The sequence below is a fragment of the Melospiza georgiana genome, chromosome 3, assembly GCF_028018845.1.
Source record: "Melospiza georgiana isolate bMelGeo1 chromosome 3, bMelGeo1.pri, whole genome shotgun sequence".
Taxonomy (NCBI): domain Eukaryota; kingdom Metazoa; phylum Chordata; class Aves; order Passeriformes; family Passerellidae; genus Melospiza; species Melospiza georgiana.
This window is the reverse complement of record NC_080432.1, coordinates 54,922,556-55,065,246: the sequence shown is the minus strand read 5'-3', so window position 1 is coordinate 55,065,246 and position 142,691 is coordinate 54,922,556. Positions and strand designations below refer to the sequence as shown.

The 142,691-nt window shown below is 42.7% G+C and overlaps 4 protein-coding genes across 5 annotated transcripts; 2 read left to right on the top strand and 2 right to left on the bottom strand.

The window, feature by feature from the left end:
* Window positions 1-24,482: 24,482 nt before the first annotated feature.
* COG2 (component of oligomeric golgi complex 2) lies at window positions 24,483-51,807 on the top strand. The gene is made up of 18 exons (XM_058021061.1): window positions 24,483-24,574; window positions 25,109-25,270; window positions 26,000-26,065; window positions 27,004-27,084; window positions 27,686-27,789; window positions 28,976-29,084; window positions 30,804-30,983; window positions 31,979-32,103; window positions 33,378-33,504; window positions 37,229-37,368; window positions 40,436-40,497; window positions 41,732-41,883; window positions 43,541-43,741; window positions 44,530-44,602; window positions 45,737-45,879; window positions 46,386-46,525; window positions 49,608-49,788; window positions 51,373-51,807. Exons 1-18 carry the CDS (start codon window positions 24,506-24,508, stop codon window positions 51,472-51,474), a joined length of 2,217 nt encoding a protein of 738 aa, XP_057877044.1. The 5' UTR covers window positions 24,483-24,505; the 3' UTR covers window positions 51,475-51,807.
* A 4,303-nt stretch (window positions 51,808-56,110) lies between these two features.
* On the bottom strand, window positions 56,111-67,756 carry AGT (angiotensinogen). 2 transcript variants are annotated; one of them, XM_058020819.1, is made up of 5 exons: window positions 67,691-67,756; window positions 61,338-62,151; window positions 58,801-59,065; window positions 58,216-58,360; window positions 56,111-57,764 (listed from the first exon to the last, which is right to left on the bottom strand). In XM_058020819.1, the coding sequence occupies exons 2-5, from the start codon at window positions 62,122-62,124 to the stop codon at window positions 57,573-57,575; spliced, it is 1,389 nt and encodes a 462-aa protein (XP_057876802.1). In that variant the 5' UTR covers window positions 62,125-62,151; window positions 67,691-67,756; the 3' UTR covers window positions 56,111-57,572. The 2 variants fall into 2 exon arrangements, with proteins under 2 accessions (XP_057876802.1, XP_057876803.1); XM_058020820.1 differs by having other exon boundaries at window positions 61,338-62,148; window positions 67,691-67,747.
* A 10,798-nt stretch (window positions 67,757-78,554) lies between these two features.
* On the top strand, window positions 78,555-102,069 carry CAPN9 (calpain 9). Its single transcript, XM_058020329.1, has 20 exons — window positions 78,555-78,767; window positions 83,574-83,643; window positions 84,060-84,178; window positions 84,762-84,895; window positions 85,248-85,416; window positions 85,919-86,002; window positions 86,243-86,328; window positions 88,075-88,152; window positions 90,512-90,672; window positions 91,474-91,631; window positions 92,262-92,470; window positions 93,123-93,159; window positions 94,260-94,340; window positions 94,840-94,897; window positions 95,468-95,532; window positions 97,866-97,934; window positions 99,318-99,396; window positions 100,036-100,152; window positions 101,197-101,255; window positions 102,043-102,069. Exons 1-20 carry the CDS (start codon window positions 78,555-78,557, stop codon window positions 102,067-102,069), a joined length of 2,073 nt encoding a protein of 690 aa, XP_057876312.1.
* A 16,959-nt stretch (window positions 102,070-119,028) lies between these two features.
* Window positions 119,029-140,272, bottom strand: C3H1orf198 (chromosome 3 C1orf198 homolog). The gene is made up of 4 exons (XM_058021525.1): window positions 139,865-140,272; window positions 132,659-132,709; window positions 123,388-123,939; window positions 119,029-121,478 (listed from the first exon to the last, which is right to left on the bottom strand). Exons 1-4 carry the CDS (start codon window positions 140,210-140,212, stop codon window positions 121,422-121,424), a joined length of 1,008 nt encoding a protein of 335 aa, XP_057877508.1. The 5' UTR covers window positions 140,213-140,272; the 3' UTR covers window positions 119,029-121,421.
* Window positions 140,273-142,691: the final 2,419 nt, after the last annotated feature.

Here is a 142,691-nt window from a genome sequence, read left to right as displayed (position 1 = left end):
GACCCTTACAAAGATGGATTAGGCATGCAGCACATACAAAAAACCAAGACTGGGAAATGAAGAAGCAACTCCTAATATTTTTCAAAACAAATTTTCAACCTCTCTCTCAAAATGATGAAATTTATAAATCTGCTGGATCAGAGGTAAGCAGTGGCATAAAGACAAAACAGAGTAGGCTGAGTGAAAGATCTCACCAGGCAAAATAGTGTGTCTTCAGTCATTAGTGCAAGCCCATTGGAAATGAGTTTGCTGGTAGACTGTGAATGATGTTTTCCCTCCTATCCAGTCAGTCTTTGGCTTCTCTGATCCCGTCAGTCTTTCGCACCTTTCATCACTAACAGACTGAAGCAAAACCAGTTCAATGATCTGTCTCCTCAAAACTTATTGTGGGACAAAACCAAGTACTATTCCTCCTCTGAATTAATTGCCACCCAAAGAAGAGCAGTTTCTAATATGAAATTCTGGGACAAAATACCATCAATACACAGTCTCAGGCTGGGTCATGAGAACTGGTCCAGGCATGGAACAGCCACCCAAAGGAAATTCTGTGTTCTGCTATTTGAATGACTGCTTGTAAATAGAGGTTCATAATGTACTCAGATAGGCCATGAGATGCTAATAAGTCTTAAGGAGCACAGCCCTAATCTGGATTTAAAATGACAACCAAATAGGAATGAGACATACAGCATGTCCCTCAAGTAATCTGATTCTTTTTCTGTGACATGATTCTAATATAATTCTTCACATTCACATTGCGTGGCTTAATCTGAATTAGCTTTCTGAGCAAGACCTGATATGGGCTGATCATTTAGCCTCTCCAGCTGATTTTCTCTCAGACAGATCTTATTTTATGTTTCCTTAATACTTCTGCAGCTGTTTTGCCGTGACCTTCAGCAGTCTGTCTCCCTCCAGCTGACCCAGATGCTTTGCTTCTGCAATCTGAATCCCCAGTTTTCAGAGGCTGCTGCTGCTGCTGCACTGCTCCTTTTTGTGTTTTCAGTGAGCTCTCACAGAAAGCTCTTAGCCAAATATAGTTGTCATGGCATGGAAGAGAAGTCATTCTTGCATTTAAAATCTGCTAATGACATAGGGGAAAGAAGATATGAACACATGGTCACTTTTCACAAAGAAGGGAAATTGCCACTAAGAATCCCAAAGATAATGTGCTCAGACTTGGGAAGCAGTTACAGGCAAGGAAGCTGCATGTGTAGGTGAAAAACCTTTTCTGATGATTAAAAATGGTTTAGTGAAATCAGTTCTAAAGCTGACTGCAAAAAGTGTCTGAGGGATTTCACAATGCTGAATAGCTGTGATATAAAATAGCAGGTGAAACTTAAGGTTAAGACCATTGTATCACATACAGGAAAAACACTTCTATGTATACATAAAAGTGAATGAGCTCTAATTTAGCTACTGACATTGGGGAAAAAAAATAACAGGAATCACAAATAGAAACCATCATTAATTGGATTAGTACAGTATGCCCACGCTTTTTCTGAGAATATTTTTTTTTCCATAAAAGATGTGGACAAAGGAAAGTCGGTTCAAAGCTATGGAAATGGCTCAGAACATTTTAACTTGGAAAAGAGATGACTGAGGGAAAATATGATCAACATTTATGAAATTATAATGGCTTAGAAAAGAACAACAGATCTTCATTGCTTCTTGTAATGAAAGAATAAAGGTGCACAAAACCAAAATAGCCAGTAGCAAGCATAAATAATAAAAATGTAAGTGCTTTTTTTGCACAGCAGGTAATGAAACCATGTAACTCTTTGTGCAGGAGGTGTTAGGGAGACAAAAGGAAGAGTGGGTTAAAAAAGCTCTGCTAGATATATTCATTAGTGTGGAAGTTGGCCATGGGATGTTTAATATAAGCTCAGTTAAATCTTGGAGGTAAAAAAACCTCCCAGTCCAAAAATCTGCCGCTCTTCATGCTGATGCATCAATAAACAGAATAAAGATTGTTTCATATTTACCATTTTCTCAATTTCTTCTTCTAAGTAGCCACTATTGGCCAGTATCAGAGACATGATGTCGAGTTAGAGCTGTCTTTATTCTGACCCAGTACAAGCACCCTCCAGTAATTAAAGTAAAAAGGTTATACAGAAACTGTTGATCAAAAGCATCTTTATGCTGAGAATGGAGACAAGTAAACACAATCTCCAGCTCAGGTACTTTCAGTATGCAATTAAAGCAGCCTCCAAAGAGACAATGATATTTTTAAGTGCAGAAATTGCATGTCTAGTGCAGAACCATCCGGTCCAAAAAATAAATCCAGGCAAGAAGGAATCTTGTTTAGACCTTCTGTTACCCAGAAATTTGGATGTGGAGTTAACATAAACATCTCTGTGAGCCATCCTGCTCGGGGCAATTTTGTGAACCAGCTTCTATGGTCAAATACTCTGCAGCATGAGGGAGGAGCTGCTGATGATTTCAAATGAGCTATAAATAAACTGAAGGACATTAAATAAACAAGTCACATAGAATCATAGAGCAGTTTGGGTTGGAAGGGACCTTTAAAGGTCATGCAGTCCAACCCCCCTGCAATGAGCAGGGACATCAACTACATCTGGTTGGTCAGAGCCACATACAATCTGACCTTGAATGCTTCCAGATATGGGGCATGTCTGGGGAATCTGTGTGTGTTTTACTGCATTATAAAAAGTTTTCCTTATATCTAATTTAAATTGACCCTCTTTAAGTTTAAAACTCTTGCTGCTTGGTTTATCACAAGAGACCCTGCTGAAAAGTCCCTCCCCAGCGTTCTCGCAGGACATCTTTAGGGACTGTCAGGCTGCTGTGTGGTATCCCAGAGCATTCTCTTCTCCAGGCTTAACAACTCCAGCTGTCTCAGCCCTTCTCCATAGCAGAGATGCTCCAGCCCTAGGACTGTTTTTGTTGCTCTCTTCTGGCACCTGCTCCAGCCGGCCCAGGTCCCTGCTGCGCTGAGGATCCCAGACCTGGATGCAGCCCTTGGGTGAGTTCCCATAAGAGCAGAGCAGAGGGGCAGAATCCCCTCCCTGGCCCTGCTGCCCACACTGCTTTGGAGGCAGCCCAGGGTACATCTGGCTTTTCTGGGCTACAGACACACATTGCTGGGCCATGTGCAGCCTCTCGTCCACCAGCACCCCCAATAAGGATGGATGTGATTGAGATGGGCGATTCTGGGGAACAATAACAGATTCTTGTGGAAGAAAAACAGAGCACTCACAATGATGATTCTGCTAACAGGCCAGGCTTTGTATCAGGTGTAGAAAGCAGATGGCAGCAGAAGGAAATCTGAGCTACATGTAGTAGTTGCCACAGGCATGCTCTGAATGCAATGAGCCAAAACTGCCATAAGAGACAAAAGCTGTTTATATAACTCCATGGAGAAGAAAAAGGAAGCAAAAGATGATCCGAACAGGATGCTGCATTTCAGGACATAAGGTGGGAAGTGTTAGTCACAGCATTAGGCATGCATGTCTTTAATCCAGCAAGAGGAACTGTCTGTGTACAGGCATTGGCTTTCATTTCTAAAATTGTCTGGTACACTGTGTTTTGAAAGGGTGCCGTGAAAGTTCATGAAATGAGACTTTGAATGGTGGGGTATGTCATGTCAGATGGAAATGTTCATCTTTCTCTTTGCTACTGAATCACAATGAACAACATCTCTCTGAAGTTCTGCAGTCTGGAAATTTCATCAACTACCCTCTTATGAAACAAAATCCAGCTCAATTCTGTTCACCCAAAGTGGTAGGAAGCCATAACTTTTTCTGATACTAATGCTACCAGAAGCTTGGAAATTGATGAGGTTTGCAAGTGCTTAATAATAATAATAATAATAATAATAATAAATTTTTAAAATCTGACAAAATGTAAGATCATGTGACAAGTAAATTCAGGCAATTCAAAGTAACAGATTCATGGTTTTAAGACATCTGTTTCAAATATTTTATTTCCCAAAGTTTAGTAGCACATCAAGATTTGAAGGCAAGAGCTGCAAAAATTGTTCAAAATCTGGCAACTCTTATCAATCTTCTTGCTAACAAAATTTCAGCTTGGGGTGTATTTACAGACCAGCATTTTGAATCCAGCTGCAATCCAGCTGATTTTTCAGCTTTGTTTAGTTGATTTGGTAGAACTGCCAATGGTATGTATACAAGCACTGACTGCTGAAAGTTATATTAAAAATGTGACTTTAACCAGGATATCAGAACTCAAGAAGAAAATGTTTTCTACCTCATACAAGGACAAATCTGATGTCTTTTGACTTCCAATAGTTGCAGAAGGATACCCTGAGAATGCAAAAAGAAAGAGAGAAAAGCTCAGCACCTCTTCAGCTTCAGAAGTCATGCTTTGAAAAAGTATGGCTTCAGTGAGTTTGTTTACGTCATGAGTGTTTTCCTCCATTGTTAATAAAACTAAGATGTGTCTCTTGCAAAGGCACTGTGCCCTTTATCCACTTATATAATTCATTGTGCTAGTTTTGACTGCAGTAGAGTTAATTTTCTTCCCAGCAGCTAGTACAGAGCTGTGTTTGGATTTGTGCAGAGCACAGGACTGATAACACAGAGATGTTTTTGTTATTGCTGAGTAGGGCTTACAGAGCCAAGGCCTTTTCTGCTTTTTATATTGCCTTGCTGTCAAGGTGGCTGGGAGTGCAAGAGAGGTTGAGAGGAGTCACAGCCAGGACAGGTGACCCCAGCTGACCCAAGGGAAATTCCAGATCATATGGCATCATGCTCAGTGTATAAAGTGGGGGAAGAATGAGAAGGGGGATCCAGGAGATGGCTGAACACCTGCCTGCCCATGGGAAGCAGTGCATTAATTCCTTGCATTTGCATCCATGGCTTTTGCTTTTCCTATTACACTGTCTTCATCCCAACTCCTGAGTTGTTTTGCTTTTACCCTTCCTGTTCTGTCCCCAGTTCTACTGGTGGGGAAGGGGGTGAGTGAGTGAGTGAGTGAGTGAGTGAGTGAGTGAGTGAGTGAGTGAGTGAGTGAGTGAGTGACTGACTGACTGACTGACTGACTGACTGAGGCTTGGTGGCTGGCTGGAGTTAAACCATGACACCCATAAACACTTCAGAGAAGAGAGGATCAGTCCCTAAAACTGTTGTGGCTTTTCTCTGGGCTGTGTGCCTCAGACTGGTCCATTGGTGCTTTCTGTTCACTGGAAATGAGGTCTGAGTCAATCATAAATTGCAGACCTGGAGCTACCCAGCCAAAGTAGGTCACTGATCACAGACCCCAGGGAAACTTTTTGTTATTTGCTTTCTGTAGAGGGAGCTGGAGCTAAGGGATGTGGGCAGCATTTACAGAAGCAGGAATCATCCATCCCTCACAGCAAACCAAGAGTGGACATGACTGAACTGATGGACGAGAATGAGCCTCAAACACACATTGGACTAAGGCTGAGGAAAGAAATGGAGAGGCACAGGGTAGAGGGACAGCTCTTAAACAACTCATCTTTCTGTAAAAGGGATCTGAGCCATTTACAGGTGGATTCATGAGGCACTTCTGGAGTACTGCTCTCAAAGCACAAAGGAACAGTCCCCTTGTGAAGTTAACATGCAAAGCTGTCTGCCTCCTCACCAAAAGATCTGCCACTGCATTTGTAGCTCACAACACTGACTACAGCTGCCTCTGCAAGGATCAAAATACATAGAAAAGTTTATTCTCTCATCTTCATCACCAGCAAAGCCAGTCACCTTTGTTGTCCTCAGTTTCAGAAAAATAGATCTGATGTACTGCACTGCCTTGCAAAACTGAGAAGTTGTCACATCCCATCACAGAAACAGTGGGTTCTTAAAATGGATAGGTCACTGAATAAGACTGAGGTTTCCAAGGACAGAGAACTGCTATATAGGTTAAAGAAGCAGGCAGGTTTTTTTATTTGCTTATGTCAATAGCAAAATATATAATAATCCATTAAAAAGGCTTTTCTGGATGGTCCTGGTTTATAGGATGCCATTCTGGAATTTACTGTTCCAGATGGTGAACATCAGAGAAAGCTTCCCTGTGGTTTCTTTTCTGTTATTGAGTATTTGACTGGCTTAAAAAAAAAAAAAAAAAAAAAAAAAAAAAGAAAAGAAAAAGAAAGAAAGAAATCTATTTGTGGCAGTCACCCAGCAATGCATGTTTCATCCTAAACAGCTAAAGAGTTATATAATTACAGTCAACAGAAAGCAGTCTTATCTGGGAAGTGTCAGGCAGACTTACAGGCAGTGATAGGAACTCAGTCCCTGCCACAATATGCTTTTTCATGTTTTTTCTCCTTTTCATTGCTTTTTCTGTATATCTTTGTGCCCTGATTTTACATGGTTTGGATTAGTTCATTATTAGTATTCTGTAAAATCAGTATAGCCTCTGAACTAAAAGTATAGATTAAAAGAAGAAAGAAAGGGTTTGCCAACAAAATATTAATGTCTTGACAAGACAGCTAAGTCTGGCATATGAAGGCAGCTTTCTTTGGCTATCCAAAATAATTTCTACAGTAATTGGCTTCTTTCTCACAGTTTTGAAGGTTGTATCCCCAGTACAGTGCTATACAACTGATGATTTATGCTTCTCATAAAAGAGAGGTAACTACAGGAAAAATAATGCCTAAGCCACACTGGGGGGAAAAATGGCTAAAACATAGCTGCCAGAACTTTCTTAGGCCACTTCATTAAAAATAAAGAGGTGAGTATACTGTAAGAAATCCTTCAAATCAATAAAGCCTAGGCCTCTCACAAACTGCAAAGTCATTGCAATAGGCAAGGCATAGAGAAGATATTTCCCTAGGTGAGTGTAAAATAACTTATACAATGCAATCTTTAGTGATTGTGGAGGAGGCGTTTTTAGCAGCTACATTGTCCTAAAGGGACATTCCAGCTCTGGATTTTGGCATGCTACCCTTTGGATTTGTGCCCCTGTGTGTATGTTGACTTGTAAGGTTATGCCCTCTGCCTTTGAGAAGAGTGGGAAATTGTAACAACAAGAAGGAATTGTAACAACTCTGGTCTGTCTTCAGCTCTTTTTCCAGGTGGCTTTGTGAGGGACTACTTGACTGGACAGTGCAGAGCATGGCTGGTGGAAGTGCCTGTGCAAGTGAGCTTGGGCCAGGCAGCTGCTGGTGTCATCTGAACCTCTGCACGCCTCCACTGCTGAGTCCTGGGTATGGAGCAGCTGTTCAAGGCAGAAACATGCAGAAGTGATGCACTTATCCACCTCCCACACTGTGAGAGGAGCCTTGCAGGTTCTAGGAAACAGAGGAACTATAAGGTAAACAACCTTTCCCTCTCTGTGAAACAGAATGAAGTTTCTATTCTGGTTGTCAAAAGACTTACAGCTAATGCAGAGAATCTATGTCATAGGTAAGAAGACACAGTTTTTCCATCAGTAACACAGTTTATAACATGAAAGAGAGCAAAAAATAAAAGAAAAAGTACTGGGTAGTGCTTTCTTGTAGTAACAAAATTATTCTAAGACAATATAAGTTGGAGGTGTAAGAAAATGTTATCTTAGCAATGAATGGATGAATAATCCCCACAGCTGATCTTTCAAAAACTCCCTATCCAGTTATTTTACATAGGTCTTTATAAGGACACAGAAACCTGTTCTGGGTGAGGTACTGATCCCAGGGTAGTATGACAGCTTGCAACAGCCACAGGACCAAAGCTACCACCAAAACACCAGGGCAGCCACACTTCCCTTGTCTGTGATACTCTTCTGGGGTCAGCTTATGGGCCCTGCCTTCCTGAACATCTGTCTGCATCTGTGCCTTGCTGTGCTGCTCGGAGCTGCTAGTCACTAAACCATGGTTTAAGGAGAAGGGAGAATGAAAGACCATGGCATTTATCATCCAGAGATGAGCAGTGCTCTACATGGAACTGCTTCATATTGGGAATCAATTAAAAGTTTGTGGTTTTGAGGGGAGTGGTGAAAGAAGAGATTGAGAAAGTGGAGAACAAGCCAATCAACCTTTCACATTCCCTCAGATCCGGTGGGATGTCCAATCCATCTCCTTGTGACTTGTGTTGACACCTCAGTGGTATCTCCCAATGCCCTGGTGTTGGCAGACTTCTTCAGAGTGGCTTGGGTGGCTTCCTCCTAGCTTGTTGACTGGCTCCTACACTGTGCTCTCTGCAGCTTAATCACATGCTGTCAGACTCTAATGGGGATGCTAATGGACTAATTATCGTCTATTGGTAGCTGATCTTCCTGGGAATGCAAGTGGAGCTGCTCTTCACATATGTCACTAGAACAGTCTCTGCTCCCAAGCTAATCAGAGATTTTCACCTGTTGTTTTTTTCTTTTTGGCAAAAACAAAGCTGGGAAGAGACACACTACACAGTCCTCCTCACATCACAGATCCCAATAATGTGTATCCATCAGTGGGACAGGCAGTTGTGGGGAAGAGAAACAGAGGATCAGCCACTTGAGTACAGCCATGCACATTCCATAAATCATCCTAAGAAGTTGAGCTTGATCCCTCTGGGAACAAGCTTTAGAGGAATTCCTCTTGCCTATTGGCCACAGCAAGAATAATGAACTAAAAGCCTCATACATTAGATACAACAGAAAAATCAATTGAATGTAAAAGGACTCTTTAAAAAATTGATTCTGGGTTGTAGGTTTTAGGCAAGATGCAGCTTGTCCAAAAAAGCAAAAATTGAAATGGATATTATCTTCAAGGGAATACTGGTACTGCTGTAATAAGACATGTTTACTAGACAGTCTGGATGTTAAAATTAAAAGAGCTTTGGCTAATTCAGAAATTAGGAAACAAGTACAAGGCCTACAAATGAACTGTATCTCTGCAAAGATAAAAATCAGCATATGGGACAGAGCTGCCAAATTCCAGTGTGTGATCTGTGCTGTGGAATAAGACACCAGATATGCCAGCCACCAGTTCCTGATATGCTATTTCTATCTACAGCAGAAATTGAGAGATTTCCCTTGGTTTAAATGGATCTTAAATCTGTCACAGAATCCATTGGGATATCCAGGATATTCTCCTAGGAACGTTAAAATGAATAACTGGAATGGAAGGGTGGGGAGAACATGAAGAAAAAGCTGTTGGAAAACACGAGAAAGGGAAGGCAGGAAGAGACCATTACTGCATTTCACAATATGCATGTAGGCAAGAGATAGACCACACAAAAATAAGTGAATAAAGGCTACACAAGGAAATAAGAGAACATTTCTATTCTCCTCTCTCTCTGCTTTCTGAGAATATCAACGGGACAAGGCATTAATCTTATTAAAAATTCTGGTTGTACAATGGACACATGTTGTATGTATGCCCCCACTTGAGGGAACAGTCAAAGAACGACTGTGTGGGCTTTGCATGGTTTGAAGAACTGTTGGTTTGATAAGAAACATTGGTGGTGCCCAGCCAGCTATGTGATTGCTTTCAGGTCAGGGAAGACAGAAAAAAAAGTGATGAGTTTTGGTGTAGTTGCCATTTTTTTTGAGTGTTATGCACTTCTGCATAACAGCCCTGGATAGGACTGAAATTTGTTAAAAATGTGCTCCTGTCTCCTATGTTGCAGTGTCCTATCAATCTTCATGGCAGTCTGGATTTCTGTCAGAGGTTTGCCATATGACTTTGAGAAAAGGACAGTCCCAAAAAAAGGATTTTTAAAGGAGATTTTACATAAACTTCAGGAACTGTTACTTTAAAATCATCTCTAGTTATCTGCAAAGAAAGGGTATGAATAAAATGAAAATAGTAAATAATATTTTAAACAGTAGATTTTAATATTACTAAATAAAATTCTATTTTTTCCATGTGATTGGATTTTTTACTGATTTCCTTTTTTACTGAAGTAAGACAGGCAGGTAGGGAATTGGTAAAACTGCATGATACTAGAGATCAGTTTTTTGGTCTATCATTTGCTTCATGCACAGCCATACACAAACTACATTACAATTTCTGTGCTTTGGTTTCCCTATGAGGTAAGTAACAGGTATTTCTATTAATATCATAGTGATTTCTTTAGAGGAGTGAGATGAGACTTAAATAACACTAAGAATTTTAAGATCCACTGAGAGTAAATGCTAAAAAAATTTCAAGTGTTGTTGTTACAGTAAATGGGTTTCCAGAGAAGACAACCAACAAGCTGAGAGAAAAGAGTAAATTATAAGCCTCTTGAATGAATGGCCTGACTTCTCTAGATACAATTCATCCAAATAAATTGGGAGTATTTATTGGCTTTCTCTTGTGTTAGGATCACATCTCATCCTTGCCGCTGCACGTCATACCCAGATTCCATGAACTGCATGGACAAAAGGGTGAGGGGAGAGGGGGAACTGTGCTGTCTCATCCCATGTCACACAAGCCAAGCACGTGCCAGCCGAGCTATCTGAGAAGCTGATGTCCTTTCATCTGCAATGGGAAATCTGTGTTTCCTCTCTGCATTGAAGCTGTGGGGCGAAATAACTGGGGCAAAGTTCCAAAGGGCAGGATTGTGCAGCTTTTATTGCCTTGTTGCATAACACATTATGTGAGCATCTGAAACGCCGAGTTAAGACTTATCTTGAATTTAATGATGCTATTGCCCCGTTCCATAGCAAACTGCAGGAATCACTAATTACATCTCTTAGAGGCCAAGCTATTCAGCTTACATCAAAAGAGAGACTGGAAAAAATAATTACTGTTAACAAGTGAACTGAAACTATTATGCAAACTTCCCCAGTGAGCAAAAGCTGCAAGCCATAATCTGAATGAGGTGGAGGATAATAAACGGCAAATGCTGCTAGAGCATTTGTGCCCTATTTAAAAACAACAACAAAACGAACCAAACAAAAAATCTGAGAGGTCAGTGCAAGAAATGGAAGTAGATATTTTTGTCCTAGGGTCACGAAGATAAATTGGGATGCTGATGAGACACTGCCCTCTGCAAAGCCTCTGAGTTGAAGGAACAAATTATATTATTGCCATCATCCAAGCTGGTTGCAGACCAGTTCAAAGTCTGCTTTCCCTTTTCCATGCTATCTGCTTCCAGCTGGCCCTGTCAGCTCAGATGTTTTGAAAAAAATTCTCCTCCTTCTCTGGTGAGGAGTGAATGCCTACTGTAAAGACTGGCCTGAAATAAAACTGGGCCATCTGCCAAACTTGGATTCAGAACTCTAAGTTGTCCTAAAATAAACACATTTACCTTTACCCACGTGGTGAGAGTCCATCCCATGACTGTTTTCATCCTTTTTGCCTCTCCCATGTTCTCTTTACTCACCTCCAGTGTTGCACTCCACATTGTACCTGCTTCCCAAGCCTCACCAGGACCTTTACAGGGCAGTGCTGATCCGAACATGGGCTCAGTGTTTGCATGGGGCACTGCAGAAGAGATCTGGGAGCTGCAAACCCACCACGTCCCACAAGAACACATCTGTTGCTCCAGCATCACTACTAATTGTGCTACAGTGCCCATCAAGCTGTTCTTCCTTCCAAGGGAAAGGGATCTTCAATTATCTTCAGTTAAATTCTCCAAGCTGTGGCTGCTGCAGAGGGCTGGCTTGATAGAATGAAGGGTCTGGCATGTGGCAGGGTCCTTATAAGCACAAGGCTGAGATAGTCACTGGATCTGGCTAAGGCTGGGTCTAACTGTAAGCCCCAGACTTGCTCTTTTGTTTCCTTAATGAAGTTATTGCAATCAATTTTTTGGCATAAGAAGAGATTTTTTTGACATCTCAGGTTGCTAACTTGCTTTGAGGCATCTGAGTCCCTTTGAGTATTATCTAGGGCAAGATTTCAGTAGAGTATCTTTCAGGGATTTAATAAATATTCTTATTGTTTTAGACACCATCAAAGACAGAATGTGGGGCTAGCTGCTGTCAATCAGACTTCCTGTAGCAACTGCTATCATCTGAGAAAAAAAAACCAAAACCTGAATTAGAAACATTTTTAATTTAAAGAGGGGACTAGAGAAAACATTTTAGGACATGGAGGTTGCAGGATGTGAGAGAGCTGGAACAGCAAAGCAGAACTGAAATTTCACCTGTCATACTTTATGAGACAATGGGAGAAAATAGCAATGAGTTTTATTTGCAGCAAGGTGACCCAAGGTGCTTTCACGGCTGAACTCACAACTTGCACAAAATAGTCATGATTTAGGGTCTGTGAGTCAAAAATAAATTTAAACCCTGTATTTTTTAAACTGCCCGCAGCACTTGTTCCTTTCTTCTGTATTCTCCTGTCCTTGCTGAGTGTGCCACTTAGAGCCTGTGATCTGCAGCACTTTAGAGAAGAGAGGCAGGTATGATGATAGCTTTAGTCTATTTATATCTACTCAAAAGGTACTTTTACCTTGAAAATTCTCCCAGGCTCTTTTCTCTCTTTATCAAACAATGTCGTTGCTGTGGATGACAACATACCCAGCTGGGAATCACTCACTACAGCTATGTGAAATGCAGCTTATGAGACTTCAGGAGTGCACAAAACCAGTCAGGCAATGGAGGTGATCTAAGGTACCTGGTCAAGCGGAATCAAGCTGTGAACAGTGAGGGAAATTGTCATCACAGAGCATCAGATGACTCAGTGCTGCCAAAAATTTTGAAGGCAACAATTTAGAGGTGAGCTTCAGAAAGGCTTAAAATATTACAGCATCATTGTTTTCCTCATGAGTTTCTCCCATAGTTGAAGCAGGAGCTATTCCTTCCCCTGAGTTCAATCCTCCTTCTTTGGCATTTCCAGATGTACCGTAACTCTTCCAGGTTCATCTTCTGTGATTCCATTAGCTCAAATTCTTCACACAGCACTCTCGGGCACCTTAGCAGCATCTGTATATGGGATTATTTAGTAAGATCAGACCACTTTGGCTCCTTCATTATTTTTCTACCTCTGTTTTTTGCTCTCCTTTCCTGAGATACAAGTATTCTAAAATGCAAAGTAACACTCAATATGTTATGGGGCTTTCCTCAATGCCACAACTTTTTAAAGACAGCAACCCAGAGAACACTCTCAAAACCACCTGTCAGCTAAGCTCTGGGTTGCACCCTGCATCAGGGAGGTGTGCAACTCTGATCTCAATCTGAGAAGTTCTAATTTCTCTAACTGTCAATCGAATATATATATGCCTCATCCCCTGTACATGACCCCAAGGATTCATCCAAGTACTGAAAAACAGTTGTTGTTCACTCTGCCACTTGGCTATGATGAAGAGAAATGAAAGAGAAACTCAAGGAAACAAGTGCTGCATTGTGAGATTTTAATGAAAATTGCCAGCAAGCAGCAGGTGTGGGAGCACTGAGAGCAGCTGATATAAATGCCTCCCTCACACTGGCAGCTCCCCCACAGTGGGGTAACTGGCTCTGTCAGTTTAGAGCAAGGCCACAGGTAATGTTGTGGGCATGCCAGAACCCTGCCCTCCTTCCTGACATTTAGTGTGGGTCTGGGGAGTCCCCACAGAAAGCTCCATATATCCAGTGCTCCTCATGCAAGATGTGCAGAATAGGACCACATGTATTTTCTCAGAAAGCTGACAATGCCAGTAACCTTGATCAGTAAGGGAGGACTAGTAGTTCCTCATAGCAAAAGATATTTAGCACTCCTGTTTCTAATCAATCTCCATTGCACATCTTTTCCATATCTCACAGGAACTGTATTCTCAAAGACATTGGAAAAGATGAAAACACAGTTCTTGCGTTTGAAGAACTGGGTCAGGCTGGGCATTGCCTTTCTGGCACAAAGATTTATTTTTTTGTATAACAAATGGTGGCCACTTCATCAAGACAAATCTTTTAAATCTGTATAAAGAAATCATATCTTGCCTTTAGTCTTCCCCATGACAAATGTAAGCTTATTGGAGCGATTTGTGTTCTTTATTGCACAGCAATTATCCTGCTGTGAAGGGATGGACTTAATGACCAATCAGGTAATTTCTATTGCTAATTTCTTTGCTTATATCTCGGGAGGGTGCATGCTAAAAATTCTTTTTAATAAAAAGAACTTTCTTAACCCAGTGCATATAATTACACCACTGGAAAAACACAGATACGTCCTACTTTTTAATAAATGACTCATGATTGTGCCTGCCTTGCTTTTCAGATGCTAAATGTGGTCCATTTGTAGGGATCTGATTCATAAGAAGCCTCAAGTATGGATTTTAAATATGCAGTCCCTTAAAATGTTGTAAGTTATCTAAACCAAAAGCTCCATAAAACTATGATTGAAAATTTTCATCTGCAATTGTAATATCTTTCTATATTGCAGCTGAGGCCAGAGAAAAACTTTTTTTATCAAAGGCACTTGGCTGCACAAGTGTCCTGACAAGAGCCATTTGTTAAGAATAGATGGCAGAGGACAAGCAGAAAATGGTGGAATCAACAGAAAATATGAGCTCGTGTCCAATCATTTATTGCCTTGTGTAAATTATTTGGTAGCTCAAGTGAGAGTCTGACAAAACTAGCCTAAGGACAGAATGAAGATTGAAAATCATAGTCTTGTAGTTTGGGTATTTCCCCGCCGCCCCCATCTGTACAGCATTAGACAAAGGCAGCCCTACGTGTAGTACGTGTAGTTCAGGATACCATCTGTCTCAGGTATGGTCTCTTTCCACTCAAAATCTTTTCTTGGGTACAATGAAGGGATCTCTCACATTTGGGCAGCTGGCATTATTTCTCACTAGCTCCAACCAGCCTATTGTATGTCTGGAAATGGGGATATTTCCTCAAAGCATCAGTAGATTAGATGTGTAGTGCCTGGCCTGCAGGAGCAGCACATGGCCATGTGGACGGTGTAGCACGTGTGCTCATGACAGGTACCCTTCCCAGGAGGTTATCATCTGTACATGCTCAGGAGATGTATCATAGAGGAACTGAATATTCTATATGGCTTTTAGTACTTAGCTGAGTCTGAAAACTTTAGGAGCACCACCAGTGTTAATTTACCAAATCCAATACAGAGCCAGTAAAATTTTCTGAGAGTATTAAAAAAGGTTGGTTCCCTGTGACTAATCGTGCTGACACTCACCTACCTGTGCATTAACTGGAAACCATAGTATGACAAATATAAAAAAGGAATGACACAAACATTATTTCTATGAGTTCTTGAAACTGTCAAGATGTGCAAGTTTTTCCACAAATATTTGAATAAGGAGCAGAGAGAACTTTCCCCTGGTAATGAGTCAAACTTGAGTCCTTTAACTACAAGTGTATTTTGGTGATTTGAGGGCAAATATAACACTTCCTGATATAGCTGCATCAGAAGGATGCTTTAAATGACTTCTAAAATCCATGAATTTTTATCTTCTAAGAGTGTGTATGAATCTGTGATCTGCACAGCACTTGAATTAAGAGCTGCCTGAATCTGGTCAAGACACTGTGAACATTGCCAACAGAGAAAGTTCATCAGACAGGGTACAAAATAATGGAAAAACCCAGACCATTCTCTTTCAAAATCACCTTGTCATGGTGCAGGAGATCTTCTGTGGAGAGATGTCATGCCAAGTTAATGAGAAGCGTCTGCTCCGACACCTGCTGTCCTTAACAAGTTGACACACTCTAATCACGGAGCAGTCCTGGAGAGGAGCTGGGGAGGGCAACAGCACCCACGGGGCAGCCGAGTCAGCGAACAGGTTCTGCCAGGGGAAGTCAGGCACAGTGTCTCACTGGCCCTCTTCCTTGAGAGCTCTGCCAGCAGCAGACAGCTTTAAATCCACTCTCAACTGACACACCACCCTCCCCTGCTGATCCTATTTACTTCTTGGGCTGGCTCCCAGCACCTAGCAGTCATGAGAGATTGCCAGCACTTCATGATGCTGCTCCCACTCCCACAGGAGAAGCAGGAGCCAGAGGAAGATGGGGTGATGAGCCGATCTTGGCCCCTTTGGCATACAGCAATAAAACTGTGGGGTTGTCGGGGACAGGAAGGATCTTGCCAGGAGGGGAGTAAGAAAGATTTTTCATTTCTTTTTTCCACTTTGTTTCTGATCGCTTGCTCTGTTACAGGCTGAAGTGCCAGTGTGTACTTCAGCACAGAAAATGAGAGGCTGAGACAGAGCCTGATCTCACTCGTTGCTAAGAGAGTAACCTAATTTGCAGCAGATGGTGTTTATTGTTACTTCCCATCTGCATGAGGATTAAGAATTCTTCTCAGAAAAAAAATGATGCAGCCTGACAGCATCCTGGTAAGAACAGGCAAACTTAATTCCAATCAAATATGACTTTTATGAGCCTTTGGGTAAGCTTAACTGAAATAAAGTTTAGGATTATTATTTTTTGGTGGTTTTTTTTTTACTTTTTTTTTTTTTTAGTTGAGGATATTAATTTTTTAAATAATGTCATTTAAAGTTTCTAACTGTGCAGAGTAATTTTTAAAAATGTACATCAGGAATGTGCATCAAAAAATGTACAAGTAAAGAGTAAGCACATTGTCTCTAATCAAAACTAACTTAATGTCAGGGCTGAGATTTTAAGTTTCAGCTTCCCAAGGCCTTAAACCAGAATACAGCCCCACAAAGGAACTGAGAGCACATCTTGTAGTGTCTGTCCTTGCCTCTAGCAGTGATAAAAGAGAGCTATGGGTATGGTGTCTGTGAATGATCAGTCCCTTAAAAGCACAGATGTCTCTCTTATGTTCAGCACCCATTGACTGATTGTGCCTCATGGCGCAGCGCGTCCCTTTGTACACACTAAGGAACTAAACTTTTATTCAATTCATATAATCCATCTGAAGTCATAAGAGTTGTACCAAGGTGGTTAGTACACTGAGCCTCGTTAAAGTCTGTCTGAGTTTGTTTTGTAACACATACTGTAAAACTGTTACCTTGAATACACTGCCACTATCACTTCCACTTCTGCCTGGGCTTTAATAAGAACAAAAACATACACATGACTACAGCTTAGAAACCAGGATGAAACTTTAAAATGGAAATTATAATGAACAAACAAAAAAATAATAGTACTCAAAACAAGATAGCAAAAAACCACAAAGATTTAAATGACAATTTGGTCAAATATGTGTTTATTAATAAAAGCAGCTTGCCTTAACATGTGTGCCACTCCCCAGACCAGAATGGTTATCCTGTATTTATAGTATTGTTGCCTAAATCTATAGTAAAATCTCTCTGTATTCTTACTCATAGATTCATTTCTCGATTGGTATGCCCTCCTTTCCTTCCTGCATTTTATGCCCTTAGAAGAAAAAGCAGAGTCTGATTATTTTTCTGCAATCTCTAGAAACCAGGCATCCCCTGGCAGACGGCTGATGGTGCTTGAGAAGATCGGCAGGGTACGTCAGGAAATTCGTGGCATTCCAGTCAAAGGGAATGTGTCTGAGGCCAGTGGAGCTGACCAAACCTCTGCCTGGGCTGCAGCAGACAGCATCCCTTGCACAGTGGCTGCAAAGCTGATCTGTACTTTCACAGCAAGTCTGAAGCAGCTGGGGTATGTCTGGTATCTGGCATGTGCGCTGCATAAATAGAAATCGCTCTCTAGGATTTCTTGAAGAGGAGTCTAGAAGTCCTACACACATCTGCAACAGGTTTTGTAGGGGTTGCTAATTTAATGCAAAATTCATGACAGCATTAGGTCGTTTGGTATTCTTGAGATTTGCAGTGCAAAAGGCACAGCAGTGGTGGCACTTATGAGGATGTTGGCCAGAAGATGCTTTGCCATCCCAAAGCACATTTATTAAAATCCTCAGGTGTGTATTTTTCCTCTTAATTGGTTTATACAATAACGGCCTCTCTGAGCCTTTTTCATTATTTTTTCTGTTGTGGTGTTGCTAGGTGGGCTCCACATGTGTAAGTACAAGATTACATGCAATATCCATGATTTATGTACCACAACTCACACATACATTTTCCCATGCAGAGTTTCTCTTCCAACTTGGTTACCTCACACCTCTTAAATGAAATGTGCAAAAAACTTTGCTGGCTTTGTTTCTCAGAATCTTATAAGAGAGTAGCTTTTTGCCACCCTAAAAATCATCAAGTTTAACAAAACTTGACAAGCTCAACCAGATCTCTGCTTACTGCAGGCTAAGAAAATTTGCTCCCATTTCAGATGGAAATGTTTCTTCTCCAAATCTTGTGATCTTTAAATAATTTTTTACCCTTCAGAAAAAAGTGCACAGATTTCTATGTTTCTGTGAATCATTAGTGACATCCAGTGGCTAAAATGCTAAAAATTCATAATTCCTATTGTCAAGGGACACCTAAATTTCCATCTCTTTCTCTAAGAGCTACCTATTAAAAAAAAGAGAAAGGTGAAAAATTCTGTTCCCCAGCTCTTCCAAAACACATTGTGCATTTGATTAAATCTCACTGAACTTGCAACATCTGACTGCTATCTTTCCTTTGTGATAACTATAATAAACTATAGAGCTCCCCTAAGGAACCCTAGAGCTCCCTAAAGAAATCAAATGGCTGAAACCATACCACTTTCAATAAAAACACAGATACATATCACAATGCAAAACAAACAAACAAATGTGAAAATGCTGAGAAATATAAACCAAATACAGGTAAGGGGTTCACTAAGGGAGGGGTGTGTGTGACAGAATGAGAGATGCTGAAGAAACAATATGGAATGAAAGAAAAGGAACAGCAATCTGGACAGTCACAGCATTGCAGAACTACAGAACTAAAGAATGAGTTGGCTTGGAAAGGGCCTTTAAAGATCATCTAGTTCAACTTCCCTGCCATAGGCTGGGACATCTTTCACTAGAACATGTTGCTCAAAGCCCCATCCAGCCTGATCTTGAACACTTCCAGCGCTGGGGCATCCACAGCTTATTTGGACAACCTATTCCTGTACCTCACCACCCTCATTGTAAAAACTTTTCTTCCTTATATCCAATCTAAATCAGCCTTCTTTTAGTTTAAAGTCATTGCTCCATGTCCTGACACTACAGACCTTGGTAAAAAGTCTTTCTCTATCCTTCTTAAAAGCCCTCTTCTTCACACTGAAAATCCTGAATTCTTTCAGCCTTTCTTCAAAAGGGAGGTGTCCAAGGCCTATGATTATTTTCATGGTCCTGCTTGTGAATAATGTAACCTTGATCAAAAGTTTAACAGATATTTTTGGGCAAAGCGCTAACTAAAGGGGATCTGGCTATAAACCAAAGCAACGTTGTGCTGTTGTTTGAAAGCTCTGTCTTAAAAAGGTAGCCTTTTGTAATTTTTTGTAGTAAGCACATTATCAAAGTAATAAACAACTCTGCCATTTGTTTCCTCTCCTGATGGAAATAAATTGATAATCCCTGAATTGTGGTTAACAGTCTGCTGGATCAGGTATATGCAGTTATCTCTGCTCCAGTCTTGCTACTTCTGTAATGCCTGGGGTATCACTGAACTCCAATTAGCCAGCTAACTCAACAATGGAGAAGAAATTTTCAGGTTAACTCAAAATTATTAAGTTCCATTTTGAGAGCTTTCCTAGCTGTCATTGTGAGCATGTCAGGAGGAGCTGAAGGTGGAAAACCACAGCCTTTTTTTCTGCTGTGTGGGGCCCTGAGGCTGGATGTCTGAAGTTAAGCAGCTCCTTTACGCTATGCCTTGTCTGGGCATGGCAACTCAAGCATGAGAGAGCTGAAACCTCTCATGCCTCTAAGCTGGCATACTTTCATATTGCAGTTCTACATTTTACATACATTCACTACAGATCTTGTACTATGTGCCACAGAAGCATAGAACAGCCCAGTTGGGAAAAAACCTCCAGAGATTATCTGGTCCAAGCTTTCATTAGAAGGGGAGCTCAGGTGAAATTATACAGCACCCTGTCCAACTGCATCTTGAAACTCTCCTGTGATGCAGCCATGGGCACTTCTCCATGTCCCTGGGGAGGCTGCTCCAGTGAATAATTGTTTAAAAAATATTTTTTTTAATGTCAAGATTAATGTTCATATCGTACATATAAATTCATATTTCAATATATCCACATACCAATGTCATTACTGCAATGTTATAGTTGTCTTCCAAGACCCATCACTTGAGGAATTTCCAAACTTCTTTGGCTTGTTTATTTAGGACCAAGTATTTTTTAATCTACTGACATTAAGCATGACTAGATCCTCACCAGCTCAGTAGGCTTATTAACACCTCTGGAGTTGGGTTTCTGACAGTTAACCACAGAAATCAGCAGCATTCACTCACTGACTTCAGTGTTCAGGACTGGAGTCAGGTATATAAACTCTTCTACACTTTTTCATGTATTTAATTCAATTTCCAAAAGAAAACAAAATAAAGGCACTCAGTAAGATGGCAATATCTGGAAAATGTCCATTTCTCCCTTCTGAACTTCTATTTATTAACTGATGCTTTTTATCATCTAGTGAGAGCAGCTAACATATACTATTTCTTACACAGTTTTGCTGGAGGGCCAGAAGATACATTGATGGAGGTGTCATCTTAGGAAGGCAAAGTACTCAAAATAATACATTAATACTGGCACCTCAGTTTGCCTAATACGATCTAAATTTTTAAAGCTTCTCAGTACCTGGAGTGTTGTAGCACATATTAACTGTAGTATATCTGTCCCTACATGTTGCACACAGTCACACTTTTCCCATTTATCATAAATTGTAGGTGATGCCTTCAACTCTTTCAAATAATAAAAGCAATTTTCAAGAATGTGGTGGAAGGTAAAACTAACTGCTTTCCTTCCCAATTTACCTGATATCCACCAGTATTTCCACGATAGTGGATTGGTCACTGGCAGCCTTCAGTAAAATGATAATGCAATTATCCTAAATATAATTTGTTGTATCATTATTCCCCCCTTGAAATATTCTTTATTTGAGAATAAGAAAGGGTCCTGGAATCTTTAAAATTCAGTGCCCACACAACAGCTAAGAGTAGCTCTTCTACTCTCAGGCACCTACATTATCCTTATTCAGATAATAACAATAATAGCAGATAGACTTTCAGGTGCTCTCTCTTCATTCATCTAATGGGTCCATTAATGATATGCTATTCAAAGCTGAAGATCAAATGGTGATTTTAAGTTTTCAAGAAATTCTTAGGTGCCAAGTCTTTGTTGTTGAAAAAAAGTGTTTAAAACTGTGTTTTCTAAGCCAGGAGGTATTGGAATGGCAGTAACAAGAATCAGGAAAGGAAAGGGATGAAGGGGCTTGTAGTACAAATGGACTAAGTAAACAAAAGTAGTGGAAGTATAGGGAGCTTTGCAGGACTCTTTGAAATTGCTAGTTCCCTCATTGCTTTGCCTGTCTTTTCCATCTTGGAGAAACTTTGCTTTGTACACCACTGCCCCAGGTGAAAATGGCTGTACAGAGACACAGGGCATGTGGAAATAACCGACAACTCCTAATTCTGGTTTTAGCATTAACTTACTAAAGTGCCATATTGCAGTCTGTGCTGGTGAATTGTTAAGTTCCACAAACTTCATATTCGAATTTACAATTACATCAATAAATATGAAGAGTGTAAGAGCTCATCATTAAACAAATCCAAGTTAGAAGCATACTTTTTATTTCCTCAAAGCACTTTATAATTAGAGCTTTGTAAACAAAACCATAAATGGTGCCAGCAATTATTTTTAGAGCAAGATTTCTCATAGCTAGTACACTTAGAAGTAGGTGCAACTACTTGTTAAGAAGTTAACATTAAATGCTGGTTAAAATCTTAATTTCAGGCATCCAGCTCACTAAATTAAAATATGGCTAAGCAATAATGTGGCTTTGTTCCTGTACCAGAATGTAGACATTTCAATATCACAATGTAAGAAACCTGACATGCACAGTTGTAGCTATTGCAAAAAAGTGCCAGTGTAGATTTGTGAGGTGGGTGTATTGTTTTCTGCTCTCCATCTGACAACACATGACAGCTATAAATCATGCCTGCCACCCTCTGAGATCTCTGAGAGGGTTGGACACTCTGAAACATGTCAGTCTTGAAAAGCTTTCCAAAGGGACAAGGTGAAAGCAAGCGAGGCAAATGAGCACACAAGGAGCCAGCCAGCAGGCACACGTGTCCACCATGCTCACCACTGACCCACCCGGCCCTTCACACTCCCAGCAACTCAGGCACATCCTGAAAAACTCAGTGCCAGCCATGAATCACTGGCACGGATCTTTGCTGGGTACAGACCAGCCAGGCTCTGTGTAGTGCTGAAGAAGTTAGGACAGGAGATTTGTGTGGTATATAGAGGTCTGGGGGTTTCCAGCCCAGGGTACACCGAGCCCATGTTTTTCATGCCTGGGGAGTCTTCTCTGTCATTATCCACAGAGCAACTGGCAGAGAAACAGGATGCACCTTTACAACACTCTGGCAGAGCACTGGGATAGCTCCTCATTTGAGCTCACTGAGACAAAATTAAACCCATAAAATGCTCATGTGAGGAACGAGATCATTTGCTGTCTTCCATCCTGAGGCGCAAACAGAAATGTAAGTGACAGCAGGGAGGCTTTCTAGAGCTAAATTTGTCTTCACTAAGTCATCAGTGACCTTGAACAAAAGATTTTGAGGGAAACAAGAGCCTAAGAAGAGATTCTGCTGAAAAGGATGGGGGAAGTAAATTATGCTCTGACTCAGTTCCTGTTACTCAGGATCACATGGGCACAAACTACAATAAATTTAAACATGAGAAAAAGCTTATTTTGCTTTAAAGAATGCTCAGACCCTGGCATTTCTTGCCTATAGAGGCTGGGTATCCTCCACCCCTGGTAACACATAAAACCTGAGGAGATGTGGCTGTTGGCTACCAGATCTGACCCTGCTCACCTTCCATCCCCTGGAGCCCCTTTCCTCCTCTGCAGCCCTGTGTCTCCATGGCTTGTGCTGTGGGCCCTGATGGCTGGGCCCTGCATCTTGACATGACTGGGTCAGTTTGGTGTGCTCGGTGCCCATGGTGGGGCACACACCAGGCACCCACAGGAGCAGCACGGCTCAGCCACCCTGACATCTCAGGGCAGCAAGAACCATAGGTTTAGATTAGATATCAGGGAAAAAGTCTTTACTGTCAGGGCAGTGAAGAGCAGTGGAACAGATTGCCAAGACAAGCTGTGGATGTCCCAACCCTGGAAGTGTTCAAGGCCATCTTGGATGGGGCTCTGAGCAACCTGGTCAAGTAGAAGGTGTCCCTGCCCATGGCAGAAGTATTAAAGCTAGATGATCTTTAAGGTCCCTTCTGACCTAACCCATTCAATGACATTATTCTTCCTAACCCAAATAATTCAAGGACATTGCGATGCTGGAGCACATCCAGAGAAGGGCAGCAAGGCTTGTGAAGGGTCTAGAAACTTGTCTTATGAGGAATGGCTGAAGGAGCTGGGTTTGTTTAGTCTAGAGAAGAGGTAGCCCAGGGGATACCTCATTGCTTTCTGCCTGAAAGGAGATTGCAGTGAGGTGGGGACTGGTCTCTTCTCCTATGCCTGCACTGAAGGACATGGGAAAATGGCCTTAAGCTGAGACAGGAGAGATCCAGGTAGATATTGGAAAAAAAATGTACTGGTAGGGTGATAAGGTATTGGAATATGTTGCCCAGCAAAGTGGTGGAATCAAGAGGCATCTGGGTCTGGCTTGGGGTGACATGGTTTAGCAGTTTAGGGGTTACAGTGCTGCTGGATGATCTGGATGAGGGGATTGAGTTTACCCTTTGTAAATCCACAGGACACAAAGTTGGGTGCAAGTACTGAGCGCTGGGTCCTCTACTTTGGCCACAACAAGCCCATGCAGTGTTACAGGCTGGGGGAAAGGTGGATGGAAAGAGGCCCAGTGGAGGGAGACCTGTTGGTGCTGGTTGACAGCAGCAGAACATGAGCCCGTGTGTGCCCAGGTGGCCAAGAAGGCTGATGGCATCCTGGCCTCCATCACTAATAGCATGTTCAGCGGGACCAGGGCAGTGATTGCACCTCTGTACTTGGCCCTGGTGAGGCTGCACCTTGAGTTCAGTGACCAGTTCTGGGTTTCTCTGCCCAGGAAGGACATTGAGGTGCTGGAGTGTGTCCAGAGAAGGGTGATGGAGCTGGTGAAGGGTCTGGAGTGTAAGTCCTGTGAGTTGCAGCTGAGGGAGCTGGCAGTGTTCAGCCTGGAGAAAAGGAGTCTCGGAGGTTCCCCACTACTCCTCTCTGCGACTGCCTGAAAAGGAGCGCATTGCCAGGTGGGGATCAGCCTATTCTTCCAGGTAGCCAGGGACAGGATGCGAGGAAATGGCCTCAATCTGCGCCAGGGAAAGTTTAGATTGGACATTAGAAGAATTTTCTTCACAGGAAGGGTGCTTGGACATTGCATTGGGCTCCCTAGGGAAGTGTTGGAGTCGCTGTCTCAGGAGGTGTTTAAGAAAAGTCTGGACGTGGAACCCAATGCCATGACGTAATTGCCATGGTGGCATTCAGTGACAGCTCGGCCCGATGATCCCAGAGGCGCTCTCCAGCTATCCAGCCCCCTGGTTCCCGGCCGTTCCCGCCGAGCCGGGGCAGGCCGAGCCGGGGCAGGCCGAGCCGGGGCAGGCCGAGCCCGAGAGGCCGCGCCCCGCCCGCCCCGCCCGCAGCGCCGGCCGGAGCCCTCCAGGGGGCGCTGCGGCGGCGGCCGCGCTCGGCGGTGCCGCGCTGGCCGAGGGGCGGTGCGGGCGCTGCATGGAGGGCAGGATGAGCCTGCCGCGGGGCCCCGAGAACCTTTGCTTCGACAAGGACGAGTTCATGAAGGTGCGCGGGGATCGGGGCTCGTGGAGGGGCGAGGGGCCTCCTGGGGAAGGGGGTGGCGGGTTCCAGCGGGAGAGCGCGGCCCGGAGCCTTGGTGGGGATTTTACAGCTCCGCCAGGGCCCTTCCCGGGCCGGGCTGCGAGGTGCGCCGGGGGTGTCCCTGACCGGGGAGCCGGGATCCGGCCGTGTCCGGGTAGGGCCGGGCTCCGAGACTGACGGGAGTGAGAGGCCTCGCTGCTTGCAGAGAGTAGAGCAGTTCTCGGTACTGAATTTCCACTCTTGGCTGTTGTTTCGTGGTTTGGTTGTTTGGTTTTTTTTTTAAGTCTCCTGTATTTCGGGGAGCTCGTCATTGGCTATTCAGCCCCACGACACTCTGTGCTTTTCAGCCTAAAAACAGAGAGTTTAGCTAGTGCGTTAAGAAGCTTTTTTCCCCTAGGGCTTTAGTTTGGTCAACTCACAGGCATATGGAGTACTTTATTTTGGGTGTGTTCCCTGTGTGAACTGTTTACTTACATCCTTCTCTGTTTCCTGTTTCAGGCGGATTTTGATGTTGATCACTTTGTGTCAGACTGCAGGAAACGTGTGCAATTGGAAGAGCTCCGAGAGGATCTGGAGCTCTATTACAAACTCCTTAAAACTGCTATGGTAGAACTCATAAATAAGGACTATGCAGATTTTGTTAATCTCTCAACAAATCTCGTAAGTGTTACTGGTTGTACCTTGTAGTTCAGGCTTAGTGTGGTTCAGTGGGATTTTTATTTTTCATATGAAAAGTATATGGCTTTTATTTTGTCATTTTATGATTTAAGGCATCTTAAATTGATGTCTCTAAGACCTGCACTGAGACGCCATTCCTGTAGAGCTTACAGAATTGCTGTACAGAGTTGCTGTTGGCCTGTAGTAAGTGTTTTAGATGTATGCATTTTGTCTTTTAAAGCTGATTTGTTAGGGAGTTAAAACTCAGGGCAAACTTTGTTTCAAACTGTCAGCACTTTTAAAATTGAAGGAAATAAATTATTAAAATAGAATAGCAATGATAAAAGTAAGTCTGTTTTGAAGGATTCTTTTAGGAATCTTTAAACTTTTTGTATATCAGAGTAGCTTAAAAAATCCCCAACTTTATGTCTGAAAATTGTAATTGTTCCAATTATACAGATTCTCAGACTGAGACTTAACATACTTCTGAGAAGAAAAATTTCCATGGGAGGAAATTTTGTTTACCTTTTGGCTTTGTGTGAAAGCAGTTGTACATCTTCATGCTTGTATTTGAGATAACATATTTTTGCATTGAATTAAAACCTGGAAATTATAAAGGAAGTTATGTTTTCTCACTTCACTTTCAGTATCTGTAAAATGATAGGCTTTGTCAGTAATTCACATATGAACTTATCAAAAAAGTAATAAATGTGTTTGTGGTAATTTCTTTAGGTTGGCATGGACAAGGCTCTCAATCAGCTGTCAGTACCTTTGGGACAATTAAGGGAAGAAGTTATGGTATGTTCAAAACAGCCGTTGTCAACAGCTTGGTCAACTTCAGCTTGCTCTCCTGTGATGTACAGAATGTCTTCTATTCAAGTACAGAGTGTCTTCTATTCAAGTTAATATTTGTTCCAATAAGCTTTTCTTTGAAGACTGATGACTTAGATTGCTAGTAGGAGAAGCATGGTGTTTTCAGGCACTTGTATTGTAGTAAATTTAGGTTTCCTACAGTGCATTTCAAGCAAGAGATAAAGAGTTTCTAAAACTTGACAAGTGAATAGACTCTTGCAAGACAAGTCTATGGATATATCTTGAAGCTGTTTTAATATTTGAGTAACTTAAAGATGGTAGAAAATTCAGATGCAGCACAGTCCCTTTATGGACTTTCTTTCCTTAGTGTGTGGTTTAACCATAAAACATCACCCTTTTGAAGGTGGAGCTTATTCTGGCTCCTCCACAGTGACTTGGTATTTATAGGAAGGGCCAATTTTTGATCATCTTGGCAGCCAGTTCAAAGGGATGCTTGCTGCCTAAATGTGCCTCCAAAATATCACGCCCTTTGTGTCTAACAGAAAACAGGGTCAGCTATCATAGAGAAATCCTTATTGCATGAAAAATATTATTTAAAACTGATTTATAACTTCAGTTGCAAGACATAAAAACATAGTGGGTTGATTGCCTGTTGAGGCAAAGGTCATTTGTTCTCTCTAATGTAATAAAACAATGGTTATGGTGGAAATAATTACATTTGATTTGCAATGGCAATACCTAAGAAGCAGGTTCTACTTTCAGTTATTTAGTTGTATTTATGGCTTTTTCACTTGATATTGTGTAGCTTTTATTAGTCCCATGATCTTATTAATCTGTGTCTTAAGTTTAGATTTATTTTTTTTTAGGTTTTTTTGACCCTTAAATGGGAAGCAGGCTTTACATACTGACTTTTTCTCTCACAGAGTCTCAAGTCATGTGTCAGCGAAGGAATTCAAGCAGTAGACGACCGAATGACTAAACAAGAAGACATCAGAAGAAAAAAGGTACAGCAGATAGTACTATCTTCAGAAGATCATCCTTAGGATAACTTTGATCTTGCCATTAACCCAGAGAAAATGAAATTAGGAAAGTTCTATGCTGTCTAGATGCACACTGTGCAGGATTTTGTACTTGTAATATGTAGTGAAATTTTGGTTGACAAACTTCATATTTTACAGTGTCTAGTGGGTCATAAATCTTTGCTTTACTGTAGTTGCCCAAAACATATGTTTGGTTTAGTTGGATTTTTTTTTTTCTTTTGTAACAGTTGCTCCTGTTTCTAACTGCAGTAGCATATAAACTTACTTATTATGAATGGAATTGAAGTACAACTGTTTAATTTTTATGGGAAGGAGACACACAAAGCTTTGAAAAACATCAGGGATAGGAACAACTGTCCTACATCTGTGACAAACATTTATTTGTGGTGTTTTATGGACATATGTGAGCAATACTTCAACTGAGACATGACTCAAGTGTTAAGATAAAGGGAGAAAACTTTAACCAGAAAAAAACCAAAGAACTAAGAAACCATCTAAAATGTTTTCTTTAGGTGATGTCAGTTGGTATTGGGGTTGGACATGAAAAATCTTTCTTTAATTGCAGATGTGTGTCCTGAGACTTATTCATGTTATTCAGTCTGTGGAGAAAATTGAGAAGATTCTACATTCCCAAGGCACTAAAGAATTGTCCTCTTTAGAAGGAAACAGGTAAAAAAATTGTAATGTTCGGTTTTGTTTGTAGTTGATGGGGCTAACTTAATTTCATGGTGTTGTTGAAGGTGAATTTACAAGCAGTATGGTGTATCTTTAGAAATGTAACTCTGATGGACTAAATTATTGGAATTTTAGTATTTTCTTTGTTTTAGTCTTCTGCAAGCCAGTCATTCACAGAACGTGTAACTCAGACTCCAAACTTCCAAATTGCTCATGGTGCTTTCAGTAAGCAAGCTTTGTGAAGCTAGTGTGCAGTTATTTTATTTCACTTTATTTTATTAGAAGTCACTAATCCTCTCATGTCTGAAATACTCTCTATAGTTTATTCCAATGTCATTTGTAAGTGAAACAAAATAGTTTTTCTTGTTTTCCCTGCCTATGTGTGAAAGGACTGCTGCAAGAATAGCTAAATGCAGACAAGGCAAACCTAGTACAAGGAAGGTTTGTGACAAATTCCAGTCAAACCTCTTCCTCTGCCTTTGCTGAGGATTGCAGGATGTTGTTCAGCCAATTTTGGAACTGATGTACCAGTCATGCACTTGAAAGGCTTGACTGGGATGCAAGTACAATTTAAGCTGGAGGGAAGACACAGTGTGAGACTGTCTCTTCAGCTCAGTGTGCTGGATCACATGATTGATAGTGGGGGTAGGTGTCCCAGAAAGTAGGTTGATACCTAGAGGGACAAAAGCAGATGTTTTCAGTCAGGTGAGGCACTTTGCAGAATTAAGTTTGCAGTTAAGATCATTCTTGAACAACTGAAAATTCGGCTCATATTGGGATCGTGTGGGCTTGAGAAGGGCAGGACTGTTTCTCTAGAGATAACTATCATTAGTTTTACTATATGATAGAGTAAGAAAGAAACAAATCTGGATGGTGAAGGTCACCTGGTGCAGTTGCTGAGCTCTCTTAAGACTGACTTTTCGTGTGATAATAGAGCTTATGTTCCTCTCGGCTTCTGCTTCACCCACTTCATGTTAGAGCTGCAAAACAGCACTAATCATGTAGCATGCTCCAGATCATTATTGCTTGATTGCAATCATTATAGTAGTACCTATCAGAATTCAAAATACTGAAATTACAAAAAATTGAGGGTGAGCTCTGTCCATCTGATACAGATGAGAGGGAGTTGGTTTGAAAGGATCTAACTGTGTATTCTCATTTTGTATCTTCTCTCTTCTAGTCCACTTGTAACTGGACAAGTTTTAGAGAGAATTGCCACAGAATTTAATCAACTACAATTTCATGCAGTACAAAGCAAAGGAATGCCCCTTTTAGACAAAGTGAGACCAGTAAGTATTATATGACTCTTAACACTTGCACAGTCAAGCAAAACCAGTATAATTGGAAGACAAATGCCTGTTTCCACAGAGTTTTATTGAATTAATTCATGGAGAAAAATGGGTTTCATGAGGTCATTTTTATCAGTTGACTAGAACTATTTCTTTTTCCGAGGATTTATACCCTGTTTGCTTACTTCTTTAGAATTAATTACTGAGAGTAACAGTGGGAAATATGACAGATGTTTTTGTCAGCCTAATGTATCTTGCAGTTCGTCTGCTGACTGATACTGAGGCCTCGTTCTAGAGATTAATGTTTGCTTTGTTAGCTGCTGTGTACAGACCAGAACATAAATGGAATGTGCCTACATAGCAGCTGGCTTGAATATATTCAAGTTTGTCTTCTCATGAAATTATGCTAGCCATTACCAATCTCCCAGCATGCTCTTTTACCTGCTGTAAAAGACTAAGTGATGTTTTGGTGGGACTTTTTTCTTCTATTCATTCAGTGGGGAGAGGGAAAAAATGAAAACTTGTGCTAAAAGAAAGCTGTGAATGTAGAGATGGGGTAATGCTTTAAGCTGATTCTCATGAGGGTGTCATTCTTAATGGCTTTCAAGCTGTTGAGGTAGTTCAGAGTTCCAGTTTGTACCTCTGCCTGTTGGCAATGCAAACTTGTTTCAGCTCCAAATATCCATGGGATCATTTTGTTACATGGACAGTTTACAAGACTCCTCTGGCCACTGAGTTGGATATCTAACTTGGATACTAGCAGCAGTGAGCATGAGCAGCAGAGTAGTGTATGGGTTGGGAGAACATTTGTCACGTGGCTTCCTTAATGGTGTTTGTCAGGACTTGTGTCCTGTACCTGTTGTTGCTAAGGCTCATCAGAATGTAGCTTTCATGACTAGTCAGCAGTTGGGTTCCTGACTTTGCATGTTCAGTAAAAATTGTATGAATCATTTTAGGATGGATGGACACAATACAGCATGTAAAAAGAGAGAGAAGAAATTTTACTGGCTATATTCATAGTTCAACTCCGACTGCTTTAATGTGTGTTGCTGATCTTCCTTCAAATGCAGAGTTATAGGGCCAGGAGTATATCTGCAGGTAGTGTAGCAATGGACTCACTGCTACACTAGTCAGATCTAGTGGAAAAGATGTCATGGGAGATCAGGAAAAATGGTTTGCAAAAAGGAGAATACGTGTAGACTGAAGAAGCTGTTTGGCAGAAGCCAGAAGGAATCTAATTTCATTGGTGTTTGCTAGTGTCACTCAGTGTCATTGGTTTGTGGTAATTTGACAAGTAGTGCTGGGTAGACACTGTCTGTTTAGTCTCTGACAGTGAGGGATAAATGCTACAATTGTTATCCCTGGTCACTTACTGTAAATCTTTTGTTTATTGTCACATACTGGTTCAGTTGAACAAAGAGCAATCAGTAACTTATTTCCTCAGGATAAAGCAGACCTGATATAAATTACCATGGAACTTACAACACATAGAACATAGTAATTGCCTTTAACTTTATTATAATAAATCCTGTCTTATATAGCATCAGTAGCCAATTAAGTTTGTGTTAATGGTCATTGAACACTGTCAGTTATCAAATTTTTGTACTTTTCAAGTAAGGCTGGAAAGCTGAGTTAGGCACATCTGGATGAATTTACTTCAGCAATGATGACAGGCTTTGATTTTGGCTTTTTCTGACCGTATTTTCTTTGTCTTTGTAGCGAATTGCTGGAATAACAGCCATGTTGCAGCAGTCTCTGGAAGGGCTGCTCTTGGAAGGCCTTCAAACGTCAAATGTTGACATAATACGCCACTGTCTGCGCACTTACGCAACAATTGACAAAACACGAGATGCAGAGGCATTAGTTGGCCAAGTGCTTGTAAAACCTTATGTAGATGAGGTAAGATAACATTAAAAAAATTCCATTTGTTTTCCAAACATGCTTATTTTTCCTGTGAACCTCCAGCTTTTGTTAGCAGCTTCAAAATATCTTTGTGGAGAGAACAGGATAACTGAGCTGCAGCAAAATGTCAGTTTGGTTGTTGTTGCTATTTAAGAAGAAAAGGATGGAGGAATTCTCTTACTTGCCTGTCACCAATTTCAAGTTATATCCAGGGTGGATTCTTTTTCTTACCTCTATTTTTCTTCGGCTAAAGAATCAAAAAACCAAACCTCTCCCATTTAGGACAGGTTTCCATTGGGTGTCTGCTACGTGCTGTAACAGCTGCTACAGCATGGGACATGTCACTTTCCCCTCAGTTTTCTGAGGCTCTGTTCTTTCATCACTTCTGCACCATTCCACTTGTTTTTGTAGCAAGAGGCAAACGTGTTCAGACATTGGAAGAATACCAAGAAACAAGCTGTTGTTCTTTTCCTACTGTCTTCTCTTTATGGCAGAGATTATCCCTTTTCACTGAGTATGAGGCACTGTCCAGACAAGCTGATTTGCTAGCTGCTAGCAGTGTCACAGAAGATGCTTTGCTTTGGCTTGCCTGTATTTGGGATTGGACCAACCACAACATCTGGAAGGAGTTTTTACTTTATTCTGAGTTTGATTAGCTTTTATCAGTTCCCTCTTTAACTTGACAGACTGATTCAGGTGACAGTAATGTGGCAGTGGGTTGGCAGCCAGACATAGTGGCTCACATTTAAAAGAAAGGATCTCCTTCCCAGTTTTGGGCCAGTCTTGTCAGTTAAGAGTGCTGCTTTAAAGGAAGTAATAATTCAGGCTGGCAAGTTATACTTGGAAAATATAATGAAAAAAAAAAGTAATATAAGTAATACACTGACTATCCCGGTATTTGAGGTTATAGTGTTAAGAGTTTTGTGAGTCTTGCATTACAGCATATTTTATATTCACTTTTCTGGGCGTTTAACACTGAGCTGTTCTGGCAGGTGATGGTGGAGCAGTATGTGCAATCCCACCCTAATGGCCTCCAGGCTATGTACAATAGGCTGTTGGAGTTTGTTCCTCATCATTGCCGCCTCCTGCGGGAAGTAACAGGGGGAGCAATTTCCAGGTGAGTATCTTGGGCTTCTCAGCTGCACTGAAGTCACAACAAGTATCATATGCATTGAAATCCTTTGCATTATCAGCTTTCATGCACTAATGACTTATCTGGCCTTTCCTGAAAATTCGAGTCAAGTTTGATTTGTACCTCACACCTCTGTTACTCAAAACAAAACAGTGAGCAGACTTTCCTGGTGCTGCAGCCTAGACCTTCAGAGGAGGCAAAGACAATCCTGTATTGCAGTAGTAGAAGTGAGTTCTGTGCATAATACAATGTGTCAGATAACTTGGGTTTTGAACCCATTAAATATGATTGTACATTTCATCCAAGGAGAAGAGCATAATAAAGCTATTAAAATATAAGTTCAGAAGTTATTGAGCTACTGCACATCAGAAAAGTGGGAATGGTCCTCAGAGGTTTGACTGATTTGTTGCATATAGCAAAACTACAGGTTTAATTTATTTGTGCTTCCACTGTGTTCTCAAAAAGTGCTTAATTCCTTATGCAATTAAATTACCTGTTTTTCAAGCTTAAATAATTCAGGTCTACTAAATTGAATCCATTTATTCATCTCTTTTCAGGATGGTTAATATAGCAGACTGCTGTAATTAGCAGAACTATGGACATAGCCCCTAGGGACTGCAGGATTACTTTTCTAATTAGTCATCCATTGCTGAGCTTTTTATGGCTCCTAAGTTTTACTAACATTTTAATTCTTTCAATCCCTCAGCAAGTTTTAATCGTTCTTCTTAATAATGGAATGTTTCTACTTTGTAGTGTGGTGTACTAAATTGGAATAGAATGCTATTATCTCTTCTGCTCTCAATTTTTAAGTTTCCAAAATCAAGGTAACTTTTGATCTTTTGATCAAACACAATATGTATAAATATTGGAACAATTAGGAAGAAGTTCTCTTTTTCATTGCATTAGTCACATTATTCCTACTTGGTAGGTCTTGGAAGTTTGGAGCTATTAAAACTTGAACTATACCTAGGATTTCTCAGCTGAAATGTACTAATTTTCCAGTACACACTCGCAAAATATGTAGCTGATTATTTTTAAAACACTTTGAGAGTTACAAAAAAGCACCTTTGATTTGATAAGAGTGTGGAATCGGATTAGGAATCTTCAAAGGAAGAACAGTTTAGAGAATCACTATAAATATGTAAAAAAAATTCATTGCATTTTGTCTAGTGCAGTGCATCTATTTTTTAGTGATTCCTGCCTCCAAATAGAAGCTTAGTGGTAAAATATAACCATGGAATAACTGCAATTTTTTTCAGTGAAAAAGCAGATATTGTTCCTGGATATGATTTCTTGGTGAACTCAGTGTGGCCAGAAATAGTACGTGGTTTGGAAGAGAAATTACCATCACTTTTTAACCCTGGAAACCCAGATGTGTTTCATGAGGTAATTAATTTCCATTTTTTCCATTTCTAATTTCTGTGACAGACACAAGAATTGAAAGAGTCATGTTCTCTAGCTTCTCCCCCCCTGCTGCTTTTGTGTAAATTCATGTTGTTGCATGGCTTGGAAGAGGAGGTTATCTCAAACCACTTGGTTCAATTTTCATAGGAATTAATTCTCCCCTCAAGTTTGTTAGGAGAGCTCATACAGAAGTTATTGGATACCATTCAGCAGATGAAATTGTTTTTATTTTGGGAGTAGAATTGCAATGTTATTGAAGATGGGAGTGGATGACTCCAGTGTTCACTCAAGTCTAGAACTGCTGTATAGCAGGAGCTGGTAATTAATATTAATTAAATATCTGGGTTGCAACTTATTTTTTACTATGGGAAGATTAAAAAAATTCTTTGTTTTGCTTGCTTGTTTTAGCTTTTGCTCTCTTGCAGTACTGCATATTATGTTGTGATTATAAACACAAGTCAACTAAAACCTGAAAATATTTGGCAGCACCATCAGGTTTAGAAAACAGAGATAGTATTTCTCTGATATCACAAGCTTACATTAAATAATGAATTTAAAGTACTTGTCACTCTTGTATTTTCTTCATTGGTAGTGCTGCTCTGTCTCTAAAACATCATCTTTTACTAATGGTGAAATAGATTTCTTGGTCTAGTATGAAGATCTTCTCTGGCAGCGCTTTACTTGTGACTTGTGTGTTGCAAGTCGAAAATAGGAACTCTCTGCTTTTCCTCATGTCCTGCCTGCTTTGTGTTTAAACATGATTACTGAAAAAATTGGAGTTTTTCCCCCTGGCAGTTTGACTTGTGTTTAGTGTGAAACATTTTATTTTCAAGATAGAGATGGGAGGCAGTGGTAAATTGTCTGAAGGAAGGCACTGTTGGCATATCAGGACAGATGACTTGAGGAAATGCTGGCTTGCAAGTGGAGGTTGATAAGGCATGTGATTCTTCATGTCTTCCTGAAAAACTGCTTTTACTAAACACTTAAATATTTTTTCTTGGAGTTTAAGATCTCCTTTGTACAGATAGATTGAACAAGTGAAGGCAGATAGGCATGACTGAGAGTGTTTGCAGTGCTGTCTCTGAAGAAGAAGCAAATGACATGGATGTTGAAGAAAGCTGTGGTAGTGCCACGCAAGTGACACTGTAATGTGTTCCTCCTCCCACATGAGAATTCTTAGTTTACCATGAAGTTTTAGTCACTCTTCCAGCTTTCACCTTATGCCTACATACTGCAGATTGTGAGCCTTGTTGGGCCTTTGCTGTACTGTGCTCCATGATGTACAGGAGTGTATTGTGTCTTCAGAAAAGCTGGGTTTGCTTAAAAGGCCTGTCTTATGTTACACTGATACTGGCCAACAAAGGTGTTTGCTTTATTTATAAAACACCAAATAATCAAAAAAAACCCAGTAAAAACCCAGCATCCAACCATGACTTCCAGGTAAATCACATAGTAAGTCTAAAGTACTTTCCAGACTGCTTTTGACTACTTAAGGAACTCATAGTCATTAAAATCATTAAAATCATTACAATATTTTACTTGAAAATCAATACAAAGTTGAAATGCCAAGTGTAAAAATGCTATTACACCTATCTAAAGACTAATAGTTCTGAATTGAGAGGGAGGAAAAAGCCTTTAAAATTGTTTTGCTCTGATGATGAGCCAAGTAATGCTACACAAATTTTAGACAATAATCTTTTGTCTCCATTTTCTAGGTTGATAGAAATGCAGAACAAGTTTTTTTCTCCATGTGTATTTTCATATATACCTATAGGTTTAATGCTGTGTTTTCTGTTCAGGGGTTTTTAGGTGTAGAGGAGAGAGGGGGATTGAAAGATTTGTTTGAAATCCTTTAAAAATCAGACTGGCAACGTTAAGTATGTTAAAATAAGCGTTTGTGCGACATGGCTTTTTAAAATAGTTTCAGGTTGATGTGCCTTTCTTTGAGTTAGATGTGTAGTTTTATGGGTATTTAAAAGAATACTTCTTTTATCCTAAACATTCATTTAAGTTTAGATTTCTCTGTTTGAGAATTGTTCCCTTTTGGTTCCCAATTTTACTTTTCTTAAATAAATCTGCAGTCAACAATCCAGTCCTAGAAGCTGAAATAGGAACCAATCTTGCAGTTAGTTCCCTCTCCTGGATATAATGTTTTCAATATTGAGATAAATGTCTCTTGAGGTGCCGTCTATTTTGAAATTGATTGGTCTCTACAGAGTGTTTGGTTTATATCTCTGACTTACACTTAGGGGTAGCAGAGCATTAACAGCTTGTTTGCCTTTTTACAGTGCTGGGTTCATTATCTAAGAAAGGAGGCCTGAAAGAGAAATAATCTGTCATTCAGTCTGGGTCTAACTCCCATACCTTTTATGGGTTCATTGTGTTATAGATAAAACGAGGTTAGGAGAAAAGTAGTCACTTAAAAGCTTTTGGATGCATTTTTCAGGATATTATCTTGTCACTGAAACTACCACATCACAAGAAAGGGATTCTGTAGTTATACCTTTAACAGAAAGTTATGAACTTACTGAGATACCCAATACTGAGGGCATCCCTGTGGCAGTTCATGTCCTTTGTTCACAGGAGAGTTTTTGAGAGCAGGCCCTCTAAGCAGCAACACAGGGGATTCTGATAACATTTTACTGCTTCACAAGAGGCAAAATCACCTGGCTCCTGTAGTGAGTGCTCTGGATTGTGGATTGAACCCTAACCCTGCAGTGAAGTCAGAAGCACTGAGAGATTGTCTGGACTATTTCATTAATTCAATATTGGATTTATGAGAATATATGATAAGTTTTATGGCTGTTTCCTAATTTTTTTTAATAGAAGAAACTTGCACAGAAACCAAACTAGCTTTCAGTTCATAGAATTTTAACTGCAGTTGTGTTTTGGTTATAAGTTTATTTACGTAAGTTTCATGGTCTGTTAGCAAGGTCTATTTTGTATGAAATAACATTTTTTGTACTGTTTTACTTCTGGCTTTCATCAAGTATTTGACTTTCTGCTTTGTGCATGATTTAATTTAATATTTCATTATTTTCAGTGTTCTCATACTATTGAGACCAAATCCACAGTATATTTGGGGATTAATGTATTTTTTTTTTGCTTGTAACCAACTTAATACTATTCATAAACTTACTAGAAGTATACACTGGATGAAGTTAGTTTATCTGAAATTTTTTTAAGTTCTTCTGCATTTTTTGATATTTACAAAACATTTTTAGGGAAACAGCTCTAAAAATTCTTATAGTACAGCTCCTGTGTAACAGACAAAAATATTGTGCTTCCATTCTCATGTGCAGTTGGCTTTGTGTTCTTCTGAGTTTCATTCCTGATTGTTTCTCCTTGTTGTGTAGTTTTATCTGCTGCACCTGACTCTGTTAGTATTGTGCAGCACCACCCCAGTGACTGAGCTCACAAATAGTTATGAATCTCTGATCAGTTCTGCTTGATCAGCATGCTTGGACAGTTTTATTGTTTTTAGAAGTGTCCTTACCATAAAGTAACACTTTGAAGTTAATTTGGTTTTGGTGTCTGCAGTCCGGGCTTTTAGCCTTGTGTGATTAGGTGATGAGGGGCAGTGTCAGCCTATCCTGACCCTTGAGCTTAGTTGTAGCATCATACAGGTGTTCTGCTGAATGGGTGGTGGCCTTCCTTGTTTGCTGGGAGCCTGTGTGTGAGCAGAGTGCTCCTTCTCTTCCTGCAGAGATACACCACCAGTATGGATTTCGTACGGAAATTCGAACGGCAGTGTGGCTCCCAGGCCAGCGTGAAGCGCTTGAGAGCTCATCCCTCTTACCACAGCTTTAACAACAAATGGAATCTGCCTGTCTATTTTCAAATAAGGTTGGCATGCATTTCTTTGTTCACTCTTAAGGTCACACCTCCCCATTGTTCAAAGTCTGACTTGTCAACAAATCATATGCAAATCAAATTAAGAATTTAATTATGTCAAGTAACTTTTATATATCTTTCAACAATTCAGCAACAAAATCACATAACTACTCTTCAGTATGTACTGTGTTGTTACACCAGATTTGATAAGCTACTCATAAGACTTTCAGGAACAGATCTAAATAAGTCTTGAATTCTTGTTTCAAATTATTTTTCTCCAGTGTCCCTGAAACTATGCTGTATGTTGAATGCTACTTATGCAAATCCAGAGGAATACTTACTGTGAATAAAGAAATCTTTTTTCTTAGATGTATAGAACTAAAGGACTTGAGAACTTTCAGCTTTTCCAGACCTAGCTATGTTTCTGACATTCTTTATGTCTCACAGGATGTACTCCTTAAATTGTATCATTGCCTTCCCAAAGATTTTCCTCCTAGTCCCTGTTCCTGAGGAGCTGAGTAGTAACTTCTGGAATATTTTAGTAGCAGGTCTGATGTATCTATAATGTTTTCTTTTACAGACCTTGCAGCTAGAAAAGAACAGAGTGAGCCAAGTCCTTTTTAAATTCTAGTAATGTTAGAATTTTAATGAACAAAATAGAATACAAAACTGTATTTTTAGAAAGGGTAGTCTGCATGTCTGATTGTAGGGCTGGAGAGCAACCCTGCAGGCAAGGCATTGATGAAGTCTGCTATCACCCAGCTATGCCATGTGTAATCTCTCTTGGTCCAAAGCCTGAGAGCCTCTTAAAAAAAAAAAAAAAAACCAAATAAACAAAAAGTGGAATTTCCAAAAGAGGGGGAAGAGAAATTGATGTTTATTTTTAACCTGTGTCACTTTAGTGGCCTTTTTGGTTGCACAATTCTGTAATTGGCAATAACACTACCACAGTCACATTTATACAGTTTCTTTAATCCAGGGGGAATATACCCTTGTGCTGAAAAATTTCATCCAGGAATCTTATGAGTGGTAGAGTTAATATAAGTGACAAGAACATGGGGCTGGGAGCTGGGTCTTAATATTTTGGTGGTTCGTGGTGTTTTGTAAAACTGTAGTCCCAACATCTGATACCCTGATTTGTTCTTTTGCTTACATATCTGTTCCTGCAGTTGTGTAGTGAACTGATAAGGACCTGTTACTCAGAAAAAAAATGACTGATTTTCAACTCCTGTCAATTTCCCCAAACCACTTAACTGTACAAATATTCATGCTGGCCCAAGGGAAGGGGCAGGAGTATTCACTACATAGTGATGCACAGACTGAAAGTGTCTGTGGAACTGCAGCCATTATGAACCTTTTAACAGAAATGTATCATTAATTGCCCTTTTGCTTCAAGTCCAACTTTTCTAGTAGGAGACCAATTGATCAAACTTTGATAATCTTGCTCATAAAATTGAAATGGAGCTTCAGCATATTTCTCTTCAAAAATGTTTGCCATTAGGTATTCTGAGCTCTGATTGATTAAAACACTTTTAAATATAATTTTCCTTTAATCCAAGATTACTGTAAGACTAAATAGTGTACTATTTTGTGAAATGTTTGGATAACAGCAGCTGATTTATCTTAAATGGTAGTGTGCCTTTATATTGGAATCTAACTTTGGAAGTACCCATGAACTCTTCAGTGTGTGAAGAGTAATAATTGTGAAAATAATACAACATATTAATTATATATATCAGGAAAACTTTCTCTGGATGTGTGTTAATATCCTTTAAGTCATACAAGATTTTGATTGAACTGTTATCTCACACTTCAGCATTTATAGTTAAGATTGTTTGGTGTTTTCTTTTTTCAATTACAGAAATTTCCCAGAAAAATCAGCCATTACTAAAGCCTTTAGAAATGATCCTTTGAGGAGCATATGGATGTTCAGGCATTTCTTCTGTAACAGTGCTGGCAAAACAGCACCAGTAACTCTTTCCCTGTGTCATTCTTTCAGTTGTGTCAATACAGCTGATTGTGCCCTACACTGGGGAAATGATTTCCTATGTAAGACATACTCAGCAAAAATTACATTGTCATTAAAAACCTTATTCTGTTCTCTAATCCTTTTCACCAAAAGACTTAAAGACACTGCTCTGTTGATGGAAGCAGGGCATGGGCAGACCTGAGGCTTTGAAGCCATTTCACAAATGTGTTTAGTTGCTAAACATCCATCCTAGTGCATTAGGAGTTTGAGCAAAAAAAACTAGGTGGGCTCCTGTCCTGATCTGGAAATGATAGTTAAGAGACTTTAAGAGAAACCCTACAGGTTTGTAATTACTAAGTTTGAAGATTTACAGACTTACTATGATGCACATAAAAGCAAAAAAGAGGAAACTAGTTACAACAGAACTTTATACAGGGAAGCTTAAATTGATGCAAGGATGGAAAAGTATCAGAGGTTTTAATAACCTGCTGTTATACCTAGAAAATTTTGGAGATGTCATTTTGGTTTGGGTTGTTGGTTTTTTTTTTTTTTTTTTGCTTTGAATGGTGATTTTTTTAAAAAAATGGTATTTTTAAATGGGAATTAAACAAAAAAAAAAAAACCAAAACAGGTGTCCTTGAGGAACTATTGATTTTTATTAGGTACAGAATTGTTTGCAGAACCTTATGTTACTGCTCATTAACAAACATGTAGAAATCTGGAGCTCCAGTATCATGTGACATACCTGAAGGTTAAAGAAGGTCAGTTTGATTGCTTATAGTTTAAAAACAGTAACAAAACAAAAAATTTTCCTCCTCAAAAAGCTGAGGACTTGTCACTCTGTGAGCTATCATTTTGATGATAGTTGTGGTTTGCAACCACTTTAGTAATATCCTAAAGTATAAGCTTTGTAGGTGCCTGTAAAATGTCAAAGGTTCTCTTTCAAGTGTTTGAATGCTGGTGTTAAGTTGGGCAAAAATAACCCCGGGTTTAAAATCTGTGTATGTCCATTGATAGCACATAGAAATAATACTGAAGTAAACATTGAAAAATGTTTAGGCATCAATTTAAACAATGAATTGTGATATTCAAATTTTTTCTTTCTCATAGATTCAGAGAAATAGCAGGGGCCTTAGAAGAAGCACTTTCAGATACACTAGAGGAAGCACCAGGTAAACTTTTATTGCAAAAAATATGTATTGTAAAGGAATCAGTTGTATAAATAGCAGTGATCAGTCTGTCTCCTGAGTATTCAGTAACATGCATCCCGTGGTTCACATGAGCTTCCTTATTTCTGATTGACTGTTCAAACAGTATAAAACATTGTTACAGAGATGGCAATGTGAGAATTCTGATCAGTGATGACTTTGCTTACTAAAAACCCCTCTTTAGCAGCTGGCATTGACATACTTATGGAAGCACCCCTCAGTGCAAGAAGGAGTTGTTAGCATTTGACATCTTCTAAATGACAACAAAAAGGCTGTGCTGTGTTATTTGGGCATATTTTTCTTAATGTTGTAGCAATGTATAGCACTGTGTAAAAATGGCTGTCTGTTGGCAGCATTTAGGCTTGCTGTCATTCATAGTGCTGGTGTCTGCTCCAAAAATACACATTGATTTATGAGGAGGTATACACAAGAGGAATAGCCTGATACATGCATTAGAAGCATATTGTAATCAGAAGAACTAATTTCAGCTAACAGAGTGAATACTTATGAAGAAGGTATCTATGGGCCATCTAAATGTCTGTATGTGTGTATGTTTGCCCTCTGAAGCAAACCAGGAGAAAAAAAATCCTAATTGAGACAAAATATGTATAAATCTTACCACTTCACTGTGTAGGCCTGGAACTTGCAGACACGTTCCTTGTCTTTCTAATTGTATTCTCTAAAATGTTAGAACTACTTAAAATGCTTTAAATGTAAAACTGTGTAAACTGCTTAAAAAGTATTTTGTTTAAATATGGACATTTGTACAGTATTGAAAATAAATATTTATAGCAAATATCTCATGTAACTGGGAGAGGAGCAATAGTTTAGTGGAAAGGGAGTATTATGTTATGGCTGGCAGGAATATCTAATGTAACTTCTTCAAAAGACTGCCAGAAATTATTTTGGAAATGTTATTTCCTGAAGTGGATTATTTGGCCAAGCTGTTTCTGCCTTTATTGCAGGCAAATGCCCATTTCTTGCTTTTGCCTGCACAGCTACAGCAAGACTTTGGTGGAATTTGAAATCTAAAGCATTGAGGAGATAGTTTTTTAAGTTTATTTCAGGAAATGCTTAATGCGTTTCTATCTGATGATTGAATCTTTTAGGAAAGATCTCGGGTAATGCAGTTACACTGATGTTGCATCTTTTAAAAACATTCTTGGGAACTTGACCTTTGTTGCCTGATCGTTTCTAGCTGGGAGCTCCTTCTGTCTCTTGGCCACCCACATGGTGTGGGCGAGTCTTGTGAAGTGCTGGTCGGATCAGATGTTTGTGCCGCTGTTAGCGCACCGCCTGTGGAAGCTCAGCCTGCAGATCTTGGCTCGCTACTCCGTGTTCATCAGCGAGGTGAGAGAGTGGCCTGCTGTGAGGGGCTGGTGGTGGGGTGTGTCCCTCAAAAAGAGACTCTTTGAAGCAAAATACATGACTTCTTTTTAAGAGTTTTGTGAATATAGTGGTTTTTAACCTTCAAGCAGTTAATGAGTTTGGCTTATAAAAAGTATCACTGCAAAATACGTGATTAGTCACAAATATCAGTACTGTTGCAGTGCTGCTGTCTGCTGCTTTGGTGGTTGCCAAAGCTGTACTTCATACTGCTCAATTCTGTCTCTGCCACTGAAACAAGAAGCCAAAATGTTAGTTCTCTTCTGTTTGTTTGTTGTTGATTGAGTGAAGTTATGAAACAGAGCCAGGTATTGTAAATAAAAGGCGACTCCAGCAAAGGGGAGAGAGAGTGATGCATCTGACTTCATCATCAGAAGGCTAATGAGTTACTTTATTATACTCTACTATGTACATCGTATCTAAACTGAATCTGCCTTGCGCTCTCTCTTGCTCACGACTGCACAGACTGCACTCTGATTCTCTCGTGACTGTCCCGTGACTGTCCCAGCACACACACACTTCTTGGCCCTGATAGGCCAAGGGAACAAAACATCCTCACTTTGAGTAAACAATCTCCATATTGCATTCTACTTTAGCACAACACAGGCACAGCAAGCAAGATAAGAATTGTGTTTTCCTTCTTCTCCGCTTGTCTCACAGCTTCTTTCTGTTCAGAGGGCTTGTGAATACCACAGCCAGGAAAAAAATAACCCTGCAAATAAGGAGTGATATAATTTAGATCAGTTTTTTAGTATTGAGAATGCAAAGCCAAAGTTTCCTGGGCAGCTGACTCAGCATCAATGATCACTGCTTTTGAGCAGAGAAAATGTGCTTTGCTCTTGTACTGCCTGCTCCCAGCTGTACAAGTGAGCCCCTGTTTCTTGTGCCATAGAGAGACAGTACAATAGAATAACTGGGATTTGAAGAGATTTCTGGAAGTCATTTGGTCCCAATTCCTACTCAAAATAGGACCAGCTTATATAAGGTTGTGCAGAGCCTCTTAAGTTGAATTTTGTCTCTCCAAAGATGATAATTGCACTCTTTCCTGGGAGCCCTGGTCCAATGATTGATTGCTTTTTCCTCCTATGTGGTCAGAATTTCTCTTAGCACAGTACATATCCATTGCCTATTACTCTCTCACTGTACCTCAGAGATCAATCTGATTCTGTCTTCTTTGTACATGCCCCTTCAGTAGTTGAAGACAGCAGAAAGATCTCCATTTATAATTTCTTTTGTGACTCAGTGACTTAGTTCTCTCAGCTAAATCAGCTCATGCAAAGTACTGATAAGTAGCAGAGTTAAAGCAGAGTAGTCAGGGGAAGCACTTGCCTGACAGCGGAGAGCTTGAGGAGGTGGGAGGAAGGAGCTGTTTGACAGCAGGACTGGACTGCCCTCTCTTAACCTTAGACAAACTTGTTCTAAATCACCCAACTTTGTAGTGCACTCAAATTTTTTTAACATTTACTTTTTGCATATTTTAGTAATGGTATTCGGTAATATCCCTTGAAAGTATGGCATTCTAATGCTGAAGGCTTACAAGTCTTTTATGTACTGTTTCAGTTTGTCCAGCTTTAACTGCCTTCACTATTGCTGGGGTTCACACTTCAATCTGATGTTTCAGGTTTCTGTAAGGCCCATTTCCAGTGAAAATACAAAGGAGAGCAAAAAACCTGTGCCAGTTGGTAAAAAGGAATCTTCTTTAAGCCTCAACCCCAGTGAGGACCAAGGAAATGGATCTTCTGCAGAAAGTGTGCCATTGTCTTCTATATCTAGTACTCAGCTGATATATGTTGCTGCAGATCTGGACAAACTGCAGGATCGGGTTTGTGCTTTTGACTTTACTTAGAAAGAATCTTCATCATTGTTTCTGGCATCTTGTAAGAGCATTAAATTGTTTAAAATAATGTACCATAATTATTTTTTAATCTTAAATGCCATAACTTGGGGTGTCTGATAACTGAAATTCATAGTCTACTCTGTGTTTATTTGGAATGGCAGATTATGGGCAAACCACTTCAGGTATTTAAATTCTTTTTATCAGTAGCTGCTGGGCTTAATTCCTAAAATAATATCTTTCTGAAGTTTTTTGGTGTGAAGTGCCACTCTGCCAATCTTACCTTTTCTAGTGAAGTCTCTGCTGCAGCTTGGAGTGTGGTGCAACATTCAGCTTTAATGTGTTTAAGTGTTCGCTGGTTTTAGTCTTTGAGGTTGGAAAAGGTTTTATCATCATGATTATACTTGATTAATGATCCAGAATCTTGAGGAGAGATGTATGTTGTTAATTGTCTCCCAGTAGGGATGATTCCTATGTATTTATTTTCAGTAAGGGTGAATTTTCTGTAATTTGTGAAGTTGTAAATTGCAGGAGGTTTTGTTAATTCTAAAATATTTCCTCTGAGTACAATAATAAGGTAGAGGATTTAGTGTGTGATCCTAAATTCCTGTGCATATTGTGAAGTTTAGTATTGATTGAACAGAGATGCAGTAAAACCGTAGAAATTGAGGGTGTTTTGTGATGCAATTCAAACTTACAGGATGTAGGAGAAGGAGTTAAAATTTTTATAACATGTTTTTTATATATCTCTCTCAGTTTTGGGTTGTTTTTTTCAGATTCCGGACATCTTAGACATGATTAAACCAAAGCTTGAAATGATTGGCTTCAAGAATATGTCTTGCATTGCAGGTAAAGCTGAGAGGCTCCTTCTCCTTTCTCCCAAATCCCCTCTGCCAAAAAAATGAAATCAACTTTTACAGTTTCATTATTTAGGGTGAAAATACTTAATGAAATTTGCCTTCTGTTTAAATTGTTAAATAGAAACAATCTTGAACAGATCTATTGAGTCTAGAAATTGCTTAACAGTTAAAATTAAATGAGTCTAAAGTACTTTTAGGATTTTTCTCCAGAAAGTGGGGACTCTATCCTAGAAGATTCATATCATCAAACTTCTGAAATAATTGGGGAAGAACACAAAAGGAGAGGCTTTCCATTATCCAGTAGAAACTAAAATATTTTTCTAAAATGACTGTTCTCTTTTAGGCCTGATGGGTCATTTGAGGCAGAGGGTTATCAAAGTATCATAGTTAAATATCTTAACTTCAGAGAGTAGAAGCAATTCAGTATTTTATTCTCCTTTTTTCTTTCTGGGTTTTTGGTTTGGGTTAGTTTGGTTTTTGGCTTTGTCTCTTTGGTTCATTTGTTTGGTTGTTTTTGTTTTTTTTTTTTTGTCTGATCATTTTTATGTGAAATATGGAGTTTGATTTTAATTTAATAATTAAAGCGAGACATGCATGAGTGAACTAGTGAACTAGTCCCTGTCTGCAAGCAGAGCCAGGAGTTCTGCATCATGAATTCTGCTGATATCTAAATCAGCACTACTGGTAGATGTCCAAGTCTATTAGAGATTTAGGAGCTTCTGCACATCCGCTGCTCAGTAGATGGTCTGTAACCAATCACAGCTTTGAGTTGAACATATTCCAGTAATTCTCTAGGGAATTTAGAGAGGATTTCACAGTTTCTTTGGAAGGTCAGAGCCTTTTGATTCAAGCCCTTGCCTCATTGGTAATACTGGAAAAACTTTGAACCTGAAGAATGTCACTTTACTCCACTTGTCTTTCCTTGCCTCTGTCTGTGTTTCTGGCTGAGGAATGGTTGGTGTTACTGGCAGTGTTTTATAAGTGGCTGGTGTGTATTTATTTGGTAAGCATATCCTGTACTTGACACCAGACAGTGAGTGGGATTAGGAAGCCGAGGGGATTCACATAACTTGTGTTTGGGCAGGGTAGCTCAGTTTAAACTTCAGCATTTTGACTTTAATAGGAGCCTTGGAAGATTCAAAGACTTCTCTCTCAGCCTGTGTGCCTACCTTGAATAACAGGATCATCCAGGATCTCAGTGAGTCCTCCTTTGCATACCTGAAGAGTGCACTGGAAGTTCCAAGATTATATAGGAGAACCAACAAGGTCAGTACTGCTTGCAAATGAAAAACTAAATCTCAGAAGGGCTTGTGCTGAGATTATTGAGTTCTTTGAGCCTGTCCATATCTGCTTGAGAGAGCCCATGACAGTGTCTTCAGCCTAGTGAAGTATAGTACAAAGCTGTAGGTATTTTAACAAAAGTGTAATAGTCTGTTTTGGGCACTGAGTCTGCTCAGCTTTGTCTGGAATCAGTAAGAGCAGAAAGAGCATTCAGGATCATACCCTGGTAATAGGAATGGTTTGACACATGCATCTCTGAAAAAGCCTTGGGCATTTGGAACCTTGTTCTGTATTATATTGGATAATTTTGTGATGGTGTCTTCCATGTGTATAAGGATCTCTTCATTGACTTGTCCTGAATGGTTTATGTATCTCTTTGCTTTAGGTACAAGATTAGCATTTTTTACGTGTGCTAGAATTGGGTGTTGATGCTTTGAGTAAGTAAATGACTGGTTCCTTCTTCCCCAACTTGTTTCCCTGTCATCTGCCAGGAGGTGCCAACTAAAGCCTCACCTTATGTTGACAGTGCTCTTAAGCCCTTCTACCGACTGCAGAATGACTACAGAGACACCTTGAAGCAGCCCATGATTCATCAGTGGTTGGAAGGGGCTCTCTCTGACAGCACACAGAAGTAAGAAAAACATACAGAACATTACTTGCCTTAGTTAAAAACTCCAATGTCTATGGAAGAGGCACAGGAAAAAAACAAAATGCTATGAATTAACACAACTGTAAAGAAAATCAAAATGCAGCACTCTTTAGGTGGGAAATATTTCCTTTGATTTGCTCTCATATTGCATGTTCAGCAGATGAAAAGCTGGGCAGGGAATCCAAAAACCTGATTCCTGCTCAGATCTGTGCAAACCATGATGAGGTGGATAGGATGTTTGAAAATTTGGTTAGTTCTGGGAATGCAGCAGTGAAATAAAGATGTGCAGAATTGATGTAAGACCTTAAACCCATTACTTTCAATGAAAGTTGCTAACCTTGTTACTTTCAATGAACAGTGGTTGAATTCTCAAGAATTTGAGTTCTACTGTCCTTTGTCTTTAATGTATGCTATGATTATCCAGTTTTTTAGTGATTTTAAAAAAAAGCTTTGGGCTTTTTAAACTGCTGAAGAGCTAGTTGTTCACAATTTTAATAAGGCAGTCATAAAGTAATACTTTCTTTAGCAGATCTTCTGTTTCCTAGTTAGCATCTTGAGGACTTTTGAACATGTGTAGTAGTTGTACATATGCATTAGTTTCCTTAGTGGCTTTTTTTTTCCATCAGTCTAGCTGTATTTTAAATTCTTACTGCTGTATTTTAAATTTTTACTGAGTGGGAATTTTGCATTTTGTGAGGTCTCCCGGTTAAAGCATGTAACATGAGACAGCAATACTTAGTTTTGTTTGAAAGTTCTGCCAGAAAATTTCACAGGACACCTCCTACTTTTTGTGTTGTCAACAATTTGCCCTTGCTGTTAGCTATATTTTTTTTATCTCTAACCTTGCCTAAAACTAAAGAGTCACCTTAGTCTATTTGGATGGGTTTTTTTTTTCCTTTTCCCATATTTATAGCTATGCTTTGGTTGGTTCTCTTTGACCTTTCTGACCATAGATGATAACACCAGAAGAATCCATGCAGGTTAAAGTATAATGTGTGCTTTCTGTCTGTCCTTACATGGTTTTTCCCAATAATCCTTTGCATATTATATTGTCTGTTGGCTGCTGTTGAGCATAGATTGATTTTTTTTTTTCCCCTGAGATTTAACCTGATAGTAATACTGCAGTTTTAAACCATAGTCAGAACAGGAATTTTTTCTTATCCTTTGCTTCCTTATGCCTCTCTGCTCTTCCTCTTCTGGTACTTTTCAGAACAGACATAAAATTGTAAGACAATTTTACACTTTCACCAACCATCCTCAAAATTTTTCGTAAGTATTTTGGACAGGGCTAAGCTTAGGTTGATCTTGACTGCACTGGCCATTGTAATTTTGCACAAAACCTGTTTTTTCAAGCTTGGTGTCTTTTTACCAGTTTTTAGTGCATGGAAAAAACCTTATTGTTATTTGTTAAGTAACATTGCTGAAGAACTGCAAAGATTCCTGGAATCTCAATCCACTCAAGGTTATTGAGCTAAAATATCTTGGGGTGAATTCTTGTCTGTCTCTTTTATCTGTGTGCCTGGTTAATCTTGCTTTTAAAGCTTAAGTGAATCTGGTGACACCATGCAGAGTAGCTGTTACATAGTTCCTTGGACCCAACCAGAACTTTTTTGCCCCCCAAAAAGCAGTTCTTCACTTTCCAAAAGGTTAAACATGATGGTAGTGGTTAATCACCAGTAAGACTGGCAGGTTCATTTCTTAATTCCTTAGAATTTTCTGTCAAATTCTGTTTGCAAGTTTACTATTTTCATAATTTTGTTCTAAAATATCCTCATTGGCAAGCGACAGGTCAAAGAAACTGAATTTCTTACACGGAGGAGTATTGTAGTTTATTTATTGAGAATACAAATGCAAATAATTTCTTGCTGTGATAATACATTCTTATATATTCACATCCAAATGAAAAAACAGAAAAGAGCATAAACTAGTTAAAAATCACTGGGGACTGAATTTGCTTAAATGGCAGAAGGATTTAGGAGTACAACAGAAGTAGGAATTAATCACAAGTGAGTGGGACTAGGAAATACCAAGATATGAGAAGAGGACACGACTGACTTTTACTGGAATACTTCTACTTTTCATAGAATGCTGTCATGAAACAAGTTTCCATGGCACTGGCAAGCACTTTTTCTTTAGCCATCCCTATCTAATTACTTTTTGTAAAAAGCTTTTCTGCTTTTTGTTGCCTTCTTGTTTAAAATCATGAGGAAGATTGTTTCAACTCTTAATTCTTACAGTAATATTTTTCATAGGCTTTTGGAAAGTTAGGTATTTTAGCAAATTACAGAACATAGCTCAATCTGGTCATTTCTCTGATGGATCTTTTAATTTCCCATTGTTGCTCTGTTTTCCCTTCTTATTGTTAGCTCACTGTCCTGGGCATCTGTTAATTTGTATGATATGCTCTTTCCACTGAGGCATGGGGTTTCAGTCCATAAGACTTTTTGAACTTTTGTTGAGTAGATCTCTGATTCTGTGCTTTCTTTAATGTTGATTCTTTCTTTGTGGGCAGCGGTGTTTTATTTTATCTCTACCACTTCTAAATTAGGGTTAGGGTTCTTCTCACTTTTCCTGCCAGCTTCCTGAGACTCCTGTTTAAATCAGTTTCTTCATTTTAAACTGACTGGTGTGCCTGTATGTGCTGTCATACACACTTTTATAACTTGCCAAAAAATATGTGGGTTTTGGTCTGTCAGGCTGTTATTCCTGTCCTGACTATAAAATTGAGTGTTGTCAGTAGTCTATTGATTGTAAAGAGAGGCTGATTTTGACTGTTTAAAATTGAGCAGTTGCATTCCTTGGTCACGATTGAGTACAGACATCTTGAACAAGTCAAAATTGTTGTGATGAGGAGTCTTCAAGACTAAATAGTAATCTTCAGATTAACCTCTGGAACAAATGATGGAGATACTGGTCAATTGGTAATGCTAATCAGTAGCTGCTTTGCAAGGGAAGCCATTCCTTCTGGCATTGTTCAGCAGGGCCAGTGATGTACTTCTGTGTATGAAGTAGGCTCTTCTGTAAAGTGGAATTTTTTCTTTCTCATTAACCTTCCTTAATTCAGGTATTATGAAACTGTATCTGATGTGCTCAGTTCTGTTAAGAAAATGGAAGAGAGTCTAAAAAGGTTGAAGCAAGCAAGAAGAACTGCAACTTCAAACCCTGTTGGTACAAATGGGGGCATGAGTGATGACAACAAAATCCGACTCCAGCTGGCCTTAGACATTGAGTATTTTGGAGAACAAGTAAGTTATGACAAACGAGTTTCTTCTTATTATTAATAGTTTTGGAAGGGAGATGGAAAAGAAAAGGGAACCTTGACTCCAGTTTTGGTCTTGAAAGCTTTGCTGGTGTGGGTTTGGGTTTTTGTTTTGTGTTTTCTCATTTGTATAAAGGAGATTATTTCAGACCTTGGTGGTTATAGATACTGCTTCAGCAATGCATACTTTCCTATCCTTTCTTGTACAAATGCAAATCTTATATTTCTTACTACTTAAAATTCAAGTACTGCTCAGTGCTTGGAAGCATTAAGGAGAAACACTGTCTTTACAGATGAGAGGGCAGGGACCTGACTTAGGTGTGATAGAAACTTCTTTATGGCCCTTCTTTTGTTTGCCTTCTGTCTTCTGCCTTAACTTTCTGCATGGTCAGGGTCTGTTCCCAAGAGCTGTGAGGATGTCAGCCTGATTTGTTGTGCTGCATAACTGTAACTGATTCTCAGTGCTGAATACGAAATTTTAAATAGCAAAACAGAAAATATTCCAAGAAATGTATGAAGTAGCTACATTAAATTGTATAAACATACTGTTTTGTACTCCTTTATTTCTAAAAATCATATCTATTCCAACTCTGGTATTCTATCATAGATATTCCAGCTAAGAGTGTATATCATTATGCCAGGAATTGTCTGATCTTGTTTGTGAGCTGATACTGCTGATGCATTCTAGCAGGTAGATTAAGTCTGCCTGTGTGTGAGCAGCTGCTTTTCTCAGATATGAGACTAATCACAATTGGGTGGAACTGTGGAGATCTTACTAACAAAAACTATTATTTGTCAGCTTTTGCCTGGGGTTGAGCTGTTGTTCTTTTCCATGACTGCAGCGTGATTTTAAGCTGAACTGGGAGAGATTTTTCATACTCATTTGGAGATGTTTTGGTCCATGTGACTATTACAAAGAGGTCCAGCAGCAAACACCTTTTCAGAATCACTTCATTATGGTTTTAGTTAGATCCAGATTTTTCTGCTTCACTGCACTCTTAGTTTTTTCATGGCCATATTTTTCTTATTGTCAGAACAAGAGATTTCCTGGCTAAGAAATTACTTGCAGCAACCTCTAATTGTAGAGTTGTTTTTGTCTCCCAGGAAGTTCCAGGCTAGAACCATAGGCTTTTGCAGCCTATTGAAATGCTTTCACCATCATGCTGTTGGCTCTTCTTGGATGTATTCACGTTGATCTTTAAAGTATTGCCCAGAAACTTCATTAGGAGTGGGAAAAAAAAAAAAAGAATCAGTTGAAATCAATGCATTAAAACCAACTGCAGCCAAGTTTCTCTTTCTAATTGCTTCACTGGGAAACTTCCAGCTGGCTTTAGTTACAAGTTGCCTAGAAGATGGTGAAATATTTCCCTGCAAGACACTTCTGTAACCAGAGAGACTTAACTGAGCAAAGTTGGATGCAAATATTTACAGTTTGCACTATATGCAGTTGTGTTTTTTGCCACATGTCAGTACAGGAGAAAACATAGGCTTCACTAAGTATTTTAAGTAGAATAATTATTGGGTTTTCAGTGTTTTAAAGAAAATTAATGGGTTTTCTGTATCTTTTTAGATCCGAAAGATGGGACTGGAAACAAGCAGCATAAAAAGCTTTTCAGCCCTTGCAGAGCTGGTTCTAACTGCCAAGGATCAAGCTACAATGGAACCATCCTAGACGTTTTTGAAAGCATGTGATTGAAGAGAAACAAGGTCCCTAAAAGAGAGAGAGAGAGAACTCTGCTTTGTTTTACCAAATAAATAGCAATTAAGTGCTTCCTAAAGTATCTCAAGCAGCAAATCAGTGTATCTTCTGCCTTGATGAACTTGCTTCACCAAAAGACTAAGACTTTATCAGTTATCCATTATATGGAAAGCAATCGAAGTTCTAAACGTTCTACTATAGAATAAAAGTAGAAGAAAATGTTTTTCTTATTTTTGTTGTACAACTTGAAATGTACAAGAACAAAGTTCTATGTTGAAAATTATATGTAATAAATTGTCTTCCTAACGTTTGATGTGCCATATGTTTTTGAATCAAATGTATTGGTTGATGGCTGTGTTACAACCCGCTCCAGAGGCAAAGTAACTGAGGTTCTTGTTAACTGAACCTGTGATCAGAGTGGAAGGACACTGAGTGACCAGAGTTTATATATCTATATATACACTTAGAGCTGTATCTATCTATCTATCTGGTTTATTTTAGAGCAGTTTGGTTGCAGTGAAGGAAAGGTATGTAGCCGTTTTGATGATTGTGTATAGAAATTGAACAATATGAAAGTAATACCATTTAATATGTAACTATATCATTTAATATAAAAGATATCATTTAAGAATATATATAAGGAAAAGAAAGAAAAAGTGTATGAGTACATAGTAGAGATGAAAGACATCACCATCCATGGATCCCACAACAAGACTTGATTGTTGCCATTTCAGTTGTTTGTTGGTCAAAGTAATGGTCACAGTCATGATCCATCAGGGGTGGGGGAAGTCCATGAAACAAAGAGGGTTCATACATGGGTTCAGTGGGTTTGTGCCCACAGTTTTGGTTCAGGTGGGAATGCCCTGGTACCTCCCCTGAGGGGGAGTTCTACACTGTTGTTGTTACCACTGTGAATCATGTGCAGTCCTCTGGTGGGAAGCCCCAGAAATGAGTCTGGGCGCACATCAGGGTTGTTGGTGGTCACAGACTCCATCTGTCCCATAACTTAGGGTGATTTTGAACAGTGATATGAGTATGAGCACTGGCTTTCTCTCCCACAGTTTGCCAGAGAATTTTTGTCTGGATGCATTAACCAGAACGTGCTAACCAGATCTCACCAGTGACAGATCTGGAATCAGCATCTTCCTGTCACAATTCCTCTATTCTGTGCTTACCTCCAGTTCCTGCTGTAGTGGCTTTTCTTATGGAAACTTCTGTCTGTGGCCTGGGCAGTGCTTAAACTCTTTACAGGTTGTCAAAAACTTCCAAATGTTATTCCTGCTCTCCTGGGAGAGCAGCCTTGGTCTAAGGCTGGTTCAAAGGAGAAAGCTGTGGAGGGAGCCATGTTGTGGCAGTTCTGTGTTCCCCTTGGCATGCCTTTTGCAGCTGCAGTGTGCTTGGAGCTCTGGGCTTGGTCATTTTTAGAACCCTAACCCTAGGCCTGGCTCTAACCCTAGGCAGAGCTGGATAAAGTGCTCTCAGGAACACAATTGTGCTATTTCTCATTGCTGCTTTGCTCCTTCATCATGGGATATGCTTAGCTCTTGTTTGGGTTTTGAATGTTTTCATTTAACTGATGTGGTTTTTTCACTGACCATGTTGGTGTGAAGGGCTGCGTGACAAAAACTCATAAAGTAATTTAATTTTTAAAATAATTTTTACTGCAAGTATCTTACTTAAATGTTATTACATTCAGACTACCTGTTTTTCCTTCAAATTCAAACTTAATTCACTAAGCTAGAATTTATTCAAGGCTGGCATATTTCTTATTTTTATTATATTATATATTATTATATATCTATTAGAATTTACCTGCCTACATGTACAATTTTTGTAACTTCCAACCTAGTTACATCAGTGAAAGGTGCGTCTTTATTTAGCAGGAAATTTGAAAGCGTTACTAGGGTTTAAAATGGTAGAAGGAGTAACCAAGAGCTTTCTTGAACCTAGAGAGATCTGCCTATTGATGCTTCTCATTCACATGTGAAGGACAGGCACAGTCTGGGCACAGTAGGAGTTGAATTTAGGGCTTTAAAGTCAAAAAATGCCCTGGTTTTCTTTGTGTTTTGTTTTTCTGATTTATTTTTTACTTCTTTTTTTCTTACCTTGTGAAAAGTTAACACTGGAATTCTAGTTCCACATTATTAATTAAAAATACCTGTTTCTTCCTGAAGCTTGGGACATAATGCGCAGATTATGCAAATTTTCCAAGTACTTAGAGACAGGACATGTGTAGCACATGGCTGTTGCGTGAAGTGAAACTGTAGTGAACAAGCCTTTCACAGCTTGAGGGCTTTCATTCCTCACTGTTGGAAACTGATCACATTTTAGTTGAGAAGACACAGCCATGATATCATGGTGCTTTTGAAGCAATTAGGAAAGGTGGCTGTTAGGACTTTTCTAATACTGATTTTTTGAAGGGAGGCAGTGAGGAAAGAAGCCCTCTGCTGCTTAAAATTACATGGTGGTGCTTGCATTCAATCTTGAGTAATGGAGAGCAGGATTTGGCTTTTCTAATTTGCTTAGCATCTCTCTATTCATGGCACATACACAATCAAGGGAGCATCCACAGCAAAGTGAACCAACTTGTCAGATGACAGATCTGTTTATCTTTTTCAGGCCTGTGGAAATCCTCAGCCTTAGGCACACACTGCTGAGTGGATGTAACTCTTACTGCTTATGAACAAGGAGTTTGTGTACCTGTTACATTTTTCTAGGCTTCTAATAGATGAACACAGAAAGCATGTTCTCCCCACACCTCTTAATTTTCTTAAGAGTCAGGAGTAGAAACATCATCCTAGTTCTAGCTACTGTTGTTTTCAGCAATGTTTTCTTATTATAAAATGGACATGTAAGTTGTAGCCTGAGAGTGAGATTATAGGATTGTAAATGCACTGTGCAACTGCTCACTTCAGTAGGACTGCATCTCTATACAGTTAAATTTCTACAACAGCTGTCACCAAAGCAGCAGATTCTGAGACCTGTACAGACTAGTGATTGAAAATAGAACAGTTTTGTTTGTATCCTCCAAAGCAGGGGAAAAGGATATAGTCTGTGTACCAAACCAAAAAGGCACAGAGAGATTGCTTACACTTGAGTTGCAAGTGATTTTCCACATCTTCCTGCAATAACAATGCTTTCTACTTGTCTTCATCAACTTTCTGAGAATTTAGGCTGAATTCTGTTCTTTTCCATTCCAGACCAGCTTTAATTTCAGGGCAGGAAATATCAGTGTGTAGCAAGTCAAAATTGCTGAATGGTCCTATGATTGCTTTAAATGTCTGTATCACTGGTTCTGTGTCAGTTCCCCATCTTTTATTGTTGTTCACTTGAATAGGATTGAATTTTCTTTCAGTGGAATAATGCATCAGTTAAGAATTTGTGTGATTCAACCATTGAAAGAAAGGTGTGAATTAACTTTGGTAAACTGAATTTTAGCATTTTCAAACACTGTGGATCATTGAGAAGATAATCTACCATGTAAGTGCTCAAATGGAGATGTCTTCTGCTACTATCCCTTAAGTAATTTTTGAAGTGCACTTCATGAGAATAATCCAGTTTTGATTTTCTGCCTTTTTCTTCTTCCATTCTAGAACCTTTAGAAAACTCACTATGCCTTTCTAAGCTTGGAAGGAATTTAGCTGGAAGAGGTTTTCTACAACATTGAGGAGAGAAAGAGCAGTGGTATGTCTTCCTCTAAAATGGTAACTGAGTTCTCAACTTGGTATGTTATACCAGAAGTGGACCAGACTGTTCTAACCTCATTGTCTAATGATAACTAGCATTATGTGTATTTGGCTGGACCACTCAAGGAATATTTGCTTTCTTTTTTCCATCAACCATTGTATTTTCTAGGTCAAACCAGGAGGGATGAGGAAGCAAAGTGCATAGATTTCTTAAAAGTTGTGGTTTTTATGCTGTCTCCGTAAATTTTCTGCTATGCTTAGGGATAAACTGTGCTGTCTGATGAAACCTAAAGAGCTCATCTTTGCCTTTGTTCTCTTTCTCCAAATCTCCCACTTTTAGAGTCTGAGTTCAGGTGCTCATTCACTAGATTATTAGGCTGTAAATTGCTTTTGGGATCTCAGTATGAGAGTCGTGTCTAGGATGCTTGGAATGTGCATCATGGTGTGCCTGACAGAGGAATTTGGTAAAATTGGAGGAGAGTGAAGAGTAAAAAATGCCATGAAATTTTACATGTAAAACTGATGTCAGAAACAAGTCTCAGGAGAGTATACATTGTGAGGTAGCTTATCTTGTTGGTGTTGTAGCATTTGCTCCAGCACTGCTTTCTTTGCAGTCCTTACTCTGGTCAGTTTACTTTTAGTTCCTTGTCTCTGCCCTTTTCTTCTTCCTTTTCATCTCCAGGGTGTCAGTGGAGAGGTGCTCTCCACCACAACATTTCTTTTCTGAACAGTGTGTTTGATGGGTTTGTTTTGTTTTTCTGCCTGTAACCACTGAAGAGGGATATGGAGTTCCAGAGCATGTGGCCCCCATGTGTGAATAAAGGCATTTTCCCCTTAACTTTGTCAGTGTACCCAGAACTTATTTATGGACAAAATAAGCCAGAACTCATTTATGGAAAAAAGCCCAACTGAACTGCAGCAAAGAAACTTGGAAGTGAGTTTATTTACATCTTTCTACCTCTGCATGTTCATACTTAATCACTTCTGTATATAATACAAGTACAGTATTTAGATGTTAGAGCATCTGGAGTCCATACAGTATAAATGGATAAATACATGGATGCTGTATCCTAGCATTCTTGGGGGTTATTTTATTTATTTTCCATGAAGCTACAGGGATGTGTCACATATCCATATCACTGACACCAAGCTGCTGGCATTAGTGGATTTACTTAGACACAATTTGGGCCACTGTGGATGGTAATGAGCTGCTGTGCGCTGTAGGATACGTCTTGCATGATCTGCCAAAGAGATTTGCAGTTATTTTTAAGTGCCATTAGTGCTAACAATAAACCTAGAGATGAGAGGTGGAAATCCTTGTTCCAGGCTTTCCTTAGTACCAAGGTTTGTCTCCCAGTTCCTCACTTCAAAGAGTCATCTAATACTCTCATGTTTCACTTTAATGTTTCAAATTTTTATGACTGTTAAAGAGTTGGACTGGACTGCTGAAATAATTTTATTCACAAGTAGCAGCACCACATCCGCTATTTATACTAATATATATTATTGCCATTAAAGCTATTTTTAAAGAACATATGGTTTGGATATGTTAAAGTTTACAGAATTGGACTCTAACCAGTAATGTTTGCTACAAGGCTGTAAGAAATGCCTCACAGGTTATAAAGCAATCCAGTAAATGGAACTGTGTTGCAAAAGTAGACCTTGTGGGATCTTTTTCCTAAAAACATCAGAGATAATTCTGTCGGGCTCTGAGAATTTATCCATCACAGTTCATTAATACTACCAAACCCTATTTTTAGCATTTCCATAGAGTTAAGAAGTGAACACATCCATCTGGGCTGCAGAAAGAATGAACTTCCTCTAAGCATGTTTTTGCTTCCAAAGCAGAAAAATCTTGTCTCAGTGGGACAAGTGGAGCCTGCCTGTGCTGTTGGCAGCATTTTAGAGGGAAATGTTGCTGATGAAGCTAGAAATCCCTGTGGATAATCTTCAGTGTAATGTAAAAGGGAGTCTCTCTTGCAAAACTGACTATACAATTAAAAAAGCTTTTTAAAGAATGAATATGTCCTTTTCTATAGTAAATAAAAATACTATAGTAAAAGCTGCTTATCTGTTTTTTCAAGTTGATGCTTTGCATCGAAACACTGCCCTGCCCCACTGCATCCAAAAAGGGAACTAGGAGCAAAAGAGATAAAGTAAAATGGAAGCTGGAGGAAGGATGTGAGTCACCTCACATGAAACAGATGAACGAGGATGAAATGTTGCAAGGTGTTAGCTTTCAAAAAGCTGTATTTTGAACACTGACAGCTTCATCTCAAAGCTAAGTAGAGCACTCAACATCATCACTAAAATATCTGATGAATAAGAAAAAGGTGATGGGAAATGTGCATCATTCCACTCCTTTCTTATCCTCTGTGTTTGCATTTAATCCTCATGCAGAGGGTTTACTACTCTGCCAAGAAAAAGCATTGCCCTTGACTGCTTTTCAAAAACAGCAAAAAGGAATGGCTTATTCAGTGTTACATCCAGGTACTCCCCATCTTCCTTCTGTGCTGCAGGGTCTTCTGGCTGATCTGTTCCATCACTGGCCAGTTTGAAAAAGGCTTTATTTATTACCTGTAAGGAAAAACATATGAGTAACTCTGGAGTCATCAGAGCACAATCGTGATGGGACAAATGAGAGTCTGAGTAAATGATGAAACACATTGTATCCATAGATGTTTAAAAAAGATGTTGGGAGTACTTGTCCATAACGTGCAAAAGCTGGATAACTGCTCTTACATTGGGCTGGGCTGTCATGCTGTTACCCTTGTGTCATGGTTTGACCCCAGCCAGCAGCTGAGCTGCTCACTCATTCCTCCCACGACTTGCCAACAACTAAAACTCTTGTGTTATCAGCATTATTCTCCTACTAAATCAAAAACATAACACTGTATGTAATACTCAGTCCCCTACTAAGCATGTCCCCTACATGGCTCTGACTGCTTAGTTCTAGTTAAATTTATTCAGTTTAGGAGGCTGAAATGTGCAGGAAACCTTTTTTTAATGCCAGTGATGTGTACTGTACCTTTCCAACTGTTAGACTGGCATTGCTTATCTTACTGAAGTCTGCCCCCTTCCCCAGCAGTGCAGGCATTTTCATATCTGCAAGAAGCTCCTGTAGATCCGAGCTGTCTTCTAGTGTTAATGCTGGCAGCTTTAATTTAATTTCTCTGCAGAGAGAGGGAGAGAAAGAGGCAAGTGAGTGATTGTTCACTGTGAGAGCGTCGTGGTTGGGCAGTCCTGGGGCATGGGCATGTGAAGACAACTGCAACAAGTGCTCAGTGTGTGGGTACAAACACAGTGGGTGCCTCTTAATGTTTCCAAGTGTGAACTCACCCAGACTTCACCCAGGGTCTGCTGCTAAACCCCAGATGATCCCACTTCATGGGTGGGATGCTTGTTGCCTTGAAATACCCCCAGATAAAAAGCTGATCCCGTGAAGTGGAGCTCCTTTGAAGTGAGCCCCTGGCTGTGCAGGAGTTTCTCTTTGTGCACAGCAGTACAGCCTCCCTGGCAGCACCTGCCCCAGGTGAGGGGCAGGCCCGTGTGGCTCACCCCTTGCCATCCATGCCTTCCATGGGAGGGTGCCCAGCCCCAGCCCCTTCCCTACCTTGGGGCCAGGTGCTGGAGCCAGGCTGAGGTCTGCAAGCTCTCCTGGGACTCCAGGTGCTCCAGGTCGCTGCCACCGACGGGCTGCAGCAGCACCAGCAGCGCCGTCCGGCTGAGGGGAACCTCCACCGCAGAAAAAGCGCCGCTGGCGTCGGTTTGGTACCTGAATGTCCCCGTGATGGACAGCATAGGGACAAAAACCTTCGTGTCTGAATCCACCCAGAACTCCTGAGGCTCTTTGAGCGGGAAGGCTTGCTTAACATTCGCTGAAAAACAGATCAAGAAAACAGAAATTGATTCTTCTCTTCCTTCCCTCCTCCCCTCTGCCCCTTAGCTGGGCTTTTTCAGAACACCCTGTGCCTTAGAGAAGGACTGCATGTATAAAATCACATTTAGCTACTGCAGTCATATGTCTCCCCCTTTTAATCTGCCTTCTGGTGGCATCAAGCTCACAGCACAGGGGCCATGACCTCCAGGACTGTGACTAAAGCTGCTGTGTTTCTGTTGGCTTTGGGGCCTTTCCTGGGGACAGGAAAGTGTTTCTGCTTGCTTGGCTGCCTGCTTCCTCCCAAGCTGCCACATGGTCCCTAGGGGCTCACAGGCCTGTGCAGAGGGTCAGCTTGGTTTCCTCTCTGTCCCTCGAGTGCACTGATGGCATGTTTGGAAGCACATCCATCAGGGCCAGCCCGTGCTGCAGGAGCACTCTCAGGCAGCCAGGTGGGCTCAGGAGAGGGAAGGCAGCACAAGCTCTCCCTGAGGTCTCACCCTTCACCATCTTACAAACCAAAGCAGTGAGGAAGGTTGTAAGCACAGCACTGAGGTGTTGGTTGAGCCAAGGAGGTTAAAAAGGACATGCTCAAACACTAACTAGACCTTAAAATAAATTTCTTTCCCAGTTCACAACTATGAGAGGCCTTGCTCTCACCTTGCACTACTTCTGTGCAGCTTAGCATTTCGACTTGTTATCTGCTCACTCCCACAGATCAATGCTGTGCCCAGCTGGGCAGACAATCCTGTTCAACACTAAAGAAACTACGGCCCTCAGTGAAACTTGCAGCTGATGTTCTGCATTGAATTCTAAATGGCAGGCCCTGCTTGGCAGCAAGTCTGCAAATGTGAAGAAAACTGTGTGCAAGTGAACAGCACTTGAGACCACTGGAACATTTAGCTGCTGTTTTGTATGTATTTCTGTCACTTTATCAGTGCTATGGCTGCTAATAGCATCTCAGAGCTTTTGTAACATGTTTCAGAGAAAAAAAAGGTACTTTATCCTTTCTGCAGCTATAGGGACAGATGTGGAGTGTGGCAGCATCAGCTATCATGGATGCACCTTCACAACCAAATGGCAAACCAAACGCTAAACTGTTTATTAGAAGGTAATTGTTTGTGTAATTCATTTGTTCTTGAGCCAATTTTGTCCATCCCATGTGTGGGGACTGTAACATTTCAAATGCACCTTCTGAGAGAGAAGGTAGTAGAACTGACCCAGTGAGGCAAACCCTTGAACATGTGTTTCTAAGCTTATATAAATTACAAGTCTCCAATACAGAAGAAGAGGAAAAATGATTCTACTAAAGGAAACTGCTTTTGTCACCATGCCCAAGTGTGTAACACAATAACTTTTGTAGTATCATATCTATGCTAGATCTTACAATGAAGAGAAAGATGATGCCCACAGCTCACTGAGAGAATGACAGCAGCCATGAAAGGCAAAGAAAACCCGATATCCAGTTTTGAGGTGGGAAGATGGAGGCACAAAAAGGCTTCCTGAGCACCACAACTCCACCTTTAGCAGCAGAGCTCCACTCAGGAGCTTGGGGCTCACTGCAAGTGTTCTGAAATACATTCCTAAGTAGGCAAGCTGTCTGAAGTGTGCAGCTTTGATACTGCATTCAGTCAGGAGGATCTAGGAAAGCAGCTACACTCAGAAGAGGAGGCTCAGTTGTAGTGCAGGGGGATTTCTGGGACAGCAGCACAGAATGACCCTTGGCAATGAAGGGATTGCCTCATTCTAAGTTTGTATAAGTGCCCTGCTTCCGTAACTGATGTTCAGGTGCTTCCTGAGCCAGATGTTGCCTCCAGGCTTCTGTGTTTAATAGCCACTAGAGGAGTCATGTCCATTGTACTTTTTAACCTTTTTTGTATCTGTACCTCTGCCCTACATCCCCCAGTTCCTTTGGCTTTCTTTAAAGCTACACCCTGATCAATCTTGCTGGAGGCCCCTCATGACTTTCAGCCCCTTTGCAGCAAGAAATGCTGCACAAGTCTTTCTTATGCACCTTTCCACACCTTTCCTGAACAAGGAGAATTTCTTGGAGGCCATCTGCCTCCTCCTCACTCCCCGTCACCCTTGCTGGCTCATGGCAGAGCGCAGGCAGGATCCCTGGCACAGTGGTGGGGAGCAGAGGTCCAGCCTTTCTTCTGAGCCCTTCCCTTTCCCCACGGGCCAGGCCTGACCTTGTTCCTTCCCAGGAGCAGGGTTTGTGTCCTGCTGTCCTTCCCCAGCCTGTTCCCCAGAGGAGCAGTTCTGCCTCGTACCTGCCAGGCGGGCGTCCACGGCAAAGAGCAGCTGGGCGGATGGGTCCACGTCTGCCAGCAAGGCCTCGCTCTGGCCCTCGCCCTTGGCCTCCACAAAGGCATTGATTTGTTTCACTGCCTCGCCTGGATTGGCAAAGTCAACAGCTCGGGCGTAGAATGCATCAGCACTGGGCAGCAAGCGCTCCATGAACAGCTGGAAGAGGGCTATGCCAGGGGCACAGAACAAGCTCAGTGTCTTGGAAAAGAGCAGCTCCTCGTCCCCGCTCTTCACAAGCCTCTCGATCGTCCTCAGGCTGGAGAGGAAATTGCTTCCGACTGCCGTGGAAGTGCAGTCAGGGTTTCCAGAGGGGGGGACAAATCCCAGCAAACTCTGCAAATCAAGTGCTGTCTGGTTTGAGGCCCCCAGGTAGAATGACACCAAGGAGCTGTAGAGGCTGGTTGGGGACAGGAGCACATTTTGGCCCCTCTGCACTTCCTGCAGCGCGCTGTAAAACCGCATGCCCAGGACGTACACCAAGTCACTCAGGTAGCTCCGCTCCTTCTCCCCCCAGGTGCTGAGGCTTGGGGCTTCCAACTCGTTGTCATTCACGCCACCTTCATATTCGGGTGTGGTTTGGGACTCAATGGAGACAGGGACAACAGTCTTTCCCTCCTGAACCAATTTTTCCAGCTTTTCACAGTCACTCTCATTGAAAGAAAACAAATTGAAAGGGTGGACGTAGACCCGGTCACACGTCACCAGAGTAAGGCAAGCCAACAAGCAGAGAAGATCCGCTACCAGATTCATGTTGGAAAATTGCCTCCACCGTGTCTGCTGAAAGGAAAAATTAGGAGGAAAGGAGAGTGGTCAGTCTGTTTCAAGTACAGTTTCTCTTAATCACAGGGTGAGGTGCTAGTGCTGTGTTGGAGTTACAAAGGTGGAGATTTTAGTATTTAGTGGTGTTTGGTCTGACTCTGCCGCCAGAAAGCCTCGGATGAGACAGACACCAGTTTCAATGGCAGCAGGTGGGAAATGGGGGCACAGATGTGACTCCATTACCCACTGCAGTACTCTAAGGATTTATCATGGGAATGGTAGTGGATGCTGGTTATGCCCCAAACTAGAGCATGCTATTTCTGCAAAGCCTTGTTTGGCAACAAATGCAACAACATTTGTTCTGGGAGCTGGTCAGAGCCATCTCAGCAAACTGCTGCACTGAGCCTTGCTGACACACAGACAGGCTAAGCAATGTGCCTGCTGTTGTGCAGGGAGTAGGTTTGGAAACCAGTTCTCTTAAGGTCCAAACACAGAATGTATGTCTGGTCAGTAATGGATGTCTAGTCAGCAAAATACTTGGCACTAGCTGAGCACGTTATGTTTTCATAGCCCAGTGCAAACATTCATTCTAGCTTTGAGGCAAACACACTCCAGGCTCCCTTATACAAATGTGCTCACACTGAAAACATTTTTCATTGCACCTTCTCTGTCTGAATACAGAGTTAGAACGGCTAGGCTGAGTTTTACTCAGCTGTGCAGGCAGTCTTCTCCTGAGGTAAAAGACCACTTGCTGCTCTTGTTTTTCCTGACAAGAAGCAGAGAATTTTACTTTATGTGGATGTCACTGGGTTTTAGCACAAAGAATGCAATGGCATTGAGAATGTCATGGACATACACACACACACAGAGACAAATTATACCCACTGACAAATTTTATATTTTTAGGATTCTCTCTTATATCAAACTTTTTTGGTAACTAATAGCTCTGCTGCACCTTTCTTGGATTTCTAATATATGACTGTTTATCTGTGTATTTGAAATCCACGTTGAAATGTGTTGAAAATTATGCATCTGTAACACATATCATCAGCCAAAATGCTGTTTTTCAGAGCTGTATTTTTATTTTAGTAGTAATTCCTTGTTTATTGTACCTTTGTTCACCCTCTTTCATCCGTTTCAAGTTCTGCAGAGCTCATTGGATGGGCAAAATGCTATCAGCCTTGCCTGTACCCAAGCCCTACTCTCTGCTTTCTTCCTCCAAGGCTTTTTGAGTCACACCAGTCCGTCAGGTATTGTAATTCTGGTAGCCTGAGCCTTTTGAGAGGACAGAGCATTGTCTGTCTCACCAACACTTTACACAGGGTGAAAGTGCTTGTGTTTAAATCCAGCTATTCAAGACCTGGTCCCTTCCCAGCCTAATTCACAATGTATAACCATATTCTTTCCCCTGAGGAGTCCCCAAGTATTTCCTGCCTAATGATATCCCAGTTTGTAGTACCACCACTCTGCAAAAACTGAGATGTGCTTGGTAACTAGACATACCTTGCCAAGTATGTCTGCCTGCTAACATGGATATCTCCATTCCCAGGCTGCAGGCTCCTATCTAACAGCTGGGTTTGCAAATGAAGTTTATGTTCTTGTGATGGTCACTCAGGTTGTCTGTCTTCCTACTGAATGCCAGGCCTGAAATTATTTAGTCCCCAGAGGCATGCAGAGGAGGATCTGTTGTAGATTTCTGTCCCTGTGCCTTCACTCAAGGATTGTTCTTCCCCATTATCTCCCACCTCATCCTCTGAATTACTGTATGGGCAGCACAGCCGTGCTGCTGTCCCCTCTGCTCCTGGCTCTTCTTCACCTCCCCAACCCCACTGGTAGGATGTGACATGCATGACAGAGCATATTCACTGCTTGGGACTGACTAAAAAATTATCTTGGAAAGTGTCTTCCCAGCTTCACTTGCACAGTTAGCCCAGCTACTCTGCTAGTGGATTTCTAGACTCCTCAATGTATTTTTTTCACATTGACATGCTCAGGAAAATGAACCAAAAAGCCACAAATTAGAAGGAATTCCCTTCCCACAGTGTTCTCTCCATCATACAATTCTTCAGAGGCATTACTTAATCTTTCCTGCACAGCAGGGAGGGTGACCCTGTGCCACCCAGGCAGGCTGTGCCATTAGGCACCGTTGGCACCCAGTGGTCACTTCTCTCTGGCATGCCTGAGCTCCCAGCTCTGTTCAGCTTTTGTTCCATGAGCAGAACAAGAGGAGCAGCTCTCACTGCCAAGCACTTACCCTAAGCCCCATCTGTGGAAAGTCAGCGTGGTTTGTTTGGCTAAAGAAGAGAGCCCCAAGCTCTTTGGGAAAGCATCAACACCTGAGCTGGAGAAGCAGCATTCAAAGCAAATGCAGTAAGAGCGGGTACTCGCCTCTGTCCTGGGGGTGTCGCCCCTTTGCTGCCCCTCCAAGCTGCTGTCCCTCGGGCGAGCTCCTCACACACCTCTCCCCCGGGGCGGTGGGGCTGCGGTGGAATTCTGCCCTTTCTGGGCGGCTGCTGCGGGCATTGCGCAAAGCTGCTTTACATCACAGCCCGGGGCTGACAGAACTTACCCCGGGCCAATGAGACCTGAGCCCCGCTCAACACCGGCTGCATAGAAAGTTCCAGGGAGGGATGGATACACAACCTTTAGCCAGACCCAGCACACCTGTGTAGCCTGCAGTTACACATTTACCAAGGCAGACACAGGCCTTTTTGCTACACAGAATAACTGATCATAGGAAAGACCTCATTTTTGCCAGACTGAAAGGAATGCAGATTTCTTTGTGCTTATATTTGTTGTACAGTTGGATTTTTGGATTTGTTGCACAGTGATCAGATTTTTGACTTCACAGATAAATTGCCTTTAATCTCTACTTGCAGCCTGGGGACCCACCAGTATGTGAGACATGTATGCTACTGCAGAATAAAGTGATTAAGCTCTCAATTTTTACCCCTTCTTTTCCTCTTGAACTGTTCAGAATGTCAAGGCTTTGTTCTTTCTCCTCTTGAACAAGAAGTGTTGAAATGGAGAAGATGAAAACCCGATAGGGGAGATGGCCAGAGCTGGATCACAAAGACTTCATCCATCCCAGTGTCAGCCTCTCAAGTCTTGTTTGGGAAAAGGGGTTGGGATTTGCAGATCTTTGTGCTGCTTTTGAAACAATCTTTCAATTTTGATGTGCCCCTTCTTCCTATTTAAGCACGTAAACAGTGAATCAAGGTAGGGATAAATGCAATTGGTTAGACTGGGTCATGTTCAGTGCCCTTTATTCTTAGTAATTAAAATCCCATGGCTCTAACAGGACTAGGGCTGATTTATCATCTGTGCTTTGATTTTAGAGAGCCAGTCAGGCATGATTTGGACTGCAGTACCCAGCTGCATGTTGAGAGGGGGATGTTGTGCCTGGGCAGCTGGAGCTGGTAGAGATGAAGGTGGAGACAGGGACAGCTGAGTCCTGCCAGCCCAAGGGCTGTATGCCAAGTGCCTAACGCCAAAGAGATGAGAAATTTCTGTCTCTGCAGTCCTGCTTTTCATTTAAACAATCTGATTACCTTCACTATAATGAAGGCCAAAAGTGGTTCTGAGCCCAGGCTTGTATAACATGCACTGAAGGCTTAAACAAACAGCTTGAAACATTCAAGGTGTTTTGTCCTCTTGCTGCCTGAACATCTCAGGTGAGGAAGCATCTGCCCACAGCACAATTCCTAAGCATTTGTACCATCTCCAGACAGCTTCTAGCTGAGTAAAGAATACAGGCAAAGGGAGGAGGATGAAAAATGCATATTGCTCAGCTAAATGCTAAGAGATCAAGTTAGGTTTCAGGTCCCCCTTCTTTTCCCTCCACCCTGGAGACTCCTTCCCACAGGCAGAGCAGGGGAGCCAGCTGGTCCCTCAGAGGCCAGTGGGCTGCAGGTGGGATGTGAGCACTGCCCAAATTTGTATCTCCTGCACACCCCCCATGTGGGTCCCCCTGAGGCACTAAGCCAGCACCAGCAGAGCACACAAATGGCCAGACCATGCTGAGCCTATGAGCTAGAGCTGGTCTGCTGCATCCCTCTAGATGAGGCTGGAGCACAGGTAAAAAGAAAACCCATCCCAGTACTCTCTCTATCGAGGACACACAAACGAAAGATGTTTCATGGAAGGGCACCTTGTATTCCATAAAACTCTGAAAAGTATCCTTATTAAAAATAATTACTAGCTTTGGCTAATATGCTACAAGTGATGTTAATAACTTACAGTACAGCTGTCAGACTTACATGTTTGCTGTGGACAATAAACACTGAAAATGGAAATCACAAGCCCCCTCACCCACTGTACTTTTTTTCCTTAGATCATTCTGCCTTTCTTTGTTCTGTAGCATCCAGACAATGTTGTTGTTTGGCTATCTCCTGCTTCCAGCTCCCCTGAAGGTCATGACCAAGCCATGCTGCAGCTGTTGGTCTCCTTGTACTGTAAGTACCAGGCCTAAACAGGCAGCCCTGGCTGCAGGGGATGCTGCCCTGAAGAAGCAAAGGAGCAGGAGTCACCTAAACAACAAATCTAGCATGTGAGTCTGGGGGCTCTGCCACATAAAGAAAGTTCAGTTTAGTTGAATGTTCTTGGGGTTTCCAGCCAAGTTGATCCTTGGGTGTCTTTTGGTGTTTGTGCACTCAGCTCTATTGTTTTCTGTCAATAAAAAAATGGTCAGTGTCTCTGAGGAACACAGAAGTCTATCTTTTGCCCCCCACCCTTGCCCCCACATCAGTAAAGTAATCCCATTAAAATACCCAGCTTTCTCCAGAAAAAGAAGTTTCACCAGGAAATGTTCAATGTGCTGTTTTCACCACAGTCCTCCTCTTGCTTTGGGCCACTGGGAATTGGGCTGGCCCCAGTAATGAGGAAGAACCTCTGATTTCACCATTTCACCTTCTGTTCATGCACTACTGCAAAGCTCAGATACAGCTCCCCCCCTCATTTGCCAGTCACTTGTGCTTGCTCACTCAATTAATATTTCCCTATTAAGATGCATCACACACCAGCACACTTCTTAGATCTTTGTCTTTTATCTTTTAACACATTCTTCTAAAGGAGAAGGTTTCAGATTACAAAGAACATATCCTGCCACACCTGCAACATGTTTTATCCTAGTAGTATTTAACTACATTTAGTCTTTAATTTTACTTCCGAGACATTTTTAAGCAGGAGTGCATGAGCATTATTCCATTTACTATATGTGGACTCTGTTGTCAGGCTTTTTTTGTTGGGTTGCCATGGTTTTAGGAATGGGAGTGTTCTTAAAGATAGAGCTTCGACTTTAAAAAGCAGAGTCTCTATCCTGCCCTTCAGGTCTGGCATCCAAGGATTTTGCCCCTCAAAGAGAGTGGTGCCAGAGAACTTGCACTGGGCCAAATTTGCGCAAAAAGCTTTCTGGCAGCAAGGAACCCAAGAAGGTGAAAGCAAGGCTGCTCTACAAGCATCCCCCACCCAAAAAAAGCCTGTGGCCCACACATTTTCTAATGAATTTCTCGCTGCAGCAGCCACAGCAAAGGCACAAAGAAACACAGAGCTCTCAAACCTGTTGTTCAGCGGTGAGGTGTGCGCTCTCCTTCTGCCCCGCTCTCGGATTTTGGAGGGGCACTCGGCTCCCCCTCTTATACCCACTCTTGCATAAGCTGGGCCCGCCCCCTCCCCCCCACCAGTGCCCTCATTTCTCTTCAAAACCTGCCTCTGTTTTTCCTGCTTGTTATTCATGGTAGCTGCTGAGAGGGAGCAAAGAGGGGTGGAAAAACACTGGTGCTGCAGTTATGGCATTCCTTGCAGCCATCCCAGGGATCAGATCTCCTGGTCAGCCTCACTGCTGTGAAGTGCTAATGTGGAAGCTCTCCCCTGCCCCACAAAAAAATTCTTGGTGATGGTGCTCCAGCACTTCTTCATGCAAATACTGCCCAAAAAGCTTCAGAAATTTAAACCCTGGCAAAAGAACACTAACCCTATAGACAGCAGCATGTAATCCAGCCTTGAATGGGAAAATGTTTTTGTCCAAGCTAAAGTTTTGACTGATCGACCAGGCAGCTCTTCTTTTGCAGAAGAACATTGTGTCTCCACTTTGTCAAAAAGTGTTTTCATTGATCTGAATTGTTCTGGGAAAAGCTGTATAAAATTCAGCACTTTGTGTGGAGACAATAGTAAATATTTTATTCTGTTTCATTCTGTTTGTTTTCCAGCTTTCCCGAATTTTGCTCCGAGACCTGAACTCAAAAGGGCCAGATGTACTCCTGTGATGATGCTCTTGTCTCCTGTGGGGCAGCAGACCTGGAGGAGGGATAATAAATTACTCTGCTCACAAGCTCAGACCACAGACCTTCACATGACATCTTCCTAACCTGAGTTGGCACGTCTGACATACATAGGAATTAATATATGCATGACTAATTAAGACATAATAGCATGTACATGGCATATATAACTCATTACTAAATTGGAGGGTTTCTCTTATTAAGCCTAAAAGCCTTGAGTGAGAAACAGGCCACAAACAGTTTGTTTATGCAGCCTGCAAGTTGACATGGTTAATAGTGAACATCTACATCCCATCAACATTCACAATGTTCCCTCTCTCAGTTTTGGTAAGGAAACACAGCCTGGAGTCTTAACAAGGGAAAGTCCTGGGAAAAGGACCAGGAGGAAAGGCAAAAGAGAATGCCTGTGTGGGAGCACCTGACAAAAGGAAGACTGGGGACTATTGCTTCATCAGCTGCTGCAGAGGTCACCCCAGGTGTGGCAGTCAGTTGTGGGGATGGAATGGAAGAATGATTGATTGTGAGACAGCCAGGAAAAAAGCTTTGTGGAGCAGTAGAGTGCCTACAGAGACCAAGACATTCCAATTAGGTAGAGAATCCACTGGTATGGGAAGTATAAAATGCTAAAGGTGAACAGAAAGTCTTGAATCACTCTTTTGTAATATTGCCAGAATCAGTGCATTTCCAGTAAAATTATCAGTCTGCAGATATAAAGGAGGAACCCTTTGGCATGCTGGAACTGTGGGAGACACTGCCACAGGATGCTGCAGAGACCAAAGGTCTTGGTACAAAGAGCAATTAAATGAATTAACAGAGGGTATGGCCATTGGCCTCTGCAGAACATAATGGTCCAGATGAGATTGCTAACTCGGGAAACCCCCAGACAGATAGCTGTCATGAATTTTGCTTGATCCAGCATCTCTCATGCTTCTCTCCAAGGGACTGTCTTCAACTTGCTGTGGAAATAGAGATGTCTGAGCGGAGGCCAGCTTATGCTGGCTCATTTTGCAGCACAGACTGAAAATACTCTTTCAGTAGTGCTACACTAAAGAAACAACACACTCAGCAAACCCGACCCTCAGCCTCACCATTGTTACTGTGCACTGAGCATTTAGGAACATGCTGATAACTCTTCAAAATCAACATAAACCATGGAAAATATTAATGATTTTCAAAAACTGTGGCTAGGCTCTTCATACTAATTAGCTGTGTTTCAGGTTTTTTCTCTTTTAATCAGGGTACATGCACAAACTGTGGCAGAGTTACTGCATTGGGGTCTAAAATGTTTCTCTGTCCCCTGCCACACCTATGGGCTCTGTTCTAACTTCGGCTGCAGACAGAGTATTTAGTGACTTTTTCCAGAGTGAATAAGTAGGAAAGGAGTACCACTCTGGAAAGTTTCTAAACTTTGGAAAACCAATTTTCCTCCCAGTCTGTGAGAATTGTGGCAAGCTGCCATGGGCCTGATTTTATTTATTTTTGCTGTCTCTAGTGGGGAAAGGGAGTGCAAAGTAATATTTTTTTAGCTGTTTTAATAAAACAGGAATAGGTTTGCATGTGATTTTTCCTGTGTTTTCTCTGTATGCCTGACCTCTGCCCCTCTCACTTTTCTGTGAAAGCTTCTGATGAGCATGAGAGATGTACTCAGCTTGCCCAATTTTTTGTGTAAAGAGGATTGCAAAAATGCTTTTCAATAATAACATTCAAAGTACAGATGATGAAAGAGAGGGATTATCCTGCTTCTGCCATGGGTTCTCACAGCAAGGAGCAATGGAAAACTTGGTAACTTGGCTCCCATAAACCCCAAGGATCACGTGTGCCGTTCCTGTGCTGGGGTGGAGGAAAACAGCGTGTCTGCCTGGAAGATGCCAAAATGCACATGATGAGTGGGCAGCCTGAGAGGTGACTCAGGTGGAAGGGCTGGTGTGGCACGGTGCTCCCTCTCCATGTGAGAGGTGCCCTGGCTGGGCCAGCTGCCTGGCATGCCCTCACCCTGGCAGTGCCACAGATCCTCCCTGCTGGAGGAGAGAGCATCACCATCTTGCCATCTCTTCCAGCTTCCCAGGGAAACTTGTATTAACACTGGTACAATCAGCCTAAAATTTCATTTGGTTTGTCACAGCTTGTGTTTGCATGGCCTGAGAGTAAAGACGGCTTCGAATTTTTGTAGCCCTATTTTTTTTATCTGTCCCAGTGAAAGTTGCAGTTTTCAGAATGGTCTGTGCACAGCTTGCACATGCACACAGAGGCATGACAGTGGGCCCACTCTGTGTGTGGGCAGAGGAAACCTCCTTTCCTGAGGATCTTAAAATACTTTTCAGTCTAACAGTTACATCAGCAACACATAATTGATTTGGGTCCTTTCCTCTGGCACAGGCTGTGCCTGTGAGGAGCAAGAGAAAATCCCAGACCAAAGCAGCCAGGACAGAGCAGCCTGTCCTGAGAGTGAAAGTGGGCACAAAAAGGTGACATGAATCACCTCCAGTCATGCAACAGGTTGGCACCATCTCAAGGACAAACAGCCAGGTTTCTCTACTCCCAGCCCAGTGTGTTTACCTTTTTGATCTCGCTCTATCTTCATACAGTCCTGTGGATAAGGCAGAGCAGCAGGGATGGCAGCACCAGCACAGCAAAATGCCTGCCTGAAAGAGCTGGTGCCAGCTTTGTTATCAGAAGTCTGGCAGATGCCTTTGTGTCAGGGAGGGATTTTCCATTGTGCCAATATTTGCCAGCTGGGTCAGCCACTGAGGTCTTCAAGCTATTACCCAAGTTGAACAAGGGAAGCAGCCAGGTGACCACTGTCTGGGAAATGCCACAAAATTCACTCCAAAAGCCTCCAGCACCAAACATCTGGCTGCCCTCAGTATTGCAAGTATGCTGCAATAAGATCAGTAGTGATTTACTCCCCGGGGATCTCCTAAGTGATATCTCTGGTGGCTGATCTTTTCTGCCACTACTGAGGTTTTGAAAGTCTGGTTGTAATTTTTGTACCCCAGCCAAATTGTCCACAGGGCACTATGAACAATAGTTGTTGTCTCCTAGAGAAAGACCTTTAGAAGATGGGATATCCATGCTGCCTGCACAAACTTAGGTTCCCCTTTATCTTTTGCCAAGCCTCTCTCAAAATACCTCCACCCTTCCTCCTGCTCCTCTGCCTGGACGGGCAAATAGTTGCAACCAGCAAGACTCCGCAATTTTGGACACTGTGTGGTGTTCCTCTGAGCAGACTGTCTGTGGTGGTCTCCTGCCTCACTCGAGGGCTGTTTCTAATGATATGCAGTTTGTGCAGTTCACTAGTGAGAAACAGACTGGCTCCTTCCTCACTGCAGGCATTATGGGACTCTTCCATCTTCTGGAGCTGCAGCAGCTCCCGCTCAGCAATTTTCAGTGCTCCAAACATAGTCTAAAGACCCTTTTGCGACCCGAGATGAGGGCAGGGCTGTCAGGTTGGCGTTAATTTGAGGGGTGCACAACTAATGAGTGTTTGGCTATGCTGGACTCTTCCCTTCCCTTCCCTTCCCTTCCCTTCCCTTCCCTTCCCTTCCCTTCCCTTCCCTTCCCTTCCCTTCCCTTCCCTTCCCTTCCCTTCCCTTCCCTTCCCTTCCCTTCCCTTCCCTTCCCTTCCCTTCCCTTCCCTTCCCTTCCCTTCCCTTCCCTTCCCTTCCCTTCCCTTCCCTTCCCTTCCCTTCCCTTCCCTTCCCTTCCCTTCCCTTCCCTTCCCTTCCCTTCCCTTCCCTTCCCTTCCCTTCCCTTCCCGTCTCCTTAGCCGAAGCTGCCGCCGTGCGGAGGCTCCGCCACATCGCCGCTCCCGGCGCGGCTGTCTCGGCCAGGGACATCTGGAAATGCTATTACCGTACTGCCTTTTGGTAAACCAGTAATTCTGGAAGCAAGAGGAGGGGAAAGTTAAATTTGTATTCGGTAATTTATTTTTTTTTCTACAGGAAATAATGAAAGAGCTCATAACTTAAAGTTTCTGGGGTTTCAATAGAGCGGCAAAAGTCAATCTCCAGGCAGATCACAACTTCTGCTCTTTTGTTTTTGCTGGATGTTTCTTAAGCAAAGGCTTACATGCTGCAGTTTTGGGTTCATTTTTATTTTTACTTTTCCTTCTTTTTCTACTTTTTCTGTTTTAACTGTAAAAACGTGAAATAACAATTCAGCTTACTGCTTGAGGGATAAATCAGAGCAACACTATTACTGAGCCCAGAATATTCATGATGAAAAAAGGATTAACATTGCCTTCTGGCAACATACCCTGATGAAAGCCTTTGAAAACCATAACTCCTGTCATTAAAAAAAAAAAAAAAAAAAAAAAGAGTGCTCTTGCAGCTATTCTGTTAGTCCCAGGAAAAGAGGAAAAGCTGAGGTCCCTTAGGGACTGCCTCTGACTCAGGGAGCTGAAGACATACTGCAACTTGGCTCCTCTCCCATACTGCCACTTGGTGTTTCACAGTCTTAAGAAAAAGAATAAAAATAATCTTAAAAGCCCTCTTTTGTTTGCAAAGCTGCCGCTCCCCCAAAGTGATGAATTAATGCAGCATTGTGTGCTTAGCTCTGACAAAAGCCTGGAACAACAGCTCAGAAAGCTGTGCTGTTTCGCTGGGTAAAGCACTTAGATGGCTGTCTAATGATGATATTTCAGCTGCCAGCACAGATAATGTTGTCCTTACTTACCCAAGCATACAAAAAGATGTTTCACATTTCTGGGTGTGTAAAAGGGGTGGCAGCCCATCAGAGGGGCCGAGCAAAAAGGGAGCATGCAGAGCAGAGCTGCCTCCTGGCACTGCAGTGCTGTCAGCGTCAGGGCAAGCTGGGCAAGGCGGGCTGTGGTGGGGGAGCCACCCATGGTGACAGCTCAGTGCCCCCTGCCCTCAGCCCTGCAGCGTGGCTGGGCCACACCAGCATCTCTCAGCCAGCCACAGCAGTGGGCAGTGACAGCAAAGCTCAGGTGGTGTGAGCACACATGAATCCTAAGACCACCTCTGAGACTGATGCCTCTTTAGGAGAAGCTACTGCTTTTGCACAGCACAGTGAAAGCAACCAGACTTCTTACATTCACTGTTATTTTAGGATCCTCCCTTGAATGAGATTTTGATATCCTGCAATTCCTCAAAGGTATTTCTTTTCTGCTTAATCTGCAAGATTTTTAAAGGGCACTTCTTAAACACCCTCCCTTTGATTTTCTGTACCCTTTTACTCATTGCTGTCTAGCCTTTTTCACTAGGTTGTCCACAACATTTTGTAGGGTTGTCCAGTCCTCAGATCAGAACCCCTAAAGCTGTCCTTTCTCATCTTCCTTCCCTCTGCTTCACTTCTGCCTGGAAATGAAGGAGAGGAGGATACTCCAGCCCCTCTGTAGCAAGCTATGTCTTCTCCAGAGAAAGTATTACTTTACTTCCAGAAGACAACACACATTTCCTTAAAAAAACAGCCCCAAGCTGGGCTTAATTTTAGCTGGTCTCTGCTGTTGTTGGAGCAATAGAAGATGTCCCCAGTTAGCAAAGATGTCTGCAGGAGCATATGTGAAGCCTGCCAGGCTACTGGGCAAAAGTCCATGCACTGCACTGAGGCAAAGTAATGGAAAGTATCAGAAACAGCGTGGTTTCATGTGACTGTGACTGTGGCATTTGGATTCAAATCAAGGCCAGGATCAGAGGATGCCAAGCAGTATGAAATGAGACTAATCTCAGAGACAGAACAAAGATGTTTTATGTAACTTCATACAGATCTGGAGGAGGAAGGACAGTTAGCTGCTGAGTTTCACAGGTGGTACCTCAGTCCATAAAACATCTCCCCTTAAACCTTTGCAAATATAAGGAGAACAATATAGAGACCTAGACAAAACCAGTTGTATCTCTCAAACACTGTCCTGGTTTAGGGAGACCTAAAGAGTCTGGAGTACAAAAATGAAATATTCTAGCCTAAACCAGTCCTTAGAGAAGGTCAGATGACATTAAAGGGGCTTAGCCAGCAGGTAACAAGCACTGGAGGACATGGGATCAGTCAGGCCAAAGGCTATGGATAAATCCTCCAATGTTAAACTGTTGACAGGGCAGGAAGTGTAATGACAACAGGGTTATGAAAGACTTTAAGTTGCTGTCATTTGAATAACCAACTTGATATCCTGAATGACCAGTCTACCTGATGTTAATGGGGAAAGAATTACATAAGTGTGACTCAGAAAAAGCACGTGCCAAATGCTGAACAGCAGAGGATGAAAGCCAGAGCTATAGCATGATACTAAGCAAGGAGGCCAAGAAATGGAAACCATAGTTTCCTACATCAAGCCTTTGTGTCACCTTCTATCCCATGAATTATGCTGGAAAGTGAATAAGGGTCTCTTCTAGAGAAAAAAATTACTCTATAAAAAAAAAAAATAAATTACTCTGTTCCTGTTAGCAGTAAGTGTGCCTGAGCCTCTGCTCTTGGCAGAGGATGCTCACCCTCTGCCAGAGCACTGCTTCTTCTGCACAATGCCCATCTGGCCCCCTCTCTTGGTGTCATGGCATGAGCAGTGTCTTGGCAGGAGGGCAGTGCCTGTGGGCAGCTGCAATTGCACTGGTGTTCACACTCCCTGAGTGCTTTGCTCCCATGGCTGAAGGTAATGGATAAAACTCCTTATGTCTCAGGAACAGGCACTGAATGATGGTACCCAGAGGAAAATGGTGCTCAGCTTGTGCATCACTCATGCTGTCATGCTGTCACCTTGAAATCTTGCCTGGTCATGTGGCTTGTAGAGAGATCTCTGCAGTCTGCAGGAGCCTAATGGTGTCCAGAGCAGTCCCACTAGGAATTAATTGCATTCGATCTGACAGCTCCGTGTCTGCCAGCAGCACTTTCACACGCTGGCAGGCTCTCACTCACTGCCTGCACAGCCCAAGGACAGACCTGCTCCATCCCCCTGCTGGGACAGCCCGGTGGGCTGCAGACCCACAGCTCCTGAGGCAGTGGAATCCTGGAGGAAGGACTTTATTACTCAGTGTGACAAGTATCAGTACTGTCTTGTATTGTTTAAATGTCACAATATGTCTGCTGGGACTGCGTCCCAAATGGAAATGTGCACAGGCTGGTGTCGCAGCCTCTCGCTGTCTGTGTTCACCTGCTGCTCCAGGGAGTGTTAAAATACACCCTGCTTTTACCCACTGAGCCAGCACACCAAGGAGCAAAGGTGCTCCAGGTCAGTGGCTCAAGTCCTGCTCACCTCTCCCCTGAGCAAGTAGGATTGTGCTGCTGGTGTCTGTCCATAAGAGACCATCACAGGACGTGTTGAATTTCCCTCCGAGCCTGAATATCTGAAGAGAGCACCAAGTGGCAGGAATAACAAGCCATCTACGGGGAAAAATGCTCTCCCACTGCTTCCAAAAGGAGATTTCATGGCAAAAGAGCAAAACTGCTCAGTCCTTGTAAAACTCTGGAGTGGGGTAAGCATGTAGGTATACATAGATTTGTTTGTTTCTGCCCTTCAAGAGATGAGCCTGTGATTCTTAACATATGTTAGGCAAGGTATTGTATTTTCATAAAAACTGAGACATTTTATAAGTGTTTTCTGCTCGTTCCTCTTTTTTCCACCCACACTCCCCAGACACCATCTCTCCTGTGCACTTTTAGTGCCTTGAGACCAAGGTTGAGATCTCAGAGACATGAATTTTCCTGCAGTGCCATGACATGAAGCAGCAGGGCGAGGAGAGGGAAAGGCTGTCCCTGCCCTCTGGGAGAAAGGCTACAGCATGAAAAAATTTCTTATTGCACACCAGAATGTTCGCATAGGAGAAAATCTGCATGCACTCCCCTGCAGCAGGACAAGCCCCTGTAGAGCTTAGCCCACACATTTTCATCTGCAACTGAACTCTGAAAGGAAGAAATTTCCTGAGGTGATACATGATTATCCTCCTTGGGACACAGCACGTGTGCAGTCTGTGTGTCTAGGGAGGTCTAGAGGAGGAAGGTCTCCTTCCCCACTAAACATGTTACTCTGGTGTATGAGAATGTGCCTTGCCCCACACAGAGGTGTTGTGGATAAAGTTCCTGGTTTTGCTGATGGTTGAGTATGATATTTTGGGTATTTCACATCCCTGGGCTTGTGTTGGCACTAAAATGCCTTTTACCTGCCTTAACCTATTATCTGGTATTCCTCTCACTTGACTCAGTGCATTTGATATGGGCATCTACCCTGAGCTACCCCCCATGAGGGTCTGTCTAGAGGCAAATGAAGGACACAGCCATCTCCAGAGGGATCTCAAGGATGAGTACACAGTGAGTCACCTTCTGGAGGTTTTGGTCTTCTCAATGGCTGTGGAAAAAGCTCACATGAGTAACTTGGACTCTATTCTGCAAACCTAAAGTTTGGTCAAATGACGGCCAAGTTTGGAGCACCAGGCCTGCCTCTTCTCACAAATTTGGACTGTATCCATATATTTGCACAATGGGAACTTGGTCTCAGCAGGAGTCTGCAGATATCAACAATGGATGCAATTATGGGGAATAAACATGGGAATATATGTTCTGCAAAAGAAAGCTTTCCTCCCAGCACTGCTGTGAAAAATAGCAGAACAGAGAGGAACTAATTCTGTTTCACCTAATTGCTCTCCATAAATCATCTCTTGGCAGCAGGCTAAACCAGTCCACCAAAGGGCCAATTAAAGCAAAGGGAGGCAGAGTGCTGTTTGTACTCAGGGGTGTGTTTTATACTACAGGAACTGCAATTTGTTCCAAGAGGGTGGCATCTCCTCCCTTTCCAAGCAGAGAGGAATCTCTATGTCTGGCTCTGAGTGTTATTCCTTCAGTGCATCCACGGTGCATTGTCTGGCATTCTCTCCAGCCAGTGTTTTAGTGTCCAGTGTGAGATACAATGGTGCAGATGAATGCTGGTAGGCAGAAAAATCACAAAATCATTTAGGTTTGAAAGGACTAATAAGATCATTGAGTCCAACCACCAACCAAGCACTGCCAAGTGCTAAACCACATCCCTGAGCACACATCTGCACATCTTTTAAATATTCCAGAGGATGGTGACACCACCACTTCCATGGGCAGCCTGTTCCAATGCTTGACAACAATTTCCATGAAGAAATTTTTACTCAGTATCTAATATAAACCACCCCTGGTGCAGCTTGAGGCCATTTCCTCTTGCTCTACTGCTTGTTACCTGGGACAGGAGCCTCACCTGGCTACACCCTCCTTCCAGGTGGTTGTAGAGAGCAATAAGGCCCTTCTGAGCTTCCTCTTGTCCAAACTAAACAACCCCAGCTCCCTCAGCTGCTCCTCATAAGACTTGTGCTCCAAACCCTTCAGATGAACAAGATCATGAAACCTGGAAATCAGTGACAATCAGTATTTATTTTAAAATCACACCATACAGTGCACACTCCTTCAGTGTGCAGCGCATCAGAATCCCTTCTCGGGGATTTTCTAATGCTCTTGCTGTGTACGCCCAGGATGTATCCTGCTCCAAGTCCTCCCCACTAGCTTTGCACACCCCTCTTGTGCACACCCAGCCCTCGCTCTGCACCCTGCCAGCAGAGCGGCCACGGCCACGGCATCTCTCGTCGCTGCTGTCCCTCCTGCATGACGTCCCCCGGGATCAACGCCTGCCCGCCAAGGCAGCCGGGCCGCAGGCAGCCCAGGCCGCTCTCCCGCCCGGGAGAGAGAGCCAGGCAAGCTCGCAGCCTGCCGTGGGCTCTGGTTTCCCTCCCAAGCCCAGCCCAATGGCCCAGGCTGAGCTCTGCATACCTCGGAGCCACCCCGGGCCGTGGCAGCCTCCCGCGGGCCGTGCCGGGCCGGGAGCGGTGCCAGGGCCGCGCACACCCCTCACACCCGCACACCCCGGCAGCCGCGGGAAGGAAGGAAGGACAGGGCAGCCCGGGCCGCTCCCTGGGTGTCCGGGACCGGCCGCCTTCCCTCCCTGTTTGCTTTCAGGGTGTTTGTCTCTGGTGCTGTGCAGGTCAGTCTCGCTCAGCAGCAGCCGCTCAAGGAGGTGACACGGAGGAGGCTGGAGGATACTGCCGGCTCCCCCACCACAGAGCCCTTCCCAGCCCCTCGTCCTTCACAAGGCACGTGAGGCATGCTCGCTCCCCTCTCTTTTCCCATCCGTTCTGTCCCCACCAGCGGCTAAGCCTTGTCTCTCGGGGCAGGTGGGAGGCAGACATGCCCTACCTGCACCAGGACTCGAAGCCGCGGCCGGCTGCGCATCCCGGCGGTGCCCGAGGCACGCACAGCTCGGGAAAGGGCTACGAGCAGCTGAAGCAGGAGTGCCTGCGCAGGGGTGTCCTCTTCGAGGACCCCGACTTCCCCGCCTGCAATTCATCTCTCTTCTTCAGTGAAAACCCAGCCATTCCCTTCGTCTGGAAGAGGCCTGGGGTGAGTATGCCCTTGTATTAGCGCCTCCCGTCCCGCCCGAGGTCAGGCAGCTGGGCTGCGGAGGGCACCAAGCACCCCCTGTTCAGGGAGATGTGGAGATGAAGTGTGGGAGTATGGAGAGGCTTGACAGCTAGCCTGCAAGCAAAGCTGAGTTAATAGAAAAAATAACAATTGATGATTTTCGGGTGTATCTATAGCAAAGAAGAAGAGAAAGCTGTCAGCATGTAAACTGATTAGAAAAGATACATGAAAATTTTGTAAGCTAGACTACATGCTTAAGTAGATGTGTATCTGTAAAACTTTTGCCAATTATATTGACGTTAATTGCTTTACACCAATGAATATAATAAGTTATTGTAATGTAGTTAATGAGTTAAGATCACGCTTTGTTAAGAGTATATAAGCTAGATAACACGCAGAATAAAAACTTTTTTCTTCTTAGACCCTGATCATGTGTGTGTATATCATGTCCAACCTATCAGTGACATGGGGGGAAACCCTTCCCACCTCAGGAGCAGTGGTTCAGGATTGGATGCCCCCCACAAAGAGCTCAAGCTGCAGGATGAAAGGGCTGGAAGGCTTCGCCCCATGTTTCAGGTGTAGCTCATTGTACAGTCACACTTATGCATGTGTATTTATGTGCATGCATAAAGGACTTGTAATCAGCTTCTCTCTTACATTATTGCCAGACAAAAGATGAAAGTAAGAGGGCACGCAGGGAATTAAGGGTAAAATACATTATGATAATGTTCTAACTGTGTAAAATTGAGTGTTGTTAATGTAGGAAATTCATAAGTGAGATCAACTTCAAAAATTCAAACCTTTTGACAGTACTAGAGTCTTACTCTTACCTGCTCACTTCCATCAGGGAACACTGAGAGATTACAATTGCATGCCGTGGTTACTGAGCCATTCAGCAGTAGCCAAGGGCTCAGTGAGTTTCTCTTAATGCATCTTGCATAACAGCCATTAATAACACAGTGGGAGCCTGAAGCTGCACCAGTCATATGCTCTCAGATCATAAACCCAGCATCACTCCAGGTTCCTTGTTCTCACTTCACCCTGTAACTAATAACCACAGAAAAAAATGTGGCAACATTTCATTTCTTTGCTAAGGACTGATGTTTATTCTGGGTTTTCTTCATAGTCTGGGAGCTGCTTCCTTTATAAAAAACTTTTCTTTGGTGATAGTGATACCAAGGGAGAGAAAGCGCAAAGTAAGCTTAAAGAAGGGCTTAAATTATCTTAATTCCCAGTGATAAGCATTCAGTGCCTCAGCATCTGATAGTTAACATAGTGCTGATACAGAGCAGAATTAAAGCTGTTACTCCTGGACAAGTTTCAGTTGTGAAAAAAATTGGAGACCCCAACACATGCCAAGTGCAGCCTCCACAGGCACTGCTGCCTATGTGTGCTCCAGAAAGCCAGGTGTTCTGTGGGGCTCTCTCCCAGCACAGGAGAGGCTGTGAGGCTGAGATGCTTCGGGTGTGGTGACTCTAGAGGGCTGAGAGACATCAAAAATGGACACTAAATCTTAAAGAATGGTTTTCCTTTGCCCAGCTCTCAGGTGCTAGTTTTGTCTTTTCAGGGCTCAGAATAGTTAAATCTGGTGTAACATGTGACCAGGAGTGGTTGAGAGTTTGTGTGCCCTTGTGTACAGTATGCAGGGGCAGTGGAGAATGGTCTGTTTTCTTCAGGATCTTTGTGTGCTGAACTGGAAACATTTCCAGGATGAGTAAGTTACCTCAAATGGCATCTGCCTTCACTCCAGTTTCCCCCACGCACTTTTGTGAGCTGCACAGCGAGAAATAAAACTCAGGGGAGGCTGAGAGGATGTGTAAGGACAGGGTATTAGTTATGCTCTGCTCTGGCTCCTCACCATTTAAACTAAATCAGTTTCATTTCTATTATCCATCAGGAGCAGCAGCAAAATAGAGGTGGTGTAACAATTTCAATTTAACACATTTTACTTTGCAAAGGGAACATTGGCCTGGAGCATGTGCCAGGTGAGTTGCCACAGCTGGAGAGGCTGAGCACAAAATCATGGCCTCTGTGCAGGGTATCTGTATTCCAGCTTCTTTCATGGTGACTGGTTTTTACTGCATCTCCCACCAGTATTTTACAGGAGCTTGGTTGAAGTGTAGCACAGTACATGAGGGTGATTGCAGGGACAAATAATCTAAATATTCTGATTTACAATCTTTAGTAATGAGAGTAGAGAGTTTAATCTTTAGTAATGAGAGTAGAGAAGGCTTTCTCATTACTTTGACATGCATATATCTGCATATATACATGTTTGTAGCAGCATGAACAAGACCTTCAACTAGCACTACTCTGTAAATCTCCCACTGCAATCAGTGAGCTACCTGGATCTGCATCAGAAGAATATCTGACTTTCTACATTAGTGAAGTGCTCCCAGATTCAGACAGGTAGTGATTTTGTTTAGCAATCCTTTTAAATCCTTTTTAATTACAAATTCAAACTGCCCTTTATCAAAATTTTAGAACGATCTGAAGAACATAAGACTCTTTTCTCACTATATTTCCTTTCCTTAATTCAACAGTTCAGTGTCTGGGTAAGTAGACATACGAATTGAAGAAAGAGAAAAACCCAACCCATAAAAGGGAAGACAAATGGGTTTTACCAGTTTCAGATGAGTCTATGGTCTACAGGAGGAAGTAAGAAAGAAATATTCCTAGTATGAACAGCCACGGACAACCAGTATGACAGGTTGGGACCAGGCAGAGAAATGTAATCACAGAAATCACCTAAACAATCTCACTCCCAATGTGCTTTAGGTCTCTATGCATCCCCTCTACCAGTGCAAGACAGGCACTGGGATGCAATTTGTTTTCTTTTGGGTTTAAAGAAACATGGCTTTAATGCAGCCTCAGGACAGTCACAGGTCACTGTGTTTCATCTCTCTGAAGACTGCATGTTCCTACTTTCAGGCAAAGTCTTTGTGCAGGTGAAGCCTTAAATTACTGCATGCTGTGTGTGAATGCTGGGTTTTGTCCTTTAACATGCCAAAAGTCCTGATACATTATTATACCATCTGAAAGTCCTTTTAAAATTAACATTATTTTTGCAACACCCACTCAAAAACTATAGTGTGTTTTCTTTTGCTCCGCAGAGAATGTGGCACAAGTCCAGTCAACACCCTTTCAATTCCTTTTTATTGATTTTTTTAAAAATTATTTTTGATTTCTCTAGACACAGGAGATTGAAAACATTTTTCCATGTATGAGTTACAGAGATGTGTTACAAACAATGAGTCACAAATCAAAGCCATGTCAGTGGAAAGGATTTTTATCCTGTCCCTTGCTAACACACAGGGCTTCTTGGTAACAGCTAAATGCATTAGTTGCAATGAGAATTACATCTCCTGAGAGCAATGGAGATAAAACAGTGTGTTGTTGAACATCAGCTACTTTATCAGCCATTGCTATATCAATGTCTCAAGGCAATGAGCTGTGGTTTTATTGTTCATGCCCAGCCCCAATGAGACTGAGTGTATTTAACTAGCAGGCGGGCCAGGTGAGGAGGAGCTGTTGTTTGCTTCCCTTTGCTCCACACTCTGGGGACATGGTGTGCTGTGCTACCTCCTCCCCAGGCACCTGTGCCTGAGGCACAACCTGGCCACCACCTCCTCCCCAGCAAAGGCAAACAAAGATTATGCAAACGAGTTTCCTCCGGGGGAGCTCCACAGCAGAGGTGCTGCTTCACTGAGGGGAGTGCCCTGGCTCCAGCAGCAGGTGCTTCAGCAATAAGTGCAGGAAGCTGAACAAAGCTATCAATATTCTGCCCTATGGTCTGAAAAAATGCAGCGATATGAACGCAAAGCAGCTCAATTTAATCTAGGCAAAGGCAGGGATTAAATGACTGAATGTGCTCTTCTATTTCCCCCGCCCTCCCCATTAATTTGTTTCATTTGCCACTTAGGCAGAAGGATCTGCTTCATGCCACAGGGTCTGCAAGAATGTATCAGGGCAGGCTGATTAACAGCAGGCATATTCCTCCAGTAATATATTAGATATTTTCCTCTCCCCTTTTCCATTCAGTTCAATCAATTACATTCAATATACAGTTCATGGGAAAATGGAGAAGAATTCCTGCCACATTAATTGGTTTATCACTATAATTTTTCTATCCAGCCATGGTACTAGTAATTGAACTAAACCAGTCTAATGAATGCTTGGGAACTGCTGTAATGGCACCATGAGCACCATTCCCTCTGACCTCTGACCCCATGGGGTGGGTTGTGTTAGCTCCTCCTAAAAATTAGCAGGACTGAAGCTGTCCTTGTTGTTTGCTTTTTTGAGGAGGAAGTTATCTCATGGTTGTCAGACACTGTAGGTTCCAGGTATTACATGCAAGTAAATAAAAGGCTTACTAGTTCAGTTAAAAGTAAATTGCCAATTTTATTGTTTTCAGCCATTGGAGGAAAGCAAGCTAACAAAAAGCCTTGTTAACCAGGGCTGCAGCCTGACATCAATCTTCTGGATGAGTTTGTGCTATGATATTTTAACAATTGCCTACAGATGAATAAGGAATGCCAGCCTTTCATTAGCAGCCAACTAATTATGAAAAATATGAGGATAGTTGATTCTTTAATTGCTCTACACTGTAATTAATTAGCAAGGATTCCCCATCTTGTTTTGTGGTGGCAACACTGCTGCAGGATAATACAGCTCATGTGGCACACAGGGTTTGTAAGCCCTGCTGGAAGTCTGGTTCAAAGTGATGGTGATATTTTCCTATTTTCCTTAGAAATTCTAAGTAATTTCTCTGTTTCACTGTTGCAGGACATTGTCAAAGACCCTAAGTTTATCGTTGGAGGAGCCACCAGAACTGACATTTGTCAAGGGGATCTTGGTGAGTGATTTCCCCTGGCTGGATGTGTTTGTGTGGAGCAGCAGCAGCAGTGTCCTCACAGAGGAGGGGATGTTGTCCCTCTGGAGCTGGTGGCAGCAGTGGAGCTGGAGGTCCTGCCCAGGCTTGCCTGGCCCACGGCTGCTTCTTGGATAGATCCCACCCATCCATGCCAGGGGCCATCTTGGTGCAGTGGGATTCAGGGTCAGGGAAGGGTCTTCACTTGGTGCTACTGTGAGCCCAAGGGAGTCTTCTGTCTATCAGCTCCTCCAGACTGAACACAGTCTGCCCTGGCCAGGCAGGGACAGCCTCTCTGGGGACATGCAAGCTGTCTTTTGAGTTTCAGGGGAAGTGGCAGCTAACTGTCTAACATCTCCTCTGGCCCCTTTTCCTCCTTTTTCTCCTTTCTCAATCCACAGGTGACTGCTGGCTTTTAGCAGCCATAGCTTCTCTCACACTGAATGAAAAAACACTAGCAAGAGTGGTGCCACTGGATCAAAATTTTGGGCCAGATTATGCTGGAATATTTCACTTCCAGGTAAGGTAAACATCTGTCACAGAATGAACCCATCTCTGTCATTACATTTCATGGTCTATTTTGCAGTGAGGCTGACAGGTACTGCAGAGGAGACAACAAAAAAAGTAGGATTTATGAGCTTACAGTGTTGTTCATGTTTTGAGAAACAAACTAGAAGGCTACATCAGCCTCATACAGGCACAAACACAGCCACTCTTGTTATGTGAACAGATACATAGCTTTAGAAATAATTTCATATTTTCCTGGGCACACACACCTCACTTAGGATATAAATCCTTAAAGGAGTTGAACTGGTACCTGTAACACACATATGTCCTGAAGGAGTTTTGAATTATGTGGTAAACACTGGTGTGATTGACATAATCCAGGCAAGGAGCTACAGTACAGGTCTACACATTTAGCCTTGGTGTTTTCCTAAGACAGATCAACCTTCCTAGAGAGCAGCCTTGCAGGGCAGAGCAGAAACAGATGGTTTACAAGTCATCTAATCAAGCCTTACCATTAGAAATGCTGGGACACCAGAATCCTGCTCTCAGGAAAGGCTGTGCTGTCAGCAAACTCATGCACCATCCTTTCTAAACAGTTTTGGCAGCACAACGAGTGGCTGGATGTCGTGATTGATGACCGATTGCCCACCTTCAAGGGCCGGCTGGTTTTCCTGCACTCAGCTGAACTCAATGAATTTTGGAGTGCCTTACTAGAGAAAGCCTATGCCAAGTAAGTCCCACTGCACATATATAATTTGCTACTTGTACATACATTATTCACAGTTTGTTCATATGGTATTCACAATTCTAGTGAGCAGCTTCTGGCATTTGCTGCTGCCCTTGCCAGCCTGACAACTGGCACTAAAGAGAGAACACCCCCAGGCCATAAAGATACAGAGAAATGGATGAATTAAAAATACAATTAAAAATGAAAGCAGAAAAACCCCAATACTATTGCTTGGGTACACTCTGGGGTGCTTGTTTTTGACTTCAGTGCTATTGCTGCAATTCTACACACATGTGAGAAAGCTCTCAGACCCATGTCTGAAAAGCAGTTCTCACAGTCAGTGTGTGTTTTCCAGGTTGAATGGCAGCTACGAGTCTCTGAAGGGTGGCAGTACAATAGAGGCCATGGAGGATTTCACTGGGGGCATAGGAGAAACATATGATGTTAAGGAGGCTCCTGACAATTTCTATGAAATCCTAGGAAAAGCCCTGAAAAGATGCTCAATGGTGGGCTGTTCTATTGATGTAAGTAAGAAATGGGGTCTCAATTTCTTGGTGCCCTCAGCTTTGGGCTTCAGTGTTTTCTGGTGTGAGTTTCACGTTTCCTCCTGATGAAGTTTGCTGCTTGCAAAGACTAGTTAAAATTTTATTGAACTAGGCAGTGTGACACTCAGCTGGCTGATGGCACCCTTCACCACCATCACTGTCCATCAAAGCCTTTTTACAAGAAATGAGACAGTCTGAACACCTGATCTCAGTCTGGAAATGTAGATGGTGCTGAAACAAAATCAAAGGGCAGAGAAGGAATTCCACCCTGGAATAACCTCATTTGAAACAATGTTTAAAACCTTCCATAGTTTTTCCCAAAAGGGGACCACTGCACCATGGTTGAGCAGAAAGACAAGTTCTCTGTTTGTAGTATGGGTTAGCCACTGGTTAGCCTGGTGCTTAATAGAGACCAGGTGGCACCATTTGTGATCTCACTCTGAAGAGAGAGGTTAATTCACATTTTTTCCCCCTGTTCCAGACCAGCAGTGCTGCCGAGTCAGAAGCCCGAACCCCGTTTGGCCTTGTGAAAGGCCATGCGTACTCTGTGACTGGCATTGAGGAGGTATGTCCAGCAGCATGGGGCAAGGAGACACCTGGGGAAAAGATTAGGGAGTGTCCCCTCAGCCTCAGGAGGAGGTTATCCTGGGGAAGGTATCCAGATTCCAGTCCAACTCTCCCTCCCACACCTCCAGTGGCACTCTGCACCTTTTGCCCAGCTGTTAACACCAGCCTCTGCACACTGGGGAAGCCTTGCTCCCTAGATCCTGGCACTTGATATTTTCTGCATTTCCTTTTTCCCCAGGTGAGCTACAGGGGCCAGCAAGTGCAGCTCATCAGGGTAAGGAACCCGTGGGGACAGGTGGAGTGGAACGGCCCTTGGAGTGACAAGTGAGTGCACTGTCCCTTACACACTGGCCTTGCAAAGGCCACATCCCAGCTTCTGCTCCATAGCTGGCTTCCTGCAGCCCCAGCTGCTCCATGGGAAATCAAACCAAGAGTTTGCATGTGCCTAACAGTATTTCTGCCCCACAGCATCTCCCCCTCAGCACATTCAAAGCAGCACAATGCAGGGACACCATCAAGGTTGTTTAGCCCCCAAAACCTAGAATCAACAGAAATAATGCATGAATATAAATGAGATAAGTTAATATTAATACACTCCCAATTGTAAAAGTTACACATTTTATTGATTAAATATTTACAAGCCTGTTGCTGTAGTACTTGAAACACAACATCCATAGTTTGTCCTACTACAGATAAGCTGAAACTGATAATGTATTACCCCCTTTGAATAGCTTGCATCTCTCTGTTTATTGTTTGGGGTTTCTTAAACACATCAGAAGTAATACCTTAATAATAATAAATGGCCATTATAGTTGTGGAAGGACCCCAAAACACAGTAGGGTTGGTCTGAAAACCAGTCAGGTCTTACTACTAATGGTAAACAAAGTGCAAACAATACAAAATGAAAAAATACGTGGTAAAAAAATCAACACTATGTTCCTCTCCCGCACACACTTTTCAGTATATTTTTTCACATATTCATTGTTTCATTTTTGTTTCACTTTTTCTACTGAGGTTTTTTTTTAATTCACATAGATGCAGAGGAGAGGAACCATAACCTGCCTGGCCCTTTAATATTGCTGAGACATGTAACTAACCATTTGTAGGACTACTTCAAATTTCCCTGTCGTTATCATGGCTCAGAAGTAAATTAAATATGTCCACATCAGCTCAGATCCTTTATCTTGAAGAAAAACATGGATAATTGACGTGTATAATGAGTTCTTAAATCTGAAAAAGATGGAGAGGTTATGATCAGGACAGGCATCTGGCAGTTTATGCTGTTCATCAAAAAGGCTGTCTCTGCAAAGCAGAGCTCTGACTCTGCACTTGGGAAGCTCTCTGGAACTCAGGGTGCAGAGGGGCTTGCAGGTCAATACAGGAGCCTGTATTAACATATTGCAGTGGTTGCTGGAATTAAAAACCACAACACAAGGGGCCTTCTACTCCTTAAGTTTGTTATGTCAAATTGGAAATACATTAGTGCACTTCCACGTTTCCTGAAAAGATTTATCAGGTTTTTGTTTGGTTTTGATATGCCACAGCTGGAGTCGAAGGGGTGCATGTAAAGGAGGCAAAGGCTTAACCTGGAGCCACAGTTACTCCACTGAATCTCTCTGTGCAGTCAGTTCCCACTGACTCAATTTTGAAAAAAACATCTGGCCCTAAATTAGCAACAAGAGTGAAAAAGATGCTGGTGCTACAGATGGAATACAGGTTTAAGGAGAGTGTTTACTTACCAACATCTTGAGGCTTACCAATAGCCTTACTGTCTCCAACCCAAACACCTGAGACCAGTCCCAATGTCAATAACTCATATTAAGACCACTCTGGAGCAGCTTTGGGATTTTTGGCCTGATGCTGCTTTTGGCTGCATTAATTGGGTCTCTGCAACCATGAGTGCCAGCAGGACCAGGAAACCTCTTAAATGCAACTGTGTTTGTGTAAGCTGCACAAATAAGACACATGTGAGAGAAGAGCAGCCTGCTGCTATGTCCTGCCAGTCATTCTGAGCCAGGGAAAATGGATTGCCACATGCCTGTAGTAAAGCTTGGTCTTGTTTTCCTGCAGCTCTGCAGAGTGGCGCTCAGTCAGCCCATCGGAGCAGAGACGCCTGTCTCAGGCAGCACGGGATGATGGAGAGTTCTGGTAAGACACAGGTTCTTAAAGTCTGGGACTCTAATCAGAAATCAAGGTGCAAGTGGCCAAAACAAGCAAAAAGGAAGAAACCTTTGCATGATGAAATTCTCAGCTTCTGCCTAAGAGAGGACAGGTAGAACGCTCCCTTTGTTTTCTGTGTTTTCTATGTGCCTATACCTGTTTTAATAACAAAAGCCCTCAAAAATCGGTTTAGTTAATGGCATTGGTATTTCAAATACTGTGTGTCTCCCATGAATGTAACACCCTTTAAATCCTTCCCATGAACAAAGGCAAGATGTACAAAAGGGAGCATTGTATGGCACTGTATCAGCTAGAAGATTCATTCTGGGCATGCACTGGGAGAAGAATGAGTCCTGAGAAACCATTCTACTAGTTGCATAAAGTAAAGGAGCACCAAGATACATGTGAAATTGTGGAAAATTTGAAGAAAAGATGGAATGGAATGGAATGGAATGGAATGGAATGGAATGGAATGGAATGGAATGGAATGGAATGGAATGGGGGGAAACAAAAGAAACCAACATGGTGGAAATTGCTTTAGAAGTGTGAAGTGTTCTTCATGCCAAATTCATGATCTCAGATAGAGCAGATGGCTGACTTGCACATGATCCTCCCCCACACCTTGTATTGATGGTGACAATGTGTTGGGTCACATCTTCTAGGGCCAGATGCTCAATTCTTTTACACATAGGTAAATCTAGAGACGTATGCAATGGAGCTGTTCCAGGTTTTGCCTGTGAGTTAAACCAAAGTTCAGCTTCAGGCCTGAGAAGTTATTTGAGATAGACAGTGCAGCACATTAAGTCACACAAGATGTTTTATCACAAATTTTGATAGCTGGGGGGAAGTAGGTCCAGTGGCTGTTCCGTTACTGTATTTTAACATAAGATATTTCGAGTGATTTTCTATTGACATAGCAAATGCTTTAGGGCATTTGCAGCTTTTTCAAAAAGCTTTTGTGTTTGTTTGGGCTTTGGGTTTGGTGGGATTTTTTTGTCTGTTTTTGACTTGTTTACAGCTGTAGTTTATATGGTGAGTGTAAAGGAGACAAAGACTTTACATGGAACCCAAGTAACTACAGCAAGTATCTCAATACGGGGCAGAACTTAAGCCCTGACCATGTGATGGAGGTAAAAGTGTGCAAGTAGGCATCAAATAAACAGTGAAATTAATGGAAAAAAATCCCTTTTTAAACCCTTTTGTCCTTTGGACTTGTGAGAACTGAAGAAAATCTTCATGGTGACAGGCTGAGGACATTTTGACCTCATTAACTACCTCAAAGATGTTTTAGCTATGTATTAGCATTTTAGATTGGTCTTGTCCAGGTGCTTCTAATAGATGCAAAGGGGCATCTTGTGATTGGCTAAGGAATCAGCTTCTTAGTCCTAGTCCCTTCCCTCCTATGACCAGAGGGTCAGAATCTTCCTCTCCCTTCATAAGTACAAACCCAGAACAGCTCTAGGGAAATCAGAACAGGTGTTTTACCTCCTTGAAGTCAAATCTACAAAGGGCTACCCCTTCCTCTGCTTTGCAGTACATTTCCAAAGAGCCCAAAATTGCATTGTGTGGCCAGGAAACCAAGCCATTTAGAGACAGATTTTGCTATGCTGCTCCTGCTTTAGTGTCCTGAGCATCAGAGTGAGAATAAGCAGTGCCTAGGGCTAGCAATATCTGGGAATAGCTGACAAGAAAGGGCAGAACTCAGCAAAGTAAACCCTGCTGTTTCTTTTCACACCAAAACCAAGTTGTAAAATGGCCCACAGCAAGTGTAAATTAATACCACCACAGATATCTATTTGTTATGAGGAAGAAAAATTGAACTAGCTCTGTTGGACGAGGCACATTGGAGGCTTGCTGGATCCTGTCTGCCTCTGCCACAGATAAACTTGCATCTTGGAGGACTTTTGCTCTCCTGCTACTCCATTTTGTTGTTAGGCATCTGCCACAGGAGGAAAAGGATAGTTACAGAAGTTATCCATTTCTGTGGATGTCCATTTATGTGGATGAGGAGATCCACTTCTGTGTGTTATTTCTATGGTCCAGGGAGAAAGGGAGGCTCTTCCAGGTAGCAGTTCAGAGCAGAGAACAAATCTAGATGTCAAATTACCCTCATGAAGGCTTAATGCATCAGCTCTTTTACAGAGGGAAGTTCAGACTACCAAGGCTACCCTCAGGCTTAGAGTATAAGTGAGGGAAAGCTAGTTGCTCTCCTGCTGGCATATATCCATGGTCACCAAAACTACTCTGCATGAACTGGTGATCTGGCCCTGGGGGGGATAAATACTTCTGCTGGGCATCCTTCACAAAGATGAATGGCTGCCTGTTCCTTACCACTTCTTTTGCTCAGGATGAAGTTTGAAGACTTCAAAGTGCATTTTGACAAAGTTGAGATCTGCAACCTGACTCCAGATGCCCTGGAAGACAGCACTGCCCACAAATGGGAAGTGGCCATCCACCAAGGAAGCTGGGTCCGGGGAGCCACCGCAGGAGGATGTAGAAATTTCCTAGGTAAGTAAATACCAGTTTGAAAATGAGAAGCAGACAGTGAAATCTTTACCTGCCCTCAGCTAGCTCTTCAGAGAAGGAGATCTGTAGCCAGAGCTGTGGGTGCAAGGCAGTGCAGCTGACAGGAACCAGCTAAAGGGACAAATGAGGAAACTCAAACCACTGTGTGGTTTAAGTGTGCTGTACTTCAATGATAAGACCTTTCTGTGACTGGCTTTTTTGAATGAACAAACCAGCAATGAACAAAATGATAAATGTTCATATGGTCCCACTTGAGACTTTGTGGTGAAAGACTTTGCTTATTTTGCTCTCAGGTTCATTGGATCTGATTTACCTGTTAATGACATTTGTGTGAGCAGCACAAAGTTCAAATTAGCCAGTTAAACTGCAGCAGCAAGTTTAAAATGAGACAAAAAGCCCAGATCAGCCAACATGTTTATGTGCCTCTGAAGCTGTGTCGTGGGTCTGAACTCTGTTAGCGTAGAATGGCACCAGCACTATAGGATCATTGCTGCTATGAAATTTTAACAAAACTTCATCTCACAACTTCATTTGAATTATAGTAACTTAATAAGGCCCCAGGCCTAAAATCTTTCCTACACCTAGTTCCATGAAGGACTTTTGGATTAGGCTTATTTTTTGCAATGCTTAGTGGAAAGAAGTATAACGATTAATGGAAAAAGTAAGTTTGAGTGAAACCTCATCTTTATTGTCTTTTTTGGTTTGGTGGGGGTATTTTTGTAGTAGTAGTGGAGATTTATTATTCTGAATCAAGAAACTCTTTGGTGTTCTTTACATTGGCAGAGACTTTCTGGACAAATCCACAAATCAAGCTGCATTTGACAGAGAAGGATGATGGACAAGATGGATGCACATTCATAGCAGCACTGATGCAAAAGGGTCGCCGTAAGCTCAAGAAGCTTGGAGCTGAAATGCTGACCATTGGCTACTCTATTTATGAGGTACTCCTTTGCTGCTGCAGCACAGGAGCTGCACTATTGCTGTTTGGAACTTTTCCCTGCCCCATTTTTGGGGCCCTTGCACCTAAAATAACCTTTAGTAAGTAACCTAACAGTTACATCACAGCCTGTGGAGGATGGAGTCCTCTCAGAGGAGAATTTAGGAGTCCCCACAGGGCTATGGGTTCCTTGAACAGACACCTCAGCCATTCTGTTACCCTCTGCCTAGCTCAGGGAGAGGGAATATATTGCTTCTTCTGAGCATCCTGGGGCACATCACACACTGATGCCTGTCCCCGAGTGAGGTTGAGGTTGGTGAATCTGTTGTCACTGCTCTGTGACACCCTATCTGGGATGGTGGTGTTTAATGGCAGGGCATGTTTAAGTAGGAAGGCAACATCCCAGAGTACTCTGAGACTGCCTTCTGGGTGAGAAAGGACAGTGGTAGTGGGTCCTTGCCATAAGGTGGGAGCTAAATTACTGTAAGTACCTGGGAGAGGGAATGAGAGTCAGGATCACAGCCTGGATTGACACTTGTGCCAGGCAGAATTTGTCTCTGTGATTAGGAAGGGGGTGAGTATGGCTTTCAGCACACCCTGGCCTGTGCAGCACTGCCTGTTTTTCCCCTCCTAGAGCCCTGGCACAGATGGACACTTGGGCAAAGACTTCTTCAGGTACCACGCCTCCAAGGCTAGGAGCAAAACCTACATCAATTTAAGGGAAGTATCCCACCGATTCAAGCTGCCACCGGGTGATTACATTCTCATTCCAACCACATTTGAGCCACACCAGGAGGCAGATTTCTGCCTGAGGATCTTCTCTGAGAAGAAGGCCATCACTGAGTAAGTCAGCAGCAAGCTTTGGGCCCTCCAGTGCTCCCCTGCACATGGGGTTGTTGGCTGCTGGGGAGAGTGTGGCTGCCAGGCACCCAGCCCTACAGCAGAGACCCAGCATGGCAAGCTCTTGATCATTTGGGGGTTTTTGTTTGTACTTGCCCATTTTTGCTAAACCCAACCTTATTTTGAGAGAAGTTGAGAAGGTGGGAAAATAGGGTGTGCCATGATGAATCTGCTGGATGTTTGACAGGGAAGAGTTGCTAGCTGGCACTGTCTGGGTCTCTGTGAATACAGCAGTGTTTGCTTCCTGTTTGTTTCCTCCCAAAGTTTGTCCAAAAGACAATTTTATGTTAAAAAAGCATACTGAGGAAAAAATGTGTTCACAATGAATAATGAACAAAGAATAAGATGAATTCTTTAGCAGATGACATGCGCAGCTGTGTCCTCCCTGAATCCTGCCTAATGTCTGTTCTAACGGCTTATACCAAAATTGAAACAGTGTAAAAGTCTGCTTGTTTGATGAATTTTAGCTAAACATAACCTGTTACGTTAAAAAACCCATTTTATCATTCACCTGGGGAAAAGGTAATTATCAAGCTTCCACCCCAAGCAGATGTTGAATACCTTCAGATACCAAATAAGGTTTTGTTTTCTCCAGGGATCTAGATGAAAACGTTGCCATTGATCTTCCTGAGGTAAGTCTACAGAGTTAAAGTAGCAAGGGAATAGCTCAGCAGAAGCTGGCACTCATTGCTTTTGCTGTCTTTGGCTAAACCATGTTCATTTCACAGGAATGTTACACTACTGCCAGCTTTGTGTATGTCACTGAAATGCTAAGCTCTGCTTAAAAGAGCTGTAACAATCAAAATCATAATTGTTATGCCTCCCATCCCCTTGAAGGCAGTCAGTGCCAGCCAGCACGAGAGGTGGCGTCAGCCACCACACGTGCAGTGAAAGCACCACCCATTAGCACTGGGAGCCACAAGGCTGTTCACATCTTTTAGCATTTTATTTATTGTGAAAAATAAGGAGAAAGAGAATGTCCAATAGACCTGAATTAATTTTGCATACAAATATCTTTATTTTACTTCTCAGTATCCGCAGGACTTGAGAGGGAATGCTTACACATGCACATGCCTACTGAAATGATTGAATTCTTTTTGCTTTTCAATGGCTTGGTCTGCCTGCTGAGCACTAATTGCAGCTGGGTCTGAGTCAGCTCCTGCTTAAATGTATCCCTGCAAATAAGCCATTAATTGTGGTGTGCCTTTCCATGGAAACAAGCTAAGCCAAGATCTAATTTGTCCCTCTTTAGTAAAACTCTTCTCCGGGGACCCAGCGAACAACGACATCTTCATTTCCGTGATCTCAGGGCCATATTCTGTAGCAATATAAATCTGTGCTGGGTAACATGCTGAAGTGAGCCAACTCTGGCTGCTGCTCTCATCATCTCAGAATGATGCCATGAGAGAGAGCTCAACAGTGCTGTGGTTGTTGGAGGTCTGGGGAAACAGAATGGTGCAGGGTGGGATGAGAGGAGAGAGAGGTGTTTTACTCTCTTGGTGCTCTTGGTTTTGACCAAGGCAATGGCACACTGTACTCTTGCCCAGGTGAAGGAAATGAGAGGGTGGGGACTCCCCTTGGGCAGAGAGGTGGCTGGGAGGCCTCAGATCTGGCAGAGTTCAGAAGCATGTGTACCCTTATTTTAAGATGTACATTGGTCCGGGGTGCACATTTGCAGGAGAAATGTCATGTTTTACAATTCTTATAAGGACTTGTGTGGTTGGTGTTGCAGCCTCTACATCCAACCCCAAGCTCACAAGAAACTGAAGAAGAAAAACAATTTCGGGCACTGTTTGAGCAGATTTCAGGAAAGGTGAGTGCAAAACACTTCGGGTCAGAGCAAGATGTAAAAAGAAGGGAAATACTTCTGCTCCTCTACAGGGCCAGGGATACATGTAACAAAATATTTTGGGAGTATGCTTAGTTGTAGTGTGTTGTTTGGGCACCAGATGTCACCATGCCTTATGGTTCGATGGATAAGGGTGCAGTCCCTGGTGAGCGAGCAGGAGGACCAAAGCTAGAACTCAAGCTCTGAAGAAGCCTGCCTGGTTTAGTGTTCAGTTGCAGTGGAGTTTTCTTTGAATCAACAGCTCCCACTTGAGATCTCGTTCAGGCAGACTTATGCACAGCAGCACTCCTGTATTTACCCAGCCCTTACATTTTTTAGCTTTTTCTGGGTTTTGTATGGTTCTCTTTTGTTGAGTTGCAATAAAGTACAAATTAATGATGTTTGTATTTTCTGGGGTTTTTGGTAGATCTGATTACAGAAACATTAAAGTAATAGATGCTTCACTTTTTTTTTTTTTCTGCAGGATCTGGCGATATCTGCAGAAGAGCTTGAATATGTTCTGAACGCTGTATTAAAAAAAAGTAAGTGCTGACAACTTCTAAGTTAAGGGTTGTATATAACTTTATAAAATCTGCCATTTAATTCATTCACATATAGAAAATTCAGGGCTGTCCTACGACCCCAGCTTGGTGTTCTTGAGCCAGAGAGGGCAGAGCCAGGAAAGCATGTGGTGCATGATCTAACCAGGAGTTTGCCCTGCCTCCAGCATGATCCATGTGAGCTCAGTGAGGCCAGCTCTCTATTGCACTGCCACTCTGCTGTGGAAGGACAAGCCCTAGAATGGGACTTTTAAGACCTGGATGTAGCTCATGATCCTGCTACGAGCCCTTTGTACAGTGGAAAACATGTCACTCCCTGAACCTCATCTTCTGATTTACAAATCAAGGACAGTATTTCATGTCTCCAGTAATTGCATCTTCTGTCTGGACTGACTTCTCTGTGGTGAGAGTTGCCTTCACCTTCCAGTTGACAGCCCTCCCACAATGAGGACTAAGACTCAGCTATCTCTGTTCATGAGTCCTATTTTCTCCTTTCTGCTTATAAAAGACAGCTTTGCCCATGATTTCTTTCTTATTATTGCTCTTTTTCAGCAAAGAATATAAAATTCAAGAACTTAAGTCTCATTTCATGCCGAAATATCATTTCTCTTATGGATGTATCCTTTCAAATAAGTGCCTGTGAGGCTAAATGAAGAATGAATATAATTGTCCATAACATTATATGTCGTGGATGTCAGAAATGGATTTGGTAATGTCATGGCAGGTCACTACCCAAAGAAAAGAAAAATACGTGACTGTTTTATTCTGATTTTTATTTTAGAAATTTAAGGTTAAGAGTTTCAGCACAAACTATTTTATATTGCAGACTTAGAGGCAGATGCTTTAATGCTGACCACCTTTAGAAGTAAATCTTAAGCTACTTCTGAATAGAACAGTGCACTTTTCAAGCTGTTTTTTATTTGAAAGAGACCTAGAAAATTTAACTCAAGAAAAGTCTGTTGTCTGGAAGGCTAAATTCACCAGGCAGAGTTGTACATGCAAGTTATGGGTCAGAAATTAAGGATCAGCAGTGGTGAAAATTGCTGATATCAAAGCTCTTTTTTGACAGTCAGTTTAAAAACTGGAAAATCTGGTCTTTCAGCTAGCTGCTGGGACTCCAGGAAACAGACATGTGGGTGAGAGTTGTCTGTCCAAATTTAGGCATTTGTGGTGTAGGTGTCTACATCTAAGCCAGCTTTCTAGACTTCCTTTGTAGATAGCAAAAGGGGTGGTGTAATTAATTTTTCTGGCTGTACCTAACTGAGGGGTGATAAATGCCTGCTCAGGCACCAGGTGAGGTGAATCACAGCCCTGGTGCTTCCCCACCAGATTTGTCCTTTGCAGAGTTCTGGTTCCTGCTGAGTTTGCTGAGCAAGGCTTCTCCACAGGTAGAGCTGCTTTTGCAGTATGCTTTCCCAATAAACAGTTTTGTTACACATAAGACAAAACAGTCCTACCAAGGCAAGTATCTAATATTTGGTTTATGTCTTGCTTGTTCAGCTGAGATGTTCTTATCTTTTGCTTTTGTTGCCCCAGTCCATGACAGAGGTAATATCCATTAAAACATTTAGAGAAAACAAAAGCAGACAGAATTTTATCCTATTAAAGCTAGTTTATAATATTAAAACTCATTGCAGATTAATCACTCTACACATGCAATGAGAAATGGGACCAGTCCTAAATTTCCTTGCTTAAAAACCAAGGCTCAGTAGGGAGCTGGTCCATGTTCACATCTCATCCTTACATGGTATTGGCACAGAGCCAGGGCCTGTGCCTGACCCTGGAGCATGGCAGCAGTTCTAGGTTTGCTATTTAGGATACAACTGAATAGTTTCCATGATTTGCAATGCTTCCAAGCAAATCTCTGCATAGTTTTGAATAAATGGGGAGACATCTCTTCCTCTGCTTTGGAAGCACAAGGAATGCAGACACAATCATCCCACTCTGGCCATGCTATTTGGAGCACAATTGAAGAGCAAAACCATAAAAACGAAAATCCAAGTCAATGCTGGCACAGTCTCCTCTGTGTCACATGCTACTGAATTCCCTGGCAACTGTCACCATGGGGTGGTGAGGAGCAAGGACGGAGTTCTACATGATCCTGGGAAGAAGAACCTGGCTGGGTAAAAAACCCTTTGCAGAAGTGAGAATGTCCTTGGGATCTGTGGGTGCCCTCAATAATGTCACCAGCTCAAATAGCAGCAGATGATAGCCAGACCCCGTTTGGCATGTTTTGACCTTTGTGAATGCTCACTGAGCCAGTGTCCATCTGAGCAAGGGCTTTGTCCTGGCAAGATGGAAAAAGGAAGGGGAATGGGACCATTCCTTATTTAGCATTTCAGAACAGGTGCCTCATCCTCAAAATGAACTGTGCTCAGTTCATCAGTAACTCAGTGAAATAAGTCCCTCGCTTCAGGCAGAGGGAAGGCCAGGCAGATCTAATCATTGCCTCCTAGAACTGCTATACAGGCATTTATTTCAGACCACAAGGACCAGATTTTGCCAGTCTCACCCCACTACTCCCATGAATTTTTTGCTGAGCCATTGCAACAGAGCCTGGTCTCTAGATAAAAATACTGAAGAGCACATTGGTTGACTAACTCCTTTGGGTACAGTAGCAAATTGTTTTAATCAGGTAATTTAATTCTCTGAGTCATTTATATCCCATTTACATCCAAAACTGTTCTTGCCTTAGAATAATCTTTCTTCCTCATGTAGTGCCTGAATTGCTCAGCTGTGTTTTTATATCACATAATGTTCCTCCAGTATCACAGCCACAGGCATGACTGTAACTGCTGGAGCTCTACCTTTTGAGAAATTCCAAAGCCAGTTTCAGCAGCACCACAGGCTTTCCAGTCAACATTTTCTTCTTAAGGGAACTACTCTGATAAGTTCAGACTGAATTTGGACTTTCATATAACAAGTCCTTTTCCTTAGTTCGTATTACCAGACCAATGGCTATGGGAAACTGGAATTCAGTGAGTTCAAAGTTTTCTGGGAAAAACTGAAGAAATGGATAGTAGGTGACATTATCCACTGTAATTTTTCCTCCATTTCATTAGCTACTTCCCAAACAGTTTATTAGGTAAAAGCAGACAAAAATGGAGACAGGAGTGTGTTCAAGCCATGAATTTTAACACAAAACAAATGTTTTAAAAGCATGGGGTTTGTTTTGGATAGTCAGAGACATTCTTAGCTTTCCATGATGATAAACCATAATGGTTTTCTGGAAATAACTGAGATTTTTGTAAACGAATCAACTATGTTTGGGATAAAGAATGCAGTGGACACTAAAAAGCAAGCCATTCAAAAGGAAACTTAAGGAGTTTCCATAACTGCTGTTGTACAGAAGAAAGTGATGATTCATGACTAGTAGGAAACAATCATTTCCTAAGCCCCTGCATTTTCATTACTGATCTCTCAGGAGTCAACTGTGCTGAAGTCTGGGAAAATGCTGATTCTAATTTTAAACATATTTTTCTGCCACTGTATATGGCAGTAAGAATAAGTAGGCTTGCAGAATCAATCACAGACTGAATATTCAAATAAAAGACATTATAATTGTTTCCTTATGGCCATTAATAGGTTTTTCTGAATTCGTGCTTCACCAAAGCATTCAAAATATGCAGTTCTTTGCTTCTCATCTGGCCCATCAAAAATGGCCAACACTTTTTCTGGTTACTAATGCCACATCTCTTTTAACAAAGGACACATTGTGTTTCAGTAAGTGGCTTGAGAAATCATTGTATCCTGTAGGAAGATTTGCACATATATTTGCTGGAAAATTTTAAGCTGAATGTGACGACAGCTCCAAATAACTCATATTCCAAAGGAGAGTTGTATTTGTCGTCTCAATAAAAGGATGGAATTTAACTCCAGCTTGAAAACTGCTTAATATATAGGTCAAACCTCAAACTGTTTGACCAGTTCTCTTGGTTGTACCATGAATGTGGCTATTCAGCTCTTTTATACTTAGAAGCAAATGAGTAAGTGAGAATATTAACATCATGTTAAAATTTGTCTCTGGTGTTCAGAACTACAGAGAAAAACATTAAAGAAGATTAAGAGAATGTGTCAGTTAAGAGTTAAAAGACAGAGAACAATACATCTTTCCAGTTAAAATTACTTTTTTTTTTTTAATCACGACATTTTTAATCAAGAACAACTCATTATTTTTTAATGCTTGCATTTGGCAGTACTTTTTAAAGTCACAACAACCTGTTATATGACAAGAGAATTGGGACCAAGATTTGCTCCTCCATTACAAAATCAGACTGGATCTAGACCAAAGTCTTAGCACCTTTCTTAAATGCTTATACTGTGCAGTTGGAGATAAACACCTTGCCTTCCTATCCCTTTCATATGCCAGTACTGAGCTTTCTGTGTGCTCCTTTCATAACAGAGTATCTTCCTTCAATTTGACTTTGATAAATCTGGCTCCATGTCCTCTTATGAGCTTCGTGGTGCTCTTAAAGCTGCAGGTAAGACAAGCACTGCACTTTATCTGGGAAAGCTGTTGGGCCAATCAGTGTGAGTGAAGAGGACAATCAATCACAGGCCAGCTGCTCCTAAAAAGGAAGGAGGAGAACCTGGGCACATTGAATAGGGAAATTTTGCCCCAGTTACCCCCAGTCCTGAAAGGCAGTCAGTCAGAATAATCTCTGTATTTTCTTGAGCTCTGTTAAACTCAGCAGGGCTGCACATGTGTAGAGTTAGACCTTGAAACAGACCACTTCAGAGTCAATCTACATTCAAGAGTTAAAGGAATAGCAAGTAAGCTGCCATGAAGAGACATCACTGCATTAGTATTTCATCACAACTTATTTTTATCAAAGCAGAATAATTTTACAGAAATCCCTCCGAATTCAAGAAGACAGAATGGTCTGTCATACATCATAGTGTGCATGGACTAGAAACTGCAGTGCCTGAAAAGTTTCTTGTTCAGAGTTTGCTATTCATTGCAGACTTAAGGAACTTTGTGGTTATATCTCTTTCTGGACGGATGTGTGCCACCGAGTATCCTCCCATTAAGTGGCTTTCAAGATTATTTAATAGAGATCTGTAGATTCCCCCTGACATGTAAGGTTGCTCACCTTTTCTTTATGTGTGTCTTTGGGAAGGATACCAGCTCAACAATTACCTGCTGCAACTGATTGTCCTCCGATACTCTGATGAGCAGTTCCAGATTGAATTTGATGATTTTCTGAACTGCCTAATACGCCTGGAGAATGCGAGTCGTGAGTATCTCCTTCCTCTGGAATTTCATCCCCTTTGAGAAAGAAATTGTTCTGCTTTTGGCTGTTGAGCATGTTGCACAATATCTGAGATGGAGTACAAGGCTAACAGAAAGGAGCTGTGTTTAGCATTTGCATTTAGGGTGGCTTTTCTCCGGTAACATGAAAAATGTTCTGCTGCCAATGGAAAATTTCCCCATGTGAATACAGCTTGCTACATAAACTCTGCAGCAATGTTGAAGGCATGTGAAGAATGCTGGTAAAGTCCATGGTAACCCTTCTTGTGGCTCACCCAGGAGCTTTATTTGGGATCACACAAGTTCAAGGTTCAAATATTACTTGTGCCTCATGGAAAGAGAAAATTGACATGTGCTTGGGCAGGTATCTCCTGTACCTTTTACACAACATGTTCCCTTTTGGCTTCAGATGTGGTTCCCTGTACAAGGCACCCAAGGTCTCAGTTCACTTCTGGCACAGGGTCACTCTCATTACAAAGCAGCAGTAGTAGAGATTGGTGAAAAGGCTGGATAAATGGCTGCATAAAGTGACCACTAGTGTGGCTGAGAATTCAAATAAAACCCAATTCACTCTATGAGAAGAAAAATCAACTTTCTTCACTGATTTTTTTTTTGTTTTGTTCTTCTCTTTACTTTCTGGCTTGACTGTAGCAATAGAATTATTAAATTCTATTGCTAGAGAGATAGAAGTTAAATAAGATTTTTAAAGGAATGCAAATTGCTTGGCTTGATTTCAGAGTATGCTCCAAATCTGACTGTTTAGCAGAATCAGGACACCTCTTCCAGACAAGTCCTGAAGTGACCCTTGCCTAAAGGCCTTCAGTCAGCAAGACATTTCCTCTTGCAAGGACTTTGCTTTGTCAGAGGAGCTACCACCACCAAGCAATCCTAAGCAATCTGCCTTTGCACCAGGCCTTCCCTCTCCCTGGCATGGCCACTCGTCCGTCTGTCCGTGGTTGTGGGCGGGAGAGCTCGTGTATGAATATGAATGAGGTGTATTTATAGCACTGCTGTCCCTCTCTCATTGCAGGAGTATTCCAAGCACTGAGTGTGAAAAACAAGGACTTCATTAACCTGAATATAGGCGAGGTATGAGCACAGATTCATAAACACTGACAAAATGATGGGCTTTCTCTAGAGCTTTGTCCTCTTCTAAGAACTGGAGGATTTCTGCATGGCATTTCAGGTGTCCATGAGAGTGCAGGGGGGTATCTGCTATAGGTTTCACCACAGCTGGAATTTTACAGCCCACTACAGCCCACTCACTGATTAAATCTCCTCCACGCTATTTCTTTCCTTCCTTGCCCTGTGGCATATTGACAGCTTCCCATGCCCCTTTCTCTGCTTTTATTCCATCCTTGGGTGCCGGGTTTCAGTGGGGAAAGAGGAAGGAGCAGATGGGGATGGTGCGGTCTTTCACTCCCCCTGGGTCCCCCAGGAATTCAGATCAGCCTCGCCTGTGCATGTCTATCATTTGCTTCTCACAATCCTCAGCACAGGTTTCTTATTTTATTGTGCTCTCCTTGTCTCCCTGTTGCTGTGAGCTGTCTCTCATTTCACACTAAGCCAAAGCTTCCTGGGGTGAGGCACAATGAATTCCCAGGGAAGGGAAATGTGGGAACAAATGTAGACGGCTGGGATGCAAATAAAGTAACTGCTGCTTCCAGCATCTAGTGCTTTGCCTTATTCCTTCCTGCTGGCTGAGGTCTCTCCTTAATCACAGGATGTAAAAGCCAAGTGAGCAAAGGTCCTTTCCCTGCCTGGGGTCAACTCAGAGCAAAGCACTGCTTTGGAAAGGCTCTCGTTTGGGAAAGACATGGGGAGGGAGAAGGGCCTGAAATACTTAATAATAAAGTTGACCTTTTTCTGATACTAGTTTATCAGCCTGGGAATGAGCATCTGAAGAAATCTGATTTGGATGCCAGGAGTTTCTTGCAACTCTGCTGCTGAGACTTTTGCCCCAGGAGCTGAGGTCCCCTTCACATGCAAACTTCACCAGGAGATTTCCTGCAGAGAAACATGCATGCTACCTCCACTTTCTGTTCTCCAGCCCTGTGGATGAGTTCAATGTCAGATCATGTGGTTTTGGTAGTGCCTAAAACTGGATTTAGCACTGAGCATTTGGAGGGGGAACACATGCCTCTCAAGCAGGCTGAAACTGTTGTTCCTGAATGACCACAGGTTTTTATGAAATAGGATTGTGTTTAGTTTCAGCATAGCACAGACTACAGTGATTAAAAGTCTTTATTGATGCTTGGCTCCTGATTACTGTAAGGTGCTTTTGAAAATACAAGGTTGCATAAAACTTGCTCAGTTTGGAATTTATTTCCGGGCATAATGTGTGGCTGCATGACAAGTACCCCATTGTAGCCACATGAATTGCAGTCTGGTGAGCTGTGGACAAAGAAACACTAGGGACTGTATGGATAAAAATTCACTTCTTAATAGTTGTGGTCCTTCCCTTGGAAGGATGGTTAAGCTAAGGTTTGACATTCATCACAGGTATACTTTAGGGAAGAATTATTGCACCTCACATTTTCTTAGTCCTTCCTCTGCTACCAGCAAAGTTCCTCTGCTTCACATTTTGCTCTGTAGCCAAAGAGTGTCCCACAGGCCCATGTCTGCAGAGTTGCACACAGTTTGTCACCATCTTCAGAGAAACACCTGACCTCTGAGACAGTGACAACTTGCATGGGGCCATTTTCCTCCAGGCAGTCTGAGATTGTGTCCCACACCAGCCATGCTCCAGAAGAACAATTATAATCATTTTAGATTAACTAAATGTACCCATTGGTAAGGTCCTGATCTCTGCAGATGCTGTTTTGCATCTGTAACTTACACAGTATTTCTCGTGTGATGTGGGTAGCCAGTGCTGACTTAAAAAGTAACAGTAATAGCAGCCAGGGACTTAAGAGGTCTTCACAGGATTTGTTTCCATGATAATCTTCATAACTTGTGTCTATTTTATAATGAATCAACTGTCTGGCTTTGTTTCCTAAAACCTTCCTTGCAGTGTAACAGATGGCCCTAGGCTAGCCTTGCATTCCCTACTGTCTGGGATCACTGAGACAGACAGGGCTTTGTTTTCTCTAGATTTAGACCTAATGAAGAATTCAGGAAAGAAAATCAAGCTGCAGTAAAGGTGAAGCTCAAACAGTGAAAAAACGTACAGATCATGATGTTTAAAATACCAACTTTCCTTTTTTCTAGCAGTTACAAACTTGTAACTATGCAGAAAATACTCTGGAGCTAGCTGGAAGCCAAGCAAAAGCTGATGGTTGCAGTATTTGATTAACTGAGGTACTCAGCCCCATGAGGTGTATTGATTTTCAGATGTGCTGATTGTATGCTCTTTTCCAGCACCAGAGACTGCTGTCTAAATTTGTGAAAGTTTGGATTAAAATCTAGACTGTCCTATGAACATTCAGCCACACACTCGAAACATAAAAAAAACAATCCATAGATCTTTAACTGGTTCACTGTACAGACTTAGATGTGGATACAAATTTGTTGTAATATACCATTGTTCACATGCCATACAGAAGAAAAGAGATGTCTCAATAACTGGCAGTATCAGTGTAGCTTTCTGTTGCTCTCCACAGAGCTGATGTTGTCTAGAGAAATCAGGATTGCTGTACAAAAATTTTAAGTAAAGATGGGAGCAATGAGGTACAGGCAAAAATCTCTTTGGATTTAAAAACAAAATTAATTCATTTAAGAGAAACACCGCCTGAGGAGTTTTCTGCCCACTCGGAGCAGTTGCCTGCTGACTGCACCACAAGGAACTTGGGAGGTAACACCTGAGTTCCTTTGGAATCAGCCTCTTTCTTGGGCAGCCAGCTCCGCAGAGAGCCCAGTCCCAGTCCTGCCTTGGGGCTTACACAGCACCCCAGCCACAGCAGAGGGAGTTAAGCACAAGAGAACTTGCAGGTACAGCTGGGCTGGTCCATGGCCACTCAGACTCTGTAGCAGCACAGCTCCTGTCTCACCACTTTGGCTGTAAGGATGTTACAGATGCCTGTGCTGAAAGCCTTGCCAATATCAAGGTGAAGAACAGTAATTGCTTGTCCTATGTGCTAGATCTGTCCCTTTCTGCACTGGAGCAAGGCCCACCTTTAAAAAGGGAAGAGTAGCTATGGCAGTAACTTTTGCAGCATGGAGAGAGAATCCCTGGTGAGGAGGGGGTTTTGTGTGCTATTAGCCTGTTTGTGTGAGTGAGTGAGTGAGTGAGTGAGTGAGTGAGTGAGTGAGTGAGTGAGTGAGTGAGTGAGTGAGTGAGATGTTTGATTTCACAGCCCCACCTGAACACGACTGTCCTTCTCACCCACCTGGTGTTAGAGCAGGAGGGTGACTTTGTCCAGAAGCAGGAGTTTGGGCTTGCTGGTCTTCTTTTCTTTTAACCAGAACCTTGAAGCTAGATCTCTCTGCCTTCTCTGACATGAGATGAGATGCAGATGTATTTGGCTCTGTACCATTACAGGAGCTATGGCAAATCCCTTCCAGTGCTGGGAAAGCTGGGAGTGGTCCACTCCCTAATGTGGTGCACACAGACCTTGTTAGCAAGAATGGCTCATGCTGGGAAGCCCTGCCTTGTCTGCTAATAGCAACATTAATGGGGAACATGAGAGTCATTTTTCATAATTACGTGAGTGGAAAAAACTAAGAATCACTTAGCTACAGGGTTGCAATCTGAGCATGCTTTCCCACTAGCTAAGCAAATGGAAATCTCTCCCTAAACCTGCTGCTAAAGCCTTAGGTTAGAGTTAGCAGGGGCTGGCTGCTGCCCTGGAGCTGATTGTCTCTCCTCTGCTCCCCTGTGCCCTCTCAGCCACCTTGGTGCCCCAAGATGTTGGGCAGTGCTCTGAGACATGGCACATTTCTGAGTTTAAAGGAACAGCATCAGCTCAAGGCACAAACCTTTGGTGAGGGTATTCACTTGTGGTTTGCCCCAAGCTCCACCACTTCAACCACCATGATGCTGGATTTGGCAATGGCATTTTCCTGCCTTGCTGTAGGTTTTCTTCCTAGCCTGTTGCTGAGGTCAGAAGGAATTTAGTGAATACTACCATGAAAAACTGCCTTAAAAAAATAAAAAATGAAAATGTGAAAAACTGTGAAATTGTGCTCTGCCTTTTCTCCATACAAACAGAGACAGGAACCACCAGTAAACATTGTGGGCACAAGGGTGGTCAGAAGTATCCCATGCTTCTTCAGAAAGCTCCCGAGGAGTGGCTCAGCAATGCTGCATGTTTGTTTTGGTTTGGGTGTTTTTGTTTGGTTATTTTGTTTTGTTTTTTGGTTGGTTTTTTTTGGTAGGTGTTTTGGGTTTGTTTGTTTGTGTTTTCTTTTGGTTTTGTTACAGACCTATTTAAGTCCCACTAGGTCTTTTGGGAGCCTACAAACTCATGTGTCAGCACAGGTGGTGCACAAGACATTGCAGGGGGAGTGAGGGGAAAGAAAAAAAGTAAAATCTGGCCATCCCACTGCTGGAAAATCCTCCATATTGTGGTGCTGTGATATCAGGTAGGAGAAATGCTAGAAGTGATGTGGCAGCTCACCCCATTTATAACAGTTGTGGTTGCTTCCAGTCATGAAAATTAAATATTTGTGGATAGAGATGAGTTATCTAAATAATTTAAATTTGAACTGCATTATCTCTCCACAAGTCCCCCACTTTCCCCCTGAAATATGTGAGCCTTTGTGCTCTTTGACTTGTGGCAGCATGTGTTTTGGAAGAACACCAGAGTGCTGAGGGCAGTTTGCAATGTTCCCAGCAAGGCTGGAACTTCAGAGTTTTAAAAATTAATTATAAATACTTGCTGATTGAGGTAAACACACAAGATGTCAGCAATTGCCAGCAACTATCTTCTGCACGACAGGCACTTATAAGGGCAAGTGTGTTATAAATTGCTCTCCTAAAATCTCTTATTTTCATCCTTTGTCCTTTGCATGACTCTTCAAAGGAAGTGAGCTCCACTGAGCAGGATTTGGCCTCCTGGGCAACCTGGACACCTCTTTGAGTGTTATCCACAGAGGCAGAGGACTCAAACAGAGCAAAGATAGCAGCAGGCATTAGATACATGCCTGCTCTTCTTCTGGCCCAAGGAATATATAACTATCACTCTTAATTGCCATTTTATTTTTTTTTGGGATAAAAAGCTCAAACCAAAGTAAGATGGTGTATTCATCTCTCCCACGTATACAGCAGAAATGGTGAATAATTTCCTTTTCAGGTACTTCACTACTACACTTGCAGTGTGCTTTTTTTCCTGGTCCTTCAGAGAGGAAAAAGCATTTATCCCAGATCCAAAATGTGTCCATGTTTCATTTTCCCCCAGGGGCAGATGGAGCTGCCTACATGCCTTACCTGCAGTGCAGTGTTTGCCACGCATGAGGGCCAAGTTCCCTCACACCTTGGCAGAGGCCCCCCAGGAAAACAAGGACAGGCATGGGGGTCTCCTCATGAGCGTTGTGTGGCCACCTCGCTGGCAGACAGCCCCCCCAGGCACTGCCCCGGTGAGGGGGCAATGCCAGCATTTTGTGACAATTTTATCCAGTTGCTAAGCAGCTGGGTCCCAGGGACACAAATAAAGTGAAAACAAAGTGTCCCGGGGGAGAGCAGGCGCGTTGCTCTGGGAGGGCCCTCGGAGCCATGGCTTCCTCTGCCCTCCTGCGCCAGGCCTGAGGGAGGGCATGGCCGGTGCAGGGCTTTGGGAAGGGGCTCTGGCAGCCAGGCTCCAGGCTGGGCTGGCTTCTCTTCTCGGTGGTTTGGGAGCCCATACCTACCTGCGGAAGGCTGGCTGAGGGTGCACAGCTGGCTGTCCCACCCCCAGCTGCAGCTGCGCCTGTGCAGGGCACTGAGCACTGCTGGGGCCAGGGAGAGAGGCTGTGTCCAGCTCTTCAGCCCAGCACTCAGGGCACCACTGCTGGGAGGCAGTGTCTGTGCCCCTAGACAGCTAAGTGTTTTATGGCAAGCATTCTCCTTGTCTGACCAGCAGATCATACTTTTCATTGCTTGCACACTCCCTCCATCCCTGGCCTCTCAAAGAACTGCCCCATTTCACTGCAAAGCAGAGTAGCTCCAGCACAGGGAGCTGAGAAGATCCCAATCACCACAGTCTGGTGTCTCATATCCCAGTGATGGGGGCTGCAATAGGAGATCTGGGCTCAAAACCCCTGAGTAATTCAAATAGCACTTACCTCTCTCCAGTCTCCTCTGGTTGTTAGACACTCAGCTTTTCTGCATCAGTTTCACACCCAAATTCAAGGCTGTCATTCATTCAGGAAATAGTCTGTGGGACCTTATTTCTCAAAGAAATTGTGGAGTCTCCCTCACTGGAGAAGTCTAAGAACTGCCTGGACACAATCCTGTGCCAGGGGCTCCAGGATGGCCCTGCTTGAGCAGGGAGGCTGCACAAGATGACCTCCCCTGGTCCCTTCCTGCCTGTCCCATTCTCTGATGTATCAGCAGGCCATTTTAGGACACAATACCATGCAACAGAACCATTTATTGTACAAAGGGGAGCCAACACAGGTCTTCAGGGGTGCAATCACATTGCACCACAGCCCCCTTGGTCACCCAGCAGCAAGCTGCCAGTATGGGCACCTCAGCATCTGCTCCAGCTTGAAAGCAGATTATCTGGTGCCAGAGAAAATGGATTTATCATGACTGATCCCATTCATTTCCTAGACGACATGCCAAGTGACTGAAATAGAAATGGGGTCAGCAATTAATAGGGTTGCTCTCAGCCACTGTCACCATATGTTGATATGATGACGGCTGGTTTATCTATTTACCTGATAAATAGCTTATGAAAGTTCTATCAGGACATGGGTCAAGGAGAGTGGAGACAAAACTCAAGGGGGCTGTTGTACAGACACTGACATCCTCATAGATTTCTTCTCCAGCATTGAAACTTGCATAAATATTTCTGCCATTTCGGGGAGGGTTTCTTCATGTCCCTGGGGAAAGGGGACTGGATGAGTCACAATCAGCTGCAGCATCAGCTTAATTTTTTGTCCTACCAGGTTCAGCTGGGGACTGACTGACTTTATTCCTTAAAGGGACATAATATATTATGTATTTTCTTGAACTGGGGTAGGAAAACTTTTGAGCACAAGAAACAGAGATTGAGAAGTGTCTTAATAAACGTGCCATGTCACGAGGGCAGCAGGCCAAGCTGTGGCTTATGCTGTTGGAGCCAGGAGCTCTGAGACATCTTCAGTCCTGCCATGACAGAGGCTGTTTCAGTTTCTGATCCTTGTAATAAGTCCAGCTTTCTCTGCAGCTCATGGGTAATACCTTTCCAACAGAACCCACAGAGCTCTTTTAGAGAGATGTTATTCCTTCCTGAGGCAGGAAATTTCAAGCTTGTCAAAGCACTTTTCTGAGCCAACAAGAGCTACAGTAGAAAAATTTTGATCAAAAACAGGTGCACAGGCTGGCTGGGAGGCTGAAAAAGAGTCACTGTGCAGTTTGCACAACCCCTGGGGAAAAGATATGTAACTCAGTGTGAGGAGAGGGAAATGAGCTCTGGGCTGAGTGCGGGATGGGGAACCTGCACGGAGCTGGAGAGGGACTGCTCCCTCAGCAGCTCACACTGCAGTCTGCAAACAGTTCACTGCAAGTCTGGCTTAGCTGGGGGGCATTACAGCTTGCCTGGCCCACTAGGGAGCAAATGTCCTGCTCCCTTCTTCCAGGATGATGAAAGAGTGTAAGACCATAAAAGCCACAATTATCATCGGTTAAAAGTCTTGGGAACCAGAAGGAAAGGCTCCATCACCACCCCAAAAGTTCTGAGGAGACAAGACCCATATGTCAGGGGCTGAGTGTCTGATAGAGCTCATTGATGTTGGGGAATGATGTATGGGGCAAATCCTTCTCGGTGAAGAGGCTGCCTGAATGCAGTTTTTGGGGACAGGACACTTTTTTCATTATTTTAGCCTATAGAGACCTCCAGTAAAACCCTTTAATCTGATTAATTCAACACCTATGGCACTGGAAGGAAATTTTCCCAGCTGTGTGCAGAGTTTGCATTTAAACTGCCCTCATGCTCCTCAAGGCACATCCTCAAGGACAGCTGCCTAACTTCTGCATTTCCTAAAAACAGATGCCAATTTTTGAGTATAGAAATCTCCACAATGTCAAAGTCCATTTGAAGAACTGCTCACACAGAGCAGCTTTGCTGCCAGGATGCACCCCCCCTGATGAGGATGGTGTGGGGGGCTGGGCAGGCAGCAGCTGGAGCCCAGTGCTGTGGCTGGCTGCAGGGATGTTCCCACAACACCCAAAGCACGGGGACAATTCCCCTGCTCAAGGCAAAGACAGCCCTGTCTTTGTGTCCCTCCACAGACCACAGCAAATTTCTCCATTACCACACCACACCTGGACTTGAGATGGCCCCAGACATGGTTCCTCTGCCCTGCTGATGGCAGAAAGACACAACCCATGGTTTGGGATAACTGAGAAGATGCTCTTTGCCTCATGTGGGGTGGAAATCTGCTCACAATTTCAGTCTGGATTAGAAAGGCGCCTTCCTTGCTGGCAGCCTGTGCAGTTGTGCTGTCAGTGCCATAGAATTTCATTTACTCCAGAAACCTCTGAGAAAGTGAGAATTGTCAGGATTTTTACTGGAAGTTTCAGCTTTTATGATTACCAAGAATATTTATAAAATGGCATTAGAGCAAGTCTTAAAGCTTCAGAAAACTGAATACAAATAAAGATTAATCCAAATTTATTATTTGTGAAGTCTAAACCCTGTTGATCATTTCAGTGGCCCTAACTCATGGTTTATATATTTCTGTGTTGTTACTGCTCCTGACATGAAATAACCCTACACTGGCTTTGTTTACAGACAAGGATTTCCTTCCCCAATGAATGATTGAAAGTATTGTCAATTAACTCTCCAGAGTCATTAATTTAGTAGTTTCCTGATCACTAACAACCAGTTCTTGAAAAGCATTAACACCAAACTACCCCAAGAGTGGAAATCTGTGGTTTGGACCTATGAAGCCCTAACATCAGTTTTCTAATGCTACATTGCTTGACTGAGGAGCATTCCTTTCCTCTCCAGAGTCTCTTTGCACTCAGGCATCTCTCAGATGGGGAGATATGGAAGGGAGATATGGAGATCTACTGCTCCAAAAGCATATTAATATTTATGTTAAGGTAGGCTTATATACTTAATATAAAATATGTAATATAAATTATTATTTTCATATAGAGATATACATATGTTTTAGGTGCATGTGGCACAGCTTGTGTACAAGGCTTCAGTCACAGCTGCCCGTAGCAAGGCAGCTGGTCCCCTAAAGATACTGACAGCCAACTTTGGGTCCACCATCCATGGATTATCCAATTTCACAATTTACTGGGAAAGAGTACCAAAGCCCTGCACAGAAAATTGCCTGTAATCATGGACTCCCCTCTGTCCCAGGGGCAAAATTCTGTTTCTCCAGTTACTTATTAATGTGGAACCCAAAAAAATCTCCCTTATGTTTCATGGACCTCTGAAGGGAAGACATAGGAATGTGCATGTGTATCCATGTGGGAACAGGCTGTGGTGCTGTAAGGAGGAGACCCCTGTGGCCAGTGCAACAAACCTTGTCATGATCAAGGCCTGTCAATCAATCCTGCACCACTTGTTTTGTCTCTAAACGGGAGCCGGACTTCAAAACTCTAAATATTGTCCAAGTGGCAGGGCCAAGCAGGCAACAGAATGCTGAACTCACTGTAAAATGCCTTTTTTTCCCAGCTGGTCCCTTTGCTGTGTAGGTTGTAGAAGCCTCTATAATGTGATTGGTCTCCTTGAAACAAGGAATCAGCTGTCCCTCATGTCCAGCCACAGACCTGAAGGATATTCATCACCCTGCAGGTATTTTCTCCTTATTTCCATGCCTTTAGCTTTCACCCTGCATATACATTGCATACACAGATTTCTTCTCAGTCAAGGTTGCATGAGAAAGCAAAACAAAAATATGCCAGGCATTTTTGCCTTTTCTTCATGCCTCACTTGGTTCACAGTCCCTACAAGCCTCAGAAGCCCTGGGTAATTCCTGAAGGCAGAAACATTCAGCTCCAGTCAAAATGATGTTTAACACTCAGCACTTGGCCTTTCCCATCTGAAAGCAGCATTGACTTCAGTGATTTACCAAGGTATGTGGCAGCTCCAGAGGGCTTTCAGGGCTCCAGGGGCTAAAATTAGATGTGGCAGCTCCATCCTGGCATTGGCACCACACGATGCCCTCCCCTGCTCCAGCTGGCCCTGCTGGCTGTCACACTGGGGCGCGATGCTCCACAGTGGGGTGACCACCAGAGCTGAGCAGTGTCCCCCTGACCCAAGGGGGGCTGTGAAAGCTGAAAAAGTGGCCTTCAGTGGGACATCCTTAGTGGAGAGACCTCGTTACTGCCTCTTGGCGAAGGGCAGGATGTTTAGCTGTGTTTGCAAAGCAGGTGGAAAAGAAACAAAAAGCTCTGGGTCCATGAGTAGAAAGTGCATCCAGCAGCAGCTCCAAAGCTGGCCCCAATGTGCACCGTGGCAGGCGTTGGGGAGGTGCTGTCTCTCTTTCTGTCAGCATGAGCATCGGTGAAATTCCGGCTCTGCTTTCCCCTGGAAGCACAATAAGGCCCTGTTATCCAGGCAGGAAAACTTTTCCATTTCAGGGCAACAACTGCCTGCCAGAAACACAGCACACAGAGATGCGAGGTGAGCACTCTTGCTGAGAACTGGGAACTCTCTAAGAAAGGGCCGCCAGCTACACACAGCTGGGATGTGCCAGTTCCTGTCCCACTTTGTGTGAGTGTCCTGTAACACCCATGAGTTATTGAAAGCTGTTTCTCAGGCACGTTTAGCAGCCTTTTCTGTTTGTAAGTGTATTTTGAATTTAAAGTTTCAAAACTTCAATTCTGATTGTAAGCTCTAAATAAACTCTACTGCTTCAGCAAAGGCTTGTCTTTGTGGCATACCAGTGGGTGCCACCTCTGCAGGACACCTCAGTGTGGGAAATTATTTGGGGCTGCTGGTGATAGACTGGCCAGCCACAGTTTCATCCCACAGCAGCATTCCTGTGCAGCTCCCAGCATGGAGCCTGTCTTAAGGTGGGGACATTTACTCCATCAGCAGCCTGTGTCTCAGCTAGCACCCAGAAAGGCATCTTTGCCACCATCTCAAGTGACTTACAAAGGTCTATTTCTTGTCCTTCCCACCATGAGGCTGCTTCCAAGTGACTTCAGCTGATGCTTTTTGCAGCTTTTCAGGAGTTTAAAATGATGCTTTGAGCTGTGTTCTGGCATTCAGCCAGAGGTGATGCCAGGATCAGAGCCCACTGCTTTACTGGAAGTCTCTGAATGGGAGTCTTGATGTTCTTGCATCATCAAGAGAATACCCAAGGGATTTCAGTGCAGAAAAGTTCTTTGGAATAACTTCAACACTGGAAAAAATTATGTCCTGTAATAACAGAATTAGCATGTTCACTCATTAAGCTACACCTCATGCAGTCAGCTGAGGCAGGGGCATCCTCTTGGCTCTCCACAGAGAAGAACTGTGGGCTGTGGATAATTTGGGAAGGAGAACACTGCCATCCACCACTGGTCTCACTGAGGCTGAGACAGGCCAGGAGAGCCATGAGCACCTTGTCTTTACCATGGTTATTAGCAACTGCTCTGGCAGGAGGTTTTCATATTCTATTTCTATTTCCATTTTCTATTTTATATGTAAAAAACCTAATCCACAGGCTTCATGCCCTTCATCTCGCCAGTCCTCAAAAGATGACAACAAATGTCAGCGTTGCTGTCCTTGGGCTTGGATGTGCTTTACACACACACATGAGCAGCATCCCTGCAGGACAGCCTGGAGGTGAAGTGAGGGATCTGAGAGCATGCCGAGTTTGCAGGCAAAGACTCCAGTGGAGGTGTCCTGCAGCAATGCCCCCATCACTGCAGCCTGGCTGTCCATGGCTTCCATCCCAGGCCATCCCTTCGGCACCAGAGCAGGAGGAGGCGCTTTGGGGTGGAGGCCCAGCTCTGCTGCCAAAAGGGACAGCAAAGAGCTGGGCTGTGCCACAATCTGCTCTGGAAACAACTCGACAGATGGAGCTGACTCTGATCCTTGGAGTTTTGCTGAGAGCAGAACCCCTGGCAGATTTTCAGTGTTTCAGTTGCTGTTACAAAGAGTGAGCATTTCTAAGCCCAGTTTCTTGAGTTTAAAAATATATGTATAACCTTGTTTGTATCCTGTTGACACTCAGTGCCCTTCAGGAGTGCGAATGCCCCTTCCCTACAACCACCACTGGTTTGGAGTCTCCTGCAATGACTGGGCATGGAAAGAGAACATGTGCTGCCCAAAACTGGATCAGCTGTTTGCAAGAGGTCGTGAACTGACCACATTTTGTAGGTAGCTGGTTGCAAGTGCTGAGGCTGCTAAACTCAAAAGCTAAACTCATTTTAAATGTGGCAAGAGTAACTTGAAGCCTATGAATTTTTAAACAGCCAAGCTCTGGATCAATTAAAAATCTTTCAGTGCACCTCTCCAGTAACAATTTGTTTGTGTGCCATGTGCTTTCCCTCTCTCTGTAATTGGGTTATAATCACTCTCTTTACAAAGCTCTATGTGGTGCACGTGCTTGTTGGGCTTGCCTGCTCTTTTTGAGCCAGTCTGACAGCCGGCATTTGGTCCTCTCATCTCAGGAGGCACATTGCCTCACCAAGGTAGGTTTGGAGCCTCTCAGCCCTGAACAGCTGCAAGAGCAGAGAAGAGACTGAGCCACATCACCTGTGTGCCAGGAGGATGCTGGAACTGTTGGTCCTTTTTATTTCATTTAAACTATGAAGAACCTCAGCCCTCTCCTGAGGCAGTGGGAAGCTCTGAAATGTTGGATTGTCCCTTTTCATGGAGCAGGAAGCTGTTTTGCTCCCCCACCGGTTGCAGTGCCCAACCTTTGTCTCTCCAGGGTGAGTGAGGACGTGGGGTGTGTGCTGGTCTGGAAGCTGAGACTCCACAGGTGCTGGCAATGTCCTCTCAGAGTCCTGTTGGAGCCACTGGCAAATGCAGCTTCCCTGGAGCCCGTGTGTTTCAGCTGGGTTGGTCAGGTTGGGCTGAGCAGCCGCTCCAGAGTCTCCCTGTGACGGACACACGGGGAAGCTGCTGCGGAAACACTGTGTGCAATGCATCCTGCAAAAACAGCTTTTTCACTGCAAGTTTAATGATTTCTTCTCTAAGTATTTCTACTGCCTGGCCAAAGTAAAAGTATCTCAAATTAGCTTCCCCAGATAAAGACATTTTTGTCATATTTCGTGCATTCCTATCCGAGCACTGAGAGCCAGCTGTTTGGGCAGGGTTACAGAGAGCAATCTGTTTGTAACTGTACCGATCTGGCATTTCTAGCCCTGGAATTAATAGCTTTTTTATCTTTCTACATCCTAGGTTCATTTTTTCCATGCTAAGAGAGCGCCAGAAGAAGCATTATAAACGCTGTATAATTAAAACCAGAAGTGCCTCACAGTGAACCTAATTGTAAATGCTAATGGCATTTCTAGCAAAAGTAATACCCTGGGGGACCCATTGCAAATTAACTAAGAAGAACTCAGTGATGTTGCTTCTATGGATTTTAACTGAAACTGTGTAGTTAAAAGGAATCAGAAGATGGATCTTTTTCCATGTCAATTGAAATCCTTATAACTGGGGTCACTGAGTGCTGGGTAAAACCTGTGAGACCAGATTCAGAAGCCACCCCTGAGTCTGTTTTTTATTATCATGTAACTTCCCTTACCAGGACATACAACCCAGTTTTTCCATCTGCTCTTCTGGCTCTACACTGGTGAAAGTAATTTGGCTTCAGAGAGTGGTGCTGGAGAGAGAAAAGAGCTGGGCTCCAGTGTGAGGAAAGAGCAGGGGCGAGGCCGCAGACCTGGTGGTTGGGCTGATGCCAGCAGAGGGACCATGGCTGGCTCTGTACATCTCAGGGCTCTGCTCCCTTTAGAGCAGAAAGAAAAAAAAAAGAAAAGAGTTGATAGAGAGAAAAAAAAAGCACATTTAAAGAATGCCCACAAAAATCCAGCGGTCTCTTAATGGCCGTGCTTCGTGAATACTTCTGTGCTGATTTTCTGGGCATGTGTGAGATGCTGGCCCAGGGTTTTTTAAACAAAGTGCTTTAGCAGACTTTGCTGTAGCTGGTGAAGCCTTCCTGTGGCCTCTCCACCGAGATGCTTGCAGGGCTGGGGGCTTTGGCAGGATGGCAGAAGACTGGAGAGTGAATAACAGCTCAAGATGAAAGTTTTTTCTGTGCTGAGGGTCATGAGGACTTATGGGCTGCAGTGGGCTCTGGTGCCTGGCTTGTGAGCTACTGGTGGTCAAATGCCTCCAAGGGAAATTTCCTTTGCCAAGCTGCTGCTGCAGCAACAATCCCTGCTGCTGAGGGCAAGCCCGGAGGGGAAGCTCCCTTTAAAAGGGCAAGCCCAGGGCTGGAGCAGGCTGGACTGGAGGCTGACAGGCTCATCAGCAAGTGCCCACCTTGCCAGCTCCTGGTTCTAGCTCCATCCATCCACAGCAACCCACGCCCTGAGCCCTGGAGTGCCCTGACAGCCCAGACCAGGGACAGGGCAGGGAGAGGGCTCCATCACTGGCTGCAGGCCTGAGGGGCCTGGCTCCATGTCTTGGCACATTCATGCCGTGCTGGGAAGAGGGGAGTGAGTGTCATTCCTGGTGGACACATCAGTGACAAGGAACTGAGAAGTTAGTTCAAAGCCATAAGCAAGATTTGCTTGTTCCCAGCCAGGCTGGTTTTGAACCAGTTGGTGAAAAGAACATCCAGGAGGGTGCTTTGCTTTTTGCTAAGCTTGTTCCTAGTCACCAGTGCTCCTGAAATGTGACTTGTGAGACCTCAGCGATGAGAGGCTTCCCTGGGACTTTTGTGAGATTTCCATGGTCAGATGATTTGATGCCAAAGTTAGCTGGTTGACTCAGAGCTTGGGTCAAAGCTAGTGGTAGAGACATGGTACAACTTGTCCTAAAATTGGGCATTCAAAATTATTTTATTTGCGATTTTTTTTCCCTTTCTCAACTTCTTTTAGTGGTTTCTGGAGGAAAAGCAGTTAAGATCTGCATGAAATTTAGCATGCCAGGTGTGCCCCAGTGAAAGCAGGTCCCTGATGCCTTGCTATGTTATTAACATGTCTTGCAACTTTACATTTTCTCCCTAATAAGGCTCTGCATGGCTCTCAGTGACTGCTAAACCACTCTCCTGGTGAGATGGGAGACAGGATGGACAGAGGGCAAGCACAAAGCAGTACTCCTGTGCTGGCAGGATGGTGGGCCCAGAAGCTCTCATCTGCCAGTCCTTTAGCAGGGACTTTGGCCAGACAGAGTTTCTGGAGCTCAGTGTGTCAGACTCAGGCCGTGGGCTGTGCTGAGGGCTCAGAGGCAGTGGCACAGCCCCGGGCAGCAGCTCCAGCACCTCAGTGCCTGCAGCAGTCAGTGCCTGCTCTGCTGCCAGCCTGGTGGGTGCTCAGAGGTGCCCTCCTACGTGCTCTGCATCACTGGCAGCAGCAGCTCAGTTTCTCCAGGACAGAGAAGTTATGAAGAAAGGCTTTAATTACCAGCCACAAACATTTGCAGTATTCTTGCCCTGGAGCAAATGAGCTGCAGCCAAACGGGTGGAACCCAAAGGGATCAGGGCAACACTAAGGCCAGAGCAGGGTTTCTTAAACACAAGCTTATAGGCAGACACCAGAAGTTTCTTTCTTGGCAGATGTAAGGCCTGAAAAATGCGTCAAGGAAAGCAGGATGTTCAGTTAGAACTTTAATTACAAACAGCTGTAATAAAGCCCGGGCTTCCTACAAGTCAAAATAAATTTTGCCACCAAGTTAAGTGGAGCCAGTGCTCCAGCTCACACAGCTTGGAAATGTCAGGGTAAAGAGGACCCATGTGCTGAATTTTCTCCTCCCGGCAGAACTCTGGTTTTTCTTCCATAACATTTTCTTCTTCTCCCACCTCCATTGGGATGCCACTGCATCTTTTCGTAGCAGCCAGCGCTTCACAGCAACAAAAACATTTCTCCTGAGATAATTTGCACCTTCTGAAAGCAGGACATTTTCAAACACTGCCTTCAACTCTGGTTATTGGACTTCAGAGAACAAACTCAGGAGACAAATGACTCATTGAACTTCAGGGTCACTGGCACTCGACACTTTTGGTAAGAAGAGAAGCCAGGGCTCAGGTCAGGCCCTTGTGTAAACCTCTGTTTGGTCACTGAAGTCAAACCATCCAAAAAGCACAGAATTCTCTTTCCTTCCCCCATGCATTTCATTTTTTTCTTCATTCCCTTGTTCGTTTTGGAGACAAGAACTATAAGAAAAGTACAGTAAGCTATTTTCAGGACAGCTAAATATTTTTTGATTTGTTGGCATCCCAGTCGAATCCTGACTTGCCAAGGGCATTTAGCCCTACATCTTGATCCTGCATAAGGTCCAAGTTTCACAGCCTTGTGCCCAGCCACCCTTTGGGGGAAGAACTTTTTTCTAATATCCAACCTAAACCTCCCCTGACACAACTTCAGGCCATTTCCTCAGGCCCTGTCACTGGTCACCACATTATGGTTTTGATCTCACAGTAATATACAGTAACATACTGATTCAAGTGGGTGATGGGCAAACTTTGACAGCAAAGCCCAGGGGTCTGTCTGTAAATAATGCCTACAGAGCTGGGTTTGTCTCCCAGGGACATGATTTGCAAGCTCTTTGGGGGATGCAGTTGTTGAATGACCAGCAGGACTCTGCCAGCTGGGTGCTGCACCAGCACCCACAACCATGACCTCAAAGGTTGTCCCAACCTCAGCAAATACCACCAAAGTCACCAATCAATCAATCAATCAATCAGTCAGTCAATCACCATTCTTCAGCCACAGCATCTTTTCTACTCTGCCCTTTCAAGTCTTCACTCATACATCAGACCTGCTGGCTCCTTGTGCTGAGACAGTGCTCAGATGCTGTGGATTTGTCTTTAGTAGAGAACTTTTAAAAGTTGAGAGGAAGCTTAGACAAGATTGAAGCAAATTATATGTAGGCCAAATCCTAAATATAGTTGGAATACCACCCTTAGTTGGCTGTGGAGTCTTTCCAAACCAATTCTTCTTCAAATGCCTTTTTAGCTGCTAGAAATCCAGCCCGAGTACAAACCAAATTGTTTTTCCAAATACATTTCTGGAAGAAGTAGATGTGAGCATGCAGAAGAAAAACTATCCTTGTGGCTGCACATTTGATTCTCTTACACTTTGGGAGCTTGCTGCACATCACAAAAGGCAGGCAGTGAGACTGCCCAGTGGCCTCTGCTAGCACCTTCCTTCCTGTGAGATGCTTTTAAAGCCCACTCATAACCCATTCTCTCCCCCATCTTGCCTGGGTGAAGTGAGGGAACAGCTGTGTGGTGTTCCATTGACAGCTGGGGCTAAGCCACATTATGCAGTTTTCAAATTGCTTGTGCAATAATGATCCAGATACTGCTTTGGATTACCTGGAGATACTGGTGAGAGAGTGTTTGTGTTAGGTTTAAGTCTATTACAATGAAGTACAAATAGATTTTAGTCTTCCCAAATCTCATCCTGCCCCCAGTTGTCAGATCACATGATAAAGCAAGGATACCTCCCCAAACAGATTCACTCAAAGGCTTGAAAAAACACAAAGTAATGAAAAAACAGCTGAAGTGTGTTTATTTTTTTTCCCTGATATAAAAAATTTGGTTTCTAAATTCTGAATCAAATCATCTTTGGCTGTCTCTCAGGCAGATTCAAGATGCCCCAAACAACTCCAATGGCACCAAGGAAAGCAGAGTATCAAGGACAACATACAAAGCAGCACAAAAACCTTGACAGTTCTATTTAAAGTGACTTTATTAAAACATTGTTAATATAAAATGTGACCAAATACAATTTCGTTTTTGTAAGAATGTTTAATAAAAACATATTCAAGAAAGAAGGAGCATCAACTCTTGCCAAAGCACAGGAAAAACCTACCAGGATAAGTAAAAAGTTCTGCAGCATGTTCTACCAGCTGGTCCCAATGTGTATTAGGGTTGAGTTAGCCATGGAAGAGACAGGCAGCCCCGGTTCTTCCCTAAGAAGCTTTAAGGTATTACCAGAGATTTAAAGTAACCCTCCTTGACAGTAGGAGACTTTTGTTTTCAGATCTCCCCAAATCAGAATAAGATTAGAAAGTGCATCTTCATTTTGGATTTACTACTTTTCAGCAGCTGAATGTACAGAAAATCAGATTCACTGGTAACTGTAAACCCCAAGATTAACATTTGCTAGCTTTAAAAGGAAGGTGCAAGTCGATGTCAATAATACACCTAAAGAATTTGTGTTAAAGTTCTACTAAGCTGTATTAACTCTGGATGCTTGTAGCAAATGCTATGAAAGAAAAAAAACAGTGGTGAAGTCCAGGATGGTAACAACAAATATTTTCTGAACTGCTGAATGCAGAGATAACATCCAAGAACTACAGGAGTTTGTACATCTCAGGAAGAATGGATAAAAGCTTTCAGAAGCCTATAAATAAGAGTATGCTATACAATGACTTTTACTCCATGGTGATCTTACCATTTAGCTAAGGAACCTTTTAAGAAAACACTAGAAAAAGTGGAGGTTTTGGCCTTGGTGTTTTGGGGTTTTTTGGGGTTCTTTTGGTGGGGTGTGGGGGCAAGAAAGGGGGGATATGCTTACAGCATTTTCCTTGTCCAACAAGTAAATTTTAATGCTCTATCAGCACACTCTGCTTGTTCAGAGCAAGCAGCACACCAATTAGAGGCAAGGATTCTTCCAGGACATTGCAGACTCTTCCTGTAACAAGCAGAAAAAAATCCTGCTGCATCCAATTCTGCACATTTAACTGCCCCTGGCACTGAACCAAATGTCAAGTGCTAATCCATGAGAAGCCTAGCACAACTATGGCTTAGGAGATGGTGACCTTCTTACAGCCTTGGCTGGGACCCATGAGAGCCCTGTGTTTTGCCTTCTACCCCAAACAAATGCTATGGGACTATTGCTGAGGTAAAGGGAAAAGTCAAACCTTTGGCATTGGAGCAGACCAGTCACTGGCTGTGCGTGGGGGAATTAAGGCTTCAAGGTGAGGTAAACACAGTGAGAATCAGGGTGTAAATCATGCTGCATTTCAGAGACAACAGATCCAAATGACAGCTACTCTTGCTCTCTACATTTTAAACACCAAAGATCATTCAAAAGCAGAACTGGAGGCAACACTGCCAAGGGCCACCTTGAGATGCCTCTCGGCACCTTAGGAATAAATGTAAGCCAGATGTTGAACACTAAAGAGGATGAACCCACGAGGAGGAAAAAGCACCAAAGTTGATGAGTCCTTGAGACGATAAGCTGCTTAAAAAACAAAAAAGCCTCACACTGCTGTGGCCTCCCATAAACATAGTGGTTTACTGACACAAGGTAATCTACACTCCAGAAACTCTCAGTGCTGTAGTTCCAGCACCAGTATTACGAAGAGTTATGCTCTAGTAAGGAGGCAGTGAAATTGTGTTCCCTGAAGAATTTCTCCAATTCATTAGGTGTTGTCCCACTCCCTTCTACCCACCCCCAGGTCTTAAATCCAAACGCCAGAAACACCATTTCCCCAGGTCATTTTTCTAAAACTCTTAACTCATTTTAGCAGATTTGTAGGGTACAAACACAGTGCTTTTTTTGATCCATCATTTTGGCAACACCTTTGCCTTCTCCAGAAGAAAAAGTGTCTTCAATAAGTGGTACAAAAGATACTTTCAAAGGAAACAAAATCTACAAATCAATGCAATTCTGGATGTTTGCCTTTCACACTGTTTTTTGCTAGCTATCTGAAGTATGCTTGGAACCACTGCACGTGCAACACAATTTCTTACAAGTCACACTAGCTAGGTTTCCACTGAAAACTGCAACCTGGTCCTGTAGGTTCCATTTCTAGGACACAGAGACTCTCATTTGTGTTTCTTTAACATGTGTACAGTAACTTCTCCCATCCTCTCAATACAGTAGCTACTAAAAATTTTAACAGATATTAAAAAAATATCCAAATGAAACCACACTTCTATCACGGTTTAAAAAACAAAAACGCATACGGTATTACAAAAGTTTATACAAAGGCAACATTTAAGAGTTTGAAAGTTACTTCTAGAAAAAGACACAAATGCTAGTAAATTAACATACAAGGAGAAAGGTGTTCCACTCCTTCCCCAAAATTGGTTTTATCTGTTTTGAAGTATCTTTTACCAGTTGTCTAGAAAATCAAAGCCAGTCTTCAAGATAACATTGCTTGTACTAGTCTGCAAGGTAAAAAAAAAAAAGGAAATAAGATTTAGTTGCTAATTATGTTTTTGCAAACTCAATATTTGACTGCCTATCTAAAAACTGAAGCTTAAAATGTTGTCTGACAATATTTCAAGATCTTTACCATGCTCTAGGATACCTAAGTACCTACACCATAAAATGCTAAACATGACAAGGAAAAATACTCACAATGCCCAAAAAGGCAATTCCAGATAAAAGTAAAATTATCCTTGTGGTCTGCAGGCAAAATATTTTGGTTTTTTCGTCATGGAAAAAATTAATGAAGATCAATTTTTCAGACTACATTGGGAATTACAGAGAATGAAACCAACACAGAAGGCAAGCATCATTAATTCAACAGATTGTCTGTTGCAATTAGAGTCAGTTGTTTGCAGAAAACTACACAGATTAAACTTTGATGACAAGTTATTTACTACTCTACCCAGAACATACTCACTCCTGCACGGTTAGCCTTGACATTTAAGGTGATTCTAATGTTTAGGAAGAGTATTCAAGAGGCACAGCTGAGTCTCTGGATTCTCTTCCTAGAGCATGGCTTCCCAGAACAGGGAAGATAATCCAGAAAAGAAGAAAGGAAGAAATTCTTATAATACATGAAGTTGTCTGCTCCTCTGTTCCCATTTTCACATGGGAGGGTTGTTTCTCCACAGAGAGAAAAAACAGGTTTTTCAAACAATTTCAGTTATCTTGAAAACATTCAGAAAGGAACTGAAACTGTTAATTTGTAAGAAAACATGATAAAGCCTTTAACTCAAATTAAAGGAGAACCATGTTCACAAACTGTAGCTAGGCAGCTCAGGAAGCATTATCCCTCAGCTTCAGAAAATGGTAACTGAACAAAGGGCTTCAAATACTGGAGTGGCTTCAGTATGGCTCTCTCCTAAGTGCTGCCACTCTCCTAAGTGCACTTCTCTTGCAACCAGTTACCTCACCCTGCATCTTTCTGACTTTACATCATCTCATTTGGAATTTGAACAATCACAGTTGGGAAAACAGAAAAAGCTGTGTGAAGTGCTGAAGGTGTACAGCAATGTGTCAGGCTACTGCCAGAGTGCTGACACAGATTTCAAACAGAACTGCACAGCTCTGCTTGAAGTACCACTCCTCTTCTCTACTTGACAGTTTTCAAGCTTTTGATCTCTTTTTTTTTTTCCCCTCCCTGTATCATATCCTGCTGTTTCCTTTCTTTTCTCACAGATCAGCATCTGCTTTTTAAAATAGCTTCAATTGGCTATTGAGCTGCTTAAGGTTATTTTTTGTTGTTGGGTTGTTTGGGTTTTTGCATTAAAAAAAACATTGAGAAGGCTAATTCTGGAAGCTCATTCTATTTCTATCCTGGACTTTAAGAGAAAACACATTTGAAAGCAGCACAGCTGCCTGGGACCAAGCACTGGGAAGTGGCTGTCAGGCTACTGCTTGGAACAGCTGAGAACCAGTTCACCATTCACCACTATGCTGTGTGTACCAAAAAAGTGTGCTACACCCTAGTTCACCTACTTTTCAAGTTAAAAAGCTTATTCTTTCCATTAAGTGTTTTGCTTTTGCAAATAAAACCCCCAAACCCCACAACCTCTTTTATGTGGTACAGCAACTTGCTAGGTTGCTGTCAATGAGCTACTTGGTGCCTTGTCAGCATTTCTGGTGTTAGATTTAAATTGTGCCTTTATCCTGTGTGTTAAAAAGCACTTAATTGAAGTTAACACGTCAAACAGACTGTTAAATAACAGATGAAATAGACTTCTTCACATTTGAAAGACAAAAAAGCCATCAAGCTGAGCTATGGCTTAGTGATTTTTGGAGTCCCTAATCTTCCAGTGGCCTTGCCAGATTTTAATGCGCTGTACAGTTCTTAAATATACAGGTAGGGGGTATAGCAGTACTCACCTGTCCAGGCATTTGTGGGTCTGTAAGTATAGTACCATCAGTATCCTCCTTGTTTGTCCTAGAAGATGCCAGATCCTGTGGTGGATCAGGAAGAAAGAAGTCATCTAGAGAACTAGTGGGGAGCTGGGTGGGTCGAGGTTTCTCCCACTCGAGAGACACAGAGGGTGTGCTGGGGGCAGCGGGCTTCTCTGCTTTAGTTGTGCTGGGCTTCTCAGCTTTGGGCATCTCCTTTGGAGCAGACTCCTGTCTGTAAAAAGAGGGAAGGGGCTTCTCTCCTTTCTCCATGGACTTGATCTGGCTGGGGGTCAGGGACTGGAACTCAGACTTGTCTCCTTCGAACTTGGAGCGCTCTGCGTTTATCTTCCAGAAGGACGACTCCTCTTCCTTCCTGGGTGCCATCAACCCCTCAGGGCCAGGGGGTTTATTGGCCTGAGAGGATTTAGGGACCTGGGCACCGGGCGCTGCTTTAGCAGGCGGCCTCTGCTCGCTCTGCAGCTGGGCACCGCCTTGCTCTTGGATGGAGAGAGATGCGACGCTGAACTCCATCTGGCTCTGTTCAGGGACACAAAAACAGCATTTCAAAGAGCTTCACACACAGACAGTTCTGACTTTCTGACCCTGGTGCACACACATAGCACCTCAGCCCACTCCAAGACAGCTCTCAGACAACAGATACCACAGCAAAGCTAACTTAATTCCTCCATAAATGTCTATCTTTGTGGTTTCATAAAAATAATGACTTTTAAAAGCCTGAACTGCAAGCAAACATAAAAGTGTCCCAGACCTGCTGCAGAGGAAACAGAGAAAGGAATTGTATTGGAGTTACTCAGTGCCATCTAGGGCAGCAGTGCACAGCATGCACAGCACTGAAACATTAGAATAGCAGCACTAAAACAGCTGCAGATGCATTTTGAAAGTCAGAGATGTTTTACATGAAAATTTTAAGCAAAAAAAGCTTTAGAATGTAGCTCAAAAGGCAATCTTCCATTATAGTCTTTGAAATAGCTGGCTACAGGTCCATCTGCTTCCAAGATAAAGGATTAGATGTAATGGGTATGCATAAGTAAATAGTTTTATAATTCTAATGCCCCTCTGAAGGAAGAGAAATAACTCCAGCAGAACCATTCTTCACCTATTCCTCAGCCCTGGTTTGTTTTCACTTGCAGTGCTGAGATAGCTGTACCCACTTCTGAGAGGTAACACTGGGCCAAGGAAGCAAGTGACCACAGTTAATGCATGAAAAACATCTTACAAGTCACAGAAAAATTAACAGTACTTCCAAATGTTTGCTTGACTTACCACCACCTCAGTAAAATGATTCTCAACTAGCTAGACACTCTTCAGACTAATAAAAGTGAAGCTTATTACCCTCTGAGAAACATGGAAGCATATGTGCCAGGAAAGAACAACCTAATACACAGACTTGTGCTTGTAAAAAGGAACAAATAATGTAAGGGGGGAAAAAAAACCTTTACTGTTAAAGCTGTGGTGTTGTCATTATGGGCCTGATTGGGTTTGAAAAAAACTCAAGAGGACTTGTAGCTTTTGCTACAAATGGTTGAAAGACACTTTAAAGTTCATTACAAATTTGTGATGTTTTTTCACCATTCTACATCATTACCCAGCCTTTCCCAAATAAAACTGCAATAGCATCTATGGGCTTCAGTCTAAAACAAGTCCTAGTTGCATATAATTTTCACTGAAGTGTTTGATCTTGAGTTCTACATTATTGTGCATGTGAAGTTCAAAGGGGCTCTAGATCTAGCAGGACTCACAAGCCTGGTAGTTAATATTCAGAAACTTCTCATCAAAGAACAACTGTTAACCCAGCAACTGATTATTTATAAAACAATTTTTTTTAAGCAGTCAGCAGCTGACTACACATAATTTGATTCATGGACTTAGATCTGACCTTTCTAAAGAATTAGATGCACGGTTTTTCCAAGGCTGTAGGCAAGAGAGCACCAAGCTCCGTGTTCTCATGAAGAATATACTGTGCTATCAAAAGATGCAGAACATAAACAAGCTGCAAGTAATTATAGCTCTGCTAGAATAAGGTGAGGGCAAGGATACACACAAGTCTTACCAAACAACTCAACACTCCACCCTGCCTGCAAAAAAACTATGAGGAAAAACCTTAGTGCTCTGATTTATTTTTTTTAAACGAGCTGTGACGTAAAATTAAGAGCAGGACATTTATTCACAGATAAATTTTGCATAAACAAACCATGGATGCAATGGTGTTGAGGATTATTTACAGTGACTGCCATTCTCTATATTAAAATATAGGGATTTATTTCCCTAAGCTCATTTGGCAGTACTACTGAATAGTGATTTACCACCCTGAAGTTAAGATGCTTTAAGACTTTAGAACTGATAAAATCCCAGCTTAAAAAAACCCACAACACAATATCAAATAGACCTGCAATTCCCCAGTAGCTGAGAGAAAAAACAAAAGGCAGATTCTAAAAATCAAAGACAGGTTAAAAAAAAAAAATCCATCTTGGAAGACTTAAGTCGTGTAGGAATTAAAGCAGTGCTACTTTTTGTCCTGCAGCAGTCTGCTGTCTGCTGAACAGCCTGTCCTGGGGGCTCCCACTGGGGATGACAGTAGCTAAAGACCACCACAGCAGCAGTCACTTTCAGCAGGATGATTCCTTCACCCCCAGCCCAAGGGAGAGGCAAGATCAGTGCCCAGAGTGCAGAGCAGCCACCTCAGCCCCCAGCTCCACCAGGGCAGCGCTGGAAATAAAATCCAGAAAAAACACCCATGGAAGGGAAGTATGGGTGTGTTAAAATAAAAATCAGGGAAAAAGTAAAGCAACAAGATGGCTCTGCATTTCAACAGCAGCTAGCCAGACAAGCTGAGCCAGGCCTTCTGAGAAGTTCTCAGGCTGTGGAGCTACAGCCACTGACTGTGGTGATATATAATGTTCTTTTTATGGAGCAAAACATCCCTATCTTTTTATGGGGCAAAACTCAGAGAGGTGGTTTGGAAGTGGCACATGGCTCCTAGTGTAGAGAAGAGCATGGCACTGCAGCAGCACCTCAGGCAGTGCCTTTCCAGCTTCAGTGCCTTTCCTTTCCAACCTGCCCACGGATGCATGTTCTGGAGAGGATGTCCTCTCTGCCCTTTTGTGCAGAGACCACGGGGTGCACCATTTCAGAAGACGGGACCACCTGACACTTGAGATTGCATATCTGTCTCACAGAATGCTCTGGAGATCAAACAGCTCATAGCCTGACACAGAATAATCCAAATGAAAATACTTCAGGAGTTCTCCTTCTCCCACAAGGAAGGCAGAGAAGACAAGACTACCCCGACAGGTTCTGAAAGCACCGTGTCTCAGCATGATGTAAATACAGCTCGGAGAGGTCACAGGGAGAATTCTGCTTCTAGCATTTAATTCCAGAAGCCAAGAACTTCTGTGGACCAGTCACAAGATATTCTGTTTCCCCTGAAATATATAATGCTTCTCTTTGACTTCTGAGGTTATTTAACACATCTAAACCCCTAAGAAATGTAGCTGACGAAAGAAAATGATTAATAGGCAATATCTTTCCAGTCAAAAAATTGGCAATAAAACACCCTCCCCCGCAAGGAAAAAACAAACAACAGAGCAGCAGCCTAAGTAGGAAGATAATTTCACAGAGATAGAAAAGGCCCATGCGTGAAACACCCTATGCTGATATCTAAGTAATGACTAGTACTGTACACTCTAATGAGTCACTAGACCCTACAAATGTGATTTTAATTAGAGTTCTTCTCTCAATTTCTTACATCAGATTGCAAATTGGCAATTGGTTGCGTCAGCAGGAGAAGGAAGGAAACTATATTTAAAAGACAGCAACCTCCTCCTCCCTCCCTCCCTCCGTCCCAAAAATGCCCTTTTCCTTTAGGTTTGCCAGCCATGGGAATATCTTGATGGGGCACATCTCTCCTGGCCCCAGCCAAACTGAGGGTGGCAGCTCACCTGTAAAGGTTTCCCTCCCCAGGCTGGGCAGAGCTGCTGTGAGCTGCCCGTGCCCACGCAGGGCTCAGGAGCAGAACTGCACCTGTGGCACTCCGCCACCCTGGGGAGGCAAACACTCTGCAGTGGGGTGTGATTTCATGGCCACAAGCGAATTGTCTGTCAGGCACAGTTTGGGATTCCAGAGAGAGGGCTTCAGTTCCCCGCTGCTTTCATTGATTTTTGTATTACTTTACACGAGCTGCAGTTTCTGTACATATAAATCCCCATCTGAGGAATAAAATGAAAATATTTTCTTTTTCCTGCCATCTGTCCAAATGGTATTTCTGGGAATTGTTCTGCCCAGAAAGTCTCAAGAGTTTACAGACAGACTAGTACAGTCCCAACTGTAATTTCTAGAAATTATTGGAATTCAAATAAAAGCTATTAACAGCAGTAGTATTTTCAAGATATTGCCTGAGCAAGTCTTTCTCAACACATTAAGAGAGAGGGGGTAGAGAGTGCATGTGAAAGCATGCACAAAGAAGTATTTTGAGGTAAAGCAAATCTAGAAGTCTGTGTTCTTTTCAGTCTTATCCCTCTGGTCCCAAACCACTGCAAGGGTTTAAATAAAGAGTGTCCTGTCTTGATCATTTTTCTGTATCATAAATATAAATAATATGATAAATTGCAGGTTTTAGCAGGCTGTATGTCCATCTTTCCTTAAAAAGACCAATGAAGGTATTTAGGAATTTTGTTTACTGGATTAAAGAATTTAAACCAAACTTCAGTCTCAAGGCAGCAATAATCCACTAAATTGCAATAGTGGCTGTATATACTCCTGGGAAACAATGTATGCTGAAAGAGAGGCACCAGGGGCACTGAGAATGTCATGACTTCATTACACTGTATGAAATCAGGTCTCAGTTCATAAGTACATATTAAAAACAAGATGACCACAAAGAATCCAGGAACTTTTAAAGCTTCTTAATCACTCATCAGGAATGTGTAGTATTTTACTAAGCAGTCACGCAAATACAGCCAAAACAAATTGTTTTGCTTGGCAGGCTGAAAAATCCAAATTGTTGAGACAAAGACTACAGAAACACTGTCAAAAGCAACTTGTTTTAAGCACAGCCTGATAAATGCAGAGGTAAGAAAGCCAATTTTAAAAGATTTAGAAGATGACTTTGCTTTGCTGAATGGACAAAACCAAAATAAATATAGGGCTCAAAGCAGCTGCAGTTTTTGCTTTGTTTCCTGCACACACGGTGGGTGTTTTCAGGATCTTTTCAGAGTCAGAAAGAAATCCTTAGGTCAGCAGAGGCAAATTGCAAGGGCAAAAAATAGAGCAAAGCACTCAAAACCAATCTAAGTAATTTTAGTCCATACAGAAGTCAATGCCAATGTTATATAGCATGGACCTTTGGAGGAAATTCCATTCTATACTCTGCAGATATGAACTGAATGCAGCCAGCCACTGTTTCTGGCTAGCTTGAGCAAGCTGGTACTGACAGTGCCTGGTTTTATGCTCAAAACCAACAAAGATTGATGCAGGTAACTGAATTCTTACACTTGGCCATACAGACTAAAATAAACCTTGAACACAGCTTCTATTACCACAGGTTGGGTTTGGTGGAGGTTTTTTTGCTCAGGAACAGAAGTTTTACAGCACTGTGTTTTAAACACATGTCGTCTGAATCAAAAAGGGAAGGCTAATCTCCAAAGCTCAGGGATCACTCTCCTTCCAAGGAAGTGCTGCCATTTACGCCAGCTTGGTAAAAATAATCACACCAAATTACAGCTTGTAACAAACAATTATAATATCATGCTGCTAAGGAAGGAAGGAAAAAATTCTCTTCTGCCACTGTGTTCCTATTTAAAACAAAACACCAACTAGGGCTCGTACAAAGAAGGATACTGAAGACTGCCTCAATTTTAGATAAAGGAAGCAGTTGGTAAAGCATGTTTATTACAAGTGGAACATAGCTGTTTTCTCCCTAAATCATCGCTGGGATTAGATCACTTCTGTAGCAATATAATTAGGGAATTCAGACAGGGAGGCAGCAACTAGATTATTGAAGGGATTGAAGCCTGTCACTTCTTCATTTTGCTTTTTGTTTGTTTGTTTATTTTAAACACACCTCAGATGCTTCTCTTTTCAACAAATACCTGAGGGCCTGTTGAAAACAGAAGAGAATTGGCAACTATTCTACCTGTATCAAGAAAAAGAAAACGTTAGATATGCAGATATGCATGTGTCAATTTAAAGTCTTTGGAATAAAACCTATTTTCATTAATAGCATGATTGCAATTTATTCCCATGCTGTTCAGTACATTCTGAGGTGGCAAACCAAAATATTTTCTGCCCATTACTAAATTAATTAAGTCCTCCCCTGCCCCTGCCCAAATCTAAAATCACAAAATCCACAAAGTTCTGAATTCAGGAAGAGTTGCAGAGAAATTTTACTTCCAAGTTCAGGCATGATTCTTGTTTTCCATTTATATCTTGAGGTCTGTGCTGAGTTTCACTGAATTTTTACTTCAAACAAACCAAGAAACCTCAAAGGCTAAACTCAGCCAAAATGTCATCTTTCATCTCAGGTAAACCTGAAGCCATAAATAGAATGCCCTGAATTCATAAACCTGGGTAGAGCTCCAGTAAAAAATGTAACCCACATTTCAAGACATGTTATGTCCATGAGGGCTCCACCCATGAACCAAATCACTCCCTCCAATTCAATCTTTAGTTTTAAAATGTCAGCCCTTTTGCAGTGCCAAGAGAACTCACTGCTTCCCAAGTTTTCCTTCTGAGAAGTGTTATCATTATCTACTAAAAATATTATTTTAAATGCTGTCTAACAGCTAACTCGGCAATTTACACTGTAGTTCTATTTTGTTGGCCTTGTGTGAGGATTTAAAAATAAAAAGGTGAGACAATAAATACTCATCTAAAAATAGTGGAGATATTCAGGCAAGTGTTTGTTGTGATATGAACAACTGCAGCCCTATCTCACATTTGTGTTTAAAATGAGAATACAGAAAGTTTATTTGTGACACAAGAGAAGTCACCAAGCCCTTCAACAAGGTTCTGAACAGAATGACAGCAATTCAGTACACTCTTCTCTGGGTAAGTTTGACTGCATGGAAGTAGGGAATCCATGGCTCTAGCTACAGTGAGAAACATTTGTCCATACTTTATCAACTAGAATGCCCACTGGCATCCCTGTTACAGTGAGAGCTTCAGCCTGGGAGAACACATGCCCTCCCCTCTTCCCTACACTTCTCACTACCCCTCGTAGTTTCCTTCATGTTAGTTACAGAAAATACTCATTTTTCTGCTTTGTTTTCCTTTCTCAGTGTTAAAAAGAAAAAAGGTCCTATTGGTTTTACTGATTTACATCTCTACTTTCTTCTGCTCTGCAAAGCCACATTCCTTACCCTTCCTTGGGTAAGACAGAGCATATTTGTGCACATTAAGGCAATAGCATGCTAAAAACCCAAACCAAACAAAAAGCTCTGCATTAAAGGGAGATCAGGGAGAAGAGTACTGTGGAAAGAACAACCCATCCTGTGGAGAGCTCATGGAATGGAAAGAGCCTGAGAGCCTTAAATAACAGTGGGATCAGGTCTGGCTCGCAGGACATTGAACAATGCATTACAACACACCAACCTTCCTGAACAGCTCATTCAGGTTTCCTCACATGGCACCACTTGAGTAAGGCTACTTTTTCCTCAGCCGGTGCCTCATTAAAAATTGCCTCCCAGTATTACCTCATAAAAGTTAGGGAAGATCAAAGAGTAAGCACAAAGCAAGATCTCCACTTTTGAAAAGGAAGACTCAGCAGTGGAAGGATTTGGTTTTGAAAGATTGATCCACTGGGGAAAAAACCAAAAGGAAGAATCCACGGGAACCAACCAAACCATACCCCATAAATCCAGACAAAATGGATTCTCTAGACTTTTGCTAAAGAAAAAGATCATGCAACTTTTTAGCCCACAGCTGTGGCACAGCTTTTATTTCTTTTTATTTTATTTCTTGTCAGCAAGGAGGGAGAGGGGAAAGAGGGAAACACAGAAAATCCTCCACTGGTTCCTGAACCATCACAGCTTTTAAGGGAGTTTTAATGCAAGTGAAGACTGGCATTGGTTTCTCTCAAACTGCAGCACTGCAGGCTGCCAGGACCCAGGAGTCACACCAAGTTATAGGTTAATCAGCTTCTGCACAGCGCAGATGGGGTGCAGCTACAGGCAGTGACCTTGAGCAGGGAGGGCTAAGTCTCAGGTCAACTGGATTAATTTAGTATTCGCTGGCATTTCCAAATAATTACTCTGCATTAGGCTAAGATTATATTCATAAGGTCATACATGATTATCTACATAGTTCAAGGGCAAAAAAAAAAAAAAAAAAAAAAAGAAAGAAAGAAACAGGGAACAGGGCAGTAGCAGCTTTCTCTGGCAGATAAGGGCAGAAAACACAAAGTCTGAAATGTGTGATTAAATTAACATGCCTGCCATACCCAGTTGAGGAGGACAATGAGCTGTGGTTTTGCCCCCAGAATTTTTCCAACAAGAAGAATTAAACTCGATTTCCCACCACAAATGTGGCACAACTGTGTTTCCTCACACTGCAGCCTCAGAAAGATGGAGAACTCTGGCTCTGTGTTAGCCATATGAGAATCCCATCATAAATAATGCTTTAACAAAATACCAGCGATAAAGTGAGGTGTAAAAGAAACTCTCCAAACCAACTCACCACAGAAAAATATGCTGGATTTTAAGGAGCCTTTTGAAAAGGAAATAACATAGAGTTTCTAGCATGGCCCCAGGTCAACAAGTTTCACTACATTTGTCCTAAGACAACATTCTAGTTCATAATAAAAAGATGAAGTACTAGACAGGCTTCCAGAAAGAATCCAGTGAAGTTAAGAGATACCTGCACATTTCTCACACCATCTTCTAGCTACTTTACTCCTGACCTAAAAGTGAAATGCAGCTATGTTTATACAGTATCTGAGACAAGGGTCTTACTAAACATGGAAAGTTGATTAAAAAGCTTGCAACAAAAAATAAAATTGTAATGATTTGGTTTTACATCTGCACTCAAAGCCAGAACATTAGTTCGTGAAGTACATTTTGAGTTTCTCCTAATGTAAATCAAAGCATACCAGTCCTGTTTGATTTGCAGCATGGTCACTTCATACCACTTGCATAGAATAAAGGTGACATTAATCTATCAAGCTAACAAAATGAAGACAATAAATGCAGTAGGAACAGTATAAAATGGCAAAGCAACATTAAAAAAAAAGTTGTTTAATTACCTTCGTTTCCCAGGAGAACGGAGCTGAGTGTTCATCTTGCCAAGTTATGTCCTGAAATAAAATTGAAGAATGACTAAAAATCAGAAGAGTAGCTTCATCTTCTCAGAAGCATCACACAGATGACATTATGTTACACTGCTGGAACTATAACAACCACTGCTACAGAACTGACTAAAAAGTGAAAGCACTACTTAAAGATGGCACTGATTACATTTTAAGACTGATTGAAAGCAGGTCCTCTAAAGGGAACGTTATCAATACTGTACCAATTGAATCTACAAAATATATGAAGGTTTAGCCTGGTCTCAATCTCCTGAAATGGCTTTTCCACAAACAGCTTTAAAATGTATTATATTTCCAGTCTTCTACTAGGTGTTTCTTTGGTAGCCACTAGCAACACCCAGGGACAGAAACAACAAAAGGAGAAGGGGATTCAGGGAAATCAAGTCCCAGTTCCTCCCTCAGGCAGACCAAAGAGCACATGCACAGCCAGGCAGTCGTGGGGCAGTGAAACAGCTGTGTGGCCAAGGCACAGCTGGATCCAGCCCCAACAGGATACATCATCGCACCATGGCAGTGAGGGCACTCTGAAATAAATGTTCAGAGGTGGTGAAGGAGCCACACAGCACCCACAGCACCAAATCTCAAATCCACTATTTGAAGATGCTGCATTTCTGAAAATGATCCCAAACAGAGAAATTTAAATAATCTCTTAATACACGGCATGCTCTCCAGAAATACATGCAGCCCCACACTGAAAAAAGAAAGGGTAGAAAATAATTTGAAAAATGATTGTTGTTCGTATTTGTTGAAGAATTATAACAACGTGATTGCATTTCTATTCCTAGGACTCACTGGTACATTGGATGGTCCCACAAGGTACAGGAGTGGGAACACCGTATGGAAAGGCCAGGAGTAACCATGCAGGATTTTCACACTCCTGCTGTTCAGAGAATAGCAGAACTCAGCCATGTTTTAACACAACACAGGAACCCCACATTTCTCTGTGGCTGCTTTTTTCTTCTTATTCCTGGTCTCTGCCTTTCTAGGAATATATTTCTCAGACATCTGATAACATTCTCCTGATCTGCCCTCTCTTATTTCACTGTAGGCAGATTTTTTTGGCCTAGAGCTATGAGATCATGATTAGAAGTGTCTAAAACCATCTCCTAAACATAAAAACATGGCATACTCCAACTATTACTCATCTGTGAAATACAGAGTTTCTAGCAGCAAGGTATTTGTGGTATATATGAGGGTGATCCCACGCTCTTAGAAAGCACTGGCCTAGTAGAGCTCATCTAAGAGAAAAGGCCTGGGCTCTTCTCAATCACATATTGTGGCCAAAAGGAAATTTGGTGTGGGACATTTTTGCCAAGAACACAAATGTAATTCAGGTTCTCTCAATCCAGGAAACAGATTCTCAGATGTTTTAACATTTAAAGGAAAAAAGGAGCAGAAGTCTGTTTTTTGGTATCTCTCAGCATTGGCACTGCGGTGTGCTGCTGTCTGCATGGGAATGCCACACCACTCAATGTGTGACACCTCACAGCAGGTGTGTCTAATTATTTCAAACTCCTTCTAGAACAATGTCCTTTGCCTCTGAAATGGAGTTGCTCATTTCTGAGCAACTGGAGTTCATAATTTCTGAAGCATGCCTGAGAGAGGAATCACGGCCCAGATGGGAAGAGATATGGGAGAACCATTGGATTGAGCATCACACAAGCAGGACTACAACACTTCTGTCTGCATGGGGTCTGGACAAATCAGGGCTTGACTTCAAACATAGCAGTACAGGACAGAACTGAAGTCCAGAGAACACTGTAACACTGCCACAGGCAGTCACAGCACCTTAAAGCTCCAGATGTGTAGGCATAGGTGCCACTGGGTTTTATCTAAAGAGTTTAAAGGAAGCTCTGTCTTCTTGCTATTTACAGGACAAGCAAACCAGCCAGGGACCAGTTTTAAACTTGGCAGTAAGCCATCCTCATGCTGGATCCAAGACATCCAGTTCTTTATTTTGCTGTATTTGAGGCAAGAGAAGACAGCACTGGCAGGGACAGCTCTTCACCCAACTCTCCCTGCACACCCTGAACTCAGCCGTGACACCGCTGCTGTGAGCGAGCCCTGAGGACAAAAGGCTGACCACAGAGGGATGGAAAAGCAGCATGGGCAAGGCAGAGAGAAGCTATGAGGCTGTCATGCAGCAGAATACATCACTCCCTGCAGGACAGAGCAAATCAGCCTCCCACTTCATGGAAGCTGATGTCTCCTCGAGCATCATTGCCCTTGTTGGCACCGCAGCTTGTAACCTCAACCTCCAGCATGGGCAAGCAAAAAGTTCCTGGAATGAATTAATTTTGGTAACAGCTGTTAAAAGTTCTGGTCAGGGATAGAATCTGAGAGTTTCACAGATTATTTGGTTTTTTTACTTAAATGATGGCTCGTTGTTTCTTAGGCTGCACAGCGCAGCCCTCCTCAGAGCCAGTAACTCTGAGGAGCTCTGACCACATTCAAAAGATGTTCTGTGGGATATGGCAAAGAATAAAATAGGATAAGACATGGCTGGAGGACACAAACCTTCAAGCAATTGATGTCTGTGGCTATTTGAAGTGTACTTGGGGCTAGGATGAAGGAGACAGTTGACAAGTTCTGCCCTTTGTCAGGGAAGGAAAGGAAGTTTGTGGCTTCCACCTCATGTGTCCTCACACAGAGAACATGCAGAGGATCAAGTGAAAAGACAGGACACTGTTGAACCATGTTCTGCTATCTGAACTGCCTGATTCTTGTTTATTTCCAACCAAATATGAGAAGGAACTTAGGTTTTTTGTAGAATAAACAAGTTCTTACATGCTTGAAGAAACTGGGAGCAAAAGAATCAACTGTCTCAATAATAACAAAAGAGAATTATGACTGGAAATTCTAGGGGAAAAGGATTCAAGGCCATTTATCATCAACATAGATGAGAAAAAATCCATATCTGATCAGCTTTTGTTTTCAGCACACAACAATGCCTTCTTCCAGCAAGAAGGCAAATAAATAAACTTTTGTTCACCAGGGTTAAAAAAAAGAACCTATTTGTAAGAAATGGCGCCTCTTGCAACATATTTCAAAGCTGAAAAAGACGAGTGAGAAAGAGGCAAAAATCTGGTCATACACTTGACTTCAACAACCAGCTGCAAAATACATAAAAAATAACCACAAATTACATTTGCTATATGTAGGCATCTTGCTGGAAAACAACATCTGAATTTCAAAATGGAAGGCACTGGTAGAAGTGTGCCTGTGTATCTGACATGAGCATTGTTCACCACAGCTGACAGTAGCTGGGCAAGACACAAACCCACCAATAAATGCTTCTCAGAAGTGTTATTAGAACAGGACTTGCTGGTTACTGAGGTTTTACTGCACTCAAACACTGCCTTTCATTTTGGGTGTTTAAAAAGCACAAATCTCTAACAGACCAAACTTAGAAAAGTTTTTGCTATATTGATTATTTGTTGCTTTAAAGAAATTTTAAGTAGGGAGGTAAAGGGTTGATTCTTTGTTTGGTGCCAAAGTTCTTAAGGCTAAGCAAAACAAACAGCATCTCTGCTGAAGGCAGGTAAATCAAGCTTCCCTCTTAAAACACAATGAATGAAGCTAACCAAACTCTCTCACCTGCCTTTCCTCCACATAAAATGTTTACCACTTCCGAAAGCATATGGCATTTTTTCCAATGAAAAGTTAATTCTTTCACATCCAACTCTTTTACCGCTCAAATACTTAATATCCATTAAAAAAACAAAAAACAATTAAAAACCAAAGGAAAAGTCAGACCCTGATTCCATGTCTATGTCACATGATTATGCATTAAGAGAGATGGTATTAAGAGAACAGTGAGAACTTGCTGTAAACTGAATATCTAAATTATCTTTTACTGAACCAGAGAGAACTCAGTGGCATCAACTGACACCAAAACAACTACATTACCAAAGGCTGACCACCTCAGCATGCAAAGGGTTGTAGCTGCTCAATACTGCTGGTTTTCCTCCTATTCCCTCATGGTTTACAGCATATTTCAAAAATAATCAATCTATATTACATTCATGCTCAATCTCAGCTTGCATTTCCAGATTTCTGCTCAGGTAATCTCCATTTCTACCGCTATGGGCATTAGAATGAAGAAATTACAAATGGAGAAATGCCAGCAATTGGAGGCTTGTTGGAAAGAGGAAGCTCTGTTGCAGCATCCCAAAGCCCCTGGACAGGAGGCCTGGGCTGTCTAGACACAGAAAATTACGGAGAAGCAACAAATAGCCTCCTGTGCTGGGCTCATGTGTGATGATAGCAAGTCAATCTTCAGCAAACAGGACAAAACTTATTTCACTTATTTCAGGGGTGTGAAATGCCCCTGTTAGCCTAATTCTCTTTTGAAACTGTGCTCACAGTGCCTGCAGGGCTTCTGCTACCAGCTCCATGACTGGTGACGCCGCAATGAGGATGAGATGGAAGGGAAGGAGCAGTGACTCCAGGCATTTGCTAAGAGTCCCACATGGTGCTGCAGTGCTCTAGCATTATAAAATGACTGGATCATGGCTACAGGATGCCACGGTCCTGTTACTGCATATCTATTTTCTATAACACCCTTCCCACACAGCCAACAGTCAAAGGTGTTTTGAAAACGTAAGCGATGTTTATAGTTTGAGAACTTACAGTCCTGGGCTACAAGTTCAGAAGATAAATTTGGTGTTAGAAGAAATATACAGGAAATGGTGGGGACGAGAAAGAGGGAAGCAACTGTCCAGAAATACAAGACCACTACATATATCCTCTGGAACACCTTATCATAATGGTCATATGCATGAAAATGGGACTGAAACAATGAGAGACTGGACCAGCAAATCAGTATCTTCAGTATTCATCCTTGCTTTGCTTTCTAGCACGTCTTCCAAAGAACATGAGGTCAGAGAGATCAAATTTCCGTGCTTAAGCAAGCCCAGGTAGATCACTACAGATTTCAACATCAGTTAACAGGGAAGATGAGCTGTGGCTGGAAACATGAAACTTTTGGACCAGGTGTATCAGCAAGAACATCATCAGGCCAAAACACTCTCACTGAAAGCGCTGCAGCATCCACAAGTGATTCTGAGGCGTGCGGGCTATTCCCTGTTTCCTTGCCTTAGGATACCACACACAATAGGCAACCCACTCGTCCTGAGCGAGGGCTGGGTGCCCACGGTGCGTGAGTGTCACACAGGCTCAGGGGCACAGCTCCCTGAGCAGGACACACAGACAGCAGAGCCCTGCAGGCCAAGCCTTCACCTGCCTGGGAAGCAGAACTGAACCGGCGAGGGACCGGCACGGCGCTGGCTCTGCCACAGCAGGACAAGGAGGGACAATTTGTCAGCCAGGGCAAACGTCCAGCAATCAGGTCGAATGCCAGCAAGGGAGCCAGGAGAGAGGAAGCTATCAGATGAAGAGCCAGGAAAGGCTCCAAGGCTCAGTAGTACAGTTGGAAGAACTAAAATGGAAATGGCAAATGCCAAAATGAGTGGAATCTCTTTTCTTCAGAGAAACAATTTATATTAACTTCTGCTTAGAAGTCAAAGAGGAAGTCAATTGAGGCAGATGCTTCCAAAATTAAACACTTTGTATCAAGTATTTGGAGGAACCTTGCCTTCTTTGGTTAATGGCTACAGAAACATTAACATTATGCATATTGTAACTGTATTTGGGGAGAAGAGGGGAAAGAAAACTATTTGCTCAGTTTCAGATGGACTCTCTAGATGTTTAGGAAATTATTATTTCCATACAGTGCAGCACAACAGCCTACAAACATGCTTGCTTTCCTTCCAGATCCACATAATTCAAAGCAGAAAGCACAGCAGAGTTCTCCAAGTCTGAGAAAACTGAACATATTTATTTTCCACACTCTTTAAAATTCTTTCACTACTAACTTCAGATTTAAGTTACTTTTCAAAGGTTGTTTGCACAACCAAATTTGTTGTCATGTGTCCTTCTTCTACACCTCTTTTTGGCCATTACTATCAAATATTTATCTAGAATTTTGGGTATCATGAACTAGACAAGCCTGAGCTACATCCTGCGCTCTCTAGCTTTAGATATGATGTGTGTGCAGCACAGCATCACACCCTCCTGACAGGGGAAACACAGGCAGCAGTGTCCTGGCACAAAGCTGCTTGGGCACCACGATGCCCAGTATCAGTGTGCCCCACATGCTTCTCAGAAATCCCATTGCAAGGGATATTGGAGAGGAGCCTAAAAGTAGCCCTGCTCTCTTTAAATTGGATTCATGATTACAAATGGAGAAGCGGATTTTTTTCTTTCTCTGGTAGAAGGCACATAACTAGCAATGGGTCACTTAAAGTTATTATATGGACATAGTGAAAGAAACTGGCTCTGTAACCATACGAGAATAAAAGAATATAACAGAAATGTAAAAGAATGGAAAACAAAGGGAATCAATACACTGGATAAGAGACACAGTATCCGAAGAGTACTGTCAGGTTGCTTCAAGCATTTTTAGACCTTCCTCTTCAAGGGCTCACACTGGGTAACACGACCCACTGCTCCAGACCGGGTACTCTTTTACTGTGGATTTCCAGAGGGGCTGCCACGCTTCACCACTGCATAGATGGCTCTCAGAAGGTTCAAAATCCATACTTTTTGCCATCTATCTTTCCACACCCTTGTTTTTCCTGGCATGTGACATGGAACAGGCTGCATTTTTTTTAAGGTGTCAAACATGCCAAGAGCTGGAATGTTTTCAGCGTTGTATTTTTAACCGTGTCTAAAACTAGAAACGAAAAGGAAGAGATTTAATTCAGTGTAAACATTCCCTACAGCCCATTTTCAGCAAGAGACTATGTCCAGCGCCATGCCCCGCCGTCGGGGGAACTGGGACCGTCCGAGTCCTTCTGCAAAACCCACTCCAGCGCTATCGCTGCCGGCGCCTTCCGTGCCTTTACGGGCGGCGAACATCCCGCCCCCAGCACAGCCAGGCAGCGGGGAAAGGAACCCCGCTCATCACCGGGGCAACTCGCCCGGCTGCCGACGGCGCGGAGCGCCCGCGACCCCGAGCCCGGCGCGGCGGCCCCGCAGCCCAGGGATGAGGCGGCGGCCGCACCCCGCCCGTGCCGGGGCTGGGCAGCGCCGCTCCCGCCCGGACCCCGGCGCCCCTTCCCCTTCCCCCGAGCCCCGTACCTCGTCCCCGAAGCGCACCACCTTCTGCCCGGTGTTGAGGCGCAGGCTGGGGTAGGAGGCGGGCTGCGCGGGCGGGCGGGCGGTGCCGCGGTGCGCGGCGTAGCGGGCCTGGACGTGCGGCTCCACCAGGCACTTGTCGATGATCTCGTCCTGCTGCCGGGGCGGCAGCCGCTCCCACTCGGGCCCGTAGCGCTCGCGGATCCGCTCCTTCTCCGCCATGATCTTGCGCGCCATGGGGCTCAGCGAGGAGAAGTAGCTGAACCGCTTGCGCTCCCGCTCGTCCAGCGGCCGGTTCCCGTTCATCACCGCCGTGCGGGAAGCGGCGATCGCCGCCGCCATGGAGGCCATGGCCACCCCGCCGCCGCCAGCCCCGCACTCGCACGGCGGGATTGGGGATGGCACCGGGAAGAGAACCGCCTCCGCCGCTCCCCTCCCGCAGACGCCGCCTCCCTCGCTCCCTATAAAGCCGGGCGGCCGCCGCCCCGCGCCGCCCGCCCCCCGCACGCCCTGCCCGCCTCCCGCCGCACCGAGCCGGCCTTTCTCCTTTTCTCCTCGGGCCGCCCACAGGGAGGGGAGCGGGGACGCCGCCTCCCGGGCGTGCTTCGGTCTCGGTACCGTCGATAGCGCGGGGCTGAGCGCGCCCCGCCGCCCTAAGCGCTCCTGCCCGTAGCGCTCGTCTCCCGCAGCCCTTCCCTTTTCCGAGGAGCTAAGCTGTAGTATTCCCACGCTGCCCGGGCCAGGAGCACCAGGAAAGGACTTGCCTCAGGTGGCGTTAGAGAACCGTGCCCAAGAACCTGCCTTTCCTCGCTCTTAAATAAATCGTACATGTTTCTTAACACGATAGAAGGTGCAGCAGCTGCTGTCAGAAGAGAGAGGATGCCGGGCACAGGCGCTTCTGTCCAACTCCACGGACTAGGGTTCAACATGGTCTGAAGCCTCCGTATTAATTTGATAGTACAGTTTGTGCAGTAGGCATTAGTTACATTAGTAAAACAGATTTCTAAAGGCTGAAATAATTAGGCTTTCTGGTCTCTTCATTTGCTGTACAAATGCTCCTTTCCGGCAACAAGTCCTTATTTTGGCAAAAGATTCACTGAGGTCCCACACACACATTCCCAAAAGATGACCAGTCTCCTGGGGTGGGGTGGAGGAAGCATAGTTCCTTTCCTCAAAACAAACAAACAAACAACAATAAAAAAAACCAAGCTTACCTAACATAGGCAACTATATCAGAAGATTTATGTGAGACTAAATCTATTTTGACTTTTTGGCCTAGGTAGTTACAAGGAATTTTTATTATCTTCAAAACATATTTCAAAGTAGCACAAATATTGAGGTTCAGATTAATGGTTTTTCATTGCTTAGCCTATTTTTTTCCCTCAGTCTGCTTTCTTTAGTATCATTCTTAATAGATAAATGACTGGGGCTGCAATACATTAATGTTCCCATTTAAGAGTTCAAATGGTATCGCTAGACCAGCTGTCTAAGATGACACAGAAGAGGATGGAAAATGATAATTAGATTTCTCCACATACTTGGTTCTTTGGAGGTAATTACAGTTCCCCAAGTCATCACATACCAGCCCAGTTATATAATCCTGTTTTGTTTGTTAAACTTGTTTGAGAGCACTTGACTTGAGCTCGCTTTCTTTCTTAGTCATCTGCCTCACGCCCAGAGAAAGAAGCCTCTGAAACACGTTTGCAGGCACACACACACACACTCTCCTAAGAGGTGTAACACACATTACCCCAACCCTCCCGGGATCTCCCATTAATCTCTTTTGTCTGCCACCAGGGGGTGGGGACGAAGTCAGTCACAGGAGTAAGAAATGAGGACAAGGAAACTCAGACAACTGTACACGGTTTGTTTGTCCAGGAAGTTTTTTCCTTCCCCTTCTCCACTCCCTCTGGTCTAAACCCCGAAACAAAACCCCTCCTTTTTATAGTTCCCAAGACAGTCTGGTCAAATGCCAATATAATTCCCCTTTCTCAATGAATAACACAGGGCATAACAAAACTTAGAAGAGGCTTAGAAGATCACATTAGAACACAATCAAGGTAAAAAGTTAGGCACGTTTTTCCAGGAAAATAATAATTCCTTTCCTCCTTAATATAGCGTAGTAGAGGCTTCTTAAACTTCTAGACTTTTAAACAGAGGAAGCAAACAGAGCTTATTGCTAGTGGGATAGAAGAAGGTACTTAGGAACAGAATGTTGGGAATACCTGTGTCACAAATGGACAGCATCCCAATTCCTTTAATGAAAACTTACACACCTTCTTTATCCTTAGTTGCAAAAAAATACCTACTTTTGCCCTTTACAGAAATTCTGATCAATAAAGTTTAGAAACAGACAGGTGGTCAAATTTACCTTTATTAAGGTTTGGTTAAGGAAACCTGCCTTTCCAGAATGCTGCCAAGTCTGTCCAACTAAAAACAACTCAAGGAACATTAGCTAGCACTCCCAATATAGTTCAATCCTGTCAATCTGTTAATAACTTTTGCCAACCATCGCCAATGGGTACTTGGAAAGGGAGATTGTTGTGTTTCTGACATTTGCTCACCAAGAGCCTAACTCCAAATAAGTAATTGGTTTGGTTTTGTTTCCTAATGATGCATCCCTGAACCTCATTCTTTTAAGCTGACATCTGTTCCTTCACTGGGCTGCACTACATGAAATGCCTGTGTATTCTCCAGTTACTCACACATGGGAGAGCTCTAAGTTTTCTGTGCAGAGGTTTGGAAAAAAACAATGAGAAGTAGTACAGTGTTATTTCCAATGAAGATTACTTTCCTTTCTTTATTAAATAAATTTTCACCTGCAGTCTGT

Excerpts from the sequence above, each read along its gene's own strand:
- COG2 (XM_058021061.1), top strand. The coding sequence starts at position 24,506 with ATGGAGGGCAGGATGAGCCTGCCGCGGGGCCCCGAGAACCTTTGCTTC. Across the intron at positions 27,085-27,685 it reads AAGACATCAGAAGAAAAAAG|ATGTGTGTCCTGAGACTTAT; the intron begins GTACAGCAGATA and ends CTTTAATTGCAG. Across the intron at positions 44,603-45,736 it reads GAATATGTCTTGCATTGCAG|GAGCCTTGGAAGATTCAAAG; the intron begins GTAAAGCTGAGA and ends TGACTTTAATAG.
- AGT (XM_058020819.1), bottom strand. The coding sequence starts at position 62,124 with ATGAATCTGGTAGCGGATCTTCTCTGCTTGTTGGCTTGCCTTACTCTG. Across the intron at positions 58,361-58,800 it reads CTCCAGCACCTGGCCCCAAG|AGAAATTAAATTAAAGCTGC; the intron begins GTAGGGAAGGGG and ends CTCTCTCTGCAG. Across the intron at positions 57,765-58,215 it reads CCAGTCTAACAGTTGGAAAG|GTAATAAATAAAGCCTTTTT; the intron begins GTACAGTACACA and ends TTTTCCTTACAG.
- CAPN9 (XM_058020329.1), top strand. The coding sequence starts at position 78,555 with ATGCCCTACCTGCACCAGGACTCGAAGCCGCGGCCGGCTGCGCATCCC. Across the intron at positions 88,153-90,511 it reads CGGGATGATGGAGAGTTCTG|GATGAAGTTTGAAGACTTCA; the intron begins GTAAGACACAGG and ends TCTTTTGCTCAG. Across the intron at positions 94,898-95,467 it reads GAACGCTGTATTAAAAAAAA|CAAAGAATATAAAATTCAAG; the intron begins GTAAGTGCTGAC and ends GCTCTTTTTCAG.
- C3H1orf198 (XM_058021525.1), bottom strand. The coding sequence starts at position 140,212 with ATGGCCTCCATGGCGGCGGCGATCGCCGCTTCCCGCACGGCGGTGATG. Across the intron at positions 123,940-132,658 it reads CGTTCTCCTGGGAAACGAAG|AGCCAGATGGAGTTCAGCGT; the intron begins GTAATTAAACAA and ends GTCCCTGAACAG. Across the intron at positions 121,479-123,387 it reads ACCCACAAATGCCTGGACAG|ACTAGTACAAGCAATGTTAT; the intron begins GTGAGTACTGCT and ends TTTACCTTGCAG.